Raw genomic sequence first — 144179 nt, 5'->3', positions numbered from 1 at the left:
AACATTTTCATACATTTTTTTCCTACTTTTACTTTTTATCACTACAAATATTTTTAAATTATTTAATAGAAGGTATCAACATGTGCTGCCTATTCACAACGAGAAAGGCTCGTAAAAAACTGTGATTTCATGTTATTTCTATCTCTTTTCAATAGAAGAATGACAAATAAAATTTTTCATCCTAATTTTCAGCATTTTAAGTTGATTTTGAAATTTTTCAAAAGAAAAAATATTATTTATCATTCTCGTATTTAAAAAGGATGACTTTAGGGATTAAACTACTCCAATTTTATTTTTCTTAAACTCGAAATTTTATTCAAGGTGTATCACTCTATCCAACAAGCATTAATTAAATTATTTATGGTTTATTTAATATTTAACTCTTTTTTTTATACATGTATTTTATGAAATTCACAACTTAAGGTACCTAACAAGAGAAAGAATTTAAGAGGAATAAAACAAAAGAAATGGGAAATATACAACTTAAAGGTTGAGTATGGAAGTGGGGTCTGAAAAACAGATATTTATTCTCTCTTCTTCCATCCTTTTGTAATTTAGCATTAATAAAAATTAACTTAATGCAAGATAAAGCTAAAAGATTACTTTAGGGGTTCAGAGATAAATTATAAATTATAAGAGGGTTAATGTATAATTTTATTATTATATTAATATGTAATTTCATAAATATTTAAGAGATTAAATGGTAAATTTATCATTTTAGGACCAAGATCACTACCTACCCCTTTACAAGGACTCAATGGATATAAACCTTTTAAATCCACTTTAATACTTAAATTATTATTGATGTATTAGTTAAAACTCAACGCTAGCCGATAAGAATATGACACATAATAAATGATATAGTCCATGACATGGGTTGGTAGACACATGATGTGTCCTTACTAAAATTGAGTATTTTTTTTTTAGACATTGACTTTTTAAGATAAATTGAGACAAAATGATAATTTGAAAATTAATGTATCAAGGATGAAAAAGGAAACAAATACAATTTAGAGACTAATTTGTAAATAAAACCATAAAAGATCTACCACAAACTTATTTTCCCCTTCTTTTTTTTTAAGTCCAAGTTGCTTTGATTATTTTTCTCCCATTTGCACCTAAAGGTTATTGACCAACTGTTGTTACAAAAATGGACAAATTGGGTATTGGATATAAAGATAAGAACAAACTTAAATTCTAACTTTATTGGATCTTTAGATTTAAAATAAGACTTAACCCAAGTTTGTAAAGTGCTTTTTTATCATATATATATATATAGTTTATTATTTTTTTGAAGAATTTAATTATAGATTCTGATCATATCTATTCTTTTTTTACACAAGGTTTAGAATTACTCATAGTCCTTTCCCAACTCATAAATAAGAGAATATTGCGCTTCAACGCACTCAAATCCACATCCTCCTGTATTGATAGCAATATTCATGTCAATCGAACTAACACTCAATCCACTCATTATAAATCCAATATAACAAAGTGATTTTTTGTAAGATAAGGTGTAGGAGGATGATTTTTTATAGGTGGAAAATAATATATATTGCATTAAAATAATATATAGAAAATGAAAAAGAAAATGGTGGGAGGATGGGCAAAGTGAAAAGAAAGAAAGAATAGAACTAATTTATTATTGCATTAAAATTGTCATCTTATGCCACCACTTAGGTGAAATTAGTGGTTTAAATTCTTTGTTGGCACTCAAGTTGTTTTATAGGTTAAAATATGTTATCAGTCCTTGTATTTTTATAAAATTTGAGATTTAATCTTTATACTTTTAAAAATTAAAAATTCAATCTTCTTACTTTTTTAATTTAGAAATTCTAATCCAATCAATATCGTTGTTTGTAGTTTCTATTAAAAATCTTCAACTTAATATGTTTATTTTTCGCCAGTCATATGACATGTCATATTAAAGAAAACTTAATTAACATGCTAAATTGACAAATTTTGATAGAAAATCCTACGATGTTAATGATTAGACTGGAGATTTTAAATTTAAATAGTTGGAGAACTTAATTTCTAACTTTTTAACTATAATGACTAAATGTCAAATTTTATCAAAATATAGGGAGTAACAGCAAATTTTAACCTTTTTTTATAATATAAGTTTCTTTTAACTCAATTGCCCTCTAATATATGGTATATAACCACCTAATTAAAAGCATATCACAACGTTTAAATAGCCGATTAAGCCGGCCTAATGACACGCTAAAGCATCTCCCCTTCAACTAATCAACTTATTCCCCAAAACGTTAGTCATTTTGGACGTATATGCCTTCAATACTGAAGGAGACAATTTTATCATTATTACTTTATTTAACAAGAAAAATTATCTTACATAATTAAGCACCTTTTTTTTTTCAATTTGGCCTTTATTAAATGGGTAAGCAATTAAGAGATTGTTTGAAGGTTTAATCGTACAAAAATCCTCAATTTCTTTAGTAAAAAAAACAATTAAGCCCCTCTTTTTTTTTTGGTTGGGTACTTGAACTTTCAAAATACATCAAAAAGACCCTCAAATCTTTTCAAAAAAAATTAAGCTCCTACTTTTTTTTTCACTCAATTGGGTATTTGAACTTCTAAAATGTATCAAAAAAGCCCTCAAACTTTAAAAAAAAGCAATTAAACCTCTGCTTTTATTAAAAATTAAAAAAAATTATAAAAAAATTAAAATCAATAAAAGCTATAAATTTTATTAAATTTTAATAATTCAAATATTAAAAATTATAATATATATAAATAGTAAAAACATAAAAAAATTGTAATTTTTTATAAAAATTGTAAAAAAATTTATAAAATATATAGAAATATAAAAAAATTTATAAAATTTTATAACGTCGTAAGAAAAATATATAAAATGTAAAGAAATATAAATTTCGTAAAAAAAATTATAAAAATTATCGTACCAAAAGAAGCATTTTAAAATTTTTCTATAACTTTTATTGATTTTTTTTATCATTTTTCGTCACATGTCATGTTGTGTTGCGAAACTTGATGACTTTAATAAAAAAAACTAGGGGTCGTTAATTTTGTTATGATTTTTATATAATTTTACAAATTTTATAAAAAAATTCTAATTTTTAATAAATTTTAATATTTTTTCTAAAATTTATTATTTATTATTTTTAATATTTTTTTCTAATTTCTAATAAGAGCATGGGCTTAATTGTTTTCTTGAAAATTTTAAGGGTCTTTTTTATGCATTTTGAAAGTTCAAATGCTCAATTGAGTGAAAAAAAAGAGGGGCTTAGTTGTTTTCTTTGAAGAAGTTTGAGAGTTTTTTACACCCTTAAACATTTTTTTGAAAAAATTATAGTATATTAGTATTTTCGGGATAAATAATTACCTTTTTTTTTATAATGTCATTTTTAGAGTAAGAATCGAAGATTTTTCTTGTGTCCCTGTTAACAATGTGATGTTGAAGATTTGAACTTCAATTTTCTCTTTAAATATACAGTGTGTCTTACCCAACACTTGTTGATTTATAAAAATCACTTGATAATTTTTTTTTATTAAAGATTTTCCCTTTACATCTATTTCTTTGAGTCTCATTTTTTATTCAATAATTCTTTAGATATATAATATATAATGTTATTGTTTTAAATTTATGATATTCTGTATTTAACAGTATAATTTATTCTAAGTATTTAGGTAGTGTTTAGAAAACTATTAGGTAATTGAATTTGGGTATAATTACTTGTAATTATATAAGGATTACATTTTTGGGTAACCATGTAATTGGAGCACTCCAATTGCACTTTTCAATTCTTACGAGAAGGGTGAGAATTGGAGTAATTACACTCAAAGCCAGTTTATTTTAAAAATTATTTTTATATAAGTTATAAATTATATTTCAAACGTGAACATATATGAGTGTTTGAGATGATTATGGCAAAAAAATTCTTATATTATAAGTCATAAAAAATTATACTATAAAAAAGTTATGTATTTTATAAAACTATAACAAAAAATTATATTATTTAAATTCTAAAAAAAACTCTAAAGTTATGACTAAAAGGTTGTACGTATTATAAAAATGTAATAATATATTTATTTATAAAAACGTATGCCCAAGAATTATGAACATAACTTATTTATAAAAAATAACTTTTTAAAGTTATGGCAAAAAAAATATTGTTTATATATAAGAAGTGTTATGAAAGTTATGAAAAATTTGTAATTTTTTTTATAAATGTTATAAAAATTATATTATTATTTATTTAGTTTACATATTATTAAAAAAAAGATATAACCTAACATAAATCTTTCTCTAAATTAAGTTTATATAAATTTTTATAATTAAAGGTATAGACTATTTGGAATATAAGCTCAAATATTATAAGGTCGATGCTAAACGATGCAAATACAAAATATTTTCTTACACCATATTGTGGGAGTATGATATTATTTGAGAAAATGATGCCAAACACAAACACCATGGATAACTCGCAAACTATTTAATTTGAAACATTCAGTATTTAGAAATGTGGTTCGGAAGACATTTTCAATTCTGAAAAAAAAATTCATATTAACAATATCACTTTGGTATAGCATAAAAAAAAAGGTTGGATCGTACTAACGTATGGAATATTTCATAACTTGAATCATAGGTGGAATTGAGATTAGCCATACTTCAAAAAATACATGAAAGAATGAGATATTGATAATATTAATGATGCATATTTAAACCCAAATGATGAACTCAGTCAATGGCCAACAGATGGTGATAAAGAGGATATTTTAAATATTAAAGAGGGAATAATCCAACTAATATGCACTAGAATAATTAGATAAAATTGCATATGATGTGTATTTTTCTTGTTATTTCTATTAATAATCGTATTATCAAGTACTTTTTTTAGACCAATATAATACATATGATGATTTGATTTTAATTTTTGTTACTTTTTTTAGGAATTATTTTTATCATACTAGTAAATTTTTTTAAAAATAAATTATATAACTATGTAATTAAAATTTGTATTACCAAATATAACATAGGACATTACGATGTAATTACATTGTTAGCCAAATATGTCTAGGGAATTAGAATTCTTTGTATTTATAAGGAAGTATAATCACTACTCTAGTAATTACGCATTCATTCAATTACTCTGTGTTGTCCAAACATACCCTTAGTGTTTATACTTTATGTTCAAAATCATTTAAAACGTAACTTGAGTATTGAGATTCAAGTTCATCTAGAAGGCGGCAAGCAGAGATATTGCCCCCCCCCCATTTGAAAATTTTATCTTTTAGTCCCCTAATAAATGGTAGAGTTAAAAGTTATTATGTAGTAAAATTATATTTTAACCCTTAAAATGAAAAGATTTTATTTAATTCTTTCAAAAGTAATGAAACCATATGTTAATACAAAATAAAATTACACGTTAACTTCACAAAAAATTTACTATCTAATTTCAGGCCCCATAAATTTTGTTCTGGATTTGTTGCCACCATAGGCAATTGCGATGTGTGGACCTCTATCTCACCATATGTGTATGCCATGTGGAAGTTTTGTTTAGTTCTTTCTAATTCTTCATCCTCTGTGCTTTGTATTATTTTGGTTCTAAATTTTAATTGATCAGGCATATATTTATAATGTATTTGTAATAGTGAACTCCAAAAAATAAAAATCAAAATGTAAAATATAAAATATTCATATTTAAAACTTATATGTATCAAATGACCTAATTATATTCAATACTTAATAATAAACTTACATGTATCATCCATTAATTTCGAAAGAATTAACTTTTTCAAATCTGCATAAAATTTACATTAATTTCACAAAATAACTATACATAATATTTAAATATTTTTATAATTAAATAAAAATAAAAATATTATATAATTTAAGTTACAATATAGGCTAGATCGTACAGATTTTAGCCAAGCCACAATTAAGAAATTCATCAACCAAACCTTTATTTTTAAGTGGACTTCGATAATTTTAAGTATAGAAGAAATTAAATTACAATTTTTACGATAAAAAAAATGTAATCTCATCCTTTTAATAGACTATATTTTTATAATTTTTAAAGGATTAAATCAAATTTTTATATCTTTAAGAGAGTCAAAGTACTATTTTACTTTTATTAATTTAAAATTTTTAAAAGAATTATATGGAAAAAAATTATTTTAGGGGGACGAAGGCCCTTACCAGCCCCCTAGTTTTGCCATTAATTTTAAGTTATGGTTCATAATAGTAGGTGAAAGGCTTATTTAGAGGTGATAATGGCTAGGCCATACGATAAATTCGTTTGATAGGCTTGGTTCGGTTCGAAAAATGAGTTTAAAACTTTATCCAAATTCGACTTGGATAAAAAGTTAAAACTTGAGTCCAACCCGGCTCATCCGTATTAAAAAATTTATATTATTTTTCTATATAAAAATAAAATTAAAAAATATAATACACCAAATAAACTAAAAACATTAAAACAAATGTTTTCTTACAAATTGAAAATAAATTAAAAAAAGTCTTTATTCTTAAATAATGTAACTTAACAAGCAAATGTACTTAAAATAGTAACAAAATTAACAATAAAATAAAAGTTAAATAATATTTAAACAATAACAACAAAATAGTAACAGTATAATAGTGGAATAGCAACAAAATTGAGTTGGGTTGGGCCTGGGCAAAAAAAACTTACTCGAGGCCCGACCCATTTTCTAAACATACCTTATTTTTGTACAAATTGAATTTTTCGGATTTATATTTTTACCTAAATCTTCTTACTTTTTGGACGAGACTTTGAGTCGGACCAGTTGTAGGCTTATCCATTTAAAAAGAAATTAAAAATCCTTGGTTAGATTTTTTTTTTTGGGGATAATATAAAAAACTTTCTCGTGCTATATTTATATTATAAAAACAATTGTAAGAGGCGCATGCATGAGGCATGTCATAATTAATGTTGGTTTTGTTTACTAATCATCCCTCGGTTTACTTTTAATAGAAGCCCGACTGATCCATATTTTCTGGCTTAAAATTCTCTAATATTTTACATATAATTAAGAATTAACTTAATTAATTATCCCATATTTAATCTACACTCTATCTATAATCTTTATCTGGAAAATGTTTTTAACCAAAATACATTTAATTATTTATTATATTATAAAATTAAGATTACAATTTTATTTAGATACGATAAATATTATAATTGTAGTCTTAATTTTCTAAAATTACATACGATTATTTTAAAAAAGTTAACCTATTAATAATTTATTAATTTTAATTTCTAATCAAACTCATTATCCGATAAATTTTAACTACATTATATCACTTTTTAAGTGCATGAGTGGGAATTCAACCCTGGTCATGTGTATGAATGGGTAAGACCCTCAAGACTAGGTCTTGTCATGTGTAGTTTTCGACTTACAATGGATATTTTAGTTGGTATCTATGTATGGGTAACTTTTATTATTATTATTATTTTATGAAGAGGTACATCATAATATTAAAATATTGAAAGGTTTTACTTATTGACCTACTGAGCTGGTGACCCAGCCCCACTCAAATCTTTTACAGGGTCAATGTATATTTTTTTTATCACCTTTTTACAGGGTCAATAATGGAAGTATGTTTTAATAATAGTTATTGTATATGATATTGACGGTTATACTTATATGTATGTCATTATTATAAATTTTGTTGTAATTACTACCTTGTTCACAATAAACTTGTATACGAGAATTAGTCAAGAATTCGATTTTTATTCTAAGTATAAAACAGTTTTAAAACGTATATTTATCATTTATTTTTTAACAATCTTAAAAGAATACGAAAAATTAATTACTGAATTAAAAATTCATTTATTTTTTATAGATAATATCCAAGGAACTCAAATCTAGAAGGTAACCAAACCACACGCATTTATATAGCTGGAACGCCTTTATTTTTTTTTTCTCTCTCTTTTTTTGTACCAACTTTGTTTTTAATGTTTAAGTACGCGTGTAATCCGTTTGTTATTGTACTTCTATTTATTTATTATTATTAACATTTTTTAAAAAAAAAATACAACACTATAATCCATGAAGATTCTCTCCTTTGCTTTAATTTTATTTTTATTTACTTTTTACAACATGAACGTTCTCATTCAATCATTATCAATCTATCATCAATATTTCTTCCAACCTCTTACCTTTTTCAACAGTGAATCATCTTCTAGATTAAAGGTAGGTTTATGTTTATCCGTAATTAATGTAAAAATATCGGTAATAGTAAAATTATATAATATAACGTGAGATAAAAAATAAGTTAGACGTATCGTACTGTCCCTCCAAACCTATAGTAATTTTGTTTAACCAAAACCTTCATTTCTTTTTTATTATATACTTGATTGTTGATTGTAGTGACTGGTTTGATAAACTCATTCTATTAACTGTTTATTTAAAAGTGTGTGGTAAAACTTAATTGATAGCTGAAAACTGGTATGTGTAAAATGATAAATAAGGGCATGACACAATTTATTTTTAAGTATTTATTTGTTTATAATATTTTAGACTTTATTGGGTGAAATTGTTGAAATGCAATACTATTACCAAGGAATTAAAAAATTGATTATAGAAATTAATTATTGAATATTTTTAAATTTTTTTATTAAGTTTCTTAGTTGCAAATATTAACATTGTAGAATTTGATAAGTATTAATAGTATATCATTATATTTGTAAACTATATTCTTACTAATAATTACGTAATGTACTTAGTATGTAAATTATAGATAATTATGTCACACTCTGAATAAATTTGTCAAGTAGAATATTGTAAGAAATCATTTTGCACAAATAAATTGAAATAAATCAAGAGTACATAAATATTTAATAAATAGATATATGTGGCAAAAGAAGTAATTTTCGAGCAAGTATGGTCAAATCCACATATCTCGTTCTCGATCAGCAGTAAAATTTTTTTTCATCCTAGCATTTTTTGTTTTAAAAGTTTTAGTTCAACAAACTCTTGCAAACTTCCATTCACTGAACATTACATTTAGAGGATTTGACTATCAATCCTCCGTTTGTGCCCAAATCAACTAAAAAATAAAATTACAACAATATCTTTATCATTCTTTTTTCAACATTTTGTTTTATTGCCACTGGGATCAATGGAGATTGACGACCGACAAGCTTTTGTTTGGTTAAACATTAGAGAAAATTGTTCACGTCTCTTGCGGATCTTGTCTTCTTAAATTCTTTTCAATTTCGAAACATCTATGAAAAATAATGTGAAGAAATCGGGACCGACAACCAATCTGAAAATTAATGCCCCCGCTGATAAAACAAAGATTTGGTTTGAAAAAGTTGAGCAAATAGGCTTTTTCTAATTAGAAATCTTATATAATAATGGATAAAATATTTTAAAAATTAGGAATTTAATAATTTTATTTACATAAAATCTTGTATATATATTTTTGACTCGATTAAGTTTTTATTGAACTTTTGTAGTTGACTTGATGGTTAAGAGTTGTGCACTTTTAAAATCTACTCTGAGTTCGAATTTTTGAGAAACAAGTGTATGGTATAAATATTAACACTCTAATTGCATACATTAAGGGTATGTTATATTACTTAATTTTATTCATTAAGATGAAAAATAATATTTTATTATTCAGTTGACAAAAATAAAACTACTTAAAAGAATATATTATTAAAATGCCTTTATAGTTTTTGCTTGCTTTTTTTACACAAAAATCGAAGCTTGCAGTATTTTATTTTAATAATAAATAAATAAAATTATCTAATAAATTATTTTAACACTTCATTTCTTAAATAAATAAATAAATTAAAATTATGGAAAAGCGATAAGTAGTTAGAGCTTTTTTGTTTAATAATAGTAGGAAAAAGAATAAGGAATCAATTATATTAAAATGATATTAGAAAGTATAGTTTTTAGGTGTCAATAAAATAGTGACACATCATTAAATTTTAAAAATAACGAAGTATTATTCTATATTCATTTATATTTAATATCTTCTCCACTTAATTTAACTTTAATTAAATTACTTAAATTAATTAATTTTTAAAATTATAAAAACAATTTTTATTCTTTTACAAATTTGAATCATTTTATTTTTTTCATAAGTTAAATTTTTTTTAATTTTGTGCAACCAGATTTTAAAAAATTAATAATTTTTGTGCAATTTTTTCTATGTCATTAACACATAATTTTGGTAATTATTTTACTTTGAACCCTAAACCCAGAACTGTAAATCTTGAACTCGAACATTCAACCCCAAGGTTTAAGGTTTGGGTTTTAAGGTTTAGGGTTTAGGGTTTTTGGTTATGGGTTTGGGGTTCAGGGTTTAAAGATTTGTGGTTACGAGTTTATGTTTAGGGTTGTAAGTTTTGGATTTGGGATTCTATATTCAGAACTCAGGGTAAAAATTACCAAAATTTTGCGTCAATGGCATGGAAAAAATTGTTGAAATGTGACTAAATAATTAAAAAAGGACCATGAATAATGTGGTGAAAAATGTCCATAAAATAATTTCTCTATAGATGAGTATATAATAATTTCATATATTTAAAATTTGATGATGTGGCAAATTTTATTGGTGCCTAAAAATTTTAAATTTTAAGATCATCTTTACGTAAGTTATTCCCAAAAAATAAATATATATTTTTACAAAAAAATTATTATTTGTTATGGTTTAAGTGCAAATTTGACCAAAACGATAAAATTATTATAAAAACAACATTTTAGGTGAAATATAATAGACAAAATGTAACATAATAGACAATATTAATTTTCTACTATTAATATTACTTGAATTATATATAAAATAATTGAAATTTATGGTTAGTATTTTTTATTACTTCATTTTCATTTAAGTAAAATGAAAAAAAATTTATTAAAAATAAGCGTGAAATACCAAGGAAATATAAGATTACTTAAAAGGAGAGATAAAATTGAAATTACCCTTATATTCCAAAATATTGGTATTATTGAGAATATAAGATTATTGTATCAAAATGTAATCTTTAAAACCGAAACAATCGAATATTATTACAGGATCTTACATTACCCTAAAAATGTGAGCTTGAACCAAATGCTGCTCTAAAAGTTTATTAAAATCAACCGTGTTTGGGAGAAGTGAAAATTGACTTCTTTCCCAAACATTTCGATCAAATTTGAATTGTAAAATTAATATTATCGAGAGGTTTTACTTGAATACCATCTTAACAAGATTAAACTCAGACTGTAAAATGGACGAGAACACCTATGATATATAAAAAATATATACAAGTTAAAAATTTAAATGCTTATTCATTTGTACTAAAAGCATTGTTGGGATGTTTTACCTAAATATCATCCTGATTAAAACAAGATTAATATCTAAGAGTGCGAAAACACTTATAATTATATATATATAAATTAAAATTTTAAATTGCACAGAAAGGTGGGGACTTATTTAAATAAAGTCATAAAATTTAAGAACCCTTTTATTATTTTAACCATGTATTTTAAAAATATGGTAAAAATATTATTTAATACTTTAATCATTGTCCATTGCACTAACCTTAATCAAAATATATAAAAAAAACTCTCCTTGATTATTTCTGATACATTATTTAAACTTATTCCAATGATTATCAATCACCGTTAACATAAAATAGAAATAACTCTTTTTTATATAAAATTAATATACTATAAAACCCTTAATCTATTACACCTTATTTAAATAGGTCCTTGTTCTCGGTCCCCAAAAAACCCCTCTCGATTTCAATTGAAGTATTACATTTTAAAATGTAAAAAATAAAAATAAAAATTAAATGTGGTTGTTAAAGATAGGGGGATCTACGAGGGCGAAGGTTGGAGGCCCCCACGGTACGGTACAGGCTGCACAAGTGAAATCCGTATAGAAATATGCTTCCTCTGTTTGATGTTGATTAGAACAACAAGGCGTTTTAACCTTGCTGCTAATTCTATTTGACTTTGAATAGAATATGGTTTTACAAACTTATAAATTTATAGTCGTCTCTCCTATTGTATCATTCAAATTCGACATGGTGAATTTTCTTATCATCTATTCATGATTTTTTTTCCTTAAAAGGTTTTCACGTAAAATCTATGTGTTCTATTTTTCTCTTTTTTCTTGTCATTATTGACATCCTATTTTTATAGCGGCTTTAGATGAAATGGTAAAATTAAATTTATAAATGTATTTTTTATATATAAAAAAAGATTTTTAATAATTTTACAACTTAATTGGGATTTAGTTAGAGGGCGGTACCAACTCAATAAAACACTTAAAATATAGCACTAAAAATTTTATTACATACGTATGCGTGTGAGAATCACGTATTTAAAACACATGTGAGCATTTAAGAAAAACATATAATAAATAAAAAAACATAAGATTCGAAACTAATAATAACAATTTTTCAATAATTTTTAAAAAATAAAATAAATAAAAATACTCTCGTAATAACCTAACTTATTTAAAATATGTAAATTTATTTTTAATAATTCCTTATTAACAGAATAGGTGTGGCGTAAGAGTTTATTTAGATATAATTAAAGATAAATAAAGTGATAAATCTTAATTAAAAATTTATGGCATATGTAAATAAAAATGATATATTTTAATTAAAAAAATGTGCCCTAATAATTAATTTTCTAAAATAACACGTTAATCATTGTCCATGACACTCTCCTTAATCAAAATATATATAAAAGTTCTCCTTAATTATTCCCATTCTCTACTTAATTTGATGATTATCAATCATCATTAATTAAATAACCCTTTTCTTTGTTGCTTTTATGGACCAAAAAAAATTGAACTGCTACGATGCCATCATTTGTGTTTATCAGAAAAAAAAAAACACAATGAATTTGTCTCCAAATAATAGCAGCCAATTAAAATTAATCCAAAATTAGAGTACAAAATTTAAAAACTCTGTTGATTTATACCTATGAACAATTTATAATAAATTAAAATAGCAGTCATCAACTACAGACTACAACCATTTTTTTAATATTTAGTAAAATATTTTTGAAGAACTCCAATTTTTTTAATCTATAATAAAATACTTTTAAAAAACTTCCTTTCAACCGAAACGGTTAAGATTAAAGGTGCTCATGAGTCAGATTTAGACCGGATCTAAATATGATATAAATATATTTTATGTTTATTCAAGTCCGGCTTAAAATTTTGTCTAAGCTCGCTCATATTGGATGCCACAAATTTGTTAATGCTCTTTTAAACGACGAGAAATGGATAACGCAATCTGTGAGTGCTTTTTCTGCTAGACAGATATGATGATTCTCATCTTCTTTTTGGAGGTTACCCTCACATTGAATTGGATCTTTCTTGACGTCCTCCAAATTTAGATTGGTGATATTTGCCTCCATCTATGTTTGAGATTTTTTAGGGATTCACTTTCTAGTTTGGAACAAAAATTATTGATAAATCAATTTGATTTTGAGAAACGAGCAAATTGCAAGAAAGATAAGAGACAGATAAATATAGAAAACGGAAAAACCGATTGAGAACAAAAGAACGACGTGCTATGAAATCCTAGCAGATGAAAGAACTTTTCTCGTATTCTTATTAATAGTAAAATTTACTTTTCTAGAGTCAAAACTCAAATAAAAAATTATATAGTCATTTTAACATTATTTTAATGTTTACATTAGAGTAATATTATATATTTAGTATAAGTTTATTTTTTAATGTATTTTAAATTACATAATATATAAAAATAACATAATATAAATTTTTATAAACTTAAAACGAACCAAATTTTTTTGCCCAAGTTCATTTTTCTGTCATATTGTTTTTGTCTAAACCCTCACAAATTTCTGGTGAACCTTTTAGATCTTGACAGATAACTCAGCCCATTAAGTTATTAATCCACATTGGTTAAGAATTATTTATATACTAATTTAGGATTTTCTATCCTTCTACATTTAATCATTAAATTAATTATTACGATAACTAATTTAAATAATCGAATTAAATTAACTTAGTTGAGATTTATGGAAGAATACTCTGTTAATCAAGATACAACCTATAAGACTCAAGATATAGATTCTAACTACCAATGTAAGACATATGTATAAATAAAATATTTACAAATATAATATCACTTGAGCTTTTCCGTATCCCAGTAAATTGAAAATCTCTCATTTTAACTTTGGACAGAAAAAGAAGATAAACTTCTATACCGAACAACACGTTAAAAATCCCAAAATTTAGTAAATTTAAGAAGATAGTGCTAACCCTAGACCCTAGATGTTGAGCTAAGCATATACGTGAGAAGATTAAAAGAGTGATGTTACATTGGATTACATTTGGTTAGAAGTTAATAAGGAGAGGTAGATAGAGACAGCCCAAGACATAAAAAAATAATAATAATAATAAAGTCTAAAGAGAAACCAATCGTATTTATACATATATCCGCACGCCCACCTCCAACAAACTCCTTTTCATTTAATTAATATTAATAAATAAAAAGAAGCCACGTCATCATCACCTATCACCATTTTATGCAACTACCTCCGGCCGTCCCCAAATCCACCCCCACCCTCCCTTAGCTGTTTCTCACTGTAGATGTGGCCCGCTTCCCTTCATTTTTTATTTTTAATTTATTTAATTTAATTAAAATAAAAAAAACTCTTCTTTCTCTCTCTCTTTCTCTCTATTTCCTCTTGGTTTCCTCTTATTACATATATAATCTCATTTTCTTTCACAAATCTGAACTTTTCGTCTCTCCATTTTCTTCTTCTTCTTCTTCTTCTTCTTCTTCTTCAAACAGGAATTATAGATAGAGAAAAAGGATGCCAGGTTGGTGGGGTAAAAAGTCCAGTAAGAACAAGGAAGACAGTCCTCGGAATCAAACTCCTCGTGGTACCTCCGTCGGATTCCTCAAGTTTTCACCTACTAAAACCGACGCCGCCACCGCCGCCGCTGCTGGAAAAAAGAAAGCACCTGCTGCAACACCCGATGACAAGAACAATAACTACCCAAAGGGTTGCGATGATGGAGGAGGACTTGTTTTCAGCACGCGTAGTTCGCCACGAGTGAGCAGGGATTTTGGCGTCGGCGGCGGCGCTGTTGTTTCCGGTAGTGGTTCTTCCGGGTTTTCGGGTTTCGATTCGGATTCAGGGGAAAAAAGAGGGATCCCTTTGCCTACACCATCTGTCTCCTCGCTGCAAAGTGATCATGTTGTGGGTTTGGGATCTGGGTCGCCTTCGGTTTGTAGTTTTAGCTCTTCTGGTTCCTCCGAAGATAATCAGATTCCAAATGATCCCGTTCAATTCATTGCCTACAGGTGGCTTTTTTCCCCTTTCTTAACATAATTTGGATTCAGAATTTAAGAAATTTTCATTTATTGTTATTCTGAATTAATGGGAGCAGTCGCCATGTTTTTTTGTTTTTCGGGTAGAAAGCAGTCATTGATTAATTATTAAAAAAAAAACTCATTTTTCTCTTTCTTTGGTGTCAGTTTGATTGCTTCTATTTCCCCTTTTATATTTTTTTCATAATTTTATCAGAATATCCCTTTGGGTCTGCCATCTGCTAATTTTTTTTCAGCTTTTGGAACAGAAATTCTCTCTCTATTTTTTCTGTCAGAGTTTGTTTACTTTGGGTATGGGTTCTCTTTTCCCTTTATTTCGGTTAGAATTAGAATACAGGATTTATATTTTCTCAAAATTTGGTGTTCAAACCTCCCAAATTTTGTTTTTGTTTACTAAATTTAGGACTACTCTACTTTTTCCCCCAAAGGGCCAAACTTCTTTTGTTTTGGCATTATAACTCTTATCTTCTGTAAATTATTAACTACTTTGTTTCCAAATTGAAGGTAATTCTTGATTGATATAGTGTTGGATTCTAACATCTATAAGCAATATATATCATAACTCTATAATGAGCCAAAAGATAAGAATTGTGATATGCTATTTAGCTCTGCAGACAGAGGTTAAGAGTTTCTGTAATTAACTAAAATACAGGTCATATAATGACATGAGAGGCCAAGGTGGAAATAGAAGCAACGTGAGGTCTAGAAGCCCTGGTCCGAGGTCGAGAGGTCCAACCAGCCCAACATCACCGCTTCATCATCGATTATCTGGAGTGAGTCTCGAGTCTCCAACGGGGAAGAAGGAAGATGGGAAGTCTGTGTGTCATAAGTTGCCTCTTCCACCAGGTTCCCCTACTAGTCCTTCTGCCTTGCCTAACACAAGAACTAGTGGAGTGAGTGAAAACACACCTTGCACTCTATCAAAATGGCGTAAAGGGAGACTCTTAGGGAGGGGAACTTTTGGACATGTTTATCTTGGATTTAATAGGTAGGACTTGCTTTTTGGATAAATAAATTATCATACACTGCAAAAGTCATAAATGCTTAAAGAATTGATATTTATTAGTGAACGTAAATAGTTGTTGTCATGCTTTCTGCTAATATGCAACATAACTAAGATATTTATCAAGCATTATGACTTGAGATTCAAAATATTTAGATTTTGTTTATAGTTTATGCTTCTCTAACTATTGTGTATCAATGTTTGTCAGTGAAAGTGGGCAGATGTGTGCTATAAAAGAAGTCAGGTTTGTTTCTGATGACCAGACATCAAAAGAATGCCTCAAACAACTGAACCAGGTAATAATTTTGTCTAGTTCTTTCTGAATACAACATTATTCAAACCTTCCATATCCTTTTACCGGTTGATATTGAAACCATTTTCAAATTGCTGCATTGGAGTGTCTGGTTTTTCTAATACTTTTTAATATAAACAGGAGATAAATTTGTTGAATCAGCTATCTCATCCAAACATCGTCCGATACTACGGAAGTGAACTGGTATAGTTTTAAATACTGCTAACATGCAAATGATTCACTTGCATTATGGAAGAAATGGGAAGGAAGAATGATCATCCTTCTCCTGTACCAGTTAAATAGACCTTGCTTCTTAGTAAAATCTAATTGCTATTTTCCAGGGTGAAGAAACACTCTCTGTTTACTTGGAATATGTCTCTGGTGGTTCAATCCACAAATTGCTTCAAGAATATGGTGCCTTCAAGGAACCTGTTATCCAAAACTATACAAGACAAATTCTTTCTGGGCTTGCTTACTTACATGGAAGAAATACGGTGCATAGGTACTTGGATGTAGTTTTAGTTATTGATGCTCATCTGTCTGTTATAGGGAGGCTCAAGCTGTATATTAATTCTTATGTTTTAAAGCCGTGGGTTTCTTATTGCAGAGACATAAAAGGGGCAAACATACTAGTGGATCCTACTGGTGAAATCAAGTTGGCAGACTTTGGCATGGCAAAACATGTATGTTACCAAATATCATCTTGCAATTGAAGGGCTTTGTCCTACATACTGAAGCTTCATTATCCTTCAAAATTAGTCGTGGCTAAGATGTTAATTATCTTTCAAATGATGTTGATGGGATGCTGATTTTTTTTAAAGAAATCATCTTTTTACTATAGAAAAGTTTGTCCTTTAGACCATCCTTTAAACCCCTATTCAAATTAGTTGATGTTTTCTTCTTTATTCTTTTCTGTCTACGGAACTGATTGTAGTCTTTAGGCAGAAGATCTAAAGCTTTGATGTAAATTTAACATAATAGATACCTTTGAATCAAAACTGAAAATGGCTAGGGAATTAAAAAAAGAAAAACTCTTTTTTTTTTCCTTTTCCTGTCTGGAGGCTGAAAATTAAGATTGATAAATCTAGCTTGGATATCTTCAAATGAAAACTGAAAATGTCAGTGTTCTTTTTTCCCAGCTTTCTATCATCTTTTTTTTCTTCAGTTAATGATTGAGATAGGCCACTTATTTAATTTCCTTCTGTACCAGATATCAGCTTGTGGTAAAATGCTTTCGTTCAAGGGAAGTCCTTATTGGATGGCACCAGAGGTATCACCTTTCCTTTATCTTAATATATTAATCACTGAACCACTCCCTTTTTCTCTTTTTAGAAACTTTTTGACTGCTATTTTAGTGCTAATTATTCTTCCCACTCGTGTATTTTCTGATCTCAGGTTGTAATGAATACAAATGGCTACAACCTTGCAGTGGACATCTGGAGCTTGGGCTGTACTATACTTGAAATGGCAACATCAAAACCACCATGGAGTCAGTATGAAGGGGTACGACATATTAATTCCAAACAATCTTTCAGATAATGTATTTTTCTGGCTATCTTTGAGTTGAGGAGAACTTTTTATATTTCTGGACTCAACAGGTGGCTGCAATATTTAAGATTGGAAACAGCAAAGATGTTCCGGAGATTCCTGATCGCCTTTCTAATGAAGCAAAAAGTTTCATTAGGCTTTGCTTGCAACGAGACCCATCAGCACGTCCTACAGCCTTTCAACTGCTAGATCACCCTTTCATTCGTGACCAAGCAACTACAAGAGTTGCTAACATCAGCATAACCAAGGATGCTTTTCCTTACACATTTGATGGAAGCCACACTCCGGTATGTAATCTTAAGATGCTTGTTTCCTATTCCTTTTGTTCCCTTATGATTTTTTTTACCACTTACTACATAGACTTTCACTTTTATACATGTGAGGAAGACCTCACCAGCGCATTCTGAACTGATTAATTAGAATATGCTTGTTGTAACAACTTCAGCTTCTTGGTTTTAATATACAAGCATGTTTTTTGGACATGGATGCTACACATATAGAAACCTACTTCTGTGGTTAAACCCACTTTTAGAAGATGAAATGACTGTTGCGCTCACATTCTGAACTTTTATTGTTTTATGCTTTTTTTTTCTTCTTTACATTTGAATTCAACAAATAGTAGCACTTTTCATAGCAACACTTAATCCGGATAATTTAGACATTTCTAAACCATATCTTGTATATCAACAGACTCATGTAGTTGAAGTTTGTCTTTAAGTAACTAAAGCCGGATTTAAGCTAATCTCTGTTGTTATTTTAACTTTCTAAACAGCCTATCTTGGAAATGCAATCGAATAGAAATAATATCCTCTCATTTGATGGAGATTATGGGACGAAGGGAATGGCTACAACCTCAAGAGCACTGAGGACCCCAAGGTACTAACTATATAACATATAATGTTTCATTTTTCTCTACTTAGCATACATGCATCAAGTTCTTAAGTAAGTTGCCTATCTTGTATTTGTGCACAGAGATAACGCAAGAACAATCACATCGTTGCCTGTATCTCCTTGTTCAAGCCCCTTAAGATACGGTCCAGCACACAGGAGTTGTTTTCTTTCTCCTCCTCATCCAGCTTATCATTTTGTAGGACAGAGTGGTCATAACTTAGGCGACTTCTCTGGGAACACATCAAGACCAAACCCGAGATACACTCATGATCCTTGGCTTGAAACGCCACAACTAAAAGTACAAACACCAGGCACCTCGCCAAGGACAAGACCTATTTGAGATTATTGTAAATAGAAGTAGGGTAGAGTATCATCAATGTTCCACTCCCTATTTTGGTAAATCTGGCAAATACATTAACTTAAAAGGATACTCGGAATGGTGAATATATGGGGGACGGTGGGACTTTTGTTGCATGGGAAAAGATGAAGCTGGTAGAATGTATTTTATATTGTAACAACATATATATATTGTTGATTATTTTTGGTTGTATATGGAAGGTGATGACTTTCATTTGTAACGTTGACGATGTTGTATACTACTAGTTCATCAAAGTAGTCAAATACCATTACCAATCATCAGAGTTTAGCTACAGATTGGAAGCTTCATTTTGAAGCAGGTATGAATCGAGGGGTGAGGGAGTGGGGCATGTATTGTGCCTTTGCACGGAGACATGCTTCGTAAATGATGGAGAAAAGAGGGGTGATCATGTCTGCAAAAAGATGATCAACAAGAATGGGATTTGCCTTGTGTGACGTAGAGGGGGAAAACAGGGTCGTACTTTGATGTCTGCAAATGTCACGTTGGGGACCGTACATGCGACTCATCTAGTCATCTTGTCTGTCACGTTAGCAAGTGGCATTGAATGTGGATATAATATAAGTGAATGAATGAATGTGGCCATTCATATTTATAACCAGACAAAGTTAGCATTGTTCCAGATAAGAAAGGCGGCTCCATGAATAACGTGCCTTGAAAATGTCTCCTCTCTTTTCGTTGCTTTTTATACAGTAGCTGAGATTATGTCCGTAGGATCCACTTCGGTTCGACTTTAATAATTTTGTTTGATTTGTCTTTTGAGATTTTTAGATTATATTTTAATTATTTTTTTAAAAATTTATATAATATTTTTTAAACTATTTTTAATACAAATTATTTAGTAAAAAAATAAATAAGGGTGTCACATTATTTTGTATTCTTTTCTAATTATTTAATGATATTTTAATAATTTGTTTTTACATTGTTGATACATAATTTTAGTAATTTTTTTTAACTTGAACCTTAAACTTCGAACCCTAAATTCAAAATTTTGAACCCCAAAATTGAATCCCGAATCCTAAATCTAAAACCCAAACTCTAAAACTTGATAACTTTATTTTTATTATTTTATTGATATATTTAGATGGATTGGAAATTTGCCCATAATATTAATATCAATTTGCACTGGACTTGGTTGAATTTTTCTCATATAACTTTGCGGGCAAAAATATCTTTTCTATTGTGATACTTATTGATACATACATTGATGTTAATGTTTACCAAAATTTTGAAATTATATTTTCATACATATAAATCCATATTTAGTTTCTTAATAGAATATATAATTTAACCATCTCCAAATATAATTTTAATATACATATATGTTAATATTATATGTTTTAACTGATTTAATTTATCATAATACGGATTTGGAGATATAAGATTTGAATTTCTTTTTACGTATTTGGATAAAATTTAGGATTCAAACCAATATATTAGCTTTATTTTTTAGATAATATATTTAGATATCTTTAGTTTTTAAATTTTTTATTTAAACAAAATATTTATACTTCTTAAATCCAAATATTTAGTGATTTGGATATCAAGCAAATAATTTAATCAACTTGAACCCAAATTGAATATTGATACTTGAACTTAATGCAAATAATATACAGTTTCGAACATTAAACTAGATTTGAGGTTTTAGATTTAAATCATTCGGGTTTTTATTTTCTTTTTATAATCGGAAGTAAGGATGGGGTTGTTAGGAATTGAACTCAAACTCTAATGTTATAAAACGCAATAGTATTGTCACTTGATCAAAAGGTTAATGGCATAATATGATTATTTCTAATTCTTCTATGTTTTTAAATATGTGTTTTAATCACGTGACCACTTTTTTCCCGTTATTTTCATCAAACGATTTGACATGATATATCTTTTAAAAACTTATGATTCCATTATATGCAATGGCGGAGTCAGAAATTTTTTTTGGGTGGAATTAAATTATATATTTTTACGATAGTAAAAATGTAATTTTACCATTTTAATAGTCTATATATTTATAATTTTTAAAAGATTCAATCAAATTTTTATTTAAATTATATTTTTTTACTAATTTAAAATTTGATAAATTATAAAGGTCCTTAATGAAATTTTTTTCCATTTTAGGGGTAAGACCCCTCGCTCTGCCACTGATGACATGTGCTTATTGAAATTTTTAAGTTTAATTTGACAAATATTATACAACTTTCTTTTTCTTTGTCATTTTTCTTCAATGTGCAAAAAATATTGTATATATATTTATAACCACATCACATGTCTGAAAAAGACAAGCTATTTGATGGAATTTGTGAAAAAAAAAAGTTTACTTGAGGGAATACAAATTATCAAATTAAAGTAGGACTAAAATGGTTGAAAATGCATAGTATAAGGACTTTCCCACAATTTGACCCAAAATTAGAATAAGGGAGTTTTACAGTTCAAGTAGAGGTCCCTATGTTAGTAACAGAATTTCATTTTAGTCCCTCTACTACAAGTTAACGGTTTAAATCAATTCTTGTACATTAATAAATTGTTTAAATTAGGACGTTGTTGCAAATTCTGTTAAATCAATATATATACAACCAAATGACGACATATCATATTTTTATTAAAATGGACGGCTAATATGATTTTTTTATGATATGGATTACTTCATTTTATATGCCACGTCAATAAATGTGGATATTTTTTTTATAATCCCTTTAATTATATTAGAATTTTAATTAATTTTTATTTTTTCGATTTCTTTATACTTTTGAAAATTTAATGATATTTTTGTTATTTTAAAAAAATATTACTTTTTTAATTTTTGAAAATAATTATAAATTTATCATTTTTTTTAATTTTAAAATATTTGAAGACATAACATATAATACAAAATATTTTTATAAAAAATGTCATGTCAACGATCTACTTAATAAAAAATTGATGTAACCATTTAACCGTACATGTCAATGATTTAATGAAATTTTTGCAACAATGGCTAGAGGAAGAACTTTTGGACTAGAGTTGATCATGGGCCGGGCGGCCTGACCCAGCCCGAAGACCCGCCCTCAAAAATGGGAGGGTTTGGGTAAAAATATAGGCCCGAAAAATGGGCTTGGGCAAAAAAATGAGGCTCGTTTAGAAAACGGGCCGGGCCTCAGGTAAGAGTTTTTTGGCCCGGGCCCGGCCCGAATTATATATTAATATATATTTTTTATTTTTTAAAATTATTTTAAATTTTTAATATAACTATTTTTTTATTATATTGTTAATTTGTGTATTGTTTTAAGAATTGTTTTAGTATTATTTTTATTTGTTTTAATATTTGTTTTTATGTTTTTAAATATATTTGATTTATTATATTTTTAATTTTTTTTATTTAATAAAATAAGAAAAAAATTAATATGGGCCGGGCTCGGGCTTAATAATTTTATTTCGGGCCGAGCTTGGACAAAATTTTAAGCCCATATTTCGGGCCGGGCCGGGCCCGGGCCTAGTAGATGGACCTAAATTTTTATCTTGGCCCGACACGAACCCGGCCCGGCCCGGCCCATGATCACCTCTATTTTGGACTCATCATATGTTATTATTGTATTTTTAGAACATTTTTATAAAGAACTTATATTCTTTAGCAATTATTTTAACTTTAATTAAATAAATTAATTTGAGATAAATAATAAATAAAAGAGCTAATTCTTATAAAACACTCAAATGAAGAAGTTAAATCTAAAAAAAAACTATCTTTATTTGTTTCATTGGCTTTTATAAAAAGCGGTCACCTCTAAGCCATTCGACAACTTCAGAAGTTCTCTGAAGGAAAGATTTTGAAGACTCTAAGTTCTCTACAAAGTCTCAAAAAATCTTGAAGAAATTGAAGAACTCGAAGAAAATTTGATGAACGCCATAGTAGTTTTGAACACAAGCTCTCCCCAATCCGATTCAGTTGCACCAACAAAAAAGAGGCAAAACTTGTTTTAAAGATGAAGTCTTGACGACCCTTTGAGTAGACTCAACCATCCAAGATCAAGTTTCAATGACCATTGAAGCGAACATCATTGATTCAAGATAAAGTCTCAACGCAATTTGAATCCAATTAAATCATATTATCGAGCAAGCATCTCACCAAACTCAACTTCAAGATCAAGTCTCGACGACCCTTGAACCAAACCACATCTTTCTAAGATCAAGTCTGTATGATCGTTGGATCAAAGCCAAATAGGAGAGAAGAATCAAATGAATTTTCATTGTAATTAAGAAATATCCAAATATTGTAACTTCTTTCAAAGTTATCAATAAATTTGACTCTAAATTTTTAAGTTAATATTTGATGCGAAATTTGTGTCTACATAGTGTTCTAATTTGGACTATTTCTTAATGTACAACATTGCTTTAAGCACTTTCTTTTAATAAAGGAAGGACCAAAATGAATTTCCCTACTAATATAAGGGCCTAATAGAATTTGACTTGAATTCTATCGTATCAACTAATCTTAGCCTATACAAATTTGATGCATGCACAGATGAGATGAAACATATTTAGTTAAATTTGCCAAAATCGATAAATTTTCAAGTTTGGAAGATAAGCCAATTTGTAATGTATTTTTGGATGAGATACAAATATTTTTTAGTTTAGATGTCTTTGTACATATCGAAAAACTATCTCTTAGCTTTGCAACATATTTTGAAGTACTTTATTTCGATTTCAGGAGCTTAATTATGATTCTAGACGTAATTAGTATGAGAATTATGAGTTTTGAACTTTAGGTTAATGTTCATAAATTGGATTAGATGAAATCAAGGCTCGATTTTACAATAGGCTCGAACTCGATCCACTAAATATAATAAAAATATATTATTTTATATTTTAATAATTAAATTTAAATAAAAATATTTTCAAAAGAATATACTATAAATTTGGGCCAGGCCAGCCCGAAATAAGCACAACCCATTGACAGGTCTATTGACCTGTAAGAGAGAGTCGGTTTTAAGTAAGTATAATAAAAGCCAGATGCAGCTGATCACTACTCTTCTTCGAGTCTCAAATTCCAGTTTCCCACTCAATTCCGTAATAAAATACTTCATTTTCCCCTCTTTTATCTTCCTTCCTGTGGAAGCTTTGAGGGAAGAAAATCCAAATATAAAGAGCCCCAAATTCACATGAATTTTCCCAGTCATAATCAAATAATCATCAAGCAGAGATGCCAATCGAAATGCCCAAAGGGCTGCCTTTCTCAGTGGACACGTTCAGTCCATCTTCGAAGAGAAAAAGGCACCATTTCTTGACCCATGCTCATAAAGATCATACTTCTGGCATTTCCTCTCACTTTTCCTATCCAATTTATTCAACTCATCTCACCAAATCCCTTGTTCTTCTACACTATCCTCAGGTTTTGCCTTTTTCTTTATCATGGTTTTGGAATTTGGAGAATATTTTTTTTCTGTTATCTGATCCTTTTCTTTCTTTTTTTTTCGTGGTTTGGCAGCTTGATGATTCTTTGTTCGTGGGAATTGAAGTAGGGGAATCCATTGTTATCAACGACCCGAATGGGGAATTTCAGGTTACAGCTTTTGATTCTAATCATTGTCCTGGTAATTTATTCATTTGATTGATTTCTTGGTCTATTTTGTTTTTTTATAGATTTATTATTTGGGAATTCTTTGTTGATTACCTGTCAGCATTGGGTTGTTTGAAATTTGATTGTTGTGATATGGCTTTAAGTTAAGAATTTTCTTTTGTAGGGTTCATGTATGGCAACAATTATAGGATTTTGTCCTTGCTTATGCAAACAAAATACTAAAGGACTCTGTCTGATTGTTATTTATTTATCTTAATTTTCAAAAGCAACAAGGCAACAAGTGTGTTTGGATGCTAGAGTGAATTCTATAGTTTTGAGAATTAAAATTTTAGTTGTCTTGACATTTATTTGAAAAAAAAGAAAAGATGTTGCAATCAGTTTTATCTTGGGGCCATTTTCCTTTTAAATCAATTATCCTGTTGCTTTTGTCTTATAACAAATTATTTTGCAAGTTAAAAGCTAATAACAAAAGGCAAGTAACAAAAATAATAATAAAAGGAAATTTGTAATGGTTTGCATCCTAAATTAATGTATGCTTTTGAAGAGGATCTTGATGTTTGCATTAGTTCCGTTATTGTTCCCATGTAGTACCGATCTGGATAATATCTAGAGATCACTACTTGTCATGATGTACTCTAGTTGGTCTTTTGTGATAAAGAGTATTGGATTTCTAGTATAGCAGACAATTCTCATTGAATTAGAAGAAGAATCTCTTCACAATTTACTGATAAATTTCTATATAAGAATGGATTCAAGCATCTGAGCTTCTGACTTGATAGATTTTATGTTACCTGGACTCATGGGTGAGTGTTGGATGCTGATATATGTTCAACATAGGTATTCTCAGTTTTTTATAAGTTTTTGCATATATTTAGAGGATCATACCTATATCGGTTTCCAAATTATGTGTCAGACATAGGTACTTGAGGGAAAGTGGAGAGTCAGGTAACATCGTTGAAAACATGACACTTGCTTTGGTTGTCTTTGAATTTTAGAAATTTAAAATTTTGAAGATGATGCTTTCTGCTTTTATGAAGTGGTGTGTGGTTTGGGGATGGTTTGGTAATTATCTCTATATGAATAACCTATTGTGATTTGAGAAAAATTTGTATTGACATATAGTATGAATTTCAGGAGCAGTTATGTTCTTGTTTGAAGGCAGTTTTGGTAACATCTTGCATACCGGAGACTGTAGACTCACCCCAGAGTGCCTCCAAAATTTACCTGAGAAGTATACTGGCAGGAAAGGAAAAGAGCCACAATGTTGTTTTGATTATGTTTTTCTAGACTGCACTTTTGGTAGATTCTCTCAAAATCTACCCAGCAAGCATTCAGCAATCCGTCAGGTAGTCCTTGTTTTCTTAGTGGTTTTCGTTTTAATTGTCTTGTCATTGTAGGCCTAATTGGAATTTAGAATGTTTTTATTGTTCATTTCTCATGAATGCCGTACCAACTTAAGAGTAGGGGTGAGCAAAATCCGATTCGGTTCAAAAAACTCGATAAAAAATTTAAATTTTGAATTAAATAGTTTGAGTTATTTGAGTTAATCAAGTTATTCGGATCAACTCAAATAAAAAATTAAGTTTTTCGGTTTAACTCGAATATGAATTACACAATTCGAGTTATCCGAAAATCCGAATAAAAAAAGACAAAACTAGGTAGTTTTGATAAATGTTTACTTTATTAAAAGTTAAAATTCAAAATAATTAAGTTAAAAAGGTAAAACTACGTCGTTTTGATAAATATTTGCTCATTAAGTTAAAAGACTAAATCATTATATTGTTCATGTAGTTAAATAATCTTGTACTTCGTTTACTAGTTAAATAATCAGTCCATCTAAACGCCACATTAAGTATAAATAATAGGATTCGTTAACTCGACTCGATTTGACTCGAAATTTTTTGACTTGATTCGATTCAATTCGAAAAAATTTCAAACTGAGTTCGGTTGCTAAAATAAGATTTGTCAACTCGACTAGCTCAAAAATTTTTGACTCAATTCGACTCGACTCGATCGAATACTCACTCCTACTTAAGAGAACCACTGGGATTTGTCTACCGTAAGTGGACACTATTTTCTTTAGTCTAACATTTCAAATGGGGAAGGCGGTGGGGGGAATTCCTCTGCATTTTTTTCTTGTTAATTGTGATGTTTTATAACTTAAAATAAGGAAATATTTTACATTAGATTTCAGATATTGCTTTTGTTAATAATGCACTGAAGCTGGCAGAAGTGAACACATGCAAGCAGCCGCATTGTATTTTGATTGTAGGACTAACGAAAAAATAACACCATTTGACATTATTCCTTAACAATCATAATATCATAAAGACGGCGACAATGTTTATAAGAAATGGATTGGCATTCACTAGCAATTCCTAAAAATATGATTAAAATATCAATTTTAATTGTTCTTTTGTCATTATTTTTATTAGTCTTAGTGTGTCATAGTTTCATGAGGGTCTATTCAGTTGTTGATATTTTCTCTTATCTTTGTTTTGACTGACCTTTGAGGACTGACTAACACTTTGGTTGATACAACATTTTGTACCCTTGAATTAGGTTATCAATTGTATATGGAAGCATCCAAATGCACCCGTGGTGTATCTAACATGTGACCTTCTGGGTCAGGAAGAGATTCTGACTAGTGTGTCCAAAACCTTTGGGTCCAAGATTTATGTTGATAAGGCAAACGATCCTGATTATTTTCAATCACTGAGTATCATAGCTCCTGAAGTCGTTTCGGAAGATCCAACTTCTCGTTTCCGGGTGTTTGATGGTTTCCCTAAACTCTCTGAACGAGCAACAATAATGTTGGCAGAGGCCCAAGCTAATTTTCAACATGAGCCCCTCATTATACGACCTTCAGCAATGTGGTATGTATGTGAGGAAGAGCGTTTAGAAACAGTTAGTCGAAGGAAGATAAGATTTAATGAAGCAATAAAGGATCAGTTTGGTATTTGGCATGTCTGTTATTCTATGCACTCATCAAGGGAAGAACTAGAGTGGGCTTTGAAACTTCTTGCTCCTAAAAGAGTTGTATCTACAACCCCCAGCTGTCGAGCAATGGAGTTGGATTATGTTAGGAGGCACTGTTTTGATTCCTACATAAATTCTGATGATTCTCTTTGGAAGCTTCTGGACATTGACATGGAACCATGTCCACAAGTAAATTCACCTATCAAAACTGTAGCTTGTTCTCCCATGGTTGAAGTATCCACCCTAACTTGTGTAGAATCTGAACTGCAGCCTATTAATGTATCATCTTGCAAGAAAAGGCTCTTGATTATGGATCCTCCAAGCAAAAGGCCACCTGTAACACTTTTTGGTCGGGCAAGGCTTAGCCTCCATGATCCTAATTTTCCACCTGAGGAAAAATGCATATCTACAAGAGACAACCCTCTTTATGTTGTCAATGAAATGAAGCAAGTAGTCATAATCCAAAACACCAATGAAGATTCTGAGAATAGATTGCAAAATGAACTGATGGCAGAAGGCTCTGCACTGCAATGTAAGAAGTTGGTGACTACGGAAACTTTCGAGGAAAGATTAGAGAACAAGTTAGATGCAGTTCAAACTGTTATGCAAAGTGAGGAGATGAGATGGGATACTTACCATCAGTACAGATATGAAAGCAAACAGGCTGATGAGACTACAATGCAATGTGAGAATCTGACAAGGAAGGAAATTAACAAGTGTTCTTACTCTATCGGATATCCAAAGGGCTACAGTGAAAACTTCCGAAAGTTGTACCGGTCAATGAATGCGCCTGTGCCTAAGCCTCTTCCCTCTTTAGTGGAGCTAAGGAATGCCATCAAACGGTCCAAGAGAATTTAATTTGTTATGTTATGTCCCATGAAAGACACAACTCTACTGGCTTTCAGACCAAAGTTAATGCTTGCCTGGTGAAAATATATGTTACTTGCAGAATGATGCCGGGAACCATCACTGCCCAAAGTAACATACCAGTTATTCGTGCATCGCAGGTTGGAGCCAACTGTGTTTTAGATGAATCCGGGCAAGGTACCATGGGGTCACCATTATTGTTGTTGTACAGATATTCTTTCTCTTCAGAATAATAAGGGTGTATTATTTGTGATTCTACACTTAAATCTTATACTACAAGAAATACAAACAAGGGGTAGGTGAAACCATTAATTTTTTCTTTAATTTCATCTCTTAATCACAAGAAAGCTATTTCTATATCAATTGATTTACTATTTGACTATCATGGACTATCAATTGGGATGAAGAATGGAAATAAATAAACAATGAGCTGGTTTTTATCGGGACGTATTTTGAGATGGTGAATCAGCATTATTTCCGTGCGGAATGAACAAGAACCATAGTAGTATGAATGCATCATGATAACTCGGTAAGAATTCTCGAATTTTGTCATGTTCTTTGGCATTGGGCACTATCAACGAAAGAGAGAGCTCTCCATCAAGCATCAGCCATCTCGTAAGTTCCTTTTTCAACTTGTCTCCCTTGTTAAAATATATATTTGAAACATGTAAGCTTAGCATTGTGGTTAGTACTAATATGTCCAAATTGGTGCAGAGCTTGCTGAAGGTGAGAAGTTTATGATTTGCCAATGCTTCAGTTGGTGTCAACAGCAGCGGTATCATGACCAGTCATCCAGTGACAAAATCTGCTTGGCTAATACAGTATTTGTAACTCATGGTGAGTCAAAACTAAACTTGTTCTTAGGTTTGGCCCAATTAAAATTTCAGCCTATTTGTTAGGCCTGATTTAAAAAATAAACTTAAAATTTTGTTAAAACTCGATTCAGTTAAAAATGTTAAAATTTGAGTCCAACTCACTTGTATTAATTTTTTATATTATTTTAAAAAAAATATGTATACTTAAATAAAATTAAGATATGTACAATTTAACAAGCAAATATCTTTAAAATAGTAAAAATAAAAGATAAAAAAACACCAGATTTTTTTTTAATTATGTAAATTTAGGCTAAGCCAGGCCAAGTTTATGCTAAAATGGCTTACTCAATGCGTGGCCTATTTTTTAAACGGGTTTTAATTTTTAACCAAACTTATTTTTCGGTTTTATATTTTTATTCAAATCTTTCCATTTTTCAAGTGGACCTTCGAATTGGGCCGGGTGAGCCGGTCAAGGACAGGTTAGTCAGAACCATATGATACCATGGAAATGAAAAATGAATGGTATATTGAGATCATTTTAATGGGTGGGATACCACCTTTGAGAACAGGTTCACAATCTCTCATAGTTGAGCTTCTCTGACAGAAAACAATAACAGGAACGCAACCATGGTTGCTATAAATGCTTCTAATTAAAACAAAAATGTTCAGCAAATTGCCAAGTTTTGTTACTTGTGACTATCAATAGCAATAACATGATCTGAGCTGAACTTTGCTAAGCTCATTAAGAACCAGCAGGGCATCAAAGCTTATGGGAAGAAGAATTTTTCTATGGTTTTAAACAGAATTTATATATCTATTTATTTTTCAAAGGATTAAACAGATTTCAATTGTCAAAATTGGCAAAACTACGTATAACAATAAAGTATTTCCATGATAATCAAATCAAAAGTACGATCATATATACATATAAAGGTTGTGAAATCATTCTGGAAGCAATAAAGTATATATGGTACCTAATATGACCATTTGTCCTGAGAGCTCTTTAGTGAACTTCGTAACCCTGGCAGAATCTGTAGTTCTTGTGCCCATTGCAGAGTTCTGGACTTCATGGGCAGCATCCTCATTCTTCGAGGATGAAGATGTTAACTTATTAACAGTTGTATTACCATCACAATTATTTGTATTTCTGACCCCTCCCTAAAAGAAAGGAATGCTTTTCAGTTACTAAAATCACGAACCTTTAAAGAAGTCTAAAGCCACACTAGTACAAGACTAAATCATCTTCCCGTATTGTCGTAATAGAATACATGAAAGATACTACAGTCACTCTAAACCTGACCTCCATGGATGTGTCCATGTCATCACTTGTACCAGCATCGTTCTGTGAGAACCTTCTTTGACAACTAGGAGATCATTCTTGTGAACCTGAATCATCAAGAATATCTGACCTTCTGGTCAATAATATTTTACCAGGAATACAGCGACCCTTAAGCAACATTAAAAGATGCACAGAAGAAAATTATTATTTGTTGATGAAGCAATAAATATGGAGTAAGCAAGTGCATGAAGCAAAGATTTTATTAACATGTAGTCGTAGCATTTGCTCTTACACTTAAGATAATAAAAACCACCATAAATTTCGAAATCCACATAGGCAAGGTAATAAAGGCTATATAACACGACAAGGGAACTTTACTGCAGAGGAAATTTTTTCAATTTGACTTCTTAACAGCGAAAGAGAGATTTGCATAAAGAAAAACAACATTGCAACCCATGTTAGCATTGATCTTCAGCCAATTTACGTACCGCAACCCATGTTAGCATTTCAACTAATTTACGTTAAGAAATCCAAGCTCAGCAATATTACCATTCATAAGCATGGGCAAACAAGTTGTAACATTTTTGTTCCATAACCTTTATGAACTCCCCACGTTTAGTAACTGTCCTTTTCATTATCAGGAAAACCAAGCTAAAAGACAAGGGGTAACCCTTTTTGAACCCCTGTGATGCCTATGATTACCCAACAACAATGCCATGATCAAATTACAACATACACCAAAATATCAGACGTTTTTAGGGAAAAATAGATAAATACTATGATCTAAGCACAAAGACGAAAGGATCATCTTCCAAAAGGAAGAGAAACTGGGTTATGCCATTAAGTAGAACTTGTGAGATCTGGCTTTAATTCCCAAAAGGCGTTTTTAAGTGCAAACCGCAACAAATTAAACCCAATAAACCTAATTGAAAATTTTTGCGAATTCAAAATTTCCCCCTGAAGAGGAAAAAATCTTCCGCGTGAATTCAGAATCAAAACTGAAATTCGAAAGATCAAAAGGTATTTCTCTAAATCCAATGAAAAAAGAACAATCCAGATTCAAACATTGAGAAACCAGAAAGAAAATAGAGGAAGAAAAGTAATGGGAAATTGGAACGATTAGAAAGAGGTACCCTTGGACATTCTTGAGGGTTTGATTGAACCTGGTATCAAGGCTTTCTTTGTTACGCTGATCTTCTTCGCCATGGCTGCTGCTGTTGTTCTTTCAAACCCCTCTTCTTCTTGCTCACTCGAAATTCTACACAGGTATATTGTTATAGGATTTAACTTAACGAGAATGGTTAAGAAGAGAAAGTTTAAATAAAATAGAGAAATTTCATACTCACCCAATTATCTTTGAGATTTGTTGAAAAGATCTCCGATGGGAAGCTGAAGAGGATGTGAGATGGTAGAAAAGGAAGAATAATAATTTTGTACATTACTGGAATATGTTTAAAAGCTAGTTTGAGTGGTTTTATTGTGTTGAATAAGGTAGGAATGGCTAAGCCATTCACGTGATAAATTAATTTTATAAATAAATTAATATAATCTTTTATCGAGCTGGAATATAAGCTAGTTTTTGCTTTTTCATTGCTTTTGCAAAAGTACGCAAATTTCAAAGGAAAAAAGAAGCTCCAAATAGATTAAAAAATATTAGAGTCATACACGTGGCGTGCTGAATGAATCTAACCAATTGCATTCTTTATTCTATCATCTAACACCTAAAGCAAAAAGAAGAAAAAAGACAATCCCAGCAGCAAAAGGACCCAACATTATTCTATCATTTAACACCAACTCCTTCGATCACAGCTACCGTACCAACTGCCCCATGGGGAATGATCTGCAGATAAATACATTACTTAAAAAACTTATTTTTCTATAATAAAATAAATTTTAATTTATTAAATTATAATAAATATATAGCCTATGGCTATGATTTAGCCATTTTAAATTTCATTTTATTAAACAGTAACTATTCGTTAAAATTTTTATTGAGAGCCCATGAATTTTGAATGAATGAGTCTTGAGTAACTCTAGTCATCCATACAATAACTTAAGGAATAAGTGAAAATAAGATTTCCAATGAACTAATATTGTTTTCTTTATGGAAAACTCATGATTAAATATTGTCTCCTCTGGCGGAGCTAAGGGGACCACTCCCGGTTCCTTAAATTAAAAATTCTTTTATTTAACTTTTTTTATAAACAATCAGGCTGTCGTCAAAGTAAAAAAACGAAAAGATAGAAATAAAAATTCCTTAACATTATATGCTTTATAAAAATGCTAGAAAGAGAAGAGAAATGAACGTTTTTAACATCATACATATCGAATAGTAGCAAGAGGATTTGAAGTGACAGTGGGACGGTTTCGTCGTTTGATGCAATCAAACACGAGCTTGAACAGAAAAAGAACGGAGATGCCGGCAAGCTGGATCAATGCCATGATTTTGGTGTCACCTTCCATGTTCATATCCCCAGAAAAACCCAACGAAAATCTTGATGATGAAGAATTCTTAGAAAATTCCATTGCTTTTCAGAGCTTATTAGGTTAAGAAAGAAATACGTGAATCTCAGGGAATAATAAGAAGTCCTTGTTTTACCTAAGCAACGAAGGCTTTGATGCTAGTAAAGTAAGAAGGTGGTCTTATTTATACAACTTGTGGAATGTGGAAGTCTTTGTCGAAATCAGTGCGGACCCCAGTAATTCCGCTGTCGTAGTCCCACCCTCAAAAGAAAAGAAAAGAAAAGTAGTGTAAAACGTTAACTGCATTTAATTATTTATGTTTTAGTAATTTATATTATTATATTATTATAAATTTTATTATCTCCTTAACAGTGATAGTAAATACCAACTTAAATATTTTATATGATATTTAAATTAAATTTATTAATTAAAAATTTATTTTTATTCCTAAAACTTTTTTTTCTAATTTCGCCCTATAATGCATACATAAACGAACTATTTCAGTATTTGAGGGTTGTGCGACAGCTTTGACACGTAAACTATTTCAGTATTTTCTTCTTTTATCTTGTCCTCCATATTTTCCAAGTTTTCGATTTTGTAAGAATTAAAGGTTAAAATTTAAAAGTAAAAGCAGTTGATATATAGGGCAAGGGTAACTTCTTAATCTCATTTTTACTTGTTACAGATATTTTACAGCATACAAAATATTTGGTGGAAATGTTTGATTTCTAACTTGGATCAATTTATTGCAGCATTATCTCTGCAATTCCTTTGTCTTTTGTTGAAATAAATAGTCAAAGTCTGTGGACCCCACAAAAAATGTATTCTTAGAAGCTCACTATGATTATTCGGAGAAGCTCACCATGATTATCGGGAGAAGCTATCTGGAGAAGCTCAGTATGAGCATTTGCAGAAGACAAATATTACGTATGTGGGACATTCAAATGCAAGCAACTTTTTGGCAGCAACATGAGTTGTTTAATCTAGTTTTATTCTTTTAATCCCCCGCCCGGCTAAAAATAAAAAAGCTTAATTATAAGTTTAGTCATTAATATTCATATGTTTTGTTAAAATAGTTTTAATTGTATTTTTGAACTTTTTTTTTTGACCATCAACCTTCTTTTTTTTTTTTCAAATTATTTTTTTAAACAGATTTGATGAAAATACCGTGTTAGAGTATAGTGAAGAATCTGTTAGATTGTTATGTGTAGGTTATTATACAGTTAGTGAGCTGTTCATATAAGTTGTTAGCAGTAGTTACTCATGCACATTATATAAACACTCTTGATGTACTGAATAAAGTTAAGAAAATAATATTGGTCTATTTCTCAGTGTATTCATTCATTTGTTTCTGTTAATCATTCTTTGTATATACTTATATGGTATCAGTCGCCTAAGTCCTAGAGAATTGCTCTTGCTGTGCATCCATGGGTAACTCTACTGATTCTATTTCTGCTGATCATAGTTGTCCCTCGTTTACAGGCGCTCGGCTAGTTCAGTCATTTCCTCGACATGACACTATAAATTTGGATAAAGGTAATTTTGCTCCATGGCAGCAGCATATCTATTTGATTATTGAAGGATATGAGTTGACAGGATTTTTAGAAAGGACGATACCTGTTTCATCGCGGTTTGTGTCATCTTCGGAGGGGTCTCTGGTTCTGAATCCAGAAGCCTCATTGTTCATACAACAAGATAAGTTACTTGCCTTTTGGTTGCTATCTACGATTAGTAGTCCTCTTTTGTCTTGTTTTACTGCTACCAAGATAGCGTGCGACGTTTGGAACACTGCAAATCGTCTGATCGCTGCCGTCACTAGAGCCAAATTGTCTCATATCAAACATGACTTGCACTCCATTAAGAAAGGCACGATGATGATAAATGAATATGTTACTAAGATCCAGAATACACATGAGTTGATCGAAGCATCTAGATCTCAAATTTCAGAGGCTGAAAAAGTGGAAACCATTCTTGCGGGCTTATCGTTAGACTATGATGTCGTTCTCACTCTCGCGTCCTTCTTATCAGAAATTCTACCAATGCAAAAGCTTGTTGATGTGCTCTTGGAGTACGAAAATTGCCAAACTTATGCGGTGCAGGAGGTGTCGTTTTATGCCCATCTGGTAGAGGCCGCTTCGTCGACAATGGTGGTTGAACCCATGCATGGTGATCATCCTCCCATTGGTGGCCGTGGGAGGGGCTTTCGTTCTAGAATCCAGTGCCAGATCTGTGGCTGATATGGGCACTACAGCGGTTTCTCTGTTTCGACGAAGGAGTGAGCTCTGCCTGCTTGGGCTTCAACTACTCGTGCTAACCAAGGTTTGAGCTATGATGGTTTTGGTGTGCCTGGATAGTTTAACTGTTCTTCGTTGCCGGGGGCGCCGGTTTTCACTCCTGGTTGTTGGTCGGGAGAGTTCCCACAACTACCAAATGCTATCCCACAAATGATGAATGCTAGGATTTTTACTAACCTTTTTGCTGCTGTTTTGAGTGATGGGATAGGCCCGACATTTGGGCCCTATGTTAGATCAGGCTAGCATTTTGGGCAAGTTAATGTCCTTACTAGGCCACTTGGATTAAGCCAGCAATTCGGACCAGCTACTGGCGTCACTAGACGAATTATATCAGGCCATCAATTTGGGCTGTACGGCCTTGCTAGGCCGAATAGTGCAGGCCATAATTTTGGAAATGGTAATTTTGAAAATGGTTCTTCCCTACTTAGGCTGAATGCTAACTGTGTTGGTTTTGAAGGTCCACTTGGTTGTGGAAAAGGGCTTAGGCCCATAAATGGTAATATTTTCGGGCCGAATAATGAGTCATATGTTCTATGGTTAACAAAACCAATGGTGTGTATTGTTGATTTTGATTCTTCATCATGTGTTGGGTTGCCCCACATTCTTAATTTCCATGCTTCTGTTTCTCGAACACTTTTAGATCCAATGTCAACACGACTCAATATGGGTCCAATTTTAATAATGATAATTCTTACATTTCTATGCTTGTAGGGACTTCGTCTTGGTATTCTGATTTGGGGGTTACGCACAATGTCTGTAGGGAGGCCTCTGTTTTGAACGAGTTTACGTTATACTTAGGTATATATCCTTTCTTAATGGGTAATGAGACTCCTACAAAAATCTCTGTGTTGGGAATTCTATTTTGCTTATAAAGAATAAGCTACTTCGTCTGTCTAATGTTTTCTGCGTGCCAAAATATAGGAGAATTTGCTGTCTATTTCTTAGTTTGCTTATGAAAATAACTTATTCTTTGAATTTCACCCATCTTATTATGTTATTAAGGACATCCAGACTCAGGAAATTTTACTGCAGGGTTACACTCGTAATGGGCTCTATCATTTTTTGCCACTTGCTCTTGTTCTAACTAATGCGGTTCATTCTGTTCACAACACTAGGTTTTAGACTCACAATGACAGTGGTGATGTTTTTGCATTATGGCACCGCAAACTTGGTCATCCTTCTACCCCTGTTGTTAAAATAGTTCTAGATAAATGTCAAGTTGTTTCTAATAAAAAGTGTCTTGATAATATTTGCATTGCATGTCAAAAGGGGAAGCCCTACAAATTGCCCTTTTCAAACTCTATTACTGAATATACTGATATTTTTACTTTGGTTGTCTCTGACTTATGGGGACCTGCGTCTGTTGCCTGTAGAAATAATTGGTATTATGTTTCGTTTGTCGACATGTGTAGTCGTTTTACTTGGATCTTTCTTATTCGACGTAAGTCTCAGGCTGTTGATTGTTTTGTTCAGTTTCAAAAATTGGTCAAAACTCAGTTTGGGAAAAATATTAAAAAATTTCAAAGTGATTGGGGTGGTGAGTTTTGTGTATTCACGACAGTTCTGGTAAAATATGGGATCGTTCATAGACTATCATGCCCACATACGTCCGATTAGAATAGTGTAACTGAACAAAAACACAGACACATTTTTAAAATGTGTCTTACTCTTTTGGCCCAATCGAATTTGCCTATGGATTTCTAGGGTTATGCGTTTTGTTGTGTTTGTCATCTCATTAATCGCCTACCTACCCCAGTTCTTCATAGACAGGAACCTACGTATGATCATTTGCGAGTGCTTGGGTGTTGTTGTTTTCCATATCTACATCCATTTAGTACTCATAAATTGGAATTTCGTTATCAACCGTGCACGTTTTTAGGGTATAATTCTCAGTATAAAGGTTATCACTATCTTACATCAGATGGTAAGGTTGTTTTTTTCTCCACGTTGTGTTTGACAAACGTCGATTTTTGTTCCCTAAGAATACTATGATTCTTTCCTAGACTAGTCGATGTGTTTCCACGTATGTTCCTATTATTTGGCCCCTGTCTGCTAGACCTACTAGTATTCGCCTACTGAGCCTTTGTCTCCTACTTTTCCTAACCCTCGTGCCACGACATCAGAACCAGTGGATTCTTAGGCTGAATTGGGTCTTGGTCGTGAGCAGAACCGTTTGTCTACCTCTTTTGCAAAGATAAGTCATCTCATTCCGACCACAGTCACTCTGACTGTTCCATTTATTCCTCTAAGTATGGGTGGTACTCATCACATGGTTACTCGATCTAAAGTAAGAATTTTTAAACCTGAGGTTTTATTGGTTGAAGTTGTTGAGCCATGCACGTTTGATGAGGCCTTTGCCAGTAATGAGTGGCAAGTAGCAGTACAAGCTAGGTATAATGCTTTAATAAATAATTCTACCTAAGAACTTGTTCCCTTACTACGTGGTTGGAAGGTGATTGGGTGTAAATGGCTTTTCAAAGTAAAGAAGAATCCTGATTAAACTATAGCTTATTGTAAGGCTCGGTCAGTGGCAAAAGGTTGTTCTCAAGTGTCAGGGTGTGATTTTAAAGAAACATTCAATCCAGTGGTTAAACCTGCCACTATTCGAACTATGTTGTCTATTGTTGTCTCTAAAGGTTGACCGATCCGACAGGTTGATGTGAATAATGCCTTTCTGAATGGTGGCCTTACTGACGAAGTGTATATGCAACAACCTTCCAGGTATGTTCAATATGGTCTAGGTGGAGAACCTTTGGTGTGTCATCTGACAAAGGCCTTATATGGTCTACGCCAAGTTCCACGAGTATGGTTTAATAACTTGAAGCAGTTTCATCTCTGTTGGTTTTCTTTTGTCAAAATCTGATGCTTCTCTGTTTGTTCGAGTTACGGCTGACTCTAGTATGTATGTGCTGGTTTATGTGGATGATATTATCAAATCTAGAAGTGCACTCTACGATATTGATGCTTTTGTTCAACAATTGCATAATGAGTTCTCTCTTAAAGACATGAGAGATCTTCATTATTTCTTAGGTATTGAGGTGACTTAATCATCCACTAGAGTTCTTCATCTTTGCCAACGTAAGTACATCTTGGATTTGCTTGACAGAAGCTTGTTAGCTAATGTTAAAGGTGTTCACACATTGATGGTCAGTTTTTCTGTTTTGTCTAAAGATGAGGGAGTTCGCCTTAGCGATTCTATTAAGTATAGAAGTCTTACCAGCGCATTACAACATGAGGTCCTTACTTGGCCTGACATTGCTTATGCGGTGAATTGAATCTGTCAATTCATGCATGCGCCTACTAGTGTTTGTTTGGTGGCCTTAAAATGAATATTACAATACTTACGTGGCACTATTGATTATGGGTTAGTTTTTCACTCTTCTGACCTATTGCTTTTGATTGGCTATGCTGATGCTAACTGGGGATTAGATTTTGATGATCGCCAGTCAACAACAGGCTATTGTGTATATTTTGGAAATACACCTATCTCTTGGTGCTCTAAAAAACAATAAGTTGTTTCTCGCTCTACTGCAGAAGCTGAGTACAAGAGTCTGGCTGCAGCAACTAGTGATGTTACTTGGTTAGTTTATTTATTGAAAGAATTGCATTTTGGCTCCGTTGATACTTCTACTATTTGGTGTGACAATTCCAATGCTGTGGCAGTCGCTGCTAATCCTGTCTTACATTCTAAATTCAAACATGTTGAGCTTGACTTATTTTTTGTTCGCGAGAAAATAGCTGATGGTTCTGTAGTTGTTGGCGAGTCGCTAACATCCTCACAAAGCCTCTGTCAGCGGTGGCCTTTACTCGGTTTTGTAGTCTTCTTCAAATCTTACCTGTCGAGAAGATGGATGAATGTTAGAGTATAATGAAGAATCTGTTAAACTGTTATGTGTAGGTTGTTATACAGTTAGTGATCTGTTCATATAAGTTGTTAGCAGCAGTTACTCATGCACATTATATAAAAACTCTTGATGTACTAAATAAAGTTATGAAAATAATACTGATCTATTTCTCAGTGTATTCATTCATTTGTTTTTGTTGACTATTCTTTGTATATACTTACATATCATTAAAAAATTAACGGGATGATGTGGAATTTCATACGTAGAATATTTTAATAAGATGTAATTTATTACTTAAATAACCCAATAAAATAAGTACATGTAGAAAATAATAAAATAATAAATAATTCATTAAGTTAAAAAATAACTCTTAATTTAAAGAAAATAGATGTAATAATCTAAAATTTTTATTTCAAGCTCTAAACTTTTTATTACAAGTTTAAAAAAACATATTTTAAAAATAATTTAATAATTTTATTTATGTAAGAAACGCTCCATATATATTTGAGAAAACAGTTGTAAAGTATAAATCAAATTAAATAAAATTACATTAACAAATTTTGATTTAGAATTTTTTATGCTTAGCATCTTAAAAATATTAATTAAAAAATTAGAAATATCATGTTTAGAAAGTAACATTTTTATATGTAACCAATAATTGTTTAGAAAGTAAATAAAAATATGTTTTATGATGTATGCATGTAAGGAGTTATTTTTTATAATATCATTAAATATTTGTTATGATTAAAATATTGATGTGAATTTTTAATACGTTAAAATTTTTTGTTAAATTCATATTCATTATAATATTAATTCTTTTGAAATATCGTTGTTAAGTGAGTATTTTTTTTATGCTTAATATATTTCCGAGTTTGACACTTTTTCTAATGTGGTACATGTTTTATTTGTTGGTCTAATCTAGTAATTGTATTTAGACTTGTTCATGGGTTGGACTATTCGTCTAGGACCAAAGGCCCACCTGAAATTTGAGAGGGTTTGGGCAAAAATATCAAGCTCGAAAAATGGGTTTGAGCAAAAAAATAAGCCTTTTTAAAATATGAATTGGGCTCGTTCTTGAACATCCAAGGCCCAAGCCCGACTCAGCCCATTTTTAAGTTTATAATACTTTATATTATGTTATTTTTATATATAATGTAATTTAGAGCACATTAAAAAAACAAACCTACGCTAAATATATAAATTATAGGGATTAATTATATAATTTAACATAGAATTTTCGTTTGAAATAATGATTTAACTTGTCGTATTTTCTTACCATTACATCGTTAACGACAATTAATGGCTCAGTGACTAAAATGTTACAACGCGATACCGTAAGTGACTAAAACATGATATTTTATACATAAGTGACTAAAATATAACCTGATGTAAACAAAAGTGACTAGGTAGTTTACATGTAACATCCTAAAAATTGGGTTAGAAGAAATTGAGTTTTGAAACCAAGGGTAGTTGTCCCTCGATTATGAGTTTAGATTTGGAAATTTTTGACAAGTAAATTGATTTGGTTCAATGGTCAAGTATTTTGAGTATGTGTGTGAAGTTTTGGGTTCGAATCTTGTCTCTAAAATTTTTGTTATTTTGTTTAAACCCTTACCTTTGAACGTTTGGTTTATAAGTTAAATTCAGTCAATTGATATTAAGAATGAACCTACTGGTTCAATAGTCAAGCTTTTGTATAATCTTTGGTCTTGTGTTCAAATCTTGGTGAAAGGAATAAGGAATGTTTTTATTTTTTAGTTTCATTGTATGATATTTAGTTTTGTTGGTTAATTAAACTTCCCAAAAACCTCCTGTGATTCCACATTCATTTTTCCATTTCTTTTCTGTCATTTCTCCTCTGTTTTTTTATTTTTCTTTGTTTTGTTATCTTTCTTTTTGCTAGTTACTTGAATTGATTCTACACAAGGTCTAACTTCTCTTGCATGGTTCAATTCAGTTGCCGGGACGAGAACTCATCTTTGTTGCTTCTACATCGAATCTATAACAGGTGGGTATCGAAAACCACTTCTTCGAATTTTAGTCGTCAGAAAATAGGACTGTTGACGCTACGCGATCATGTAACTTACTGTTCACAAAAATTAGAGGCACACGAGCGTGTGTCTAGACTGTGTGTGGTTATGAATTGTGCAAGGTTCATATGGGTCGGTGACATGTACGTGTGTCTAAGCTGTGTAACTTACTGTTTGCGAATTAGGATCACACGAGCAAGTGACACGGGTGTGGATCAGGCCGTGTGGGACACACGGGCGTGTGCCAAACAGTGTGGAAACACATGGGCCAATTCTTTAGGCTTTGTGAAACCGCACTAGTGTGTGAGGCAATATTTGAAAATTTTCCCCTGGCCACAAGCGTCGTTAGAAACAAACGCAGGCCTATTGTAGGGTCCGCATGATCTGAATTAGGCTATATAACTTGATATCTGATGATCTGATGATGAACAACTTGTGATTTGTACGTATGTCCGCTATGTTTGAACCTAAGTGAGTAGGATCTGTTAGAACGTAATGTGCTATTATTTGATGTGTGTGAATTATCCAGATACGATCTGTATTCAATTAAGTTTGTTGGTACGCCTCTGGGTTACTCTGTTGATAAAGAATATGTGACATTTGATTATGTTAGATTGATTGTTACTGATTCTGATTTATAACCCTTTATGTTACTTTGTTGATTAGGAATATACAATATCTATAAATGTTAGACTGATTGTTACTGATTCTGATTTGCAACCGTGAATGTGATTTCATGGCAAATCTGATATGATCTGTTAAGGTTTGATAAGTCTGTTTTACAAAACATGGACTCCCGTGTTTACTGATTCTGTTGATGAAAGATAGCATAACTTACATGCTCACTACTATGATTTTGCATATGCATGCCATGACACATTGCATGAGACTTGGGTAGACATGAAAGGAGGAAGTTTCTGGTAGTTTAAAGATCTGCATTATCTGGTGGTTTATCCATAATTCTGTTCTGGCAGCTTGGCTGTACTATAGTGGCTTGACCATATGTAATCGATCTGACAGTTTTATTTGTAAAATTTTAGTGGCACTATCCACAGTTTTCTATTGGTGTGATTTAGCTAGACGAGTTCTAGGGGAACTCTATTTTTGTGTGTAGTGGAGTTTAGGTAAGATAGTTTCTGATAAATCTGCATTCTGATCTGTTTGAAAATACAACATCTGCATAACATATCCTCTGCTTTGCTATGTTCTGCTCTGTTTGATTTGTTATGTTCTGCTTCATTCTATTTTGTTCGATTTTGTTGTACTGTCGTTGTGAAAATTTTCATGATACTTTAGATCTATTTTGTATTGGTTATAAAATTGTTATTAAGTTTCATGCGTTACTTTGATTTATATAATAAAATCTGTTTTTTTGTAGCTGAGTTTGGTTATACGTGATGCTTGGTAGCTTATCCTTTGTCTTACCTGAATCTGTTCATGTGGACATCTGACTTAGGACCAGACGGCATAAGGGAGCTTGGATTGTTTTGCATTGATATAACTATGATTTGATCTTTTATGTTGTAATTTGTTTTTGGACTTGCCTTGCTTTTCTTTTGATAATCTCGTCGGTTTCTGTCAATTTCTAACACGAAACTACAAACCACCTAAGTCGACTAAAATGAATTTCAGGTTTCCAAAGTTAAAATTTCGAAAAGAAATCAGGTTTCCACACGTCCAAACTCGACTCAAACTTCTAGGCCGGGTTTGGGGTGTTACATTACACTTTTTTTTTCCAGTTTTATAATTAAATTTTAATTATATTTAAAAAAGTTAACTTGTTAAAATTAACGGTCAAATGGGTTTTTTAATGCATTTTGACGATTCAAGTACCCAATTGAGAGTAAAAACAAAAAAAAAATGCCGGAGCTTAATTGCCTTTTTTGAAAAAGTTTGAGGGCCTTTTTGATACATTTTAAAAGTTCAAGAATCAAATTATAGGAGTTTAATTGGTTTTTTTTTAAATTGAGGACTTTTTACATTCTTAAGTCTAAAATTAATTAAATATGATATAATAATATAAATTAAATAAATTATATTTATATGTAAGTTAATTTTAAAGGTTTTTTTTGAAGAAATAATTTTAAAGGTTAACAATTATTAACTTAAATAAATAAATTATATCAAACTATAATCTATTATATCAAATAATATATTAATTTTAAAAACTATAATAATTTGTTTTTGTTTTTGTATCAATTAAAGGTTGAAGTTTAAAAGTTAAAGCAATTTATACATACGTTGAAAAAAGGATTAAGAGTCAAAAGGAATTTAATTCCTTCTGTGTACATCCATTTGTCCTATGTTTCCCCCAGGAAAGAAAGGAAAAGCAAGAGCAATGCGAGGTTCTTGTTTACGCCTTGCGAAATTCTTGTTTACACCTTTACCCAAAGATGGAAATGGGAAATTATTGGTTGGGATCGTTTTAATATAGTTTTCTTTTTCTCCAAGAAGTTGAGGCAGATCCCAAGAAATATTAACAACACGGTCCTATAAAAATTATAAATATGATATTAAAAAGTAATAAAAGAGTGACCACTAAAACTTAATGGAAATGTCATTTTTTATCCCTCTCCAATCCTTTCCCTTATCACTAGCCCCTTTACTTTTTTGCAGACCTCCCCAACCCCTCTTCCCCTTATTCCTTCTTCACCATCATTTCTCTCATCCTCAGCAAAGCTGCCATGTCCAAAGGAATGAGCCAGTTTGTCCTTGTCGTCTACTCAAATGCTCTGGCTTCTCTCATTCTTCTTCCAGCGTCTTTTTTCTTCACAAGGTTCTCATCTATCTATCAATTAGATCCATGGATGAGCAATTAATGGTATTTATTTCCGTTTTGAGACTTCCTTATATGCAGGAAAAAGCGGCCACCAATTACTTTATCTTTTCTGTGCAAAATTTTCTGCTTAAGTATTGCTGGGTATGCAATTAAAATCGAAGGACTAGGAAGATATATTTTTATTGTTTCTTCTGTTCTTACAGAAGCTATTTGTTCAAGAGGACTGCCTTCCTGAAGTTTTTGCACTGACTATTGTCTGATTTATTACATTCATAGCTTCAATTGGTCATGGATTTCTTTTTAAAAAAGTTTCTTCTCTGATATTTCCTGTGGTCTACATAGTCAACCTTCTTTTCCACTTCAGCGCTCTGGTCTGGTCATATCTCGTAGTCTTGTAGTTGAACTGAATTTCTGTGTAGTTCTAATGCTAATGCCTTCTTCATTGCCAGTTGGTTTTAATATTTCCAAGCCACATAGGAAGAGCATGAACTAGTTATTTTGCCAGTTGAAGGTGCCTATGTTCTCTTATCCTAGGCGTAGGATAAGGGAATCAAGTAACCTTGAAAACATGGCACCTCTGCACCATCTATTACAGTTCTTTTGCAGAAAACCAAAGCTTAAGAAATGATGAATGATCATCCCCCACCCCCTTCCAAATTCTAAATTTTTGTGGATCTGACATGTACCTTAAAGGTGTTGAATGCCTATATAAAAGTAGAAGTTGAGAATTGAGGAAGAAAATTGTGGATACCCTAGAGTGCCTTTCTTAAAGTTTATTTACGTCTATAAAAGAATTTTTAGAACATGGTGATAGATTTAGTTTTTGAAATGGTATATTACTTGTTTCTTCTTCATGTTAGCTTTATATTTTCTTTTTCCTCTCTCATTGTTGCAGTGACCCACAATGTACTCTGCCAACTTTAAGGACAGTTTCTGATTTGGTTTCTTGTACATAATACGACAAGATATGATTGGTTTGAAAGCCTTCTGCTGTTTTTACAAGAATTATGACCTTTTTTTCCTCCTTTTTCCCCTCATCCCTAAAGGAGCCATTCTCGGGCCTGCATTGATTTTCTTTGCTGCCATCAGCACCAGCTTCAGCACTATTACTTCCAGTGCTGCTGCTTGTGCTCTGTTGTATACATGCCAATGGGTATGTCCTGGGTCATTTTCCCGTTTTAGAAGAAATAACTTTTAATAGGTATGTCATCTTATTAGCTGCTACTACCTTTTCCTTGGAGTTATGCTTCTATGCTGCAGCCTTTATAATGTGTATGTGCTATCTCAATGACTGCATTTTGTTTAATGACCCCTTTTGGCTTTTCAGACATGTCAATATATTGGACAAAAAATTGTGTCTTAATGATTTTGCTGAGCAACAATACTAATATGAACAATCTTTTATACTAGTAGTGGATTTCTAAAAGGACTAACCTGAGTTTACAAACACCAGAGGCATCTCTTACAAAGCAGGTTGTGATACCTACAGTTGAAGCAGATGTTGCATTTGGCCTTGGGAGATTAAACTTAACTAACTCTGAAGTTAGATCCAGGGTGTCAAAAGCTTTGGATGCTGTTGGCATGTCTGAATACCTACAGGTAAGATTTTGTATTCAACAGCTTTTGGATAATAATGAAGTATGTTAAATATTGTATGCTTACTCAAGGTTTATCATCTTTAATTTCTTCCCGAGGCCAGTTCAAGCACTTAGAGGTGGTCAAAAGAAAAGGGTTGCCATTGCTGGTGCTTTAGCTGAAGCATGTAAAGTTCTGCTTCTGGATGAGCTTACGACTTTTTTGGATGAAAGTGATCAGGTGAGTAATAGTAGACACAAGGTAGAGTGTGTATCAATATTTACTGATGCAAGTTTTGCATAAGTGTACAACATGTTAAAATGCACAAGAAAGAAAAACATATAGTAAGACAAGCCTTGTAACAGTAACAACTGCTGGCATGGGAATGGTTGAAATAGCATTATTGCCTTACCTATGAACACACCACTAAGCACTGTATAGATTAAACAGCATATTTCTTTTACTTTTAAGTAACTAGTGGTCTACTGTCATAATTCTTTGAGGGACAATGAATCCGTAGTCTTCATCTGGTCCGTACAGTTGCAGTTTAAGTTTTCAGAGTGGTGTGTATTATATGTGATCCTCGATATTCCTTCAATTGGATGTATCTACATAACGGATTATATAAATGATCAAACAGTTACTTATTCCTCGATAGTTCGAGTTTTTGTTCTGAATCAAAGCTCTTGGTATGATCTGATTAGATGGGGTTGGTAAAAGCGGCTCAGAATCTTTTGAATATATATGGAGAAGTCACAGCATTGTGAGTGATCCATCGTTTGGAAGAACTTGAGTATACCGATGGTGCAGTATACATGGAAGATGGAAGAGTGATTATGCAAGCATAAGTAAGTTCATCAAAGCAAAGCAATCTTCGTATTTCAACCGTATAAATTCTTGAGCCATTGCCTCCTTTTTGTTTCCCTTCCCCTCTCTATGTTGATTATCTTTTGTATGATAAAATTATAATGTTTGAGCAACGTTTACCATGTCAACTTACTGTGTTTTGGTAAAGCAGGTGTATGTTTATGAATATGATTTTGGAGCCTGTTTGTACATGCTTTGTTTCTCTGTAATCTAATTTCACTGTTCCCATCTCACTATTATTGTAATCTTCTCTCATGGTACCATGGGGTCACCGTTATTGTCGTTGTACAGATATTCTTTCTCTTCAGAATAATAAGGGTGTTTGATTTATGATGATACACTTCAAATCTTATACTACAAGAAATACAAACAAAGGGTAGGGAAAACTAACCCGTATTGTCATTCATATTTTTTCTTTAATTTCTTCTCTTCATCACTAGAAAGCTATTTCTATTTCAATTGATTTACTGTTTGACTATCATGGACTATCAATTGGGATGAAGAATGGAAATAAATAAACAATGAGCAGGTTTATATAAGGACGTATTTTGAGACGGTGAATCAGCATTATTTGCCTGCAGAATGAACAAGAACCATAGTAGCATCAATGCATCATGATAACTCGGTGGGAATTCTCAAATTGTGTCATATTCTTGAGCAGTGGGCATATCAACCAAAGAGAGAGAGCTCTCCATCAAGCATCAGCCATCCCGTAAGTTCCTTCTTCAACATGTCTCCCTTAAAAAATATATTTGAAACTTGTAAGCTTAGCATTGTGGTTAGTACTAATATGGCCAAATTGGTGCAAAGCTTGCTGAAGGTGGGAAGTTTAAGATTTGCCAATGCTTGAGTCGGTGTAACAGCTGCGGTATCATGACCAGTCATCCAGTGACCAAAAATCTGCTTGGCTAATACAGTATTTGTAACTCATGGTGAGTCAGAACCAAATGATACCATGGCAATGGAAAATGAGCGGTATATTGGGATCATTTTAACGGGTGGGATTCCACCTTTGAGGACAGTTTCATCATCTCTCATTTCTCTGACTGAAAGCAAGCACAGGAACACGCAACCATGGTTGCTATAAATGCTTCTAATTAAAACAAAAAATGTGAAGCAATTTGCTAAGTTTGTTACTTGCGACTATCAATAGCAATAACATGATCCAGGCTGAACTTTGCTCAGCTCATTAGGAACAAGCAAGGCATCAAAGCTTATGGGAAGAAGAATTGTCTATGGTTTTAAACAGATTTTATATATCTATTTATTGTTCAAAGGATTAAACAGATTTCAATTGTCAAAATTGACAAAAACTTATTACGAATTAGCCTTCAAAAAATAGATGTTTAAGAAATTTAACTAGGTAAAACACTAAACAGTAAGTTCAAGAAAGAAAAGCTAGTATTGGGACTAAAAAATTATATTAATTTATAAATAAATTATTTGATAAATTAATTTCAATACTAATACTTGTATTAATGAATTCTATCATTTCAGTTGTTTAGATTTTGCTCCTCCTTTTCTTTTTTTTTCCTTTTATAATCATTATTAATACCAAATTTCAAAGGAGAAAGAAGATTCAAATAGATTAAAAAATATTAGAGCCACACACGTGGCGTACTGGCGTCCTGAATGAAGCTAACCAATTGCATCATAGAATGAAGCATGAAGTGTTACGTAGAACATTATCACCTAAAGCAAAAGAAGAACAAGGACAATCGTAGCAAAAGCACCCAACATTGTTCTCTCATTTAACGCCGCCTCCTTCGACCAGAGCTACCGTACCAACCACCCGATGGGGAGTGATACATTACTGAAAAAAACTTATTTTTCTAGAATAAAATAAAATTTTAATTCATTAAATTATAATAAATATATTTCCTATGATTTAGCAATTTTAAATTTCATTTTATTAAATAGTAATTATTCATTAAAACTTTTATAATAATAAAATTATACTTTAACTTTATAAAAAAAATAAAAAATTGAATTAATCTTTTAAAATTCCATTGCTTTTCAGAACTTATTAGGTTAAGAAGAAATATGTGAAACTCACTGAATAATAAGAAGCCTTTGTTTTACCTAAGCAACGAAGGCTTCGATGCTAGTAAAGTAAGAAGGTGGTTTTATAGAAAAACCTGCCCAACGTGGAACATGGAAGAGTGTCAATTCCACTTTATTTATTTTTTTCTGTTGAAAATCAGTGCGAACCCCAATTATTCTGGATTCCAAGATGGTCAAGGCCGAAAAGTTTTGTTAAAGGTCACTTCGTTCTTTTTTTCCAAGTTATTTCTCTCTTTTTCCAAATTGCTTCTTCTTTTCTTTTGTCTAACACTCACTTCTTCTTTTTTTCTACAAATAATTATTATTATCTAATCAATTTATTGCAGCATTAGCTCTGCCTATTCATTTCGCTTTTGTTGAAATAAATAGTCAAAGTCTGTGAACCAAATGATACCATGGAAATGGAAAATGAATGGTATATTGGGATCATTTTAATGGGTGGGATTCCACCTTTGAGGACAGTTTCACAATATCTCATAGTCGAGCTTCTCTGACTGAAAACAAGAACAGGAACTCGACCATGGTTGCTATAAATGCTTCTAATTAAAACAAAAAATGGGAAGCAATTTGGTAAGTTTTGTTACTTGAGACTATCAATAGCAATAACATGATCTGAGCTGAAGTTTGCTGAGCTCATTAGGAACAAGCAAGGCATCAATGGTTATGGAAGAAGAACTGTGTATGGTTTTGACCATTCTTACGTACTCTACAAGTGTTTGAATTCTCATCGTAGGAGCTTGTTTTTGCACCCAAGGATGCAGAAATCAATAGAAAACTTGCCTTTTAGTTTTTGAATTAAAAATTCAAACAAATAAGCTTTATATATTACTTGGGTTCATCGAGTGTGAAGTGAAGGATCTTGTTAAGATGTGGGATACCATTACCAATCATCCAACCTGTAAAATGGTCGGCTATGCACTCATGCTTATTAAGAAAATAATCAAAAATTTAATAATAAAAAAGAGTAAACAACATTAAGGAGCACGACAAATTAAAACCAAAAACACCCAAATCATTTTTAAAGCCAAAGAAATCAATTAAGTTGACTCCATTTTTGCATCATAGAACGAAGCACAAAGTCTTACATAAAACCCAGTTACGAACCACCAAAAGCAAATATATATATATAGTAGCAGCATAAGCACCCAACTATATTTCAAAGACCATCAAACTCCTCGGACCGGAGCTACCGTCCCACCCGCCCGAGTGATCTGCAGATAAATACATTGAAATTTTTTTTTTTAATAAAATAAATTTTATTTGATTAAATTGTAATAAATATTATATGCTTTATAAAAAAGCTAGAAAGGGAAGAGAAACTATCCATACATATCAAGTCATCTGGTCAAGTGGTAGATTAACGTCGGCCACCACAGGTATAGTATCAAGATGATTTGGAGCGACAGTGGCCGCAGGGATAGTAGCAAGATGATTTGGAGCCACAGTGGCACGGTTTCTTCGTTTGATGTAATCAAGCACGAGCTTGAATAGAAAAAGAAGAGAGAAGCTGGCAAGCTGGATCAATGCCATGATTTTGGTGTCACCCTCCATGTTAATGTTGCTGGAGAAACCCAACGAAAATCTTGATGATGAAGAATTCTTAAAAAATGCCATTGCTTTTCGGTGCTTATCAGGTTAAGAAGAAATATGTGAAACTCACTAAATACTAAGGAGCAGAACTCTGCAACGAAGGCTTTGATATTTACTGGTAAACTAAGAAGGAAGTTTTATAGGCAAATTTGTGAAAAGGGCAGATCTTGGCTTTTAGGTTTATGAGTACTCCATTTCCTTTTGCTTTTCTCATTCTTATGCTTTTAGGTTTACGAGTACTCCATTTGCTTTTTTGCTTTTCTCATCAGGTTTACGAGTACTCCATTTCCTTTTTTGCTTTTCTCATCTCGTTTTTTCTTTGCCAATGGGACCCGCCTTGAGTATACCACCACCGAATCTAGTAACAAGGGAGTTGCTAAGATGGAGAGAGAGAATAGATTTTGTTTTTATTATGTAAAAGTTTACAAAAACAAGGGAGTTGCTAGGGCTCGTGGTGATTGCAATCTACTACTCTCTTGTCTATCAAGGCAAACTAGACTAAGCAAAATTAAGTTAAGATTTAATTTAATTAACTATTTTCCAAGTTTTCGTTTTTTAACAATTAAAGGTTAAAATTTAAAAGTTAAAAGCAATTTATATATAGGGTAAGGGTTCCTTCTTAATCTCTCAACCTCATTTTTACTTTTTACCCATATTTTACAGCATATAAAATATTTTGTGCACAAGTTGAGCAAAGAGCAAATATTTGTGTTCTACAAATAATTCATTATTATCTAATCAATAAGAATTTGGAATCAATAGTCCCAGTCTGTGCACCCCAGTGAGGAGACAACAAGATTAGAAAATAATGATTACCTAGTTTTGTTCTTAGAGTCTCCTCTCCCATAATCTCATCCCCCCCCCCCCCAAAAAAAAAAAGAAGAAAAGAAAAAGAAAAAGCAAGGTGAACTCTCCTCTTTCATTCCCAACCCAAAAAAGAAGAAGAAAAAAAGCCAACTTCTTTTAAGCAACAAGTTGTTTAGAAAATAAGGATAAATATTATGTGTATGGGAATTCACATGCAAGCAACTTCTTGGCAGTTGCTTGATATAGTTTTGTACTTAAATCCTCCTCCTTTCATCCCCCCAACCCCCCCCCCCCAAAAAAAAAAGATAAAAAAGAAAGCAAGGTATCAAAGTCTATGGTTTTGACCCATTCTCACTTACTCCACAAGTGTTTGAATTCTCATGTTTTTGCACTCAAGGATGGAAATGGAAAATGATTGGTATATTGGGATCATTTTAATATAGTTTTCTCTTCCTTTTTTTTTCAATAAATTGTTGAGGCCCGATCACAAAATATATTAACAACAGTTTTCTATTAATAATATAAATAAAAATTAGTTTTAAAAAATATTTTACTTTTCCTAACAGCTCTAAACTTTTTTATTACAAGCTTTAAAAAACATATTTTTAAAATAATTCTATGATTTTATTTATGTAAGAAACGCTCCATATTTATTTGAGAAAATAGTTTAAGTAAAAATACATTAATAAATTTTTATGCTTAGCATCTTAAAAACATTAATTAAAATATTAGAAAATTCATGTTTAGAAAATAATGTATTATTTGTAAAATTTTGTGACCCACATTTTTATATGTAACCAACTAAATTGTTTAGAAAGTAAATAAAATTCAATTATATGATGTATGTAAGGAGTTATTTCTTATAATATTATTAAATATTTTGTTTCGATTAAAATATTGATGTGAAATTTTAATATGTTAAAATTTTCTATTAAATTCATATTTATTATAATATTAATTTTTTTTGTTATATCATTGTTAAGTGGGTATTTTTTTAGGCTTAATATATTTTTGAGTTTTGACACTTTTTCTAATGTGGTGCATGTGTTATTTGCTGGTCCAATCTAGTAATTGTATTTAGACTTATTCATGGGTTGGGCTATCGGTCCAAGCTCGAAGGCCAACATGAAATTTGGGAGGGTTTGGACAAAAATATTAGGCTCGAAAAATGGTCTGGGAAAAAAATAAGCCCATTTAAAATATGGATCAGGCTTATGCTTGAACATCTAAGACCCAAGCCCGACCCAATTTTAAGTTTATAATACTTTATATTATGTTATTTTTATATATTATGTTATTTAGAGCACATTAAAAAAATAAATCTACACTAAATATATAAAATATAGGTATAATTATATAATTTAACCTAATTTTAGTTTGAAATAATGATTTAACTTGTCACATTTTTTTACCATAACACTATTAACGACAATTAATGGCTCAGAGACTAAAATGTTAAAACACGATAACGTAAGTAACTAAAATATTTCATATATAAGTGACTAAAATATAACATGAGGTAAACAAAAGTGACTATTTTGGTAGTTTACATTTTTTTCCAGTTTTATAATTAAATTTTAATTATATTTAAAAAAATTAACCTATTAAAATAAATGGTCAAATGGCTTTTTAAAGCATTTTGACGGTTTAAGTACCCAATTGAGTGCAAAAAGACAAAAAAAATGCTAGCGCTCAATTGCTTTTTTTGAAAAAGTTTAAAGGCCTTTTTGATACATTTTGAAAGTTCAATTACCTAATTGAGTAAAAAAAAGAAACTTAAATGGTTTTTAAAAAAAAAATTGAAAGCTTTTTACATCCTTAAGTCTAAAATTAATTAAATATGATATAATAATATAAATTGTTAAATAAATTGTATTTATATGTAAGTTAATTTAAATTTTTTTTGAAGAAATAATTTTGAAGGTTAACAATTATTAACATAAATATTTTAATTATATAAAATCATATCAAATTCTAATATATTATATACTTGGGTTCATTGAGTGTGAAAGATCTTGTTAGGATGTGGGATACCATTGCCAAGTGCCAACCATCCAACCTGTAAAATGGCTAGCCATACACTCATGCTTACTACTTAATCAGCTTCTTCTCAAATTGGATGTTACTAATCTCCTAACACTAAGCACCCAAATTTCAAAGGAAAAAGAAGCTTCAAATAGATTCACACACGTCACTTGCTCCACTTCACTGTTTTCACTTAATTACATCAATAATCAATAATTTATTAAAATAAAATACCATTTTTATTGCATCATAAAACGAAGCACGAAGTCTTAAATAAAAAAAAAAATCCCAATCGCACCAAAAGCACCCAACTTTATTCCCTTCAACGCCATAGAGCTCCTCTAACCACAGCTACTGTCCAACCGCCCGACGTGGAGTGATCTGCGGATATTGAAAAATAATAAATTTTATAAAAAAATGAATTAATATTATTAAACAGTAACAACTCATTGAAATTTCATTTAGAGCCCATGATTTTTTGAATGGATGAATATTGAGGCAGATTGAAGGGCTCTCATCAACCCAAACCAAGCATGAAAAATAAAATCTACACAAATCACAGTGTGTGCTAGTTTCTGTTCGTAATTTTAATTGAATGATGATGGGGATGCAGCTACGGCGTGCTTTGGGGAAGATCAAACCCAGTTCCCATCAAGCAATCTTTTTGCAGCGGCGGGTGATGGGATATGGGACAATGAAGCATCATGTGGAAGGCAATACCTGGTGAGATGCATAAGCTAGAAAGGGAAGAGAAATGAACGTTTTACCATCAAACTTATTCATTAATCTCGGGAAGTTCTACATCAACTTCGGCCTCCCCAGAGATAGTAGCAAGACGATTTGAAGCGACAGTGGCACGGTTTCTTCGTCTGATGCAAACAAACACGAGGTTGAGCAGAAAAATGACAGCGATGCAGGTAAGCTAGATCAATGCCATGATTTTTGTGTCCCCCTCCATGTTAATGTCCCCGGAGAAACTCAACGAAAATCTTGATGATGAAGATTTCACAGAAAATCCAATCGTTTTTTAGGTTAAGAAGAAATATGTGAAGCACACAAGACGACAAGGATGGTTTTTTTATGTGATCGACCAAGACGTGGTGTTAACATTAATGGGAGACAACATTAATGGCAAACAATACAAAGTGGTGCAAGTTTAGCACCCTAAAGTTGACTTTGAAAAAGTGGCATGGGATAATTTTTTTTGGTCCTTGAGATAATGAGCTATTTATTGTTTGGTCCTTAAACCTCAACTATAAATAGGCCTTCTCATTTCTCATTTCAATTCATCCCAACCAATCTTTCTCTCTTAGTTTTCTCTCTTCTCCCATTTGAGAATTCTTAAGGAATTCTATTTGTTTGTAATACTTTGGAGATAGTAAAGTTATCATCTGGTGTTAGTGCCCGAGGACGTAGGTATAATTTACCGAACCTCGTTAAATCTCTTGTGTTCTTTCTTGTCCTATTTTTCTTTCAATATTTGAGGGTATAATAGTAGTATTTAATTGTGCTATTAAATTACTATAGAAGGGATATTCTGTCTAAGGAAAGACTTGGTATTTAAGAGATCCATGTGATCCACTTCTCTTCCCTGGGAATTGAACTTTGTGTGATTTTTTAGTACAATAATTTACACGCTTCCGACTCTATTGGAACAACAAGTGGTATCAGAGCCGAAGGTTAATCGTAGTATGCTCTGTGGTTGCAGTTTGAACTGATCTTCCACATCAGAAAAGATTTCCTTAGGTATATTGAAAGATTATGGAGAAAACGGTCGGTGTAGGAGCTTCAACATCGTCCATGTGGACAAGACCGACAATTGTAAATGCAAGATTGGCCGTGGAGATCTTTGATGGCACGGGCCATTTTGGTATGTGGCAAAGTGAGGTTCTAGATGCCCTTTTTCAGCAGGGTCTAGACATTGCCATTGATGAAAAGAAACCAGATGATGTACAGGAGAAAGATTGGAAGGCGATCAATCGGTTGGCATGTGGCACAATTCGATCATGCCTTTCTCGAGAGCAGAGGTATGCTTTTTCAAAGGAGACTTCTGCAAATAAGTTGTGGGTGGCACTTGAAGAAAATTTTTTGAAGAAAAACAGTCAAAATAAGCTCCACTTGAAGAAAAGACTGTTTCGCTTCACATACGTCCCAAGTACCACAATGAATGATCACATCACCAAATTTAATCAGTTAGTCATTGATTTGCTGAATATGGATGAGACATTCAAAGATGAAGATTTGGCTTTGATGCTGTTGGGGTCACTTCCTGAGGAGTTTGAGTTCCTAGAAACTACTCTACTTCATGGCAGGAGTGATATATCTCTGAGTGAAGTCTGTGCGGCCTTATACAGTTATGAACAGAGAAAGAAGGACAAACAGAAAAACTCAATCAGAGATACAGAAGCTTTAGTAGTCCGAGGTCGTTCATACACTCGGAAGAAAACTCAAAAGGGGAGATCAAAGTCAAAGTCCAGACTCGGGAAAGATGAATGTGCTTTTTGTCATGAGAAAGGCCACTGGAAGAAAAATTGTCCAAAGCTGAAGAATAAAGGAAAAGCTGCTGTAGATGCTTGTGTTGCTAAGCATGATATTAGTGACTCTGAACTATCACTGGTTGCATCATCATCGTTGTTCCATTCAGATGAGTGGATATTGGATTCGGGTTGTACCTATCATATGTCCCCTAACCGGGAGTGGTTCTCTGATTTAGTAGAACTAAATGGAGGAGTTGTTTATATGGGCAATGACAATGCCTGTAAAACTGTTGGGATAGGTTCAATCCAATTAAAGAATAAAGATGGATCAACCAGAGTTCTGACTGATGTTCGGTACGTGCCCAGTTTGAAGAAAAATCTCATCTCATTGGGAGCCTTGGAATCCAATGGTTCAGTTGCTACTATGAGAGATGGGGTTTTGAAAGTGACATCTGGCGCACTTGTGATATTGAAGGGCATCAGGAAAAATAACTTGTATTACTACCAAGGTAGTACAGTTATTGGAGCAGTCGCTGCAGCTTTCGGTAACAAAGACTTGGACTCAATGTAGTTGTGGCATATGAAGTTGGGACATGCCAGCGAAAAATCCTTGCAAATTCTGGCAAAGCAAGGATTGTTGAAAGGTGCAAAGGCTTGCAAATTAAAATTTTGCGAGCATTGTGTTCTGGGAAAGCAAAAGAGAGTGAAATTCGGTACTGCTATCCATAATACAAAAGGTATTTTGGAATATGTTCACTCAGATGTGTGGGGGCCTTCCAAGACACCTTCATTGGGAGGAAAACACTACTTTGTTACTTTTGTTGATGACTTTTCCAGAAGAGTTTGGGTGTATACCATGAAAACTAAAGATGAAGTGCTTGGAGTTTTTCTTAAATGGAAAACTATGATCGAAAACCAGACTGGCAAGAAAATCAAGCGGCTTAGGACGGACAATGGAGGGGAATATAAAAGTGATCCGTTCTTCGATGTGTGCCAAGAGTATGGTATTGTTCGACACTTCACAGTTAGGGATACACCACAACAGAATGGAGTGGCAGAGCGTATGAATCGAACATTGCTGGAGAAAGTTCGATGTATGTTGTCCAATGCTGGGTTGGGCAAGCAATTTTGGGCTGAGGCTGTGACATACGCTGGCCATCTTGTTAATCGTTTGCCATCATCTGCATTAGAAAGAAAAACTCCTATGGAGGTATGGTCTGGAAAACCGGCTACAGATTATGATTCCTTACATGTGTTTGGAACCACTGCATATTACCATGTGAAAGAGTCAAAGTTAGATCCGAGGGCAAAGAAAGCTCTCTTTATGGGAATCACTTCTGGAGTGAAGGGATTTCGTCTTTGGTGCTTAAGCACAAAGAAAATGATCTGTAGCAGAGATGTTACCTTTGATGAATCTGCCACATTGAAAAATGTAGCAGATAAAGATATTCAGACGAGCAATACTCCACAGCAGGTGGAGTGTACTCCAAAACAGGTGGAGTTTGAGCAGATGGGGATTTGCCCAGTTAATAAGTCTAATTCTCCAGCCACAATGGAGGAATTAGAGGTTGAAGAGGTTCTGACCCAAGAACCACTAAGTACACCAGAACCAGTTGCAGTTACAAGGCCACGGAGAGAAATTCGTAAACCTGCTCGATTTACTGATATGGTGGCCTACGCCCTTCCCGTTGTTGATGATATTCCTATCACTTATCAAGAAGCAATGCAAAGCTTAGAAAGTGATAAATGGAAAAGCGCCATGGATGAAGAAATGCAGTCTCTCCGGAAGAACAATACTTGGGAGTTGGCGCAATTACCGAAAGGTAAAAGGGCAATCGGATGCAAGTGGGTATTCGCAAAGAAAGATGGATCTCCTAGCAAGAAGGATATTCGCTACAAGGCAAGATTGGTAGCTAAAGGCTACGCTCAGAAGGAGGGAATTGACTACAATGATGTATTTTCCCCTGTTGTGAAGCATTCCTCCATTAGAATTTTGTTGGCCTTGGTAGCACAGTTAAATTTGGAGCTAGCTCAACTTGATGTTAAGACGGCTTTCTTGCATGGTGAGTTAGAAGAGGAGATCTATATGACTCAGCCAGAAGAATACACAGATACTGGTGGTAGAAATTGGGTTTGTAAGCTTAACAAATCGCTATATGGATTGAAGCAATCCCCGAGGCAGTGGTACAAGCGATTTGATAGCTTTATGAGAAGGCAGAAGTACACAAGAAGCAAATATGACAATTGTGTATATTTGCAGAAGCTGCATGACGGATCTTTCATTTATCTACTCTTGTATGTTGATGATATGTTAATCGCTTCGAAGAGCCAAAATGATATAGATAAGCTGAAGGCTCAGTTGAATCAAGAGTTCGAGATGAAAGATCTAGGTGAGGCCAAGAAGATTCTCGGCATGGAGATAAGTAGAGATAGACCGAGAGGCAAGCTCTGTTTAAATCAGAAGCAATATCTGAAAAAGGTATTACAATGTTTTGGTGTAAATGAAAACACAAAACATGTAAGTACCCCACTTGCTTCTCATTTGAAACTTAGTGCTCAATTATCTCCGAAGACTGAAGATGAAAGAGAATATATGGCGAAAGTCCCATATGCTAATGCAGTTGGGAGTTTGATGTATGCGATGGTGTGTACGAGGCCTGACATTTCACAAGCTGTTGGAGTTGTGAGCAGGTATATGCATGATCCTGGAAAAGGACATTGGCAAGCTGTGAAATGGATTCTACGGTATCTTCGAAAAACCGTAGATGTTGGTTTAATTTTTGAACAGGATGAAGCACTTGGTCAGTTTGTAGTTGGATATGTTAATTCCGACTTTGATGGTGATTTAGATAAACGTCGTTCAACTACGGGGTATCTGTTTACTCTTGCGAAAGCCCCAGTGAGTTGGAAGTCTACCTTACAGTCTACAGTAGCTGTGTCTACTACAGAGGCAGAATATATGGCAGTTACAGAAGTTGTTAAGGAGGCTATTTGGCTTAATGGATTGTTGAAAGACTTAGGAGTTGTTCAAAGTCACATAAGTTTATATTGTGACAGTCAGAGCACTATTCATTTAGCGAAAAATCAAGTCTATCATTCAAGAACCAAGCATATCGACGTAAGATATCACTTTGTGCGGGAAGTCTTTGAAAAAGGAAAAATTCTACTTCAGAAGATTCCGACAGCAGATAATCCCGCAGATATGATGACCAAGGTGGTAACAACAATCAAGTTTAATCATTGTTTGAACTTGATTAACATCCTGAGAATTTGAGCACCTTCAGGAGTATGGCGCTCGAGAGTGCATTTGTAGGCACTACAAAAGATAGCTTTATCGAATTTGGGGAGTTGAAGGAAGTGTGTGAAGATGTGAAGATGTGATTATCCTAATCAAATCTTCAAGGTGGAGATTGTTAACATTAATGGGAGACAACATTAATGGCAAACAATACAAAGTGGTGCAAGTTTAGCACCCTAAAGTTGACTTTGAAAAAGTGGCATGGGATAATTTTTTTTGGTCCTTGAGATAATGGGCTATTTATTGTTTGGTCCTTAAACCTCAACTATAAATAGGCCTTCTCATTTCTCATTTCAATTTATCCCAACCAATCTTTCTCTCTTAGTTTTCTCTCTTCTCCCATTTGAGAATTCTTAAGGAATTCTATTTGTTTGTAATACTTTGGAGATAGTAAAGTTATCATCTGGTGTTAGTGCCTGAGGACGTAGGTATAATTTACCGAACCTCGTTAAATCTCTTGTGTTCTTTCTTGTCCTATTTTTCTTTCAATATTTGAGGGTATAATAGTAGTATTTAATTGTGCTATTAAATTACTATAGAAGGGATATTCTGTCTAAGGAAAGACTTGGTATTTAAGAGATCCATGTGATCCACCTCTCTTCCCTGGGAATTGAACTTTGTGTGATTTTTTAGTACAATAATTTACACGCTTCCGACTCTATTGGAACAACACGTGGATGGTAGTAAACTAACAAAGCTGGTTTTGTATAGGCAAGCTAATGCACAGAGAAAGACATGGATGTTGATTTTGTTCAGAGACTGCAGCTTTCTTGTATAAATAAAGTTATTATAAAATATCTTTAAAAACCATTTTTTGGTATTTATTTTTATTTAAAACATTTTAATTTTTTCCTGACAGTTCTAAGCTTTCTATTACGAGCTTTAAAAAACATATTTTTAAAATTTTTATTTATGTAAAAAAACGTTCGATATTGATTTGAGAAAATAGTTTTTTAAGTATAATTCAAATTAAGTAGATATACATTAATAAAATTTGATTTAAAAATTTTTATGCTTACCATCTTAAAAACATTAATTAAAATATTAGAAAAATAATCGATTATTTGTAAAATTTTTGGAGTCACATTTTTATAAGTAATCAAATAATTATTTAGAAAATACAAAAAAAGAAAAACTGTTTTATGATGTGTGTATATAAATTTTTTTTATAATACCATTAGTTAGTCTAAATATTTTATTATAATTAAAATATTGATGTGAATTTTTAACACCGTTAAAATTTTCTATTAAATTCATATCCATTACAATATCTTTTTTTTTTGTTTACATCAGTGAGTTTTTTTTAGGCTTAATATATTATATAGTATCCGAATTTGACACTTTTTCTAATGTGGTGTATGTCTAATACTTGTATTTGACAAAAGTTATAAATTTTATTACCCAAAAGTAACAATGTTAACTTTTTAATGTCTAATTTAGGTTTAGTGTTAATTTGATACAATTTAATTGCTAATATTGATTTGATTTTAAATAATAAAATGTTTTAATATATTGTTTATATAATTTGATATACTAAATTTGCTTTAATATATTTTAAGTTAACATATATAAAATTAATTAAATATGATATAATAATATAAATTGTTAAATAAATGTTATTTATATGTAGCTTAATTTTAAAGGGTTTTTTTTAAGAAATAATTTTAAAGGTTAACAATTATTAACATCAATATATTAATTATATAAAGAGATAATAGTTATAAATTTACTATACAATTTTATAAATTTCCATGCATGTATTTTTGTTTTTATATATTTTTTAATTTATATACTCTCACATGATTAATTATAAAATATATTAATTTAATTAATCAATATAAATTATTAAATTAAAATATTTAATTATAAAATTTAATGGTGCTCCCAAGCATGTAAAAGTATACAAAGAAAAACATGAACTTCTAGGATAGGTGTGGAGGTAGGGCATTAAAGTATCTTTTTCCTCATGCATATGCGTACGTAAATGACAAGCTTTGTCATGTAAATCATTTGTGGAGCTAGAAATGGCCTTTTGCTTACATGAACAGATGAACCTGAAAACAATAGTCTGTGGACCCCAACTAGGAAACGACAGGCTTAGAAGATAATGATCTTCCACTTTTAAACCCACATATGTGTCTTCTCATAACCTCTGACGCCCACCTAAAATGGCCAAAAAAGAGCAACACAAACTCTCTTCAGCCATTCTCAACCCAAAAAAGAAGAAAAAAGCCAACTTCTTTTAAGCTTAATATATTTCCGAGTTTTGATACTTATATAAGATGGTGTATGTGTTATTTATTGGTTCAATTTAGTAATTATATTTAGATCTATTTATGGATTGAATTATTCGTTCAGATTTGAAAATTCACTTGAAATTTGGAAAGGTTTGGATAAAAAAATAGGCCTATTTATAATATAGATCAGGCTCATGCTTGAACATCCAATGCCTAAACTAGACCCGACCAATTTTTAAGTTTATAATACTTTATATTATGTTATTTTTTTATATATTATGTAATTTAGAACATATTAAAAAAATAAACCTACGCTAAATATATAAAATATAAGGATCAATTATATAATTTGACTAAAAATTTTCGTTTAAAATAATAATTTAACTTGTCACTTTTTCTTACCATTACATCGTTAACAATAATTAATGGCTCATTAACAAAAATGTTACAACATGGTAATGTAAGTGACCAAAACTTAATATTTTATACATAAGTGATTAAAATATAATTTAAGGTAAACCAAAGTGGCTATTTTAGTAGTTTTTATTTTTTTTCCAATTTTATAATTAAATTTTAATTATATTTTAAAAAATTAACCTAGCTATCAAAAAAACTTTTTAATGTATTTTGACAATTTAAACACCTAATTAAGTAAAAAAAAAAAGGTGGGGAGAAAGGGTATTTAAACACAGACTATCGTCCCTCATTCTCAAACAAAAAAGAAGAAAAAAGCCAACTTCTTTTAAGCTTAATATATTTTCGAGTTTTGACACTTTTTTTTAATATAGTGTATGTGTTATTTGTTATTTCAATTTAGTAATTGTATTTAGACTTGAAGACTTGCCTGAAATTTGAGAGGATTTGGATAAAAAAAACTAAACTCATTTAAAATATAGATCGAGTTCATACTTGAACATTCAAGGTCCAAGCCCGACCCATTTTAAGTTTATAATACTTTATATTATGCTATTTTTTATATATTATATAATTTAGAACACATTAACAAAAATAAACCTACACTAAATATATAAAATATATGGATCAATTATATAATTTAATCTAAACTTTTCGTTTGAAATTATGATTTAACTTGTCGCTTTTTCTTACCATTATACCGTCAACAAAAATTAATGGCTCATTAACTAAAATGTTACAACATTATAACGTAAATGACTAAAACGTAATATTTTATATATAAGTGACTAAAGTATAACTTAAGGTAAACAAAATTGACTATTTTAATTATATTTAAAAAAGTTAACCTGTTAAAATCAACGTCAAAGGGTTTTTTAATACATTTTGACAGTTTAAGTACCCAATTGAGTGCAAAAAATAAAAAAAAAATGTCGGACTTAACTTCTTTTTTTGAAAAACTTTTAGGGCCTTTTTGATATATTTTAAAAGTTCAAGTACCCAATTGATGAAAGAAATATTAATTTGGATTTAGCTTGTCATTTTTCTTCATTTTATATGGTAATATATTATTTTAATTGCTAAAATTTAAATTTAATCTTTTAATTTGCCTCAAAATCCCCCACGCTAATAATGAGTGCAATCCAATAAATTTCATGGGCTATTGGAACCTTCAAGGTTATAAAATTTTCATGAGGTAAATCCAAGAGGCAAACAATTGAGGCAAATCTAGCTCTCAGACGGGCTAGGACACGAGTCAAGGTTATCAACGCGATTTCGTAACGAGTTGGTTAATCGAAAGAATTTCCGTAGAAACAGAACTTTCGTTTATATATCCCATTTTGATTCTGCCGATTAAATAAAATCAAATACAATCAAAAGTGAAATCAGATTTTGATCTAACGAAAAATTTGAAAATTGAAAACGGAAATAGAATAGGATGAAAAAGATAGAAAATCAATAAAAGAAGGTGGGTAGAAAAACTTATTAGACACCGGGATCGATGGTATCTAATAAGTTCTACCTACTATTGGATTTGAACCAATGACTCCCGCCGTATGAAAGCAATACTCTAACCACTGAGTTAAGTAGGTCATTTATTATCATAAGGAATCATAAAGAGAAAGAAAAGGGACCTATTACATCGATGGATTATAAATCCAATATTACTTCTAAGCAATACCAATCAAACCGACAATTTTAAATGGTCAAATTACATTTAGGCCCTAAAAATAATAAAAATTTCATTTAACTTTTTAAAAATTATAAATATATAGACTATTAAAATGATGAAATTATATTTTTATTATCGTAAAAATATACAATTTAATTTCAACCCTTAAAAAGAATTTTTCTGACTCCCCGTTGGTAAATCTATCTTTTTAAAGGTACACCCTCAAAATTTATGTTTTACCCTATATCAGTATCAGCACCGATAATCTAAAAGAGAATGCTACTTGCTTCAACTGGCGCGGATAATCGTTCAACTTCAATTTCCATATGAATTTGCCAACTTTCAGCACTGGGTTTTTCAGATTACCATATATGCCATGTTTAGGGAGTGCAAATATCTGGGGAAAAAATGGCTTTTATAATGGGCAAATAGCATTGGTCATATAAGAAAAAGTAGGCTGCCATTATGAGTTTGATAAACTGTTGGTTCTCTTTTAATTTTGAAAAAATGGCCTGGATTATAAGAGTTGGCTATATTGCGAGTCATGCAGATCTTGGCAGGTCTTTTGACCCCTACAAACGGGGCTTTACAAGTTAGGAGGCCCAAGAGTTATGTATTCCAATATCCAGACCATCAGGTTGGTTCTTTTCCTTGGGAAGTACTCTTTTATAAATAAATTTCAAGATATAATATTTTTATCATTGGTAATTCATTTTACAATTAGTGGGATTAATTTGTATATGGGTAATCCCTGAGTGTATATATGGTAATTTGTCTATGCTTACTACTTAATCAGCTTCTTCCCGAATTGGATTATACAGATTTTATATATCTATTTAAGAAATTTAACTACGTATACCACTAAATAAAAAGTTCAAGAAAGAAAATTTGGTATTGAGACTACTAAATTTATATTAATTTATAAACAAATTATTTGATAAATTAATTTCAACGTTAATACATGTATATCATTATTTTCTTTTATTAATCAGTTTCCTCCCAAATTGGATGTTACTAATCTCCTAACACTAAGCACCCAAATTTCAAAGGAAAAGGATGCTTCAAATTGATTCACACACGTAACTTGGTCCACTTCCCTCCACTGTTTTTACTTAATTACGTCAATAATCAATAATTTATTGCATCATAGAACGAAGCACGAAGTCTTACATAAAACCCTGTTACGAATTACGTACCAAAAAAAAACGCAGCAGAACCACCCAACTTTATTCCCTTCAACACCATAGAACTCCTCTAACCACAGCTACTCTCCAACCGCCCGACGGGGAGTTACCTGCAGATATTGAGAAAAAAATAAATTTTTTATTAAACAGTAACAACTCATTGAAATTTCATTTAGAGCACATGAGTTTTTGAATGGATGAATATTGAGGCAGATTGAAGGGCTCTCATCAACCCAACCCAAGCATGAAAAATAAAATCTACACAAATCACAATGTGTGCTAGTTTCTGTTCGTAATTTTAATTGAATGATGATGGGGATGCAGCTACGGCGTGCTTTGGGGAAGATCAAACCCAGTTCCCATCAAGCAATCTTTTTGCAGCGGCGGGTGATGGGATATGGGACAATGGAGCATCATGCGGAAGGAAATACCTGGTGAGATGCATAAGCTAAAAAGGGAAGAGAAATGAACGTTTTACCATCAAACTTATTCATTAATCTCGGGAAGTTCTACATCAACTTCGGCCTCCCCAGAGATAGTAGCAAGACGATTTGTAGTAACAGTGGCACGGTTTCTTCGTCTGATGCAAACAAGCACGAGGTTGAGAAGAAAAATAACAGCGATGCCGGTTAGCTGGATCAATGCCATGATTTTTGTGTCCCCCTCCATGTTAATGTCCCCTGAGAAACCCAACGAAAATCTTGATGATGAAGATTTCATAGAAAATCCCATTGTTTTTTAGGTTAAGAAGAAATATGTGAAGCACACAAGACGACAAGGATGGCTTTTTTATGTGATCGACCAAGGCGTGGATGGTAGTAAACTAACAAAGCTGGTTTTATATAGGCAAGGTAATGCACAGAAAAAGACAACATGGATGTAGATTTTACGTGGTAATTGGGATATAATTATGTCTCGAGGCCTATTTTTTTGGTCTTCTAAAAAATAATTTTTCTTGAACTATTTGACTAACTAAAATAGTCGAGCCTTTATAGTACATTTCAACCTAGAAGATGTTAGAATTCCTTTCAAAATCAAAGATGATATCATCGATGTTGATTTCCAGCAAGACTCATTTTTTTCCAACTAACTAAATTGGCTTTGTATTTTTCTAACACAAGTGTTAAAGAGCTGTGATTAGCAAGAGTTGTTGAAGTTTTTAAGGGGACCATACCGTGGCGAATGTGTTGAATGTTGAGGAAGGAGAAACAATATAAAAAGGAAACGTAAAAAAGAAATAGAAAAGAAGAAAAAATGAAACTTGAAGAGTTAATATGCAGTATCACTGTTCATATTGATGTCCGCGGAAAACCCCCATGAAAATGATTATGATGATGATGAAGAGTTGTTAGAAAATTCCACTGTTTTATTAGGTTAAGAAGAAATATGTGATGCTTACAAGGATAAATTTTTACGTAAGCGACGAAGGGCTAACAAGGTAGTTTTATAGTAACACTGTACACGTTATATATAAATAAAAATTATTACAAAATAGTTTTTAAAAACATTTTTCGATAATTATTTTTAAATTTTCCTAACAGTTCTAAACTTTTTATTAGAAGCTTTTAAAAAAGACATAGTTTTAAAATAATTATGTAAGAAACGTTGGATATTTATTTAGAATTAAGTAAATATACATTAACGAATTTTGATTTAGAATTTTTTACACTTAGCATCTTAAAAACATTAATTAAAATATTATAAAAAAATTGTTTACGAATTAAATATAAAAACTGTTTTATTATATGAAATTTTTAGTACCGTTAAATTTTATGTTAAATTCATATCCATTACAATATTATTTTTTTGTTACATCATTGTTAATTGAGTGTTTTTTAAGGCTTAATATATTATTTAGTATCCGAGTTTGATACTTTTTCTAATGTAATGCATGTGTTATTTGTTGGTCCAATCTACTATTTGTATTTGACCAAAGTTGTAAATTTTGGTACCCAAAGGTAACGGATGTTAACTTTTCAGTGTCTAATTTAGATATTAGTGTGGATTTGATAAAATTTAGTTGCTAATAAAGAAAAAAAAGTCAAAATAACATAAAAGAAAAAAAAACAAATTCCTCAAAACGAGAAAAATATAGGAACCAATTATAGAATTTAACTTAAAATTTTTGTTTGAAATGATGATTTAATGTGCCGTGTTACCTTACCGTTTTACCATTAACGGCTCGGTGACTAAAATATTACAACACGATAAGATAAGTGACTAAAATGTAACCTAAGATAAACAAAAGTGTCTATTTTGATAGTTTTCTTTTTTTATAATTAAATTTTAATTATATTTAAAAAAGGTTTTTTTACTTTTTAATTAAATAATTTAGATTAAATTATTTGGATATCATATTTTCTGTGATAATTGGGGTTGAAAAAAAGATAATTCCATAGGCTTAAAATTTTTTAATCTTTTAAAAAATAAAAATATTTTTTTTATAATAGACACCTAATTTAAGGCTTAATTACAATCAACTCTATTTTTACAATCTCATTTATCTGTTTAAATTTTGTTAGAGAAGTGGTTGTCATACAAAAATAACATATTGTTATAAAGAGATAATAGTTGTAAATTTATCATAAAATTTCATGGATTTCCTTCAAATAAATAAAGTAACAGATGCATGTATTGTTATTTTTATACATATTTTATTTTACATTCTTTCACATGATTAATTATAAAATTCATAAACATAACAAGTTCAATTAATTAATATAAATTATTAAATTAAATTAATTAATTTAATAAATTTATGATGTTTCAAAATTCATAATAAAATATTTAATTATGGAATTTAATAATTAGGTGAATTCTAGAATTTCAATTTAGCCTTTGCAAAAAAGAAAGGATTTATAACTGTTCGAGACTTCTCAAATAAACTATATATATTGCTTGGGTTCAGATCGAGTGTGAAGTGAAGGATCTTGTTAAGATGTGGGATACCATTGCCAAGTACCAATCGTCCAACCTGTAAAATGGTCGGCTATGCACTCATGCTTATTAAGACAATAATCAATAAGTTCATAATAAAAATCAGTAAACAAAATTAAGGATCACAACGCAAATAAAACTAAAAACACCCAAATCATATTTAAAGCCAAAGAAATCAAATAAGTTGAATCCATTTATTGCATCATAGAACGAAGCATAAAGTCTTACATAAAATCACAAAAAAAAAAAAAACTGTAGCAGCACAAGCACCCAACTTTATTCCAAACACCATCAAACTCCTCTGACCAGAGCTACCATACCACCGCCCGAGAGATCTGCAGATAAATACATTATTGAAAAAAAAATATTTTTATAATAATTTGATTAAATTATAATAAATATAGTATAGAGTTCATGATTTAACCATCTTAACATTTAATTTATTAATTAAACAGTAACAAGTGTTGGCCGAGGGACTTGGCCTTTAGATTGACTGACGAAAGGGTACAAAGTAAAATTTTATTCTATTTATATGTTAGGCCTATTTTATTTTAAAATTAAATTTAAATAGTCCTTAAAAGATATAAGAGTAATTAAAATAAATTTAAATAGTCCTCTAAAATTCTCATTTAAATTATTCAAGATATCTTTCAAAAAATTTTCTCAAGTTTAGATTTAGAAAAACTTTAGGAAATTTTTTGAGGGATATATTTGGGTAATTTAAATAAAAATTATATATATTTTAAATTTTTTTGTTTTTAAAAAAATAAAAAAAAATGAGAAGATTTTATTTTTATTATTCTTATATCTTTTATGGGCTATTTAAATTTAATTTTAAAAGAGGATAGGCCTAACATGAAAATAAACCCTTTTATCTGCAAATCTAAAATTGAAAACTCCAACATTATATGCTTTATAAAAAAGCTAGAAAGGGAAGAGAAACAAACTATACATACCAAGTCATCTGGTCAAGTGGTAGATTAACGTCGGCCACCACAGACATAGTATCAAGATGATTTGGAACGATAGTGGCCACAGGGATAGTAGCAAGATGATTTGGAGCCACAGTGACACGGTTTCTTCGTTTGATGTAATCAAGCATGAGCTTGAACAGAAAAAGAAGAGAGAAGCCGGCAAGCTGAATCAATGCCATGATTTTGGTGTCACCCTCCATGTTAATGTTGCTGGAGAAACCCAACGGAAATCTTGATGATGAAGAATTCTTAAAAAATGCCATTGATTTTCGGTGCTTATCAGGTTAAGAAGAAATATGTCAAACTCACTAAACACTAAGGAGCAGAACTCTGCAACCAAGGCTTTGATGTTTACTGGTAAACTATGAAGGAAGTTTTATAGGAAAATATGTGAAAAGGGCAGATCTTGGCTTTTAGGTTTATGAATATTCCATTTCCTTTTATTTGCTTTTCTCATTCTTTTGCTTTTAGGTTTACGAGTATTCTATTCCCTTTTGCTTTTCTCATTTCGTTTATTCTTTGTCAATGGGACCCGCCCTGAGTATACCACCACCGAATGGAGAGATTTGCAAACCCTAAGATGGAGAGAGAAAGAGTAGATTTTGTTTTTATTATGTAAAAGTTTACAAAAACAATGGAGTTGCTAGGGCTTGTGGTGATTGCAAACTGTTACTCTCTTGTCTATCAAGGCAAAACTAGACTAAGCAAAATTAAGTTAAAAATTTAATTTAATTAATTAATTTCGAAGTTTTCGTTTTTGTAACAATAAAAGGTTAAAATTTAAAAGTTAAAGCAATTTATATATAGGGTAAGGATACCTTCTTAATCTCTCAATCTCATTTTACCCATATTTTACAGCATACAAAATATTTTGTGCAGAAGTTGAGCAAAGAGGAAAGATTTGTATTCTACAAATAATTCATTAGTTTCTAATCAATAAGAACTTGGAATCAATAGACCCAGTCTGTGCACCCCAACTAGGAGACAACAAGTTTAGAAAATTATGATTATCTAGTTTTGTTCTTAAACTCTCCTCTCTCATAATCTTGTCCCCACCCCCAAAACAAAAGAAGGGAAAAAAAGCAAAGTAAACTCTCCTCCGATAATCCCAAACAAATAAGAAGAAGAAAAAAAGGCAACTTCTTGGCAGCAACAAGTTGTTTAGAAAATAATTATTATTTGTAGAAGAGAAATATTATGTGTGTGGGAACTCATATGCAAGCAACTTCTTGGCAGCAACATCGCGTTGCTTGATATAGTTTTGCACTTAAATCCTCCTCCTTTCAACCCCCGCCCCACCCCCCCCCACCCCCCCAAAAAAAAGCAAGGTATCAAAGTCTATGGTTTTGAACCATTATTACTTACTCCACAAGTGTTTGAATTCTCGTCGTAGGAGCTTGTTTTTGCACTCAAGGATGCAGAAATTAATAGAAAACTTGCCTTTTAGTTTCTGAAATAAAATTTCAAACAAATAAGCTTTTTATATATATTACTTGGGTTCATTGAGAGTGAAAGATCTTGTTAAAATGTGGGATGCCATTGCCAGGTGCCAACCATCCAACCTGTAAAATGGCTAGTCATACACTCATGCATACTACTTAATCAGCTTCTTCACAAATTGGATGAAATAGATTTTATATATCTATTTAAGAAATTTAACTTCGTATAACACTAAACAATAAGTTCAAGAAAGAAAATTTAGTATTGGGACTACAAAATTTATATTAATTTATAAATAAATTATTTGATAAATTAATTTCAATGTTAATACATGTATATCATCGTTTTCTTTTATTAATAAATAAATGACTTACAAATGTAAAATTGACTATGTATAACAAAGTTCAAGAAAGAAAATTTAGTATTGGGACTCAAAAATTATATTATTTAATAAATAAAATATTTGATAAATTAATTTTTCGTAGCAAAGCCAACTAAACAAGTCACAAAAAATAAATAATTAAACAAATAAATTTTAAAAAAAAATTATGTCCAATTCTTTAAGGTTGAGTATTTTTTTTCTTTTTATAATCATTATTAAATTAGATGTTACTAATCTCCTAACAGAAAGCACCCAAATTTCAAAGGAAAAAGAAGCTTCAAAGAGATTCACACACGTGACTTGGTCCACTTCCCTCCACTGTTTTTCCTTAATTACGTCAATAATCAATAATTTAATAAAATAAAATAAAAGTTCAATCCATTTTTATTACATCATTGAACGAAACACGAATTCTTACATAAAACCCTGTTACGAATTACTAAAAAGAAAAACAATCGCAGCAAAAGCGCCCAACTTTATTCCCTTCAACATCATAGAACTCCTCTGACCACAGCTACTGTCCAACCACCCGACGGGGAGTGATCTGCAGATATTGAAAAAAATTTAATTTTTATAAAAAAATGAATTAATATTATTAAACAGTAACAACTCATTGAAATTTCATTTAGAGCCCATGATTTTTTGAATGGATGAATATTGAGGCAGATTCAAGGGCTCTCATCAACCCAACCCAAGCATGAAAAATAAAATCTACACAAATCACAGTGTGTGCTAGCTTCTGTTCGTAATTTTAATCAAATGATGATGCGGATGCAGCTACGGCGTGCTTTGGGAAAGATCAAACCCAGTTCCAATCAAGCAATCTTTTTGCAGCGGCGGGTGAAGGGATATGGGACAATGGAGCATCATGCGGAAGGTAATACCTGGTGAGATGCATGAGCTAGAAAGGGAAGAGAAATGAACGGTTTACCATCAAACTTAATCATTAATCTAGGGAAGCTCTACATCAACTTCGGCCTCCCCAGAGATAGTAGCAAGACGATTTGAAGCGACAGTGACACGTGGTTTCATGCGAACTAACACGAGGTTGAACAGAAAAATAACAGCGATGCCAGTAAGTTGGATAAATGCCATGATTTTTGTGTCCCCCTCCATGTTCATGTCCCCGGAGAAACCCAACGAAAATCTTGATGATGAAGAATTCATAGAAAACGCCATTGCTTTTCGGTGCTTATTAGGTTATGAAGGAATATGTGAATTCACTAAACCCTGTTCAACAAGGAATTTTTGCTTAAGGGACGAAGGCTTTGATACGGTTTACTCGTAAACTGAGAAGTTTTATAGGCAAACTTGTGCTAAGTGGTTACTCCGAAAAAAGGACTAAATGTGTTATGGGACTTGTATGACAATTTTTTACGTCAATGTGGGCCCGCCTAAAGACATAAGTATGTATGTGTGACTAATGTATGTGACTATAATGTGTCCCTCTATATATGTGATTATTTTCACCATTCATATGTTGTGAAAAATAATAAAAAATAATAAATTAATAAATATTTAAAAATTGATTATTTTTATTTACATTTTTATATACCATATTACATCTGTCTATAAAGTTATTTGAAATATCATACACTCTATGGTAATTGGGCTATAATAATTATTTTATTGAAATACTACTAATTCCATACACGCTTAATTTAATCTCTATAACAACATATTAAAAACGTTTGCAGTGGACCACATGAGGGAGAAGTTTTTCTTTCAACTACATAACCAAAAACTCCATTTATGACTCCACATGTATGACAATGGAATTTTTCTATAAATCTACCTATGTCAATGCATCTTTGCTTCACATACTTCTTCTTAGCCTAATAATCTCTGAAAAACATTGGAATTTTCTGACAACTCTTCATCATCAACATTTAAGATATTTTTTTTTATTTGCATCTTTACATTTACGTCGTTTTGTATTTCTTTTTATATTCTTTTACATGTCTAATAAAAAAGGTTAGTTTATTTGTTTTTCTATTTATTTTAAGATAATTTTGGGTTTTAACTGTGATCTTATGTGTCACCATACATATGTGATAAAAAATAACAAAAAATAGAAATTAATAAATATTATAAAATATTTGTTTTGATATGATAATTTTTATAATTTTTTAAAGAATTTTATATTTTTTCACATTTTTTATACTTTCTTTACGAATCTATAAAATTAATTAAATATGATACAATAATATAAATTGCTAATTTGAAGGGTAACTATCAATATCATTAACATAAATGTATTACCATTTGTCCGCACATCCCCCAACCACCCCCCAAAAACCAAAACAAAAGGCAGCAGGTTTTACTCAAAGGTGGTCCCAAGTATGTACGTAAAAGAAAACAAAGAAAAAGGGATGGATAGATGGTACAAGCTAATTAATTAATTTGTAACAGTCGATATGTCTTTTTAAGGATGCATGGTTGAAGAGTTCACTCCTAATTTATTATAATTATAATTTATTAAAGTCAGTCAAACATGATATGTACTTTTCTGTAAATTAATAACATCCCGGCGTGCCGTGGTGCGTGCAATAAAAACAGAACCGACAGGCGATAGAGACCCAAGTTGTTCTTGATAAGAAAATAATGAATTATTTGTAGAAGAGAAATATTTCCACAAAATAATTTGTATGCTGTAAAATATGTGTCAAAATGAGATTGAGAGATTAAGAAGGTACCTTACCCTTATCCTATATATATATATTGCTTTCATTTTAATATTTTAACCTTCAATTATTATAAAAATGAAAACTTGGGAAATAAATAAATTAAATTAAATTTTATTATAATTTTTTTAAAAGAATTCATGCTTACCATCTTAAAAACATTAATTATAAATATAAATCAAATCATTTGAGAAAAAAAATGATGGTCCTACCAAATGCAATGTTTATATTCCCTATCACCTGGGGCATCCTCGGTTTGGACATCCTAATCCTCGTGTTCTGGATAAAATTTTAAATTAGTTTATAATTCACAAACTATATTAATCGTAATTCTTGTAGCCGTAGGCCGACTTTTTCCAGAGACTCTTTACAAAGTAACAAGCCATTACATCTAATTTTTAACGACATCTAGGGGTCATCGCCCATTTTATCGATCCACACTTAAAACTAAGTTTACTAAAGCGAATTATTTTCTTATTTATAAGTTAAGAAAGAGTTATGGTTAGCCGTAGGCATTATATAAAAAAAAAATAGATATGATCAGATCTTATAATAAAATTGTTAAAAAAAAACTAAAACTGAAATTCCTTTACTCAAACATTGTTTCAAAACAAAAATATAATCTTTTTATACTGATGGTGGTGATGGTGAATTTCAAAAATTAGATTCCTATTTAAAATTACATGAAATTATGTGTTTATGTAATGTCCAGAAAGTCATTTAGTAACTGAATTTGAGTATAATTACTTGTAATTATACAATAATTGCTTGTGTGGGTAACCATTGTAATTATAATTGCTTGTGTGGATAACCATTGTAATTATTGAGTCTTACTAAATATGATATAATTGTAACACCCCAATTACATTTTCTAATTCTTAAGGGAAGGGTAAGGATTGGAGTAATTACACCTAAATCTAATTACCTCACGGCTTTACAAATACTTATACATTGTATTATAAGTATGAGCATCTATGAGTATTTGGGATGGTCATGGTAAAAATATTAAAACTATATTATAAATCCTAAAAATATTATATTATAAAAATTAATTTGTGTCTTTTAAAAAGTTATGACAAAAAAAAAGTATAAAAAAATAATTTATGTGTTGTAAAAGTATTATATTATTTAAAAAAGTTATATATATTATAAATTTTATATTATTCTTAATTAAAATTACTTATTATAAAAGTGTTATAACCCAATATAAGTCTTTATATAAATTAAGTTTATATAAGTTTTTATAATCAAAATTATAGACTATTTACATTGTGAACCCAAATATAATATGGTAAATGCTAGTTATGCAAATACAAAAGGTTTTCTTGCACCATGTCCATGGGGTACGACATCATTTGAGAGATTGGAGTCAGACACAAACGCCAAAGATAGTTCACAAACTCTTTAATTTGAAACATTTAAAACTTTCAGCTATGGTTGAGAAAACATTTGTTATTCTAAAAAAAAGATTTTCCTTATTAATACCACCACCTCAGTATAGCATAAAAAAAAGCTAGATTATAGTAGCATATTGCATACTTCGTAGTTTTATTCGTAGATGGAACTGAAATGATCTATACTTTGAATAGTACAAGGAAGAATGAGATCAAGATAAAGTTAATGATGAGAAGAGTATATGTTGAATGTTAAAAAAAATAATCTAACACATATGGAGTCCTACAGCAATTAGAAAAATTGCATATAATATTTACGTTTCTTGTTATTTTTATTAGTAATTATATTATCGACTACTTTCTTTAACTAACATATTACATATAATGATTTGATTTCAATTTTGTTACTCGTTTAGAATTTTTTTTATCGTATTGATATTTTTATAGTAATTAATATTTTTAAAACATCTAGATTATGTATCTATATAATTACAATTTGTACTATCAAACATGATATAGAAAATTGTGATGTAATTACAAAATGTTAACCAAACAAGTCTAAAAAATTACAAATCTTTATACCCTAACAATTACAGTTGCATGAAATTACTTTATACCGTACGAACATAACTTTAGTGTCACCTCCTTATACTCCTCAACAAGTAGCTTTAGTTTAATGCCGATATCGGCATGCTATTGAGACTGCACGTACTTTGTTACATCAATCATCTTTACCCCCAATTTTTTGGAGTTATGCCTGTCACCAAGCTATATATTTAATAAATCGGATGACTACACACCTAACTTGCAAAATAAAATTAAACTACCCTTTGAAGTTTTAATCCAAACTGTTCCTAATTATGATTCTATCAAAGTGTTTGGATGTTTATGCTACTCGTGGCTCAAGCATAAATTAGAGCCTCGCTCTATACCATGTGTTCTTTTAGGTTTACAGCCACTAATGTTTTGATCCGATTAATTCCAAGCTATGTATATTCAGGGATGTACTGTGTTTGGAAGATAATTTTTCCTTCGAAAATACGTTTTCGAATTTAAAAAATAAGGATAATATTTCTTGGAATATTCTTTCTACTAAACAACCTAAATTGGGCAACGATTTACTTTTGAAATCTTCGTATTAGTTGCCATCGACAAGTACATTGTTGCCAACCCATTCTCAACAATCTCAATCACTCTCTTCCGGATCCAATTGCTCATGTATTATTTCTCCTTCACCATCGACTTTAGCTTTGTAAATAAACCTTGATATGTTCCAACTGCCATCCACTACAACTCCACATCAAGCTTCTCCCCATCCAAGTGCTGCTCCTTCAACTCATATGCTTTCCTCTCCACCTCTTCTAACTTATCACCACCGACCAAGACCACCCTCTCTCAGACACCAAGTCTACTTCCCTCTACTACGACTCAGCCATCACATTCGATGGTATCTCTACAAACAAACCCTGATTCACCCACAACCTCTCAAACAGTAACTGGAACTCATCCTATGGTAACTCATTCACAAACAAACAGTCTTAAACCTTGCGAATTCCTCACCAAAGTTTATTATACAATTTTATGAATTTCCATTTAATAAATAAGGTATAACATACGCATGCATTATTACTTTTATACATATTTTATTTTACATTCTTTCACATGATTAATTATAAAATTTATTTTGAGTTACTAAATTCAAGTAATCGATTTTCTGAATTTACGATATTCTAAATTCCTAATAGAATATTTAATCAGGGAACTTAATAATTTCTTGAATTGATATTTTTAATTCTATTGATTGAAGATTATTTTTATTTAGTAAAATATGACTAATGGATTCCTTCACGTTAAATTTAATTATTTTATTCAAATAATATTTTTGTTAAGACTATTTTTATTTAATAAATGATAATTAAATTTTTTTTAGAAACTTGGTTATACTATAAAGAGGGTGGTTACTATATATATTAAAGATAATTATGTGCTAATTTGGATATAGTTATGTCTTCTGAAAAATATATTTTTTTAAAATTATAATTATGTTATTTGAGATAAATATAAAACATTTAAATTATAATATATTTTATTAAATTTAAAATAACAAGGTTGGGTATCGCGCGCACAAGTAAAATTTTAAAAATAATAAATAAATAATTTTAAAATTATTAATTCATTCTGTATGTTATGTATGTTATGTTTATGTTAATGTGATGTGGGCCCTGAAAATGACATAAAATTGTGCATCTTGCATCAACTAAAACGAATCTCTTTTAGATTTGTACCAAAAAAAAAAAAACACCATCTCTTTCAAAGCCTATTTGACTGTTCCAACCTAGAAGATGTTCGAATTCATTTCAAAATTAATGTTGACAACCTTTAACTGTTTTAACCATCTCTGTTTTCCAGCTAATTAAATATTGCCTTTTTATTTTTCTAACACAAGTATTAAAGAGGTGTCAAGTTGTTGAAGTGCTTAAGGGGACTATACCGTGGCGATGTATACGAGAATGACGATGATGAAGAGTTAGGGTGAGTTTGGATGGGCGGTGCGTTTAGCTGCGGTTAGCGTAAAAACAGCGGTGGCGGTGAGATTAGATACTGTAGCGATACTGTAGCGTGAGATAAAAAGTAAGTTAAACGCACCGCACCACAGTCAATCGCCCATCCAAACGAAGCCTTCGAAAATTCAATTGTTTTATTAGCTTAAGAAGAAATATATGAAGCTTACAAGGATAAATTTTTACGTAAGCCATGGACTAACAAGCTAGTTTCATAGAAAGGTAGTGAACACTGTACACGTTATATATAAATAAAAATTAATACAAAATAGTTTAAAAAAATATTTTTTGGTAATTATTTTTAAACTTTCCTAACAGTTCTAAACTTTTTATTACAAGCTTGATAGGCGTCGAAATCACTAAATATAAATTTCTACGACAAATATAACATTATAGAGCAATAGGGTCGAATCTACAGGAACTGACTATCTAATTTCTTCTTTTTCCGTTACCAGAATCGATGTCGCGATCACAGTTATGCCTACGATCTATGTGTAGAAATGCTGAAAATAAAAATAAAAATAGAGGGTTTAAATTGCTTAAGATAATAAAAGAAGAAAAGATTAAGAAGGTACCCTTACTCTTACCCTATATATATCGCTTTCACTTTAATATTTTAACCTTCAATTATTACAAAAACAAAAACTTGGGAATTAAATAAATTAAATTAAATTTTATTGTAATATTTTTTAAAATTATATCTTTACATAAACATTCCATTACAAAATCTATAAGAAAACGAAAACTTGAAAAATATGGAGAACAAAATAAAGATGAAAATACTGAAACACCCAACCTCCGAAGTTCGTTTATGTAGGCAAGGGAGTCTCTAGCAATTCCTTTTTCTTTGTATACTTTCACGTAGGGGTGCGTAAAATCCGATTCAATTCGAAAAATTCGATAAAAAATTCAAATTTTGAATTAAATAGTTCAAATTATTTGAGTTAATCAAGTTATTCGGATCAACTCAAATAAAAAAATAAGTTTTTCGGTTTAACTCGAATATGAATTACACAATTCGAGTTATCCGAAAATCCGAATAAGAAAAGATAAAACTACATAATTTTGATAAATGTTTACTTTATTAAAAGTTAAAATTCAAAATAATTAAGTTAAAAGGTAAAACTACATCGTTTTGATAAATTTTTACTCATTAAGTTAAAAGATTAAATCATTATATTGTTCATGTAGTTAAATAATCTTGTACTTCGTCTACTAGTTAAATAATCAGTCCATCTAAATGCAACATTAAGTATAAATAATAGGATTCATTAACTCGACTCGATTTGACTCGAAATTTTTTGACTCGATTTGATTCGATTCGAAAAAATTTCAAAATGAGTTCGGTTGCTAAAATAGGATTTGTCAACTCGACTAACTCGAAAATTTTTTATTCGATTCGACTCGACTCGATCGAATACTCACCCCTACTTTCACGTACTTGGGACCACCTTTTTTATTTGTAAAATTTTGAGAGTCACGTGACTAAGTTTGTAGAAAAACCAATAATCATTTATTAAATAAAAATGTTCTTAAAGAAAATATTATTTCAATAAAATATTAAATTTAACTATGAAAAAAATCTATTATCATGTTTTATTAAATAAAAATAATCTTCAATCAATGGAATTAAAAAAATCAATTTAAGAAACTATTAAGTTTTTGATTAAATATTCTATTATGAATTTAGAATATTGTAAATTTAGAAAAATTGATTACTTGAATTTAGTAACTCAAAATGAATTTTATAATTAATCATTGATAGGCATCGAAACCACCAAAAATAATTTTTGTAATAAAATAACTCTAAACAGTAGTAAAGAATAGTAAGGTCGAGTCTACAGGGATTAAATATTATGATCAACTTCCGTGTTTTTCTTATGAACAAAATTTCAGTCGAGTCGATAATCGTGACAATAGTTGTGTGCACGACTCCAAACGAACCTGCTAAAAAATATATTAAATAAATCAAGGGAGTTTTAAAATTTTTAGAAATTAAATAATTGAGATAGTATAAATAAAGAATTAAATAAATCAAAAATAAATAAAATTGGGAAATAAATTCGAATTTTGTAAATAGAGATAATAAGCCTTACTCCTACACTCGGTGGATTCCGGTTTTTGAATCGATCCTCAAAAGTTAATTTTCTCCTTCAAACAATAAGCTGATTATAGCAGTTAAGAACGTCTTAGTCGTCAATTCTTCCTCTCATAGATAGTTGCGGTACGTCCTGTAAACCAACCGTTACTGATTATCTAACTGAGATACACTTAGATTAACGACCTCAATCGCGCGAGATGTTTAAACCTGATCACTTCTCTCTTGATTTGTTCTCAGAGATCCAAATATATCACGGTTAGCTTGTTTCCCCAACTGTTCGCAAACATGACTTCAAGCTAACGCACTTTTTGATTTGAAATCGAGTTAACTTTAAGGGATGAATTTGTCAATCTCGATACTTAGGAAAAATAATGAATACCGATTGAAAGGATTTTTATACGGATACGTATCTCACGATTCACGATTGAAAAGAATACTAACCTAAAGCTAAGTTGGAATTTAGTGAAATATAAATGTTATAGGCCAATTTTGGCCCATCTACATTAAACTCCATGACCCATGACCCATTTACATTTTTACAAAAAACCATTAACCCACTTAAACCTCAACCCATCTCCAACAACCCATCAGCTAAACCTACCCAAGCCCATCTAAACTAGCCCATTTACAACCGAAACCCTAGCCCCATTTTCGGCTTCCACTTGTTTTGACACCAGCCATCAGCCCCATACCCTAGCGCCCCAGCTCTCCATGCCACCATGTCGGCCACCATGCCCCTCGCATGCGGAGCCACCACGCACGCCACCACGCCTCTGAGGGTCATCTGACACCTGCAAAGTGAAGCAAGCACCAAGACAGAAGCAGACAAATAGAGAATGACAAAGAAAAACAATATTTTTCTACTGTTGTAATCGGCTATAAAGCCGAGAAGAAATCAAAACAAATGGGGGGGAATTTTTCTATCAATACAAAGGATTTTTCTTTGTTTTAAATACTAGCAGAGCAAATACAAGAATAATTCCAAACATCAGAGCAGTAGAATAGCATCAAATCAAACTAAAACCTAAGGTGAATTTTCTATTTTTTATTTTTTTCATTTTATTTTCGAAATTAGTTCTTCTGTATCTGTAAAGACATAAAAATAAATAAAGGAATAATATTATAAAACGTAAAAAAAAAATTACCTTTTCCAGCCACCGTGCAGGCGACGGTCCGGCGATCGGACCAGTGACCGGCCCTTGGCCGGCAGCCCCCACTCTCCTTTCCCCTCTCCCTCCTCTCTCTTCCTCTCCTTTCTTTTTTTTTCCTTTTCTCCCCTCAAATGATTTTTTTTTTCTGAAAATGGGCCTATTTATAGTCCTCCAAAACGACGTCGTTTTGGGGGCTACACTTAAGCCCCAAAACAACGTCGTTTTGGCCTAACCCGTTTGTTGACCCGACCCGTTCCAAGGATCCGCTTGTTTTTCACTGGAAGGGCTAATTGCACTTTTAGCCCCTCCATTTTTTCAAGCCTTTGCAATCAAGTTTTTTTATTATTTTAAAATTTGCCCCAGGAAGTTGTTGCGCTTTTCAATTTAGTCCCCACTGATATGTTGTGTTTTAATGGGAAGGAATATTTTCTATTTTAGTCCTCCTAGGTTATGCGCGTATGACATTTTGATCCTTTTTCTTTATTTCTCTTTAAAATTGCCCCAGAACTTTGTTTTTGTTCAAAATTTAGTCCTTTTTTAGATGTTAGTTTATTTTCGTATTATTTTCGTTATTTTGTTTCATTTTAAATATTATTTGATTATCATTTATAAATATTAGTGTATATTTTATTATATATGTATATATATACTCTTTATGTATGATATTTTTTTAACATTATTATATTTACTATTATATTTATTATATTTATTATATTATATTTTACTTTCCTTACCTTATTATTATGTCATAGTTTCTCTTGTATCTTTATTATTATTGCTATTATTGTTATTATTATTATTATTATTTATTATTATATTTGTATAATACTATTAATAGGTACTTTTAACATTATTATCTCTAATATGTAAATGTTATGTAAATATTTTAATACTATATTACGTATGTATTTTTCATCGCCATATTATGTATATATTTTTAATGCCATGTGTACACTTTGTAATACTATTATTATGTATATATTTCAATACCATTAGTTATACATTTTTGTACTATTTCATATATATATATTTTCTATATTATCCTTATTATTAGTATTAATATTAGTGTGTATTATTATATGTACATATACTCTCAATATTATATTCTTATACTCTTAATACCATATTATTCTTATTATTTTCACTATTATTACTTACTTTTAATATTATTGTTATAGTTTACATATATGTATAGATGTTTTCATGTACTTATCATAAATGTATCATTTTCTTATTTTATTGGGTACATACATTTTTTATTATATATATGTATATGTCTATACTCTATTAGTTAGTTTCATATGCTAATTTATGTGTACATTTCTCATGCTATCTCAGGTATGTATTTTTATATAATCCTTATTATTGTTATTAATACTATTATGACATACATGTATATGTATATATAGTAGTTTTCATCATTTCATTCTAATATTTTGTATTATTTGTTTCTTTTTTTTATATTATTATATATTGGTGTATAAATTTCTTATGTGCATACATTTTTCAATATTTATTTTATATATATGTAAATATTATGTATATATTTTTAAATACTATATTGTATATATATATTCTTAGTACTATATTACGTATATATTATGTATATATATTTATTTTTACCCCTATTATATTTATTATTAATATTAATACATTTGTTTTATCATACGTATATATATACCTTTTTAAATATTGTTTTTTTATATATATATGTATATATTATGTAAATATTTTATTGTTACTAGTTATATTTTTACTATCTTAGGTATACACTCCAAACATTATATATAGTTTACATACATACTCTTAATATCATGTGTATACATTCATTACTTCTATTTCATGTTTTATTCTAGTATTACATGTATCTTCATTGTTTGTAATATTATTGTCACACTTATATTTGCTTCAATATGCTTCTAGATCTGTCTTTTTGCTTATTTTTATTTATTAATTTGCTTTACATTGTTTCGAACATATTTATTCGTGTTTTTATTTCAATAAGCAAGGCAACGTACCGATTTAAACACTATGTCATCGATTTCATCGCTATGTTGGGTGAATATCAATCGACTCGTGTTAAAACGGTATATCCTTCTCAAAAGAAAACGAAACTTGAAATTTCTTGTGTTTTACTCGGTCACGATTCAATGTTACTTTGAACTTGCAATTTTGAAAATTAAGACAACACTTGTTTATAAGATACCAATTTTGGGCGTCGCGAGGGTGCTAATACCTTCCTCGCGCGTAACCGACTACCGAACCCTAAATTTTCTCTGGATTTTAATGGAGACCTAAACTCAGCCTTTTATTTGTTTTAATAAGAGATCTAATAGGTGTCCGATCACACCTAGGAAAAAGGATCGGTGGTGACTCCCTGTTTATTTCAAAAATCAAACGTCAAATTTCAAACTTTTTTTCAATAAATCGCCATAATTAGCAACCAAGCTAAGCTAAAATTTTTACGTCGCTACAATAAATTTAATCATGCTTCCGTTGGCTATGGAGTGGATTAGAATAAAAATAGTGGAAGTTGAGAAGGAAAGAGTTTTGGAAAGCAATTAAACAAATTTTGCAAAAATAAGTAAATGGAAATGGGATAGCAGTAAGCTACTGACACATGAATTTGGAAGGGAAACAAAATAATTATTTTTTTAATTCCAAGTGAAATCAAATGTCTTTTCAAACTACTGCAAATGTCTATTTATATACAAATATTTTACTAAATTTGTTCTAACTAATCACTGCAAACAATAAAATTAAATAAAAAAATTAGAATTTCTTCTAATTTTAGCTTTTACAAGATTAAAAGAAATCTCATAAATCTTTGGCTATTTCCAAGTTTTTTATTCTGTCCCACTTTAATGATTATGCTGCAAATTAATTATTTTTTGCTTATTTTTTACTCACAGCATCCTTATTACATTCCTGACAAGATTAAAACATAAAATCACTAATTTGGCAAAAACTAATTCAAGAATTAACAGATTAAAACACAAAAAATCATACAAATATAAAATAAAATATGTATAAAACCAATAATGCATGCATATGTTATACTTTAGTCATTTAATGGAAATTCATGAAATTTTATAGTAAAATTACAATAATTATCTCTCCATAACAACATATTAGAAAAAGACTTATAACAAATTAAGCATCCACTCTCAACACTTTGAGACCTTGAAATCTTCGATAGTCATACAACACGGAGAATGACGGCTCTAACATCCCTTATCTCATCTCAATTATTTAATAATATTACATCAAACTTTTAATTTAAAAAATTTAATGAGTTAATTATAAATTTTTTATAAAATATCATTTAATAATTGAAATGGAATATAAAAAAAAAGTGATGTTCGATTTCCTACAAGCTTTTACAAATAAATGTTCAGAGATCATGTAATTAAATAAATAAAATTAAATAAAAATAAGTAAATGCAATTTAAAATGATTACTTTAAAATGTTTAAAAACAGTATAATTAAATAAATAAAATTAAAATAACCAAAAATTATAAACTGGAACGTTCCAATAGCGCATGAAATTTATTGGGTTATGTTCATTATCAGTGCCGGGTGAGAATGACCTTCGATTTTGAAGCCATTTAAAAGATTGAATTTTTTATTTAAGATTTAAAATAATAAACTGCTATATAAAAATGAAAAATTAAATGTAAATTAATAATTCTTTTACCAAATATATACTCATATAAATATAATATAATTATTAATAAATTAATTATAAAATGAATTATTAATGATAAAAATATTATAGAAGTGATTGTGATATATCTTAATCCTTGTTTTTTCAGAAGAAATAAAATGATTTTTATACATGTGTTTTAGTCACAAATTTTAAACAGCCAACCGTAAATGCTATTCGTGAAATTAATGGAGAAGTAAATGCAATATGCTATGCGTGATATGGAGAATTAAAAGGCAACCTATGCTGCTGCCAAGAAAGTTGCTTCGGATTTCCGACAGACGTTAGTTTTGTCTTTCTCCAAAGAGACTTTTGCACATAATCATAATGAACTTAACCGAATAGATTTTTTGTCTCTTAGATGGGGTCCACAGTCAAAGAACTTATCCGAATAGATTCTTTGTCTCTTAGATGGGGTCCACAGACTTTAACCATTTATTACAGCAAAAAGAAATTAAGGAATCGGTGGAGCAAGTGTAGGCGAGTTGTAGAAGGAAGCACCAAATATTTTGATATGACATATTATAGTTTTAATTAATATATTTATGTTAATAATTGTTAATAATTAACCTACATGTTTTTTAATATGATTTATTTAGCAATTTATATTATCATATAATATTTAATTAATTTTATGTATGTTAATTTAAAATATATTAAAGCAAATTTAATATTTCAAATTATACTAAAAATATATTAAAATGATTTATTATTTAAATTTGGCATAAATTAAAGATGAAATCAATATTAACAATTAAATTTTATTAAATTAGCACTAATACTTGAATTAGATAATCGTTATTTTTGGATATCAAAATTTATAATTGTTGTTAAATACAAATACTAAATTGGACCAACAAATAATACACACATCACATTTAGAAAAAGTGTAAAACTTGGATACTAAATAATATATTTAGCCAAAAAAATACTCAGCTAACAAATAATGTAACAAAAAAATGAAATTGTAATGGAAATGAATTTACCAGAAAATATTAACGCTGTTAAAATTTGACATTAATATTTCAATCATAATAAAATATTTAAACTCACTAATAATATTATAAAAAATAATAAAATTTCATATAATAAAATAAGTGTTTATATACACACATCATAAAACAGTTTTTTTTTATTTAATTTCTAATATTTTAATAAATGCTTTTAAGATCCTAAGCATAAAAACCAATTGGCCACACTGATTTTCAAATGGAATTAACTCTTTTCCTGTCTTCCACGTTCCACAGACCTTTACTAGCATCAAAGCCTTCGTTGCTTATGTAAAACAAAGGATCCTTATTATTTCGTACGCTTTCACATATTATTTCTTCTTAACCTAATTTCTTCTTAACCTAATAAGGTCTATAAAGCAATGGAACTTTCTATGAATTCATCATCATCAAGATTTTCGTAGGGTTACTCCGGGGACATTAACATGGAGGATGACATCAAAATAATGGCATTGATCCAGCTTGCCGGCATCTCTGTCTTTTTCTGTTCAAGCTCGTTTTTGATTGCATCAAACGACGAAACCGTGCACTACCTTGCCTATGTAAAACTACCTTTGTTAGTTTACTAGCATCCACGCCTTCGTTGTTCACATAAAAAAACATCCTTGGTGTTTTGTGTGCTTCACATATTTCTTCTTAACCTAATAAGCTCTAAAAAATAATGAGATTTTCTGAGAAATCTTCATCATCAAGATTTTCGTTGGGTTTCCCCGGGGACATTAACATGGAGGGAGACACAAAAATCATGGCATTGATCGATCCAGCTTACCGGCATCTCTATTTAAATTAATATGATGCAATAAATGGATTGTTTCTTTGGCTTTAAATATCATTTGGTTGTTTTTGGTTTTATTTGCGTTGTGCTCCTTCATTTTGTTTACTCTTTTTTATTTTTATTAAATTATTGATTATTATCTTAATAAAGAAGGTAATTAAGTAAAAACTCTGCCACATAGGCAAATTGACTCTTTGCCAAAATTTTAACTGCAATACACGTGTTCGTAATTTAAGATTTTGTCGCAAAATATCAAACACAAAGGGTCTATTCGTCTTTCCAATTGTACACCAAACAATTCCAACTCAACGTGCACTTTTTAAATCAAAGCTGAATCAACTTTGAAGGACGAATTTGTACTATCTTATATACCAAAGAAATAGAAAGTACTACGTTAAGAGGTTTTTTGAGCGAGCTCGTATCTTATGATTGTTTTAATTGAGTAATTTTTAGGCTAAAGCTAAAAAGCGTTTAGTTAATCATAGAAAAAAATTATGCTTTGAAAATAGATTTGAGGAATTGTGAGTGATGGAAAGGGGAAGGGCCTTAAAAGGAAATTAAACCAAAAGGTTGAAAGTAAAAGAAAAAAATTGGAAACGAAGAATGTAGCACTGACGCAGGTAAGGAAAAAAGAAGAATTTATTAAATGCCAAAGTTATATGTGAGTTGAAATGGCTGTAGATTCTAGGTATTTATAAATACTTTTAGTGCTAAAATTTAATTATATTTTTTTAAAAATATTATCACTAAATAATTTAAAATTTAAGAATTAAATTTAAATTTAAATTTAAATTAATTATAAAATTGTAACAATATTAAAATTCTTCAATTTTTATTCAGTCACTTTTTAAGGGATATATTTGGGTAATTTAAATAAAAATTATATATATTTTAAATTTTTTTATTTTAAAAAAAATAAAAAAATGAGAAGAATTTATTTTTGTTACTCTTATATCTTTTAAGAGCTATTTAAATTTAATTTTAAAATAGGATAGGCCTAACATGCAAATAAACCCTTTTCTCTTCCAATCTGAAAAAGAAAACTCCAATATTATATGCTTCATAAAAAAGCTAGAAAGCGAAGAGAAGCAAACCATACATATCAAGTCATCTGGTCTAGATTAACTTCGGCCACCACAGAGATAGTATCAAGATTAGTTGGAGCGACAGTGGCAGCAAGGGTAGTAGCAAGATGATTTGGAGCCACAGTGGCAAGGTTTCTTCGTTTGATGTAATCAAGCACGAGCTTGAAGAGAAAAAGAAGAGAGAAGCCGGCAAGCTGGATCAATGCCATGATTTTGGTGTCACTCTCCATGTTAATGTTGCTGGAGAAAACCAACGAAAATCTTGATGATGAAGAATTCTTAAAAAATGCCATTACTTTTCGGTGCTTATCAGGTTAAGAAGAAATATGTGAAAGTCACTAAATACTAAGGAGCAGAACTCTGCAATGAAGGCTTTGATATTTACTGGTAAACTATGAAGAAAGTTTTATAGGAAAATATGTGAAAAGGGCAGATCTTGGCTTTTAGGTTTATGAATATTCCATTTCCTTTTATTTGCTTTTCTCATTCTTTTGCTTTTAGGTTTACGAGTATTCTATTTCCTTTTGCTTTTCTCATTTCGTTTATTCTTTGTCAATGGGACCCGCCCTAAGTATACCACCACCGAATGGAGAGATTTGCAAACCCTAAGATGGAGAGAGAAAGAGTAGATTTTGTTTTTATTATGTAAAAGTTTACAAAAACAATGGAGTTGCTAGGGCTCGTGGTGATTGCAATCTGTTACTCTCTTGTCCAACAAGGCAAAACTAGACTAAGCAAAATTAAGTTAAAATTTAATTTAATTAATTAATTTCCAAGTTTTCGTTTTTGTAACAATTAAACACAACCCAACAAGGATGTTTTTTTTTTATGTGAACAACGAAGGCGTGGATGCTAGTAAACTAACAAAGGTAGTTTTATGTAGGCAAGGTAGTGCACAGAAAAGACAACATGTATGATTCAATATGTTGAAGTAACTTCTAGGATAGGTGTGGAGGTAGGGTATAAAAGTATGAGCGTGTGAAGGAAATTAAACTACCCTCACCTCCACCCCACGTGTGTTGTGCGACAGCCAGTTGAAGGTGCCTATGTTCTCTTATCCTAGGCATAGGATAAGGGTATCAAGTAACCTTGAAAACATGGTACATCTGCACCATCTGTTACGGTTCTTTTGCAGAAAACTAAAGCTTAAGAAATGATGAATGATCAACCCCCCCTCCTCCCAATTCTACTTTTTATGTGGATCTGACATGTACCTTAAAGGTATTGAGTGTCTATATAAAAGTAGAACTTGAGAATTGAGGAAGAAAATTGTGGATACCCTAGAGTGCCTTTCTTAAAGTTTGTTTACGTTTATAGAAGAATTTTTAGAACATGGTGATGGATTTAGTTTTTGAAATGGTATACTCCTTGTTTCTTTTCATGTTAGCTTTATATTTTCTTTTTCCTCTCTCATCGTCACAGTGGCCCAGAATGTCTCTGCTAACTGAAAGGAATGTGTCTGATTTGGTTTCTTGTACGTAATACGACAAGATATGATTGGTTTGAGAGCTCCCTGCTGTTTTTACAAGAATTATGACTTTTTTCCACCTTTTTCCCCCAATCCCTAAAGGAGCCATTCTCGGGCCTGCGTTACTGATTATATAAATGAGCAAACACCTAAAGGAACCCAAAGTCTTCATCTGGTCCGTACAATTGCAGTTTAAGTTTTAAGAGTGGTGTGTATTGTATGTGATCCTGGATATTCCTTCAATTGGATGTTTCTACATTACTGATTATATAAATGAGCAAACAGTTACTTATTCCTCGATAGTTCGAACTTTTTGTCTGAATCAAAGCTCTTGGTATGATCTGATTAGATGGAGGTGATCAAAACGGTTCAGAATCTTTTGGACATATCAGGAGAAGTCACAGCATTGTGGGTAACCCATCGTTTGGAAGAACTCAAGTATGCTGATGGTGCAGTATACATGGAAGATGGAAGAGTGATTATGCATGGTGATGCAGTAAGCATAAGTAAGTTCATCAAAGCTATGCAATCTTCGTATTTCGACGGTATAAATTCTTGAGCCATTGCCTCCTTTTTTTTCCCTTCCTCTCTCTATGTTGATATCTTTTGTATAATAAAATTACAATGATTGAGCAACGTTTACCATGTCAACTTAATGTGTTTGGTAAAGCAAATGTCTGTTTATGAATATAATTTTGGAGCCTGTTTGAACTTGCTTTGTTTCTCTGTAATCTAATTTCACTGTTCCCATCTCACTATTATTGTAATCTTCTGTCATGGTACCATGGGGTCACTGTTATTGTCGTTGTACAGATATTCTTTCTCTTCAGAATAATAAGGGTGTATTATTTGTGATTATACACTTAAATTCTTATACTACAAGAAATACAAACAAGGGGTAGGGGAAACCTTTAATTTTTTCTTAAATTTGGGTTTTATGCTTAGCATCTTAAAAGCATTTATTAAAACATTAGAAAATAAATAAGAAAACTTTTTTATGATGTGTGATATAAAGAATTATTTTATTATATGAAATTTTATTATTTTTTATAGTATTATTAGTGAGTTTAAATATTTTATTATGATTAAAATATTAATGTGAAGTTTTAATACGTTAGAATTCTTTGCTAAATTCATTTCCATTACAATATTAATATTTTGTTACATTATTGTTAAGTGAGTATTTTTTTTAGCTTAATATATTATTTAGTATCCGAGTTTGACACTTTCTAATCTGGTGCATGTGTTATTTATTGGTCCAATTTAGTACTTGTATATAGTAACAATTATAAATTTTGGTACCGAAAAGTAATGATATTAATTTTTCATTATCTAATTCGAGTATTAATGCCAATTTAATAAAATTTAATTGCTAATATTGATTTCATCTTTTAACTTATGCTAAATTTAAATAATAAAACGTTAATATATTTTTAGTATAACTTGATATATTAAATTTTATTTAATATATTTTAAATTAACATAGATAAAATTAATTAAATATTTATGTGATAATATAAATTGCTAAATAAATTATATTAAAAATTATGTAGGTTTATTTTAAAGGGTTTTTTTTGAAAAAATAATTCTAAAGGTTAAAAAATTTTAAGATAAATATATTAATTAAATTTTTTTTAATTATACCAAATTATATCAAATAATATTAAAATATAATATATTAAACTATATGTTGAAACCTTTGCTGAGATCGACTTTTTATTTTAAAACAAATGAAAATAGAGTCGCCACCAATCATTTTTATGAGGTATAATCGGATCACCTCGTAATTTGATCAGTTTAATAAAATGTTTGGTTCACTAAAACAATATTTTTCAGTCTACAAAATCCAGAAAATGGGTTTGAAAGTCAATTACGCACGAGGAAGGATTAACACTCTCGAGACGCCCAAAATTGATACCTAATTAATTACTTGATGTCTTAGTGTTGAGAATTGAAATTTTAAAGAGAATTTAAAACACGATCCCTCTTTGTATTAAGATATTATTTAACTAAATTAAATTAAATAGAAAAGGCCTTATTCTGAATTAATCAAGAAGAAAGATCACGTCCCGTGAGTTAGGACACAATTCCTCTAATTCTTAAAAACCAAAATAATCGTCATTTAATCGTTACCTAAATCTTTTTTTTTGTTATTTTAAATAAGATATTCAATTATTTTGGTTTTAAGAAGATGCCATACTCCATAAGTTAGGAGCACACTCGAATGCCAAAAATTATGAACATTACCTCAATTTTAAGTATTTTCTATTCGTTAGATAGAACAAAGGTAAGTTTTAAATAATATATATTTAATTTATTTAAGTATGGTGTAAAAACGGATAAATAGATTTTAATATGATAGCATAGTGATTAACAAAATAAGGTAAAATGGTGGAGGGTAAAAAGGATGAAATAATAATGTCAGAATGATAAATAAATAAATAAATAAATAGGATAAGAAAATAAAAAATTTATGCTTGTGAATTATAATAAACAAATATAACGAAAATAAAAATGCATCTATTTATAATAATGATAATCATGACTTGGTTATCATAATATTAACTTGAACAATAAAAATAAAAATAACACTAATAATAATAACAATATGGGCAAAAAAATGAACAAATATAAACAATATAAATTTTAAAATAAAAGATAAGGCAATAATAAATAAATAAGTAAATAAAAAAATTTATGAAAGTCTGAAATTAAATAAATAAAGGACTGAATTAAAATTTAAATTAAATTAAAATAATAAAACAAAATGAAGGACTAAAATAAAATGCGGAAAAAGGACAGAGACCAAATGGGTAACTTTTCCAAGCCCTGGGACACATGTCATCCCTTAAACGAGTCCACAGTGGTTGAGGGACTAAATTACACAAAAAACAAAACAAAAAGAGCAAAAAAAAAAGAGCAGTAGAACGAAATTGAAAAGTAGCAAAAAACGGAAGGGCCAAAGCAGCAATTAGACCCCCTTTAAAAAGCACGCGGACTCTAAGGCGGGTTGGTTTTGGCAGATAATGCCCAAAACGATGCCGTTTTGGGGTTTATGGAATCAAGCCAAAACGACGCCGTTCCTACATCCTATTTAAGTTTAAAATTTTGAAAAAAAAATATTTTTCCTTTGTTTTTTTTAAAAAAATCCCCTTTCTTCTTTTTTTTTCTCTAAATGTTTTTTTTAGGCCAGCCATGGGGATGCTGTAGCTCCGCTATTGCCACCGGTCCTCGGAGACAGCGACCACCATCTTCGATAGTCAAAAAATTTCAAAACCCTCCCTTTTAATCCCTTTTCTTTTTAAGAATCCTATTTTGGGGTTAAAATTGTTAAAAAATTAACAAAAATAGACCAAAAGTCAAGAGACCTTTCGGTTTCTCTCCCCTCTGATGAGGCCCTCAACGGAGCCCTAGAGGGACTCCAAGGCTTCTCAAGCCGAAGGTGTGTCTCATTGACAATCGACACAGGTAAAAAAATATCTCATTTTCTATTTTACTTTATTTGTTTCAAAAAAAAATAAATTGAAAAAAGAATCACATTTGTATTCAATTTTTTTAATCTATTTTGATTGCTTGTCTCTGTAAGAAATAAATACATGGTTGCCATGGCTTTTATAGTCGAATATGTTACACTTAAAATGTTGTTTTTCTACTGTTCTTTGCATGTTTGTGTTCATGTCCTTGTGTTTTCATTTTGTAGGTGTCGGTGAAGTCAATGGTGGGGAGAGGCACTCCCCTGCTATTTTGGTGAAATGGTGGCAGACCTCGGGTGGCGTTCATGCTAACATGATGAAGGCATAGAAACAGCGGTGACTGGAGACTTAGAGGAATTAGAGTTTTCTATTTTTGGTTTAAGGGATTTGGGTTTGCCTTTAGGTAATTGGGTATTGAGGGTTTTTTTTTTATAAATGGACTGTTTTTTTTATTGAAATTTTTATTTTTTTAACTTAATTTTTTTTGTTTTATTTATTTAGATAGGATAAAACTGGGCTTCTACATTATATATTAATTTTAAAACTATAATATATTATATCAAAATATTTTGTGCTTCCTTCTACAAATAATTTAGTATTTTCTGAACGATAAGAAGTTGGATCAATTTATTCCAGCATTACACTTGCTCTGCCGATTCCTTTCTTTTTGTTGAAATAAATAGTCAAAGTCTGTGGACCCCAACAACGAGACAAAAAATCTATTCGGAGAAGTTATTATGGTTATGTGCAGAAAGTCTCTTTGGACAAAGACAAATCTAACGTCTGTCGGAAATTCATAGCAACTTCTCGGTAGCAACAGCTTAATCTAGTTTTGCTTTTTTAATTAATGTGTAGAAACTAATCGGGTGGGAGTTGAAAATCTGTAATTAAAACACATTTTACTTATTTGTATAAAAATCATTTTCTTTATTCTTCAAAGAAGGATTAGAATACAATTTAAATATAATATATTAATTACTTCTATAATATTTTATCATTAGTAATTTATTTTACAATTAGCGGGAGTAATTTATTAATAATTATTTTACATTCATATGAGTATATATTTGGTAAAAAAATTATGAATTTACATTTTAGCTTGTCATTTTTTTCATATAGTAATTCATTATTTTAAAATTTAAATTAAAAAACTGAATCTTTTAAATGGCCTCAAAATCGAAGGTCATCCCCGCCCTGACATTTTAAATATTTTTTATTAAAATTTAATAATTTTTATTTAGTTTTATTTAATTTATTTTTTTATCGTTTTTTTCACATATCATGTCGTGATTGTGACACGTTGTGACTTTAACTGAAAAAATTAGAGGCAATTAACTTTAACAGCCAACTATTAAAGTTATTGATCAAAGGGTCTTTTTGATACATTTTGATAGTTCAAGTATCCACTTAAGTGAAAAGAAAATCAGAAGCTTAATTGCCTTTTTTTGAAAAAATTTGAGGCTATTTTTGATACATTTTAAAAGTTCAAATAGCCAATTGAATGCAAAAAGAAAACAGAAGCTTAATTACTTTTTTTTTTAAGTTTAAGATTTTTTTACATATTTAAGCTTAAATTTAATTAAATATGATATAATAATATAAATTGTTAAATAAATTATATTTATATGTAAGTTAATTTTAAAGTTTTTTTTGTAAAATAATTTTAGAGGCTAACAAATATAAAACTATAATATATTATATAAAATAATATAATAATTTGTTTTCGTTTTTGTAACAATTAAAGGTTAAATTTTAAAGCAATTTGGGTCAAATGGATGTACGTTGAAAATGATTTAGATTTAATTCCTTCTGTATACATCCATTTCGAAAATGATTTTCGAAAAGGAATTTAATACTTTCTGTGTACAACTACTGTACATTCATTATTTGCCCCCCCCCCCCAAACAAATAATAATGATTGATTGGGATCGTTTTCCTCTTTTCCAAGAAATATTAACAAAAGTGTCCTATAAAGAACATAAATAAAAATTAGTTTTAAATAACATTGTACCATACTACACTTCCACCCTTTCAACCTAAATTTTATTTAATATTCATCCATATTTCTAAAATAATTTTACATCTATACATTATTTTTTAAAATTTTTTAAAAATATTTATTTTATTTTAATATTTAATAATTATTTATTGAAATTTTTTTATATAGTATTTTAGTATTATTTTAATATTTATATTGAAGTAGTATTATATACTTAATATAGATTTTTTTAAGATGTTCTAAATTAAAAATAGGTAGGATTGGGGTTAAAGATTTAAACCCATATATTTTAAACGATTTTAAATTTTTTTATTTAAACCTTTTTTTCAAGTCAATTATTTTTTCTTAAACCCTTCTAATTTCGAACAGACCTTTCAACTTAAGCAAGTAAGCTAATCTATGGATAGGTCTATTTATACTTGATTTTTAAGTTTGAATTCTAATTTTCACAATATAAAATTAAAATAAAAAGAAAATGAGATACCCCAACCTACCTACCTAGTTAAAGCCAAAGATGGTTTAGACTATTTTTTACTACAAAAGTCTGGTTTTAGAGGTGAAGTAAGAATTCCAGATTGGGAAAAGGACCATGAAAACCTGTATGTACACAATAAAAACTTGCATTGACATTTGCTTCTAGTTTTTCTCATTTTGTTGGTCTATTAAAAGTTGTAGGCCAACAGCATCCAGTCAATTAGATTAACCCACTCCAAAAAAAAAAGCAATTATCATTTGGTGAAAAATACGAGGGGAAAGGAAAATAAAGGGAGGAAAAAGATAAAAAGGAAAAATTAAATTTTTTAAAAATATAAAAATAAATAAATTAGTTTAAAAAAATATTTTTCTAATAAATTAAAAATAAATTAAAATAATTTATATTTAAATAATATTAAAATAGTTAAAACCTACCCAGTAAATGTCTCTAAAATAATAATAAAATTAATAATAAAATAAAAATTATATAATATGAAAGCAATAAAAAAAATCAATCAATCCATTTTTGCACCATACAACGTAGCTGAAACTCTTACATAAAACCCAGTTACAATTCATCAAAAGCAAAAAAAAAATAAAAATAAAAAATCAATATAGAAGCAGCCAGCATAAGCACACAACTTTATTCCAAACACCATCAAACTCTTCTGACCGGAGCTACCGTACCACCCGGCCGACGGCGAGAAATCCGCAGATAAATACAGTATTGAAAAAACTGAATAAATTATTATAAATATAGTGGTCATGATTTAACCATCTTAAAATATATTTGATTAAACAGCAACGACTATTGCCTCCAGCAGGCTGCTCCATTGTCCCATATCTCATCAAAGTAAAAAAAAAAAAAAACAATGCTAAACATGTTTGAGAAATTCGTTTGTTTTATAAAAATAAAAATTCCAAGATTATATGCTTTATACAAAAGCTAGAAAGGGAACAGAAATGAACGTTTTACCATGATACCTAGGGAACTTCTACATCAACCTCGGCTTCCCCAGAGATGCTAGCAAGACGATTTGAAGCGGTAGTGGCACGTCTTCGTCGTTTGATGCAAACAAACAGGAGCTTGAACAGAAAAATAGCAGAGATGCTGGTAAGCTGGATCAGTGCCATGACTTTTGCATCACCCTTCATGTTAATGTCCCCGGAGAAACACAACGAAAATGTTGATAATGAAGAATTGTCAGAAAATTCCATTGTTTTTCAGATATTATTAGGCTAAGAAGAAGTATGTTAAGCAAAGATGGATTAACAAGGTAGATTTATAGAAAAATTCCATTGTCATAAATGGAGTTTTGGCTTCTGAGCTTAGTAGTAGTTTGGTTACTGTTACAATGAAGTTACACAAAGCATAGTGTAAATAAAAAGTCCTCTCTCATTGTCGGCCACCGCAAACTTTTGCTTGGCAAACTTTTTGATAATTACCTGAAAACACTTTTTGATAAATGCAAACTCCTAAACATATTAGCCAAGTTCAAAGTCCTAAAGTTTTTAACACTAACCGTTGATATATGGTAGATTGATATACTAAAAAGCATGTCAACCGTTGATATTTCACAAAAGTATATATCATTAATTGTTGTTACTGTTTCTTGTCAAGAGTGGTCAAATGATGTTCACATTATTAATGGTTAGCAAACTTGTGTCTTGTGAATAGTGGTCAAATGATGATCATCTTGCTTTTAAATGATTCATATGCACCTTCAAAGTTTAAATGGAAGGGAAATGATGATTTTTATGGTTATTAACATTTTTATATCGTATTATCTCGGGAACAAATGAATGGCACGTTAGGAGAAAGCATTGGCGGTGGATGCTTTTTGCTGGTAGAAGTTTAATATTGGACTCGACTTAGAAAATATACAGTTTATAATGTAGTTCTAGATTAAATGGTTTGTACTTTCAAAAACAAAGATTTAAATTAGATCTTTTGGATATTTATATTTTGTCTTTACTTCTTATCATACACCCAATTCAACTTCATTTGACCAGACAATAAACAAGTTTGTTAACCATTAATGATGTTTAATCAAATGATGATTCAAGATATATTCTTTTAAAACTCAATAATTTTACTGAATGTCTATTCTATTTAGAGTGTTTTTCCTCTACGAAATTTTATTTATCTCGTCAAAATTATTTCTTCTGAACTTATCCTCTCAAAATTATTTTTTTCAGAATTTATCTTGTACAAATTATTTTTTCAAACCCCTAAACCCTAAAAAATAATGAAAATCTTAAATTAGACACTTTAAAAATAAAAAATCCTAAACTCTAATTTGATAAAACCTAACTCAAACTTTAAACCTAACCCTGACCCTAAATAATTAAATTTTAAAAAAAAACCCTAAGTGGCATGAGAACACAGGGGCAAAAGCGCGCCCACGTGAATGCTTTCTAATAAAACGCTTTCATGTAAGTGCGTTTTTAACTTACATCAAGGAAAAAATAATGAGTTGGATGAGTTTTTTTTGCGTTTCCCTTTTTTTAAGAAATAACTTTTAATTTATGCCCTTCAACTAAGATGTTAGAGTTCCCTTCAAAATCAAAGATGATGTGGTCGGTGTTGATTCCAACAGGACTCACTTTTTTCCAACTAGACATCAGAACTAGTGTTTAAGGGCGGCCTTACCATGGTGAACGTTGAGAAAAAAGCTTGATTGGAATTGAGAGGTGAAACAGACTGTTTTGATGAAATTGATGCTTAGGTGAAACGGTCTGTTTCATATACATCTTTCGTGTTAGTATAAACTTTTTATTTTAATCATAATATATTTTCATATTTGAAGTGGCAATGGCACCCTTCATGTTGACGTATCTATATAAAGAATGTTTAGAAAATAAACACAAAATTTTTTTTATGATGAGTGTATATAAAGAGTTATTTTATTATATGAAATCTTATTATTTCTTATTATATCATTAGTTGTTCAAATATTTTATTATGATTAAAATGTTTATGCAGATTTTTAATACTATAAAAATTTCTGTTAAATTTGTATCTATTATAATATTAATTTTTTTGTTACATCATTATTAAGTGAGTGTTTTTTAAGCTTAATATATTATTTAGTATCCAAGTTTGATATATTTTTTAACGTGGTGCATGTATTATTTCTTGGTCCAATCTAATAATTGTATTTGATAAAAGTTATAAATTTTGATATATTTTTATATGTCTCTTTTTTTAAAAAAAATTAATTTTTCAAAAAGACTACCGTCGAAAACACGAAATAAAAATTCCTACTATGTGACTCTGCTTCCTACTGTTCCTTCCAGTATATATCAGTTCACCACCATCCACCAAACAAATTATTCCTTTTCCACTCTCATTGTTCCATGAGGGACAAGTCATCTTGTAACAAGAAAATTTAGTCATTGTTGCAGTGGATCTCTGACAGACTTAAGCGGAACTCTAACATACAATGAGAGAGGAGAAAGAAAATATAAAGCTAACTTTTTTGATGGAACCATTTAGCCCTTTTTATTCTTTCGGTGGAGACATTTAGCACAATTTTGCCTATAAAACTATGAATGTAAGAAACTATTTGCAGTGCCACAATGTACGCTGCTAACTGAATGAATGGGCCACCACCAAAGCATCCTTCACATATCAAACCACCAGCCACAAAATATTTAAACTAATTAATAATATTTTTTAAAAAATAACTCCTTACATACATATATCTTAAAAAACAGATTTTTATTTATTTTCTAAACAATTTATTTGGTTACATATAAAAATGTGAGTCCCAAAGTTTATAAAAGAAATTTTAGAACATGGTGATAGGTTTAGTTTTTGAAATGGTTTATTACTTGTTTCTTCTTCATATTAGCTTTATATTTTCTTTTTCCTCTCTCTAATTGTTGCAGTGGCCCACAATGCACTCCACTAACTGAAAGGAATGTGTCTGATTTGGTTTCTTGTACATAATTCGACTACATATGATTGTTTTGAAAGCCTTCTGCTGTTTTTACAAGATTTATGACTTTTTTTTTCCTCCTTTTTTCCTTCAACCCTAAAGGAGCCATTCTCGGGCCTGCATTGATTTTCTTTGCTGCCATCAACACCAGCTTCATCACTATTACTTCTAAAGCTGCTACTTGTGCTCTGTTGTATACATGCCAATGGTTATGTCCTGGGTCTTTTATCTTTAAAACAAAACGTAAAATCGTGATTGTAGTTCATTTTCCCTTTTTAGAAGAAAAAACGAACCCATAGTCTTCATCTGGTCCATACAGTTGCAGTTTAAGTTTTAAGAGTGGTGTGCATTATATGTTATCCTGGATATTCCTTCAGTTGGATGTTTCTACATAACTGATTATATAAATGAGCAAACAGTTACTTATTCCTCGATAGTTTGAGCTTTTTGTCTGAATCAAAGCTCTCGGTATGATCTGATTAGATGGGGGTGATAAAAGCGGTTCAGAATCTTTTGTATATATCAGGAGAAGTCACAGCATTGTGGGTGACCCATCGTTTGGAAGAACTCGAGCATGTCAAGCAAAAGTGTATTCATGCAAACTTGCAAAATATTGACTTTCTATACTAAATTAAAAACTTGTATATGGTACATTGATATACTAAAAAGCATATCAACCGTTGATATATGGACTGTGGTGTATACTAAAAAGCATATCAACGGTTGATATACTAAAAAGCATATCATCGTGGGCCACTTGCAAAATATTGAAAAAAGTTGAATATGGACTGTGGTGTCTGATCCAGCATTCACATTCCTTTCAGTTAGCTATTTACAATATTTTACAATATTGACAATATTTACTAAATATGACTTAAAAAGTAAATCACATACTTTTTTTATTAAATCACATACTTTTTTTTATGTACATTGGATATTTTAATAAAGATGACAAGTTGCTGATAATGACATTGTCATCTTTGGGTGATAATGACATTGTCTAGGTGGAAAAACAAGGATATGGCTACCAAGGTCCCATTTAATAATGACTAGAAAAGAAAAAAAAAAAAGAAGAAGGGTTTCTTTTTCTTTTCGTACTGGGTGCATATAATATGCCAAGGATCAAGGATGTTAGGGTTTTTTGATGGACTAACTAAATTGAAAATAGAAAAAAAAAAAAAAACAGCAAACCAAACTTCTACTGTAATCATAGCTCAATCCTCAACAGATTTAGTCCATTTTTCATTTTTTTCCGGTGCTTCAACATGGCACAATTTTGCCTATAAAAACTTCTCAGTTTACGATAAAAAGAATAGAAGCCATCGTCTCAAGTTTTCTCAGTTTCCAAGTTGCACAGAGTTTAGTGAATTCACATATATATCTATTCTTAACCTAATAAGCACCGAAAAGCAATGGCATTTCCTAAGAATTCTTCATCATCAAGATTTTCGTTGGGTTTCTCTAGAAAAATTAACATGGAGGGTGACGCCAAAATTATGGTATTGTTCCAGCTTGGCGGTGTCCTTTCTCTTTTTCTGTCCTAGCTCTTTTTTGATTACATCAAACGAAGAAACCGTGACACTGTAGCTCCAAATCATCGTGCTACAACCTCTGCGTCCACTGTCCCTGAAGATCATCTCCCTTCCTTTGTCGTCAATGTCTCTCCAAATTATCTTGCTACCTCTGCCACTGTTGCTCCAAATCATATTAATGCCATCTCTATGGAGACCGACTCTACTTTACCACTTGATTCGAATACTTAATATGTATGGTTAGTTTCTCTTCCCTTTCTAGCTTTCATTTTTAGATTGCGTCAGGAAAAAGGTACAAATTAAACTTTGCTTTTTTGGTGTTGCCTAACAAATTCACGGCACCGGACTGAAGCACAGGCCCGTCTCTGGGGGTCATCTGCCGCCCAAGGAGGAGTTTGATGGTGTTTTGAATAAAGTTGGGTGCTTATGCTGCTACGATTTTTTTTTTGGTGAATAATAACTGCGTTTTATGTAAGACTTTGTGCTTGGTTCTATGATGCAAAAATGGAAACTTATTTTATTTCTTTGGCTTTAAATATGATTTAAGTGTTTTTGGTTTTATTTGCGTTGTGATCCTTAATTTTGTTTACTGTTTTTTCTTACTAAAATATTGATTATTGTCTTAACGAGCATGAGTGGATAACCGAGCATTTTACAGGTTGGATGTTTGGCACTTGGAAATGGTAATTCCTTTTTATTTTGTAAAATTTTACATAAGCTGTCGTTGATGATGATCATTCATCATTTCTTAAGCTATGGTTTTCTGCAAAAGAACTGTAATAGATGGTGCAGAGGTACCATGTTTTCAAGGTTACTTGGTGTCCTGATCCTATGCCTAGGATAAGAGAACATAGGCACCTACAACTGGCAAAATAATTAGTTCATGCTCTTCCTATGTGGCTTGGAAATGTTAAAACGAACTGGCAATGAAGAAGGCATTAGCATTAGAGACTACACAAAAATTAATAATAATAAGAGTAAACAAAATTAAGGAGCACAACACAATTAAAACCAAAAACAACTAAATTATATTCAAAGCCTAAGAAATCAAATAAGTTCAATCCATTTTTGCACCATACAACGTAGCTCAAAGTTTTTCATAAAACCTAGTTCCAATTCATCAAAAGCAAAAAAAAAGAAAAAAGAAGCAGCCAGTATAAGCACACAACTTTATTCCAAACACCATCAAACTCTTCTGACCAGAGCTACTGTACCATCTGCCGGACGGCGAGAAATCTGCAGATAAATACAGCATTGAAAAAAATATTTTTTTATTATAAAATAAATTTTAACTGAATAAATTATTATAAATATATTGGTCATGATTTAACCATCTTAAGTATATTTGATTAAACAGCAACAAATATTGCCTCCCGCAGGCTACTCCATTGTCCCATATCTCATCAAAGTGAAAAAAAAACAATGCTAAACATGTTTGAGAAATTCATTTGTTTTATAAAAATAAAAATAAAAATTCCAAGATTATATGCTTTATACAAAAGCTAGAAAGGGAAGAGAAATGAACGTTTTACCATGATACCTAGGGAACTTCTACATCAACCTCGGCTTCCCCAGAGATGCAGCAAGATGAGTTGAAGCGGTAGTGGCACGTCTTCGTCGTTTGGTGCAAACAAACACGAGCTTGAACAGAAAAATAGCAGAGATGCCGGTAAGTTGGATCAGTGCCAAGATTCTCGTATCACCTTTCATGTTAATGTTCCCGGAGAAACCCAACGAAAATGTTAATGATGAAGAGTTGTTAGAAAATTCCATTGTTTTTCAGAGATTATTAGGCTAAGAAGAAGTGTGTGAAGCAAAGATGGATTATAAAGGTATTTATAGGAAAATTGGGGTTTTTGCTAGCTTAGAAGTGTCAATAAAATTACATAAAAACAAGAGTCAATCCCTCTCTCATTGTGGGCTATGCACCCTGTTTGATAATATTTCATTAAAATCTTTTTCATTTAGTAGTTGACTGATATGATAAGTGGTTGTTATACAAAATGTTAACTGTTTAATTCTGTGATAATTGGGATATAATTATGTCTTTTATTAAAACAAAATATAATTCCCTCGAGGCCTATTTTTTTTTTATTTTTTGAAAACTAAAAATAACTTTAAAATTATAATTACGTTATTTGAGATAAATATAAAATATTATATTATGATGGCTTAGATACTTTATTCGTAAACTAACAAAGGTAGTTTTATTTAGGCAATAGCGCGCAGAAAAGACAAGACGTATATGCTAGTCAATTGGGTGGGAATTCAAACGGCGATGGAACTTCAAATTGGGGTGAAAATTCAAGTCAATTGGTCATAAATAAACGTGTTCCAAAATTAATGGGACCTACCACCACCGAATGGAGAGATGTGGTAACCCTAAGATGGAGAGAGAAAGAGTAGATTTTGTTTTTATTATATAAAAGTTTACAAAATTAATGTATTTGCTAGGGCTCGTGGTGATTGCAATCTGCTACTCTCTTGTCGGCAAAATTAGACTAAGCAAAATTAAGTACAAATTTAATTTAATTAATTAATTTTCAAGTTAAAAGCAATTTATATATAGGGTAAGGGTACCTTCTTAATCTCTCAATCATATCTAAACAAGTAAATATACATTAATAAATTTTGATTTAGATTTTTTATGCTTAGCATCTTAAAAACATTAATTAAAATATTAGAAAAACAATCGATTATTTGTAAAATTTTTGGAGTCTCATTTTTGTATGTATCCAAATAATTATTTAGAAAATACAAAAAAAAAGAAGAAAAATTGCTTATTTTTCTAGAAAGACTCATTCTTTTTTCCCGCTAACTAAATTGCCTTTTTTTATTTTTCTTAGTGTTATTAATTATTAAATAATTTAAATGAGATACGAGATGTAATGAAATTGAGAGTTTTGCCACTCCAAGTCATCCCATAAATTTGAGAGTGTTCCCACTCCAAGTCTTCCGTAAATTTGAGAGTGTTGTCACTCCAAGTCTCCCATAGATTTGTGAATAATTATATTATATTATATTTTGTTTACTTTTCTTACTTACGGTAATAATTTTTTTGCTAAAGTATTATTTGATTATTTAAAAAAAATTAAGTGTTAAAAAATTAAGTATTATAAATGATACGCCCTTGTTCTAGGCCGTGTGGGTATTCGATGTGAGGAATATGACTATATCCCAGCCCGTGTCCATACCCATGTAACTCTCTAACTTGGGTCACACGACCAGCCACACGCCCGTGTGCTAGGCTGTATGGTCAATTTAATTTATCAAAATTAGGTGCAATTTCACACGGCCAAGACACAAGTCCGTGCGCTAGGTCGTGTGAACAATTTAAAGCATTATGTTTTTAAATTTTAAGATACATGGGACAGAGGGCCAAACCACACGCCCGTGCGCATGGTCGTGTGTCACACACGACTAAGACACGTGCCCATATGTCTACTCGTGTGGACAAAATAAGGTCATTTCCTAGCTTTATTTTCTCACCCAATCTTGCCTTGAACCAACATTAACATTTAAAACACATTTACCAACCAATTCAAGACATTTTAACTAAGCTAAATACAAGTTTTATACAAAATATATTATCACATGTAATCATGCAATCAAACTTACCTATTTGTATAATCATTCTAGTTTACCAAAATTTAATTCAAGCACATCAAACACAAATATATTAAACTTAATAAAGCCTTATATAATTACATCAAAATATATTTAACACTAGCCATTCCAATGGCTAGTTACAACCAAAATATTTCATCATTTGGTCTATTTTAGCCTATACATGACAGCATATCAAAAGTTAGCTTGTTTTATATACCAAGAAGTCTGAGGGATAGTGTGATGTGATTCCGAGCAAGTTTCAACCTTCACGAGCCTCCGAGTACTATAAAACAGAGGAAAATAAAATAGAGTAAGCATTTAATGCTTAGTAAGTTTGCATAACGGGAATTTAACTTACCATGCATTTATATTTAATGTAAGCATACAAAACATGCATCCAAATCATTTTGGTCAATTGCCTAGTCACATACACTCATCAAACAAGTTAGTCATGTAATTAACGTGAATTTCAAGTAAACAAAAATGAGCTCATCATGCTACAAATTTTCCGGTATTTCAAGAGCATATTGAGATATTAGTCTCTCATATCTAGAGTTTTATCCGTTGAATCATTGGAATATCAAGGTGTACAAAATGATAATCCGTCAATTCATATGCAGGGGTAACCATTATGGCACATAATCAGGAAGCACTCTCTCAAGCCATATAATAGGATGCTCATGTGAGCCATGTAACATGAAGCTTATTCGAGCTAAAACAGGAAACTCATAAGAGTTTAGAACAGGGAGCTTATTGAGCTTAACAAGTAACTCCGAATAGTTATTATCAAGGAGCTCTAGATAGCCATTTAACAGGAAGTTCAAGCAAGCCATGTTAGGATTGCTCACAAAGAGTCTATATCAGGACACTCATAAAAAGCCGTGTTTGTGTCCGCAATATATGCAGGATCACAACCGATCATATAACATGACACTTACAAAGAACTGCGGTAGTCCACAACACATACAGAATACTACCGATCAAGATGGTCGCAGGAACCATGTAACGGGAAGCTCGAGAGGGCTAATAACAGGATGATTATAAGAGCTATGGTGTGTCCACAACATATGCAGGACCACAACCAATTCGGGAAATCTTGTATCCATTGAATTCCATTATTCAAACGGGACTTATCATGCATCGGGCTTTATTGGGTAAATATTTATTTTCATAAAAATAACAAATTCATAATTCAAATATACCACATTTAAATCAAACATGTAAATATACAAGATTTAGTTACACGGATTTACCTCGTCACTTGTTCGTATACAAAATATTCACTAATCTGATAATTTCTCTTTTCCACAATCTAACTTCGTATTTGAGTTATTCGGATCTATATGAATGAATTTATCATAAATTTAATAAAATACACATTCAATTCCATCCAATTCACATTTTAGGAAAAATTACCATTTTACCCCTATACGTTTCATTAATTTTAATTTCGTCCCTAGGCTCGGAAAATGAAACTCATGCAATTTAATTCTTATTTCAAGCCTAACCAATTTGTACACATAACATTTACAGCTCATGTATTTCAAAAAAATCAGAAATTTTCCATGCATTTTTCATCTTTACAATTTAGTCCCTAAATAACAATTTCATGAAAATTTCCTTTACAAAAGTTGTTTATCTATCAACAACCTTTCATTTTCTACCATAAATTTCAAAATTTCACCATATTCATCCATGAAAAATTTTTAATACTTTGATATCTTTACAAATTGAACCCCAAAATAGAGATATTAAGTTATTATGATATCAGAAATATAAAAATTACTAAAAACGAGACAAGATTACTTACCCAATTAGACTTGCTTGATTTTCTTTCTCTTTTCAAGGGTTTCCATAGAAAAAATTTGGGGATGAAGATGAAATAAGATGATATTAGATTTTTATCATCTTTACTTATTTTAAATTCCAATTTAGTCCTTTTCTTTTCTCAAAATTCCATGGATGAGTCATCATAAATATCTATTTAATGGCATAATTACCATATAAGGACCTCAAATTTTGAATTTCATAGCTAATTAATCCTTCTAGCTACTAGAATTCAACTTTTGCATTTTATGCAATTTGGTCCTTTCTATAATTAGACATGAAATCGGTAAAATTTTCTTATCAAAATTTTCATACGTATTTCCTATCCTAATGCCGACCGTGCAATAATATTAAAATAAATTTTCTTTCTGACTCAGATTTGTGATTCCGAAACCACTGTTCTGATTTCATTAAAAACGGGCTGTTACACGTGCCTTGCTCGTGTGGTTCCGAAGCATAAACAGTGAGTTACATAGCCTGGACACACGCCCATGTCCCTACCTGTGTGACTTACAAGGCCTGGGTACATGCTCGTGTCCCTGGCCGTATGGTTTTTGTACCACAAACAGTGAGTTACATGGTCTAGACACACGCCCGTATCCCTGGCCGTGTGGTCTTTGTACCACAAACAGTGAGTTATACGGCCTAGACACACACCCATGTGAACCCTTTACCAATATGGCCACACACAGCCTAAACATATGCCCGTGTGTCTTGCCCGTATGGCCCCAAGTTGATGAACATTGAGTTACACGGTCACCCACACGGCCTGCCACTCGGTCTTGTGTCTCACACGGCCTAGACACACGCCCGTGTGTCCGACCATGTGGCATTGACAACAACCATTTCTGGCGACAAAACTTGCAAAATTAATGTTTTCGGTAGCACCTAATTTCTCTTTGATGGAGAAACAACGCGTAGACTAACCAGAACTAATCATTCAATAATCAATTACACCAATGATTTCAATACTTTAGCAAAACCAAGCTACCGCCAAGACTATGTCGAAAGTTTCAACGCAATCCCAACTCAATTCGCATACTCACCTAGCACGAAATTGAGGAATTCAGACTAACACGGCGAAATAACATCTTTGCACTATCCTCGCCTAAAAAGGTAATCAATCGAATGATTAAACAGAACGTTCAAGCAATTGAGCAAAATCCCGTTTCGACAGAACATTGTTAACACAACAGAACTAGCAAAAATGAGAGAAAAATAACGATGAAACTTACTCAATAATCACATAGTCAACTTTACAAGCAACGAAGAACTCCCAATTAACGCATAATTAAATATCGTAAAAGGAAAAATAAAAGAATAGAAGGGGAACAAGAAAAGAACATAAACTTTAGAAAAAATAAAGAAGAAGGTACGATAGAAATTCTTTAAACTATTTTAATTTAACCATCATCCCACATTCCAGCATTTGCAAAAAAAATAATATTTCCTAACGCATATAATGGGATTTGAACTTAGGACCAGACAAAATACAGACAAATACTTAACCAATGAACCAACAGACTCATTCTTAACATTAATCTATCTAGAATTGGATTTAACTATGAAACACATGAATAAAGGTTGTTTTAAAAACTTTTAACAATGCAACTCAAACTTCAGACCTTAAACATAAAAGCAGAGCACAGAACCAGAGATACAAAAATCTAATTACTATAGATTTTCATAATTAAATTCTTAAAAATTTTGAGTCGTTACAAATATATTTTAAATTAATATTCATAAAATTAATTAAATATTATATGATAATATAATTTGCTAAATAAATTATATTAAAAAAATGTAGGTCAAACTATATATTAATTTTAAAACTATAATATGTCTTATCAAAATATTTGGTGCTTCCTTCTACAAATAGTTTATTATTTTCTAAACGATAAGAAGTTGGATCAATTTATTCCAGTATTTGTCGACACTTGCTCTACCGATTCCTTTCTTTTGTTGTTGTTGAAAAGAAATAGTCAAAGCCTGTGGACCCCACATAGGAGACAAAAAACTTATTCGGGGAAAGGTCATTATGATTATGTGCAGAAGTCTCTTTGAAGACAGACAAATCTAACGTCTGTCGGAACGTGCTAACGTCTGTCGGAACTTTCTTGGCAGCAACATGTAGATATCACGAATGGCATTTACGGTTAGCGGTTTAAAATTTGTGACTAAAACACATGTATAAAAATCATTTTATTATTAAATGATTTTTTATAAAAATTTATCATTAACACATTAAATATTCCAAATAATATGATTTTTATTATTGAATAATATCTTCAAATATTCCAAATTCGTATGAGGCCCTGCTTTATTATAGTTATGATTGTTAATAAAGACACCTTTGGTGTGAGGAATATTCCAAATATTCCAGCACCATCAATTTTTGCTCTAAGGAATTGAAGGTTGAAAATTGAAAACGCTACGCATGCTGTGTTAATTAATGAAATGGAAATTCTTAGATAGGTAGCGTGCATCTTCTTTTTCTTGTTAAATTAAATGCTATCTTCTTTTTCGTGATAATTTTAACAAAATATTTGGTTTATTAAAACAATAATTTTTAGTCTACGAAGTTTGGAATATAGATTTGAGAGTCGGTTACGTATGAGGAAGAGTTAGTACCTTCGTAACGCCCAAAATTAGTACCTAGTTGATTAATTGGTGTCTTAGTGTCGAAAGTAGAAAACTTGGAAAGAGTTTTAAAATACGATTGCTCTTTTTGTTAATGTTAATTTTACAAAAAAATGCTTAGATAAATCGAAATAAATGTTAAAGACCTTCTTATCTCGAAGTAATGACACATTCAGTAAATTAGGACACGACATTTTACCTTCGAGAATAAGCTTTTTTTTTAATTTTCAAAACTCATGTATTTTAATTTTAAAAGGATATTCGGTTATTTTAGGTCAAACGAGGAAAATTGAAACCCAATAAGTTAGGACACGATCTCTCGGATCTCCTAATACGAAATATTACCTTTATATTTTTTAGAAATTCTTACCTCAAGGTAACAAGATGTCATATCCAATAAGTTAAGACACAACACCTCGAATTCTCGAGAATAAACTTTTATATTTAAAACTCATGTATTTGATTCTAAAAGGATATTCCATTATTTAGGTTAAACGAGGAAAAATCGAAACCCAGTATGTTAGGGCACGACTTCTCGAATTTTCAAATGCAGAACATTGCCTAAAAGAAAATTTCCTTTATAACGAATTTGGGTAAAAATGAGTGAAATATTTAAAAATGATGCGTGGACAAAATATTAAGCTAGTGAATAACAACAATATAAATGTACTAATAAGCAACTCATAATACGTATGATAGCAATAATCACATAATACATGTTATTTTAATATCAATATTAACAATCAAAGAAAATAGAATAAACAACAAAATAAAAAATAAATGATAACAATATGACAACAATAATACTAATGATAAAATATGCAAATGAAATGACAATGCCATTTTTTAATTATAATAAAGGAAGCAAATAAAATAAAGACACAAATAAGTGTAAGGAAAATAGTTTATAAAAAAAAATTAAAAGTAAAGAATCAAATTAAAAGGTAAATGAAATTAAAGGTACAATTTATAATAAAACATATGTAAATAAATAATAATAATAATAATAGGAACAATATGTGTATGAGTAAGAACACAAATAATTTGATTTTTAGTATGAAAAAGGGTAATAAACGAATAAATGAATAAATGATTATAAAAAAATGATAGACAACAAAATAGTAATAGTAATGAAGGCATAGATAAAATAAATGATCAATGAAATCAAGATAAGAGCTAAGAAATGAAGGAATAATACCTAAGTGCACATGAGGATTAAAATAAAAAAATGAACGACTAATATATAAAATAGATAAACAAATGAATAAAATTACAAGACTAATAAATAGATAAACAAGCAGCTAAATAAATGAATAAATAAAAAAGGTTAAAACAAAGGGGTTAATTTGAAACTTAAAATAAAATTAAAAGGAATAAATTGCAAATAATAATAAAAAAAGGCTGACAAGGACCAGGATGTAATGCGCTGAAACTAGCAAGGACTAAAAGGAAAAATATCCCTGATCCTTATGCGTTGCGTTTTAACTAGCAAGGCCATAGATTAAATTAAAAATGAAATAAAATTAAAGGGGTAGATTTTTAAAAAAAGGAACTAGGGCCAAACTAAAAGGCACCTGAAGGAGCGATGACTAAATGGGAAATTATCCCTATCCTCCAAAATGCACAGCTTTAGTAAGGACTAAAATGAAATAAAATAAAAATTGTCAAGCCAAATTAAAAAGAAAGAAAACAAAAAGGATACAATTGAAACAGGTAGAAAAAGCGAAAAGGTCAATACACGCAGACTCTCCATCCAGAGCGGGTCGGGTCTCGGGCTCATGACTTAAACGGCACCGTTTTGGGCTATTGGAATCAGCACCAAACGGCGTCGTTTCATGGGTGTTATAAAAGTAAGTTTTTTCTAAAAAATCACTTTGGTAGGTGTTTTAAAAAAAAAAATCTGGAGAACTCTTTTTCCTCTAAAATGGGGTCAAGTGCCTGCCAAGGGGTCTAACAGCTCTCTGCCTTAGCCCCGCCGTGGTACGCCATAGCCCCGCCATAGACGGTGGTCAGAGGCGCGCAAACTTAGGCATTTTTAGCCTATTTCACTCCTTTTCCCCCCTTTTTTTTAAAAAAAATACTTTTGAAACTTGGATCTAAGGTTTAAAATAAACAGACATCAAAAAGAAAGAAGTCACGAAGGGAAGCCTTTGTCCTTGCTACACTCTGAGCCTTCGTCGGAACCATATGGGTTCTAAGACATTCGTTTATCGGAGCTTTTCTTGGCAGTGACGGAAGACGAACAACCAGTGAGCTTTTTATTATTTATTATTTTTTAATTTTTGAATAAAAAAAACAGATTCTTAGGAAAGAATTTTCACTTCTCTTTTGATTGATATCCGTCTGTAAAAAATAAAGTAACAGATGCATGTACTGTAACTTTCACCTATAGAAAGAGATTTTGTTTTCTTTGACGTAAAAGTTCACAAAAGAGGACAAAAAGCTGGATTTGGGTCAAAAAGCTAAGTGAGATGGAGATAGCTATATCCAGTTGTAGAGGAACAAAAGTTGAAACTTCATCTAATACATAACTAGTTTTATATTTATTTTTGGTGGAAAATTCAACATCATGTTGTTATCATATGATATTTTAAATATTTCTTGATGCCAATATTTTCTATATTTATATACACATTCACAAACCTTCTTATCCCACAAATGAGCTTCAAATCTCCCTAAAAGTTTGTGTCCCTTTCCATTATAGTTCACTTATAATGATAATGCTTTACATGAATAGAAATGCCAATTAAAAAATTATGATTATTAATGAAGCAGCATATTTCCATTCTACTGTTGGAATATTTCTCTTTTTTCTTTCTTCTTGTATGAAAAACTTAACATAAAAGTTAGTGTGCAGAAAAGTCAAACAATAAAACATAAGAGTCAAGACTAGACCAAATGCTTCTTACCTAGTTTCCTTTTTGGTACCAATTTTTGGGCGTGTCGAGGGTGTTAATCCTTCCTCGCACGTAATCGACTCTCGGACTTATTCTTTCGAATTTCGTAGACCAAAATGCCGTTTTAGTAGACTAAAAATTGTTTTATTAAAACAAAGGTGATCCGATCGCATCAAATAAAGATCGGTGGCGACTTCCGTTTTAATTTTCGTTTTCAAAACTCCAGTCGATCCCGTTTATCAAAAAAATGGTTTCGACACAAAGCAAGGCAAAATGGTGCCAATTCTCAGGGATTGTTCAATTCGGATTCCTTCCGGACAGTTGTGGATGCCTCTTGGATTTAATGTTTGTGGTAAATCTACCTTGTTAAAAGTACGCCCTCAAAATTTATGTTTTACACCGCTAATCTGAAAGAGAATGCTACTTGCCTCAACTGACGCGGAGAATGATTCAACTAATATAACAAGATCTCATTTAATTATGACTAGAAAAGAAAAAGAAAAAGAAAAAAGAAGGGTTTCTTTTTCTTTTCATACTGGGGTGCATATAATATGCCAAGGTTGATAGGGTTTTTAATGGACTAACTAAATTGAAAATTGAAAAAAAACAACAGCAAACCAAACTTCTACTGTAATATCCTCAAAAAATTAAATTGGAGTACAAACAATAAAAAAAAGTCCAACTAGAATTTTAAAACATTTAAGGGTTGATCAGATTTTTTACTTTGTAAAAAACAAATTTAGAAAAAAAATTTAATTTTAATTTCATGTAATTAGTAATTAAGTGAGTTAGGCTAATCTTAGTATATGATATATATAGGGTGTACAGTGACCTTACACGTGAATACATTGGAGATTGAATATTTTTTTTTTCCTTTCAATTTCATGGGTCATTCTGCCTATTCATTTCTATTTCCTTGTTCTTTACATATTTGTTTAATATTTTCCAACTCCCTTCCCTTTCCATCCTCCACCAATCCCATTCAATTCATTTCCATGCACCAACCAAGCATGATTAATTTCATGCTTCATTAAACTTTTAACTTAGTTTTAGGTCGGTATTTATTTCGATTAAGAATCGTTAGAAATGAATCTGCACTAAAAATATTTTATAACGGTATTCATCAAATCTTCGAAATATGGGATAGTACAAATTCGTCTATTAAAGTCAATTCAATTTCAATTCAAAAGCCACGCATTGGGTTGGAGTTATTGGGCATTAGGAAGTCGAGTCGGCCGTGTTGAATTTGAATTTCCGCAAACAAATTGACGTATCCTGGCAAGGTCATACTAGTGGGATTTTCGTCAAGGGAGATAGTGATTAGATTTAAATGTCCTGCGTGATGAGGCTGTTGATCCGAATTGGGTTCTTCAGAACGTAAGGCTGTCGAGGTCTTGAATTGTGAATGCGTGCATCGCAGTTAGACAATTGGTAAGGGTTGATTTGTAAGTCATACTGGAATCAACTACGAAAGGAAGAATTGGCGGTTAGGACGTTCTTGATCGCTATAACCAATTTATAGTTTGGAAGAGAAAATTTATTTTCAAGCATCAATTCGGAAACTGAAATTCATCAAGTCTAAGGTTAAGGCTTTATATTTCTGTTTACAAAATTGAAACCCATTTTCTTATTTTATTTTATTTTCGATTAATATAATTATTTATTTTTGCTATCTCTCTTATTTAATTTCTAAACATTTTTCAACTCTCCTAATTTATTTTATTTATTTATTTTTCAGCAAGTTCGTTTCGAGTCGTGGGCACGACTATTGCCACGATAGAAATCTGCTTACAAGAAAAAACGAAATTAGAAAATAATAACCAAAACAATAACCAATCCTTGTAGATTTGACCCTACTACTTTTATTACTGTTTAGAGTTATTTTATCGTAAGAATTTTTATTTCGTGGTTTCGATGCTTATCAGCAAGGCAGTTCTCCTAAACAAATAACTTTTTTAAGAATAGAAGAAACATATAAAAATATATCAAAATTTATAACTTTTGTCAAATACAATTATTAGATTGAACCAACAAATAACACAAGCACCACATTAAAAAATATATCAAATTTGGGTACTAAATAATATATTAAGCCTAAAAAATACTCACTTAATAATGATGTAACAAAAAAATAATATTATAATAGATATGAATTTAACAGAAAATTTTATAGTGTTAAAAATTCGCATAGATATTTTAATCATAATAAAATATTTGAACTAATGATGTTTTAAAATATAATAAAATAACTCTTTATATACATAGTTTTTGTGTTTACTTTCTAAACAGTCTTTATATAGACACATCAACATGAAGGGTGCCACTGCTTGTTCAAATATGAAAATATATTATGATTAAAATAAAAAGTTTACACTAACACGAAACATGTATATGATGTAAATGACTAATTTCTTTTTTAAAATACATAAAACATTTGTTGAATATCCAATTCCTTTAAATTAAAATTAAAATATATAACTCAGAATTCACATATCACAGATAAAAATCAAAATTGCAAATCATTCAAAATATAATTAGATTAACAAAATTATACAATAAATAGAACATTTACTAAATTAAAATATAAAATAACATCATAATTAAAATCTAAATTTAAAACTTAAAATTAAAAACTAAATTATTTTAAAATAAAAAAATAAGATCACAGTTAAAATCTAAAATTAAAACCAAAATTATCTTAAATTTTAAAATAAAATTAAAATTAATATAAAACATATAAACTACCTTTTTTTTATTAGACATATAAAAGACTATTTAAAAAAAAACAACTTAAATGTAAAGATGCAAATAAAAAAACATAACCCATGTGACAAAAAAATACTAAAATAAAATCATTTAAATGAAATAATGGCTTCAACATAACTATGCAAAATATAACACAACCTAAATTGAAATTAATCCAAACTCTTCAAGTTTCATTTTTGATTGAGATTTTAATCACCTTCTTTTCTTTTCATTTTTTTTTAATGTTTCCTCTTCATATTTTTTTCACTATCAATCCTAATCAAGCTTCTTCCTCAACGTTCACTAAAGTAAGGCCGCCTTTCAACACTAGTTTTGATGTCTGACTAGAAAAAAAATGAGTCGTGTTAGAATCAACACTGACGATATCATCTTTGATTTTGAAAAGAACTCTAACATCTTCTTGATTAAAAGGAACTAAATAAATTAAATAAGATCACAGTTATTAGAAGTTATTTCTTAAAAAAAAAAAGTCATAATTCTTGTAAAAACAGCAAAAGGCTTTAAAACCAATCATATATATATTATGTACAAGAAACCAAATCAGACACCTTCCTTTTAGTTAGCAGAGTGCATTGTGGGTCATTGCGACAATAAGAGAGGAAAAAGAAAATATAAAGCTAACATGAAGAAGAAACAAGTAATAAACCATTTCAAAAACTAAATCTTTCACCATGTTCTAAAAATTCTTTAATAAACTTTAAGAAAGGCACTCTAGGCGATCCACAATTTTCTTCCTCAATTCTCAAGTTCTACTTTAATATGGACATTCAATACCTTTAAGGTACATGTCAGATCCACCAAAATGTAGAATTGGGAGGAGGGGGGATAATCATTCATCATTTCTTAAGCTTTGGTTTTCTGCAAAAGAATTGTAACAGATGGTGCAGAGGTACCATGTTTCAAGGTTACTTGATACCCTTATCTTATACCAAGGATAAGAGAACATAGGCACCATCAAATGACGCAATAATTATTTCATGCTCTCCCTATGTGGCTTGGAAAGGTTAAAACAAACTGGCATTGAAGAAGGCATTAGCATCAAAGACTAAGCAGAAATTCAGTTCAGCCATAAGACTACAAGATATGACCAAAGAGCTGAAGTGCGAGTCAGGAAATATGTAACACCCCATACTCGTACTAGAGACCGGTATAGGATACGAGGCATTACCGAAATTTTCAAAATAATTTCAATTAATTTATATCGTTTAATATTCATTTTCATGTTTCATGTAACATCCTTTTCATATTATAATTCTCATATCATATCAAATATTCTATCCGTTGAATCATTGGAGTTCCGATGGATTTTTCAACAGTACACTCAAAACGTACATTTCCATATTCCATCAATTCATATTCAGAAATAACTCTTAGGATGTTTAATCATCAAGCACTCTCTCGAGTCACATCTCATGTAAATGTAGTGAATCAGGATTACCTTTTCAGGTCAAATCCTACCCACCTTAAGTTATCATAAAGAATCATATATTGTGTAACAGTAGCGAATCAGGATTACCCTTTTCAGGTCAAATCCTATTCATCTTAGGTTATCATAATGAATCATATATCATGTAACTGTAGCGAATCAGGATTACCTTTTCAGGTCAAATCCTATCCGCCTTAAGTTACCAAAGTGAATCATGAATAAATCCTATTCATTTTAAATTACTATAGTGAATCAGGAACAAATCCTATCCACTTTGAGGTATTATAGTGAATCATGAACGAATCCTATCCACTTTATATTCTCGAAAAGGCTTTTGTTAGATTAACAGTCCGGGTTATCTATTTCTGCAACACATGCAGGAACTCTTTCATTTGGGGAATCACCTATATCCATCCGGAACCCAATATTCAAACAGATTTTATCCCTTTCAAGTAGTTTCAGAACATGTATTATTTCTACCATTTCAACATCCATACATTTCATATATTCAATTCAAACATCATGTAAAATACAATACAATATTTAAATTGGCATATTTAAATGCTCATTCAAGTTATACGAATCTACCTAACTAAATTGCAAAAATACCAAGATTTAGGGGCATTTTGGTAATTTACCATTTCCCCAACTTTCACCCGATCTTAAATTAATAATTTCATTCAATTTATTAATTTAGATAATAAAACAATTCATTCCCTTCATTTTGGTCATTTTTGATATTTTTACAAAATTGCCCACTAAAGTTTTACTTTTATTCAATTTAGTCCTTAAGCCTAAAACATGCAAATTAACCATACTAGCTGAATATTCATATATATTTTCCTCCTCATCCTCTCCATTCCAAATCCTTAATGTATATAACACACTTGTAAGTAACATTATCTATAATTTTTATTATTTACTTTTATGAATATTCAAGCTATCCATCTGTGTCATAGTCACTAAATTATTTATATCTGGAGCTATAGAACTCCAAATTAAGATCTGATAATTTTAGCTGAAACTAGACTCATATATATTCTTACCATAAAATTTTATAATTTTTGGTTTGGCCAATAAGTACAGTTTATTCTTTAAAGTTACCCTTATTCTGCTGTCTAACAATTTTGACCTTCTTCATTAAAAATTAATTATCTCCTCGTATAGACTTCGAATGATGTTCCCGTTTATTTTTATTAAAAATAGACTCATTAAATATTCTAAACATATAAATTTAAGCCCTTAATTGTTTTTCTCCAATTTTTTATGATTTTCCAAATTCAGAACAGGGGAACCCAAAATCATTCTGATCTTGTCTTATAAAATTTATTATATCTCATAATTCACAACTCCATTTCTTACATGGTTTCTTTTATAAGAAAATAGACTGAATAAGATTTAATTCCATATTTTTTTATCCTCTAATTCAATTTTCAAAATTTATGGTGATTTTTCAAAGTTAGCCTACTACTGCTGTTCAAAACTGTTTTAGTGCAAGATGTTTATTTACCATGTTTATAACACCCTTATTTTCTTTCTCTACACTATTTCTCATTACTTTCTCTTATTTTCTCTTCACTAACATGTCAAGAACATAGGTCCATATATAAGAAAACTCTACATTAACATCAATTCCATGCTTTTTCAATAATATTAAACTTAAAAATATATTGAAATCATGATGTTCTTACCTTGTTCTATTGATTTTAATCTTCATCTTAATTTTCTCTCTCCTTCAGCTTCCATTTCTTGAATCCAACTTGATATTCTAACTTCCCATAGTCTCCTTAACATTTTTCTCTCTTGGTTGCTATGGAAATTCTTTTGATTTTTAGGTGAAAATGGTAAATTTTTTTTATAGAATGACCAAATTGTAAAGAAAGCAAAATTTTCTTTCTTTCTCTCTTTCTCTCACATTAGTGCATGTGAAAAAAAAATGATGATCCTCCTTTTTCTTTCCTTACATATATATATTAAATAAAATAATAATAAAATAATAAAATATAATTTAAAAATTAATTTAAAGTATTAATAAACTAATATTTATTTATTTAATTTATCTAAAATATCTCCAACATATTATTGTCTCTAGATTTCTCTCCTTCTAATTGACCATATTACCCTTGATTATCTTTTAAAATTCCATCCTTGAGTCATCATTTAATTTGGTAAAATTGCAATTTAGTCTCTCATAATTCTTCACCTATTCAATTTGGTCCTAATTCATCCATTTTCCTTAGTTTCTAGATCATTCCACCCTTAAAATATTTGCACCATTGGTCCTTAAACATTTTCATATTTACACTTTAACCCTTCAAGTTTTGAGTATTTACTCTTGTGCAACAAAAATTTTTACACTTTTACAATTTAGTCCTTTCCTAAATCAAGATATCATAATTTACTTCCCAATGTTGTCATAACTCAAAACTTCCCTTTTTATCACTTATTTCCTTATTTTTCTATATCAAGGATAATATCTTACTATAGAAATTTCCGGGGTATTACAAAATATCAGAGAAGAAACTTTTTTAAAAAACAAATCCATGACCAACTGAGGTTATGAATGTAATAAATCAGACAATAGTCAATGCCAAATTAAACTTCAAGAAGGCAGTCCTCTTGAACAAACAGTTTCTATAAGTGTCGAAACCATTTTTTTGACAAACGGGGTCGACTTTGATTTTGAAAACGAAAAGTGGGAGTCGCCACCAATACTTTTTATTTAGGTGTGATCGGATCACCTGGTAATTTGGTCGTTTTAGAAAAATTAAATTTATTAAAACGATGATTTTTGGTCTACAAAATATAGAAAAACGGGTTCTGGAGTCGGTTACGCATGAGAAAGGGTTAACACCCTTGTTGCGCCCAAAATTGGTAGCTAGTTGATTAATTAATGTCTTGGTGTCGAAAATTTGAGAACTTTGAAGATTTTAAAGTACGATCATTTCTTAAGATATTATTTAATCAATTTTTTTTGAGAAAAATGGCGTATTTCACGTTAATCGAGGAAATGGATTACATCCTGTAAGTTAGGACATAATGCCTTAAATCCTCGAAGCGAGAATGAACGCCAAAAATTCTTATTTTGAAAAATGTTCGATTATCTTGATTTTAGGAAGAAATCATATACCGTAAGTTAGAATACGATTTTTTCTTAATTCTCGAGAATATTTAAAAATGTTTTAAAACGTTCGTTATTCGGATTTATCGAGAAAGTCGAATCCCCGTAAGTTAGGGTACGACTTTTCGAATCCCGAAATATGAAGAAGAATTGCTTATTATTTTATTTTTAAAAAGAAATTTTTGATATAACGAGTAAAATATGACATGATTTCGTAATAAAACTTAAAATGGATTACGGTGTTGATATGGGTGATGGCATAATAATGATGAAAATGATAATCACAAACAAATTTGCAGGTATATAAAAGCATATATAATGCAATAATAGTGAAGACGAAAATAAAATAAGGATGAAACAATAATAATATAAAATAAAAATAACAATACATTAATAAGAGTAATAATATATTAATATAAATAATAATAATAATAATGATGATGATGATAATGATGATGTAAGTAAAAAATATAAGTAAATGCAAAAGGAAACATATAATGAAGTAATAATATAAAATTAATTACCCTAATAATATGATAATAATATTAGTAACAATACAATAATAGTAATAAAGTAGAAAAGATGATAGTAATGTATTAATAAGAATAATAATATATTACTAATAATAATCATGAAAAATAATAATAATACTAATATTTTAAATAAGATAATAATAATTGATAGAAAGTAGTAGTAATAATACATTAATAAGAGTAATAGTAATAATAATAAAAATAATAATAGATATAATAATAATAAATATAATAATAAATAATTAATTTGAAAATAAAATAGCAAAATAATGAAAAATGACTAAATTGAACTTAAAATAGAAGTTCAGGGCCAATTCGAAATAAAAAGAAAAAGAAAAGGACCAATTTGGACGCATGGATAACAAATGAGGACCAAAATGGGCAATATCCCACCCTCCCAAAGCGCACAGCACCAAGAGGGACCAAATTGAAGGTCAAAATAAATTATGGGGTAAAATTTAAAAATAAAAGAAACTTGACTGTAAAACAATAGAAAAGTAGAAGTGCTAAAAGTGCAAATAACCCATTTGCCCAAAAACATGTAGATCCTAAGCAGGTCGGGTCGGGTCGGGTCAGTTCAGTCCAAGTCAAAACGACATCGTTTTGGGGTTTAAGGAGGCCGGCCAAAACAACGTTGTGTCAAATACATAAGACATATTGTAAAAAAAAATAATTTTTCATTTGTTTAAAAAAAAACAGCCCTCCCCTCCCTCTTTTCTCTCTGCAGGGCCTGAGGGTCTGGCGAGGTCTCCGACTGGTAGCCGCCGCGTCGGTCGCAGTTCGCCGGCGCCGCTGTCTATGGCGGTGGGAAGGCCAAAAGTCAGCCTTTTTTCGGTGAGATCAAAGGTAAGTCCCTTTTTTATTTTTTTATATAATTTTTATATATATAAACAGATTTGTAAAGGAAAAAAAGAAGAAAGGATATATATATATAAACAGATTTGTAAAGGAAAAAAAGAAGAAAGGAAACTAACTTTTGCACGATTTTGAACTTTCTTTTTTTTTTCTCTTTCAATCTGCTTTGTTGCTTGCTATTTGTATGTTTGAATCTGTTTTTTTTATTGTATTCAATGTGTCCAAAAAAAACAATACATTGTTCATGGCTTTTTATAGTCGATTTTACATTGCTTTGGCTACTGTTTCGCCACTGTTGTTGGCATGTTTGTCTTTCCTTTGCAGGTAACGGAGTCAACGGTGGCAGAGTTGGTAGTGGCAGACAGTTGGTGGAGTAGGTGGCAACAGAGGCTAGGGTGGCTAGGGTTTTTTTTTTGAAAAGTTTAAGTTGTTGGGCTTGTTTGAGTTAGGGTTTTTTGGGGGGGGCTATATGGGCTGTTTAGGATTGGGTTTGTTTGGGTTTAGTTTGGGCTGATGGTTTTGGGTTAGGTTTTAAGGTTTTAGTAGACTTAGGTTGGGTTGAATTTTGGGTTTTGAGGCCCGGGCAGAATTGGGCTTGTACAATAAGAACAGAAGAAACATATAACAATATATCTTCCTAATCCTTCGATTTTACAAAACACACAGACCCCTTTTACAATGTTTACAAGTAAATGCAGTCTCAACCACAGAAGCTTCATACAAGTGAAATCAAGTAATCCTTAGAAGACTAAAACCACTTCAAGCTTCAACTATAATTCCTATATAGTTCACATACATCATAAGCTTAGCACGACTATTTCTTCTTTTGATCACCAAATATGAACGGCAATAGTTATGGTTAACCATCTAACAGCACCAATATAATTTTTGCAAACTCCTGGTCAAATCTATATCCGATGGATCACCATGCAATGTTGTCAATATATTCAATCATATAGAGCATAAAAACTGATATTTAATAACTTAATTCATGATATAAAATTTCAATTTAAAGCATGTCACATAGCAATTTTAGTACCAACATAGATAAGCACAATAATTGTCTTTGTCCATAGATCTAAAACCAATCATAAAACCATCATCAACTACTTTAATATACAGTAATCCATGCTCCATTTATTATTTAATACAATTCAAATCAATCATACCGAACACACAATTCACAATTTCCATAAATCATCTTATATAAAATTAAAATTAGTTTTTGAAATCTAAATCATTTGACATACAATTACATCATTAGAAACACAATTCAAAACCTCAATTTAGAACGTAAATAGTCATGTTTACCAATTGCCTTTAAAAACATTTTGCTTCTCAAGTCAAAGTGTATCAAGTTGATGTGTTTGCACCCCGATTCTGATTAACAATGGTCTCTCCTAGTTGTAGAGCTTAAATAAAGATAAAATACATGTTACAAGTTATCATTAACAACAACAAGAAAATTAAAAGAAAATCATGAGCCACACGAATCTAAAATACCTTTCCAATCTACTATACAGAAAACTCACGGTATAACTGAAAGACAAATTCCAACCCTTAAATGACCTCTGCACCAAAAACCATTTCTAAACATCATTTCTAATTTATCAACACAAAATCTAAGTATCAATTTCATCAAACACACCGTTCCATAATTTTTCAAAAAATCAACTCATATTCTTAGTTAAAAATGGATTTGTCAAAATTAATCAATCAAACGAGTTTAATCTTTTATTTTCTGATAAAAAATTTCTTAATAAACATGATTTGAGTTTGGATATCATTTAAACTTGGATTCCAACTCAAAACCATGAATCCAATAACATTGATGAATTTCATGTTCAAGAGAGAAGAAATCAAGATTTGAAAAATCATTTCAATCAATTTAAATAAAAAATAATGGTTAAAAACAACTTTAAAATGAATTTAGAGTTCAAAAATTACCTTCAATCTATCTAGAATCATCAATATTGAAGATTGGATTAAGATCTTTGAAGAACTCGGATAATTTTTTTCCCAACTTTGAAATCTTTTCTAGAGAATTTTTAGAGAATTTGGAGAAAATAAAAGATGAAATCTAATTTTTGATATCTAAACTTCGAAAATGAAAATAAAAACGAGATAAAACATTTAGAAATCGGGTAAAAATTGTGTGTGAAGTGAGAGGATTGCAGTGTTTTTGAACTAAAGAACCCCCATCTGATTTTCAAAATTTGGAGAAATTGCCATCAGGCCACTCCCACAATTCCCTTGTTTTACAAATAATCCTTTCCTTCTACAATTTCGAAAATATGAGTAATTTTCCATAAAACCATTCAAAACATTTCCTTGTTTTGCAAAATGGTCCTATGTACTTAATATTTTAAATTCTCTCAATTAAACCCCATATTAATTTATTTTTCAATTTTAGTTTAACCCAAAATACTTATTTTACCAAAATTTATTTAAAAATATAAAATTAATTTTTCTAAAAATATTTTTATTTTCTGGAATATTATTTCCCGATTTTTTAAAAGAAATTAAGCTAATTAAACTAAGAGAATAATTACTAATAACCCCGATTAACTCCTAATTTTCACTTGAAACTCGGTAAACTTACTCAAAACTACTAAACCTATTTTTAGGGCCTTACACAAAACATATATAGTTTTATAAAAGAGTATTTCTCATGGAAAAGAACCAATCTAATAGTATGGATTAGAAGTGTTCAATTGGTTAACCGACCCGAACTACTATTAACTGAATTAACCGACCCTTTTAAATCATTAACTATTAAACGAACCAAAATCATTTAAAAAAAATTAACCGAACTGAAAATTTTCAATTAATTCAGTCGGTTAACTTAATTATCCAAAATTTATATGACTTTTTTTATTTTTGATTAAAAAAATATGTGCCAAATAAATTATATTTATATGTAGGTTAATTTTAATATATTTTATATTAACATATATAAAATTAGTTAAATATGATATAATAATATAAATTGCTAAATAAATTATATTTATATGTAGGTTAATTTTTAAGGGTTTTTTTAAAGAAATAATTTTAAAGGTTAACAATTATTAACATAAATATATTACTTATATCAAATCATATCAAACTATAGTATATTATTGATAGCAAGATAAATTTGTATTTTTAATATATTTATTTTTAGCTAATTATCAAATAAAATGCTATTAAATTTGGATTTTTCTTATCAGGAATGAAGTTGATGTGCTGAATTCAAACTCTTATAAGAGGCTAAATTGGAACAAAAAGCAAAGAGGATGGCTTGATTAAAAGATTGAAGATACAAAGTTGACTGGATAAAGATTTTTTTTAAAGTGGCTAGATAAAGATTGAAGGATTTTTGATATTGTTATAACTTTGTAATTAGTTTAAATTTAATTTTTTAAATTTTGAATTATTCAGTGATAATAGTTAGAATTATTTAGTGATAATATTTAAAAAAAATCTAACCATGAACACAAACTTGCATTGATTTCTACTTTATCTCATTTTGTTGTTCTATTAAAAGCTGCAGGCCAACAGCACCCAGTCAATTCGATTAACCCACTCCAAAGACCATGAACACAAACTTGCATTGATTTCTACTTTATCTCATTTATTTATTGAATTAAAGTTTCAAACAAAGCTTTATATATTTTATGTAACAACCCGATAGTTAGGGGTGTTGGAAAGTGCATTTTTGGGACTCTGTTCCAGTAAATCAGACTCGTAAATATTTTTAATATTTATTAAAAATATTTACGAAGCTAGTTGTGTAGTTAATTAAGTTTCGATTAAGTAAATTTACTTGAATTAAAAGTAATTAGGTATAATGACTAAATTGCATATAAGGTAAAAGTTGAATTATAGCTTAAAGAATAATTAAAGGGACTAAAAAGGAAATTATACCATTGTCTCTTAAGTAGGACGGCATTATGTAAGAAATTTGTAAATTTATTTTATATATATTATAATATGAAATCTTAAGTATTAAGAATATTTATATTATAATAATAATAAAACAAAATAAGTAAAAGAAATAAAGAAAAACAAAAGCAAAACCAAAATTAAGAAAGAAAAAGGAAGAAAAAAAAAAAGAGAAAGAAACAGACGCACGGCATTAGGGATTTTAAAGTTTTCAATTTCAATTGGTTAGTTAATTTAGTCCCTTTTTTTAGTAATTTGTATGTTTTTGAAATTCTGGTATTAAGTATTACCCAACCCATATTGAAATTTTTGCATCAATTGAGTTTTTAAATATTGTTAATGTTGAATAATTTTAATATTAGAGATTAAATTGGTAGATTTTTAATTTATAATTTAAAATTTAAGGATTTAAGTGAAAATAGGGAGTTAAATTTAGTTTAAAGTGAAATTTGTATGACAATATAGAATTTAAATGTGAAGAATAAAAATTAGTCTCGGTTTAGGGACTAAATTGAAATTTAGGCAAATATTGAGTAAAAATTTAAATATTAAGTATGAAATTCATTTGTGTTATGTTGATGAATTTTAATTGTTTTAATTTCGTAGCTAACGTCGTACTGAAATCCTTGACTGAAAAGGGGAAAGATAAAGTCGAGGTTGAATAACTTGGAATTCCTGGTTTGTATTTTTATAATCTGAAATTTAGTTGTTACTTGTTATAATTCAATTTAATGCATATGGTAAGTGTTGAGGTGAATAATTGACATTTTGATAATTGATTTAAATGGATTGAATTGGTAGATACATATTGAATGTATTGATTATTGAACTGAAATGAATATATGTGTTAATATGATAGTTGGATATTATTATTATAGATTAAATTTAATTCATGTGTATATATGTGATTATATGAAAAATTAGTATTGGATAGTATTGGATATTGGTTGTATTTGAAATGTGAAATTAAACCCTATTAAATGTATCGAACTGAGTCGGATATAGATGGCATGCCATAGGATAGGAAGAGTTCAGGGATTTCTTCGACTTTGAGTTGATGAGGCACTGGGTACCAATTTACTTCGGTTTAACCGATGAGACACTAGGTGTCAAATTTATATAGTGCTGGGCGCAGATATTACTTCAGATTTATCCGATGAGGCACTAGGTGCCAAACTGGTGTGTTGGTTGGAGTCGTGTATCCGTCCGAGTCCGTGTCGTATTAATAGGGGTAAATAAATAATAAAGTTTTATAATTGATGTAATAGACTAATTTTGGTCTGGACCCCCAAAAATAATAACCTAATAAATAAAGCCAAAGAATGCAATCGGTTGAAAACAAGTCAAAAAGGGCCAAATTGAAAGACAATCATTAAATTGTGGCAAAATAAAAAAGCTGGAGAAAGCCAATGAGTTATCAAATTTTGTTGACTTGGTAAAAGGCTAGAAATAGGAAGATATTATTTTTATTTTTGTTTTTAGTAAACCCCATGTATATAAATAGAGGTATTTTATTCTTTGAAAGACAATTACTTTTGGATTCCTACTTCAATTTGGAATTGGATTATTCTGTTTTTTCCTACTTTCATTAGAATTGAATTGTTTTCTTTTCTCTTTCAATTACATGGGAATTTTGTCCATTTCATTTCAATTTCTTTGTTTTTTTCTAAATTCGTCTAATTACTTTTAGCCCTTCTGTTTTCTAAACGGGCCTAATTTTTTGTCCAAACCCATTTTTCGGGCCTATATTTTTACCCAAACCCTCCTATTTTTCGGGCGGGCCTTCAGCTGGGCCGGGCCGCCCGGCCCATGATCAGCTTTATTTAAAACCAAAGAAATAAAATAAGTTGAATCCATTTATTGCATCATAGAACGAAGCACAAAGTCTTACATAAAACCCTGTTACAATTCACCAAAAAAAAGAAAAATCTTGGTAGTAGCATAAGCACCCAAGTTTATTCAAAACACCATCAAACTCCTCCGACCGCAGCTACCGTACCACCCGCTCTGCCCGAGTGATCTGCAGATAAATACATTATTGAAAAAAAATATTTTTTTTATAAAATAAAATTTATTTGATTAAATTATAATAAATATAGTATGGTCTTCATGATTTAACCATCTAAAAATTTGTTTTATTAAACAGTAACAAGTATTTCTAAATGTGGAATCCATGCATTTATATGTCAACGTCAACACTTCTCATCAATGCCATTTTGTCATTTTCTTTTTCCTCGTGTTTTCAATAAATTGACAGGTGAATCTTTTAAAAATTGCTATTCAAACCTTTAAATTCTTTTAAAAAATAAATTTATATTTTGACTCTTCTAAAATTATAAAAATTTAATTTAATCTTTTAAAAATTATAAAGATATAGACCATAAAAAATTAAAATTTCTCTTAGCCTCCCCTAAAAGATTTGTTCTGGCTTCGCTCCTGTTATCAAAGTCTTTCTAAATTGTTTATTAGGTAGTGTAAATATTTTAATATTATTAAAATATTGATATAAATTTTTAACGCCATTAAAATTTTTTGTTAAATTTATATCTATTATAATATTAATTTTTTTGTTACATCATTGTTAACAGAGTATTTGTTTAAGCTTAATATACTATTTAGTATTCGAGTTTAATACTTTTTTAATGTGGTGCATTCAATCAAATATTTGTATTTCACAAAAGTTATAAATTAAACTACAATATATTATATAAAATAATATTAATTTTGAAAACTATAATAATTTGTTTTCGTTTTTGTAAAAATTAAAGGTTAAATTTTAAAGCAATTTGGGTCAAATGGATGTTCGTTGAAAAAATGATTAAGATTCGAAAAGGAATTTAATTCCAATTTGTCCTTACTCTATAAACCCAAAGATGAAAGTGGGAAATGAACGGTTGGGATCATTTTAATATAGTTTTCCAAAAAGTTGAGGCCAGATCTCAAGTAATATTAACAAAGGTGTCCTATAAAGAATATAAATAAAAATTAGTTTTAAAAAAATATTGTAGGATACTACACATCCACCCTTTTAACCTAAATTTTATTTAAAATTCTTCCATATTTATAAAATATTAATTTAAATTCATTTTTGATCTATATATTATTTTTTTAATTTTTAAAAATATTTTAATATTTAATATTTAATAATTTTATATATTTTTTATTTATTGAATTTTTTTATATAGTATGTTAACGTTATTTTAATGTTTATATTGAAATAATATTATATACTTAATATAGATTTATTTTATTAAGGTGTTTTAAATTATAGAATATAAAGTATTATAAACTTAAAAATGAATAGGATTAGGCAGAGCTCAAGTTTTGAAGGTTTAAACCTATTCACGGCTAATTTTTTTATCCAAAACTTTTTTTCAAGTCTATTATTTTTTTCTCAAACGCTTCCAAATTTCAAACCAACTTATACTTAATCTTTTAAGTTTAAATTCTGAATTTCACAATATTAAATTAAAATCAAAAGATGAAAGCTGGATTAGGCAAATGAGAGACCACAACCTCCCTACCTAGTTAAAGCCAGAGATGGTTTAGACTATTTTTTACTACAAAAATCTGGTTTTAGATGTGAAGTAAAAATTCCAGATTGGGAAAAAGGACCATGAAAACCTGGGAGTACACAGAAGGATAACTTGCATTGACATTTGCTTCTAGTTTCTCTCTTTTTGTTGGTCTATTTTAAGTTGTAGGCCAACAGCACCCAGTCAATTCGATTAACCCACTCCGAAGAAAAGGCAATTAGCATCTGGTGAAGAATACGAGAGCGAAAAACAAAGGAGGAAAATAAATAAAAAGGGAAAATAAATAGTTTAATTGAGAAAATACAACAAATTTTTATTTAGAAATTTTTATGCTTAGCATCTTAAAAGCATTAATTAAAATATTAGAAAATTCATGTTTAGAAAATAATGGATTATTTTTAAAATTTTGTGACCCACATTTTTATATGTAACCAACTAAATTGTTTAGAAAATAAATAAATAAATGACTATTTTATGATGGGTGTATATAAATACTTATTATATTATAATTAGTTAATTTAAATATTTTATTGTGATTAAAATATTGACGTAAACTTTTAATGTCGTTAAAATTCTTTGTTAAATTCATATCCATTATAATATTATTTTTTACATCGTTGTTATGTGGGTATTTTTTTAGGTTCAATATATTATTTAGTATTTGAGTTTGACAAATTTTCTAATATGATGCATGTATTATTTGTCGGTCCAATTTTTCTAAAGATTTAATTACAATAAACTCTTTTAATAACAACCCCATTTATCTATTTAAATTTTGTCTATTATAGAGAAGTGCTTGTTATACACCTATAGTAACATGATATTATAAAGAGATAATCGTTGTAAATTTATCATAAAATTTCATGAATTTCCATCAAATAAATAAAGTATAACATATACATGTATTATTACTTTTATAGTTTTATACATCTTTTATTTCACATTATTAATTATAAAATTCATAAATATAATAAGTTCAATTAATCATTATGAGTTCTCAAATTAAATTAATTTTCAAGGAATCAATTTTCTAAGTTTACGATGTTCCAAATTTATCGTAGAATAATTAATCAGGAAATTTAATAGTTTCTTAAATTGATGTTTTTAATCCTATTGATTGAAGATTATTTTTATTTAGTAAAATATGATTAATAGTTTTCTTCAGATGAAATTTAATCATTTTATTAAAATAATATTTTTATTTAATAAATGATAATTAATAATCATGCTTATATAAAAATACTAATATTACTTATACGAAAATCATAACCTATAAATACAATAAGCAAATAATAGTGCAAGTATTAGTTTTCTTTATTAGTTTGACTAATTAAAATAGTGAAGCCTAGGAAATCTTTATACTACTTTTTATAGTACTTTTCAACCTAGAAGATGTTGAGAGTTTCCTTCAAAATCAAAGATGATGTTGATGATTTTCGACACGACACATTTCTTTTTCCCGATCAGACATCAGAACTGAATAGCCTTGTGAGTCTAACACAAGAGTCAAAACCCCCATTGGCTCTCTTATCCATCGAATTCTTTTTAGCTACGCATTTTCTCGAACAGTTCATGCATTTTCCCCCTTTTTGGCCTTTTTCTTCTCGTGTGTGTTTCAGTTTGTGGTGTTTGGTTGCAGGGATAACGCAACTGAAAGTGTTGCCACCGAGGGTCGTAATATTAACTTCTCGGTTAATACGAGGCAAGGCAAAATGTTGCCAATTCTCAAGGAATGTTCAATTCGGATTCCTTCCGCACGGTTGTGGATGCTTCTTGGACCTAATGGTTGTGGTAAATCTACCATTTTAAAGGTACGTCCTCAAAATTTATCAGTATAAGCATCGATAATCTAAAAGAGAATGCTACTTGCCTCAACTGGCGCGAATAATGGTTCAACTTCAATTTCCTTATGAATTTGCCAACTTTCAGCATTGGGGTTTTCAGATTACCATATATGCTATGTTTAGGGAGTGCAAATATCAGGGGAAAAAATGGCTTTTTTAATGGGTAAGTAGCATTGGTCATATCAGAAAAATTAGGCTGCCATTATGAGTTTGATAAACTGTTGGTTCTCTTCTAATTTTGAAAATATGACCTGGATTAAAAGAGTTGGCTATATTGTGAGTCATGCAGATCTTGGCAGGTCTTTTGACCCCTACAAACGGGGCTTTATACGTTAGAAGGCCAAAGAATTATGTATTCCAAAATCCAGACCATCTTATTGGTTCTTTTCCTTGGGAAATACTCTTTTATAAAAGTATATATGTTTTGGATTCTGTTCTTGGCTTCCTTTTGTTACCATCAAACCAATGAGTTATGTTTCCCAGCTAATGGTTTTTGTTTGGGGGTGCTTATGATGAAGGTGTTATGGTTTCTATAACTATATAGTTATGTATTCCAACTAGACTTGACCATGAGTTTGCAAAAACCATATTGGTGCTGTTAGATGGTTAACATAACTATTGCCATTCATATTGGGTGATCAAAAGAAGAAGAAATGGTCCTGCTAAGCTTATGACGTATGTGAACTATTTAGGAATTATAGTTGAAGCTTGAAGTGGTTTTATACTTCTGAGGATTACTTGATTTCACTTGTGTGAAGCTTCTGTGGCTGAGGATGCATTTACTTGTAAACATTGTTAAAGGCGTCTATGTGTTTTGTAAAATTGAAGGACTAGGAAGATATATTTTTATACGTTTCTTCTGTTCTTACAGAAGCTATTTGTTCAAGAACACTGCCTTCCTGAAGTTTTTGCACTGACTATTGTCTGATTTATTAGATTCATAGCTTCAGTTGGTCATGGATTTCTTTTTAAAAAAGTTTCTTCTCTGATATTTCCTGACTTTCATGTCAGGTCTACATAGTCAACCTTCTTTTCCACTTCAGCTCTCGGGTCATATCTCGTAGTCTTATAGTTGAACTGATTTTCTGTGTAGTCTCTAATGCTAATGCCTTCTTTATGGCCAGTTCATTTTAACATTTCCAAGCCACATAGGAAGAGCATGAACTTATTATTTTGCCAGTTGAAGGTGCCTATGTTCTCTTATCCTAGGCACAGGATAAGGACACCAGGTAACCTTGAAAACATGGTACCTCTGCACCATCTGTTACAGTTTTTTTGCAGAAAACCAAAGCTTAAGAAATGATGAATGATCATCCCTCCTCTCCCGATTCTACTTTTTTGTGGATCTGACATGTACCTTAAAGGTATTGAATGTCTATATAAAAGTAGAACTCAAGAATTAAGGAAGAAAATTGTGGATACCCTAGAGTGCCTTTCTTAAAGTTTATTTACGTTTATAAAAGAATTTTTAGAACTTGGTGATAGATTTAGTTTTTGAATTGGTATATTCCTTGTTTCTTCTTCATGTTAGCTTCATATTTTCTTTTTCCTCTCTCATTGTTGCGGTGCCCCACAATGTACTTTGCTAACTGAAAGGAATGTGTCTGATTTGGTTTCTTGTACATAATACGACAATAAATTATTTGTTTGAAAGCCTTCTGCTGTTTTTACAAGAATTATGACTTTTTTTTCCTCCTTTTTCCCCCCATCCCTAAAGGAGGCATTCTCTGGCCTGCATTGATTTTCTTTGCTGCCATCAACACCAGCTTCAGCACTATTCCTTCTAGTGCTGCTACTTGTGTTCTGTTGTATACATGCCAATGGTTATGTCCTGGGTCATTTTCTCTTTTTAGAAGAAATAACTTTTAATAAGTATGTCACCTTATTAGCTGCTACTGCCTTTCCCTTGAAGTTATGCTTCTATGCTGCAGCCTTTATAATGTGTATGTGCTATCTTAACGACTGCATTTTGTTTAATGACTCCTTTTGGACCTTTTGGCTTTTCAGGCATGTCAATATATTGGAAACAACAATGAACCCATAGTCTTCATCTGGTCCGTACAGTTGCAGTTTAAGTTTTAAGAGTGGTGTGTATTATATGTGATCCTGGATATTCCTTCAATTGGATGTTTCTACATAACTGATTATATAAATGAGCAAACAGTTACTTATTCCTCTATAGTTTGAGCTTTTTGTCCGAATCAAAGCTCTTGGTATGATCTGATTAGATGGGTGACCCATCATTTGGAAGAACTCGAGTATGCCGATGGTGCAGTACACATGGAAGATGGAAGAGTGACTATGCATGGTGATAAAGCAAGCATAAGTAAGTTCATCAAAGCCAAGCAATCTTCGTAGATTGAGCGTCTAAATTCTTGAATCCATTCCTCTTTTTGTTCCTCCTTTCTCTATGTTGATCATCTTTTGTATAATAAATTTACTATGCTTGAGCAACGATTTCCATGTCAACTTACTGTGTTTTGGTAAAGCAGATGTATGTTTATGAATATGATTTTGGAGCCTTTTTGAACATGCTTTGTTTTTCTGTAATCTAATTTCACTGTTCCCATCTCAATATTATTGTAATCTTCTCTCATGGTACCATGGTGTCACCATTATTGTTGTTGTACAGATGTTCTTTCTCTTCAGAATAATAAGGATGTATTATTTATGATGATACACTTAAAATCTTATACTGCAAGAAATACAAACAAGGGGTAGGGGAAACTAACCCGTATTGTCATTCAATTTTTTTTTTTTAATTTCATCTCTTCATCACAAGAAAGCTATTTCTATTTCAATTGATTTACTATTTGACTATGATGGAGTATCAATTGGGATGAAGAATGAACGTATTTCGAGACGGTGAATCCACATTTTTTCTGTGCAGCATGCACAAGAACCATAGTAGCATCAATCCATCATGATAACTCGGTGGGAATTCTCGAATTGTGTCATATTCTTTAGCAATGGGCATATCAACCAGAAGAGAGCTCTCCATCAAGCATCAGCCATCCTGTAAGTTCCTTCTTCAACTTGTCTCCCTTGTTAAAAAATATATTAGAAACTTGTAAGCTTAGCATTGTTGGTTAGTGTTAATGTGTCCAAGTTGGTGCAAACCTTGCTGAAGGTGGGAAGTTTATGATTTGTCAATGCTTCAGTCGATGTCAATAGCTGCGGTATCATGACCAGCCATCCAGTGATCAAAAATCTGCTTGGCTAATACAGTATTTGTAACTCATGGTGAGTCAGAACCAAATGATACCATGGAAATGGAAAATGAATGGTATTTTGGGATCATTTTAATGGGTGGGATTCCACCTTTGAGGACAGTTTCACCAATCTCTCAAGAGTTGAGCTTCTCTGACTGAAAGCAAGCAACTTGCTAAGTTTTGTTACTTGCGACTATCAATAGCAATAACATGATCTGAGCTGAACTTTGCCAAGCTCATTAGGAACAAGCAAGGCATCAAAGCTTATGGGAAGAAGAATTGTCTATGGTTTTGAACCATCTTAGTTACTCCACAAGTGTTTGAATTGTCATCGTAGGAGCTTGTTTTTGCACTGAAGGATGCAGAAATTAATAGGAAACTTACCTTTCAGTATTTGAAATAAAATTTCAAACAAATAAGCTTTATATATATATATACATACACTTGGGTTCATTGACTGTGAAATATCTTGTTAACATGTGGGATACTATTGCCGAGTGCCAATCATCCAACCTGTAAAATGGCTACCCATTTTCATGCTTACTACTTAACCAGCCTCTTCCCAAATTGGATTAAACAGATTTTATATATCTATTTATCGTTCAAAGAATTAAACTGATTTCAATTGGCAAAAATTTATAACGAATTAGCCTTTAAAAAATAGATGTTTAAGAAATTTGACTACCTGTAACACTAAACAATGAGTTCAAGAATGAAAAATTAGTATTGGGACTAAAAATTTTATATTACTTTATAAATAAATTATTTGATAAATTAATTTCAATATTTATACCTATATTAAAAATTTTCTATATTTTATTAACAATGATTACTTTACACTCTATTTCAATTCCACATGTGCATCATAAAATTTTAAATCTCTTTATTTCTTATTGTTTTTATCTGTAGGCAAAGTCATAAAGAATATAAATAAATAAAAAGTTCCCACATTAACCTTTGCAATCAAAGTTGCAATATATTAACCTTTGCAATCAAAGTTGAGATATTAAACTTTGCAATCAAAGTTCCCATATTAACCTTTCCAATCCAAGTTGACATATTAAACTTTGCAATCAAAGTTCCCATATTAACCTTTGCAATTAGTTTGCCGTGGCCCACAATGAGAGAGGACTCAGAAGCTGCACATACCTTTTAAAGCTACCGTGCCAATCCATGTTTGATTCCCTTACTTCTTCTTAGCCTAATAATCTCTGAAAAACAATGGAATTTTCTGACAACTCTTCATCATCGACATTTTCGTCCATATTTTATTTAAAATTCATCCATATTTATAAAATACTAATTTAAATTTATTTTAGATCTATATAATTTTTTATTTTTTAAAAATATTTTAATATTTAATAATTTTATATTTTTTTTATTTATTAAATTTTTTTATATAGTATGTTAACGTTATTTTAATGTTTATACTGAAATAATATTATATTTATTTTATTAAGATGTTCTAAATTACATAATATAAAGTATTATAAATTTAGAAATGCGTAGGAACCGGCCAGGCTCAAGCCTTGAATGTTTAAACCTATGCCCGGTTCATATTTTATAATAAAATACATTATTGAAAAAAGGGAGTGATCTGCAAATAAAATACATTATTGAAAAAAGTTAATTATTTATAATAAATAAATTTTGATCGATTAAATAAAAATAAATATAAGTGATAATTCATTTTATTATACTACAAGTATTGCCTCCCACATGTGGCACCGTTGTGTCGCAAGTGGGCCGTTGTGGTCTATTCTGGGCGGACCCATATTGACAATTTAATTATTTTTGTAATTGTTATGTTGTGGTCTATTCTGGGCGGAACCATATTGACAATTTAATTATTTTTGTAATTCTTAATTTACGGTCTATTCTGGGTGGACCCATATTGACAATTTAATTGGACACTAAGAAAAAGGAATTGGCCGAAACCACATTCTTTATTTACCCATGAAGTATCAAAGCCTTCCCTTCGTAATATAATATTTTATATTTATCTCAAATAACGTAATTATAATTTTAAAGTTATTTTTATTTTTCAAATGATCAAAATAAATACGCCTCGAAGGAATTATATTTTATTTTAATAAAAGACATAATTATATCTCAATTATCACATAATTATCTTTAATTATAGTTAACATTTTTTATAACAACCATTCGTTATAACAGTCAAATTTCTAAAAAAATCAATTGAAAAAGATTTTAATGAAAATTTTATTTCAATAATAAATTGCTTTAACTTTTAAAGTTTAACCTTTAATTGTTAAAAAAGGAAAACAAATTATTATAGTTTGAAGAGTAATATATTTTAATATATTATATTTTAATATTATTTTATATAATATATTAAAATTTGATATGATTTGCTATAATTAAAATATTCTAATTAATATATTTATGTTAATAGTTGTCAACCTTTATGTAACAGCCTAATTTTAAGTGATATCGGGAATAGAGATTTGAGATCACTAAATCCGACGGGTGAGTTGAAAATTTAATAAATTAATACCTATGAGTAAAATGTGAATATAAAAGCATTTTTGAATTAGTGAATTTGGTGATTTAAAAGAATTAATTAAGTAAATTGAGTCGAGAATGAGGTATCGAGACCTCGACTTCATAAATCGAGCCATAAATATTTTTAGAAATATTTATGGAGTGTTGGTGAGGTAGTAATAAAATTCAGTCAAAAAATTTTGACGTTTGGGTGGTTAATTAAATAAAAATGACTAAATTGAAAAGGGTGTAAAAGTTGCTAAAAGGATTAAATAGCTCAATTATCAAATGAGGAAGGACCTAAAGTGCAAATAAGCCCAAAAGAGATGTTTTGGGCGGCAATAGCTGAGAAAAATCAGGAAATGGGTGAAATAAGGGTAAAATTGGAAAATTTCCAAAATTGGCTAAATAAAAATGGGACTAAATTGGAATATCTAGAATTCTCTTCATTTTTCTTCATATTCATCAACTGAAAAACAGCCATGAAGGAGGGTTCAAGCTGGTTTTCATACTCTAGCTTCATGTAAGTTTAATTCTTGCTTTCTCCTTAAAATTTTTATGTTTTTGGACTTTTACAATTGGGTCCAACTTACTATTTCATTAGTTTTTGATTCCATGTCTAGTTTTTGAAGTTGTTATGGATGAGTGCTGGAATTATATGATGATTTGGCATGGAATTAGAGCTTTAAATTGTTTATATTCTGATTTTATTGAAAGAATTGAATAGAAAGTGAATGTTCGGAACCTAATTGTAAAAGAGTTTGAAGTTAGAGTTTCATGTGGAAATTCTGAATTTCAATAGTTATGAAATAACTTATAATGTCTATAAAAAGTATTAATTGAGAAAATTATCTTAATTGAGGGGTTAATTGAGTAAGGACTGAATTGTATGAATTGTGAAATTTGGGGTAAAATGGAAATCAACATTTTGCACTAAAACTGTTTTGGGCAGCAGTAGTAATTTAAATTTGAAAAATCACCAAAAATGGTAGAAATCGAATTAGAGGATGAATAAAATATGAAATTAAATCTTATTGAGTCTAGTTTCTTATAAAAAAAATTATGTAAGCAATGGAATTGTAAATCATGAGATACAATAACTTTTGTGAGACAAGGTCAGAATGATTTCTCGTTCCCCTGTTCTGAATTTGGAAAATCATAAAAAATTGGATAAAAATAATTAGAGGCTTTAACTTATATGTTTAAAATCCTGAATGAGTCTATTTTCAATAGAAACAAACTAGGACATCATTCAAATCCTGTACAATAAGATAACTAATTTTTAGTGAAGAAGGGTCGGAACTGTCAGATAACAGAACAAGGGAGATTTCAATGAATAAAATGTTTTAGTTGGCCCAACCAAAAATTATGAAATTTTTATGGTAAGAAGACATATGAGTCTAATTTCTGGAAAAATTTATGGATCTTAATTTGGAGTTCTTTAGCTTAAGATAAAAATAATTTAGTGACTATAATACAGATGGACAGCTTGAATATTCACATAAGTAGATAGTGAAAATTATAGATAATGTTACCTACAAGTGTGTTGTTTATACTAAGGACGTGGATGGAGAGGGGGAGGAGGAAAATATACAAAAATATATGAATGACTCGTGTATAAATTGATCACATGCCCGATTATAATCGATAAGTGTTGGATTAGAAATGATATAATGTTTTATTTGGAATATTTATTATGAAATTATGATTATCGTTATAATACAAAAATTGAACTTCTGAGTTTATATGGCTAAATTTTAGTGATTATTTGTTAATTTTATGAATTTCATGATGTGTTATTTCATATGTATTGATGATAAAATCGTGAATAATGTAAAAGCATGAAAATTGAATAAATGATCAAATTGAGCATTTCAGTTCAGTGACAAGATGAATTGAAGGAAAAGACCATGGTTGGACTATGGCAACAAGTGATAAGTGATAGCTTCGGCTACACTTATCTGATTAAGGACAAGTGAAAGTGATAAGTGATAGCTTCAACTACACTTATCTGATCAAGGACAAATTACAAGTGAAAAGTGGTAGCTTCGGCTACCTGATTAGTGAAAAGTGGTAGCTTCTGCTACCTGATCAGTGAAAAGTGGTAGCTCCGGCTACCTGATCAGTGAAAAATGGTAGTTCCGGCTACCTGATCAGTGAATAGTGGTAGTTTTGGCTACAAGTGACAAGTGATTTCCGTATAAGACCATATCTGGGATATGGCATCGGTGTGATATATGCTACTGTATAAGACCATATCTGGGATATGGCATCAGTGAGATATTTGATTCGTGTAAGACCATAGCTGGGCTATGGCATCGATATATGAATATGTGTAAGACCATAGTTGGGCTATGGCATCATTATGTGAAGATGTGTAAGACCATAGTTGAACTATGGTATCCAGAAAACGAAGTACTCAATTCCGTAAGACGTTCACTAATTTGACAAAGTTTGGTAAGTGTTACATGGAATTATGTGATACAAGAAAGTACGAGTTGATAAGATACGAGTATAGAACTTGGTTGATAAATGAATTCATTTGTGATTATATAATTGTTCATCTTGAATGTACTGTCCATATGTATTGATAATTCAAATGTTTTAATGAATAAAGTTCCGACATGGAATAAATTGAACACGAGACAAATAATTATGAAATTGAATTCGGAATTCATGAAAATGACTGTTATTGATATATGGAGACATGAGACATTGATATATGAATATGGAAAATGTTTGATAAATGTGTTTATTCATAATTATGGAATTATATACCTAATGTGTACTATTTGCATAAAGATGATATTTCAAATACTTTGGTTATTTAAGCTTAAATATGAAATAATATGAAATCAAGATAAGTTATTATGAAAATATATTTAGATTACAGAGATATGGCTAGTATATGTTGTATGATTACATAACGTGAAATTGTGTATATATATGAGAAATTTGATGAGAATTGAGCCCATACACGTTTATTGTTATTTATATGAAGTGTACGACTAACAAGGGTGATGAAGTTATAAACAGAGAGTTACACGGGTTGAAAACACGAGCGTGTGACTAAGTGTTGCAAAAGTTTCATATGTTTACGGTTTGGTCCCGAACCACCCTGAATGTATGTTTTGGGCCCCGTAGGCCCATATAAGGGACGTTAAACATATGTATGAAAGTTTTTAATTTAGAATAAATTTTATGGCTGATTTTTACATGATTGATCATATTAAGTTCAGTAATGCCTCGTACCCTATTCTAGGCTCAAAATATGGGTAGGGAGTGTTACACTTTAAAATTATTTCTTCAAAAAAAAACTTTAAAATTAACCTACATATAAATATAGTTTATTTAGCAATTTATATAATTATATCATATTTAATTAATTTTATATATGTTAATTTAAAATCTATTAAAGCAAATTTAGTAAAAACTATGCCATATAGCAAGTGTTAAGAGATTAGCAAAATCTGAAAGAAGTGAAAACTTGATTCCAGCATTGATATAAGATTTTATTTTTTAAAATTTATTTTATTTATATTCTTTCACCAAATATATACTCAGGAGAATTAACATATAAATATAATATCTAAAAAAAATTAACTCAGTCGAAAAAAATTTTAATAAACAATCGTATGAAAGTTTGAAACTTTAAATTTATTTATTAAATATGTTAGTAAAAGTTGTTTGAAAAAATAAAATCAAAAGTTGATGGTCAAAAAAGACTCAAAAATACAATTAGAGTCATTTTGACAAAACATGTAAACGTTAGTGATCAAATTTATCATTAAGCCCAAAATGTATTAATAATTCTAAAATAAATATAAATAAAAATTATTATAAAAGAGTTATAAAAAATTATTTTTATTTAAAACATTTTATTTTTTTCCTAACACCTTTAAACTTCTTATTACAAGTTTTAAAAAACATATATTTAAAATAATTTCTATGATTTTATTTATGTAAAAAAGCTCTATATTTATATGAGAAAATAGTTTTTTAAGTAAATATACAGTAACAAATTTTAAAGAGTTTTTTTTTTTAAGAAATAATTTTAAAGGTTAACAATTATTAACAAAAATATATTACTTATATCAAATCATATCAAATTATAATATATTATATCAAATAGTAGTAAATTTTAATATATTAAACTATATATTAATTTTAAAACTATGATAATTTGTTTTTGATTTTGTAACAATTTAAGGTTTAATTAAAATTAATTCTGTCTTTAACTCTATTTGTTTAAATTTTGTCTATTATAAAAAAGTGATTGTTATATACCTATAACAATATGCTGTTATAGAGAGATAATTGTTATAAATTTATCATAAAATTTTATAAATTCCCATGAAATAAATAAAGTATGGCAGATGCATGTGTTATTACTTTTATACATATTTCATTTTACATTTTTTCACATGATTAATTATAAAATTCATAAATATAACAAGTTTAATTAATCAATATGAGTTATCAAATTAAAGTAATTAATTTATCATGAGTTATTAAATTCAAGTAATCAAATTTCTAAGTTTATGTTGTTCCAAATTCATAGTAGACTATTTAATTAGGGAACTTAATAGTTTCTTGAATTGATATTTTTAATTCCAGTATTTTTTATTTAGTAAAATATGATTGATGGATTTCATCATGTGAAAATTAATCATTTTATTGAAATAATATTTTCATTAAGATCATTTTCATTTAATAAATGATAATTACTAGTCATGCTTATATGAAAATACTATGCTTTTGTTGTAAGTGAAGTTGTTATATGAAAATCATAAGTTATAAATACAATAAGAAAATAGCGCAACTCGCTTATCATTTTTCTTAACATGTTTGACTAATTAAAATAGTCGAGTTTAGGAATCTTTACTGTACCTTTTAACCTAGAAGATGTTAGAGTTTTCTTCAACATAAAAAAATGATATCGTCATTTTTTATTTCGAGTAAGATTCATTTTTTTTCCGACCAAACATCATAAATGAATGGCTTTGTGATTTTTCTAACACAAGAGTTAAAGAGGTGCCACTAGTAAGCATCGTCAAAGTGTTTAAGGGTAGCCATATCGTAGCTTGATTGGGATTAATAAATGATCTCATGAAGAGAGTATGATACATCAAAAAATGAAGGATCGGAAATGGAGATGAACGGTACATATTTGGCAATAGACAATCTCATCTCATCGAGAGAAGAAGAGTCAGAGAAGGACTTTTATTTTTTTTTTTGAAAAAATATGAATAGCAAATGTGAGAAAAGAAAGCAATTAAAATCTCAATGAAAATGAAACTTGAACAGTTAATATTCAAAGTTTGATTTGGGGTTAATTTTAAATTTTTTTATTTTAAAATAATTTAATTTTTAATTTTAAGTTTTAAATTTAGATTTTAATTATGATGTTATTTTATTTTTTAATTTAGTAAATATTCTATTCATTGTATAATTTTGATAGTTTAATTATTTTTTGAATGATTGGCAATTTTTATTTTTAATTGCGATATGTGAAATATATGATTTTTAATATTGTAATTTTAATTTAAACTCAACAAATACCTTATATACTTTAAAAACAAATTAATCATATACATCTTTTATGTTATTATAAACTTTTTATTTTAATCATAATATATTTTCAAGGGAAGCCTTTTAGATTGTGTTGTTTAGTGCATGGTTGAAATTAGTAGTGAGTATTTGATCGAGTCGAGTTGAGTTGAATCGAGTTTATAATAGCCCAAATTTGCCCGGGCCCATGAAATAGAATAAAACAATAAAAATAATAAAATAAATGTCTGTAATGTCCATTTACAATAAACAGGCCTAAAAGCCTGATAGCCCAAAAACCTGGTTACATTTGTAGCCCAACTAGCCTAAACTAGTATAGCCCAAAATCCATTAACCCTATACCCAGTTACACCCAAGCCCGTACTGTAGCCCAATGCTGCCCATTACACCCTTAACCCAAAAATGAACGGGGCCCAAGAGGCCCAAACAGTAAACTAAAGACAGAAGACCTAAGGTTTCAAAAACCCTAGGCGCCGCAAGCACTCCAACCGACGGGCCTTTTCGTCTCGCGTCATTCCAGTGACTTTCCATCAACGACTCCACCGGCGTCGTGACTCCGGCCTTGTATCACGCAGCAATCAGTGCACAAATCAATGCCAGCACTCATCGCCGTGAGATCCTTGCTGATATCTGCAAAAGAAGGAAAGAACCACAGCAGCAAAAGAAGCAAACTTGGAAAGAAATCAAAGGATTCTTTCCCCAAAAATGTAACAGAGGGTTATAAAAACCCCTTTTTTCTAATTTGTAAGCACGATTTTTTTTATATACACACAGAATCAATAAAAAGAACCAAGTTTTTACAGGCATATATACAATAAAAATCAAGAAATAGAAGTGATTCGCTTTACCTTTCTCTTTTTTCTTTTTTTTTCGTTATGAAATCGCCAGAATACACGTAAATATCACTAAAAGATAAAGCAAAGAGAGGCTTACCGTCGGATTTGTGCTAAAAATTGAAGTTTTTTAGCTTCCGGCCACCATATCCGGAGGGGCCAACGACGTTGAGTGAGTGAATAAGCCCGGTGACCGGGGCTTGGCTTGACGGAGGCCGGAGCTTAGAGGGCATTTCTCTTTTCCTCTTTCAGAGGATTTTTAAGTTTTTTTTTTAAAAAAAAACTAGTTGCAAAATGATTTTAGGGCCAAAATGTAATACCCCTACCCGTATTCATTGCCGGAATAGGGTACGAGGCATTACCGGAGTTTATGAATTAATTTTTTTTTAATATTCAATATAGCCCCTTTATAAATGTCTAACCTTCCCTGCAATATTAAATCGAGACCAATCCACATCAACCAAATCAATTCAACATATTTTCAAGATAAATTCATGCATATTTATAAGATAACGTCATCACATATCTAAAACCAGGTTTGTTAACCATAATAATGGCTAACTTTACATTCATTTCACGTTAACATTTACTTTGTTAGCTTATACATCCCATTGATTTCCAAAATAAAGTTTCTTTATATACCGAAATCCTGAGGTTGATAGTGTGATGTGTCTCCGACCAAATCCGACCTCCGAGCTCTTAACACTACAAAATAGGGAAAAAGGAAACGGGGTAAGCACTTTGTGCTTAGTAAGCTCATGTAACAAGAATTATACTTACCTAATATTTTCAATACAATACAATAAACATTCATATATCCATTCAATGCATTATTACCCTAATATGCACAAACTCAACATTCAAGTTAGTACAATAATTTCCATGTATCAATAATATATACTATGATTGATGAGATCATCAATACCATGATTTCCACTTTCTTGTTATTTTTCCATATTTATCCCGTTGAATTTATCAGAATTTCGATGGATTTTCAGAGGTACACATTTAGTGTACAATTCCGGGTCCGTCAATTCATATTCATGTGCGCACATATCCATTTCAGAGAGCACACTCCCGCGAACCTCAACCTTGCAGTGGGATTACCAGTCCAGGCTAAATCCCCTGCAATATAAACTCATAGAGTATTGTCAGGAATACCAGTCCAGGCTAAATCCCCTGCAACAACAATTACTCTAATGAGCTTGGATTTGAATTACCAGTCCAGGCTAAAGTCAGACCCTAAATCGGATTACCCGTCTGGGCTAAATCCATTTTCCACATATTCTTCGGGAGGTCTATATCAGGATAGGATCACCCATCCAGGCTAGATCCTTTTTACCGTCAATTCCTTTTCAGAGATCCATCGAATTTTCCTTTCATTCAACCAGGATTTCTTCCCATTTTTATCAAATATATCAATGTTTCATCAATTTTCATACAATGAACATTAAAATCATATTCACATAAATAACACACATTTCAAGCATTTAAGAATATAATTCAAGTTACACGAACTTACCTTGATACTTGTTTGTAAACAATAAAAATCTACTAATCCCAAACTTTTTCCTTTCCTCGATCTAGCTTCGTATTTGAATCTTCCGGATCTAAATAAATAAATTTAATTATCAATTTAATACATTTCATGTTCATATGCAACATTCTCTATAATTCAACTATTATTTATAGTTCATTTAAAGCTGTCTACTTGAGTCATAGTCACTAAATTATTTATAACTCGAGCTACAGAACTCCAAATTAAGATCCGTTAATTTTTCCTGAAACTAGACTCATATATCTTTTTACCGAAAAATTTTTAGAATGTTTGGTTTATCCAATAAGTATGGTTTATTCTTTAAAGTCACCCCTGTTCTGCTGTCAACAGTTCTGACCCTTCTTCACTAAAAATTAATTATCTCTTCATAAAGAATTCAAATGATGTTATCGTTTGTTTCTTTTAAAAATAGACTCATTCAGGATTCTAGATATATAAATTTAAGTCCATAATTATGTTTCTTCATTTTTTTATGATTTTTCAAAGTCAGAACAGGGGAACCCAAATTCATTCTGACCTTGTCTTACAAAATTCATTATATCTCAAAATTTACAAATCCATTGCTTACATTGTTTCTCTATGAGAAACTAGACTCAATAAGATTTAATTCCATATTTTTTTCATCTTCTAATTCGATTTCTACAATTTATGGTGATTTTTTAAAGTTAGTCTACTGCTGCTGTCCAAACTGTTTTTGTGCAAGCTGTTTATTACCATTTTTCCCCTAAGCTTTTAATAAATGATAATTTCGTCCCTACTCAATTAGCCTCTAAATTGAGCTGATTTTTCTCAATTAACACTTTATTCTATCACCTTAAACTAGTTTACAACCTTTAGGAATCAGAATTTCAGCAATAGACTTTAATTCTAAGCATTTTCACAATTAGGTCCTAAAAATCAATTTCTATTGAAATTACCTAATAAAATCATCTCATAAACAAATTAAAGCTTTAAGTTCATTCTATTTCATCATAAACTTACAACACTCAACCATGGTGACTTTCAATTTCATCCATGAAATCAAAAACTAATGAATTTAATAGTAGGACCTAGTTGTAAAAGTCTTAGAAACACAAAAATTACAAGAAAAAGGCAAGGATTAACTCACTTGGTTAAAAAATTATGAAATACCAGCTTAGAGAACCTTCTATGGCATTTTTAGCTGCTGGAATTGAAGAGAAATGAAGAGAAATCTAGATATTTCCTATTTAGTCCTAGCTTTATTTAGTTAATTTTGCAACATTCCAATTTTACCCTTAATTTATCAATTTTTCTGCTGATTTCATACCCTTGCCGTCCAGCCCAAATAACTTTTGGGTCTAATTCCCTTTTAAATCCTTTCTCATTAGACTCTTAAGCTATTTAATCATTCTAGCATCTTTTATACATATTACAATTTAGTTCTTTTCATTTAATTGACTACCCAAACATTAAAATTTCCTAACAAAATTTTAATACCACATTAATAGCATTTCATAAATATTTATAAAATTATTTTTGACTCGGTTTTACGAGATATAGGTCTCGATACCTTGTTTTTACCCGATTTCTTCAATAATTTCTTTTTCTATCTAATCACTAAATCGGTAATATTTTTCTATCAATATTTTCATACGATTTTCCTATCATATCAATTTTCAAGCAAAAATATTGAAATAAATTTCTCTTTAAATCGGATATATGGTTACGAAACCATTGTTCCGATAACTTTGAATTTAGGCCATTACAACTCTCACCCCATTTAAGGATTTTCGTCCTCGAAAATCTTACCAGTAAAGAGGTTTGGGTATTGTTTCCTCATTGCCTCCTCTGGTTCCCATGTGGCTTCCTCAATCCCATGCCTTTGCCACAATACTTTCACCAAATTTATCTTTTTATTTCTAAGCTCTTTTGTC

The 144179-nt window shown here is 30.3% G+C and overlaps 3 protein-coding genes and 3 long non-coding RNA genes across 29 annotated transcripts; 4 read left to right on the top strand and 2 right to left on the bottom strand.

The window, feature by feature from the left end:
- Positions 1–14692: 14692 nt before the first annotated feature.
- On the top strand, positions 14693–19632 carry LOC107959605 (mitogen-activated protein kinase kinase kinase YODA-like). Its single transcript, NM_001327697.1, is given in 11 exon segments — positions 14693–15293; positions 15973–16308; positions 16532–16619; positions 16757–16819; positions 16957–17117; positions 17223–17298; positions 17826–17885; positions 18011–18118; positions 18214–18450; positions 18936–19039; positions 19136–19632. Coding segments are annotated over 11 exon segments (1986 nt in total). The 5' UTR covers positions 14693–14799; the 3' UTR covers positions 19395–19632.
- Positions 19633–24425: 4793 nt separating this feature from the next.
- Positions 24426–29145, top strand: LOC107959606 (uncharacterized). Of its 2 annotated transcripts, none has more exons than XM_016895693.2 (4): positions 24426–24786; positions 24883–24988; positions 26110–26321; positions 27538–29145. In XM_016895693.2, exons 1-4 carry the CDS (start codon positions 24598–24600, stop codon positions 28810–28812), a joined length of 1782 nt encoding a protein of 593 aa, XP_016751182.2. In that variant the 5' UTR covers positions 24426–24597; the 3' UTR covers positions 28813–29145. The 2 variants fall into 2 exon arrangements, with proteins under 2 accessions (XP_016751182.2, XP_016751183.2); XM_016895694.2 differs by having other exon boundaries at positions 24723–24786; positions 24883–24957.
- Positions 29146–30507: 1362 nt separating this feature from the next.
- LOC107959608 (uncharacterized) lies at positions 30508–32497 on the bottom strand. 4 transcript variants are annotated; one of them, XR_001700845.2, is made up of 4 exons: positions 32262–32422; positions 32049–32173; positions 30937–31022; positions 30508–30794 (listed from the first exon to the last, which is right to left on the bottom strand). It is a non-coding gene; the product is annotated as an uncharacterized lncRNA (long non-coding RNA). The 4 variants fall into 4 exon arrangements; XR_005927556.1 differs by having other exon boundaries at positions 30937–32173; XR_001700844.2 differs by having other exon boundaries at positions 30508–31022.
- Positions 32498–44084: 11587 nt separating this feature from the next.
- Positions 44085–98652, top strand: LOC107960918 (ABC transporter I family member 10). Of its 19 annotated transcripts, none has more exons than XR_005927538.1 (7): positions 44087–44368; positions 45222–45925; positions 46026–46141; positions 46606–46749; positions 47060–47144; positions 47298–47480; positions 47579–48047. XR_005927538.1 is itself a non-coding variant. In XM_041114411.1 (4 exons), the coding sequence occupies exons 1-4, from the start codon at positions 44275–44277 to the stop codon at positions 88762–88764; spliced, it is 528 nt and encodes a 175-aa protein (XP_040970345.1). In that variant the 5' UTR covers positions 44085–44274. The 19 variants fall into 19 exon arrangements, 1 of the variants encoding a protein (XP_040970345.1); XR_005927551.1 differs by having other exon boundaries at positions 44087–45527; positions 45816–45925; XR_005927547.1 differs by having other exon boundaries at positions 44087–45527; positions 45780–45925.
- LOC107959609 (uncharacterized) lies at positions 70636–71520 on the bottom strand. The gene is made up of 2 exons (XR_001700848.2): positions 71201–71520; positions 70636–70813 (listed from the first exon to the last, which is right to left on the bottom strand). It is a non-coding gene; the product is annotated as an uncharacterized lncRNA (long non-coding RNA).
- Positions 98653–128105: 29453 nt separating the features above from the next.
- On the top strand, positions 128106–132066 carry LOC107959612 (uncharacterized). Of its 2 annotated transcripts, none has more exons than XR_005927536.1 (5): positions 128106–128249; positions 128401–128572; positions 130613–130931; positions 131496–131623; positions 131767–132066. It is a non-coding gene; the product is annotated as an uncharacterized lncRNA (long non-coding RNA). The 2 variants fall into 2 exon arrangements; XR_001700852.2 differs by having other exon boundaries at positions 131736–132066.
- The last annotated feature ends 12113 nt before the right edge of the window (positions 132067–144179 follow it).

Source organism: Gossypium hirsutum, chromosome A05 (genome assembly GCF_007990345.1).
Source record: "Gossypium hirsutum isolate 1008001.06 chromosome A05, Gossypium_hirsutum_v2.1, whole genome shotgun sequence".
Lineage (NCBI taxonomy): Eukaryota > Viridiplantae > Streptophyta > Magnoliopsida > Malvales > Malvaceae > Gossypium > Gossypium hirsutum.
The sequence above is the reverse complement of the archived record's forward strand: the minus strand, read 5'-3'. Positions and strand labels throughout refer to the sequence as shown.

What these genes read in the sequence shown, in the direction of transcription:
- LOC107959606 (XM_016895693.2), top strand. Translation starts at nt 24,598, where the DNA reads ATGCCAATCGAAATGCCCAAAGGGCTGCCTTTCTCAGTGGACACGTTC. An exon ending in TTCTTCTACACTATCCTCAG is followed by an intron (nt 24,787 to 24,882) that starts GTTTTGCCTTTT and finishes GTGGTTTGGCAG; the next exon opens with CTTGATGATTCTTTGTTCGT. An exon ending in TGATTCTAATCATTGTCCTG is followed by an intron (nt 24,989 to 26,109) that starts GTAATTTATTCA and finishes TATGAATTTCAG; the next exon opens with GAGCAGTTATGTTCTTGTTT.
- LOC107960918 (XM_041114411.1), top strand. Translation starts at nt 44,275, where the DNA reads ATGCTCTGGCTTCTCTCATTCTTCTTCCAGCGTCTTTTTTCTTCACAA. An exon ending in GCGTCTTTTTTCTTCACAAG is followed by an intron (nt 44,324 to 45,779) that starts GTTCTCATCTAT and finishes TACAAACACCAG; the next exon opens with AGGCATCTCTTACAAAGCAG. An exon ending in GGCATGTCTGAATACCTACA is followed by an intron (nt 45,925 to 46,017) that starts GGTAAGATTTTG and finishes TAATTTCTTCCC; the next exon opens with GAGGCCAGTTCAAGCACTTA.